This window comes from Indicator indicator, chromosome 8 (assembly GCF_027791375.1).
Source record: "Indicator indicator isolate 239-I01 chromosome 8, UM_Iind_1.1, whole genome shotgun sequence".
Classification (NCBI taxonomy): domain Eukaryota; kingdom Metazoa; phylum Chordata; class Aves; order Piciformes; family Indicatoridae; genus Indicator; species Indicator indicator.
The window spans coordinates 5,345,119-5,489,297 of record NC_072017.1 but is presented as its reverse complement, the minus strand read 5'-3'; the positions used below and the strand labels follow the sequence as shown (position 1 = coordinate 5,489,297).

Here is a 144,179-nt window from a genome sequence, read left to right as displayed (position 1 = left end):
TGAAACCTCTCTATGATGTGACTCGAAAGAGAAACAGTTTCCAATGGGGTCCTGAGCAACAAGCAGCCTTTGACCAGATCAAGCGAGAGGTAGTCCAAGCGATGGGTCTGGGACCTGTCCGAACTGGTCCAGACATTAAGAACATTCTGTACACGGCCGCGAGTGACAATGGTCCAACCTGGTGCTTATGGCAAAGAGCTCCAGGGGAGACACGAGGACGTCCTCTTGGTTTCTGGGGTCGTGGCTACAGAGGCTCAGAGGCAAACTACACTCCAACAATAGGTTAGAAGACACAGGTGGAGATCTGAAGAAGGACTCTGCAGTGGTGCATTTTCCCTTGGTCTTTTTCACTTGCAAGAGGTAGTCCTGGAGAGAGAGAGAGAGAGTAAAAAGCTGCCTGTGTGTTATTTACACAAGCTATGTGTGTGGTGCACTGGGCACCCTCCTGCTCCTCTTCCCCAGGACCAGGAGAGGTATCCCTATGGAGCTGCTGGCTGTGCCTGAACAGGTGCTTGCTGCCTTCTTGTGTGGATGATTTCCACTTGGAGGTGGCCCAAGACTGCCCTTCTGCAATCAGCAGAGATCATCCCAACCTGGCTCTTGGAAAATGCAACTGGTGGGCAGTAGCAGCTGCTGGCAGGAAATTGAGGTGAGAGGTAGCTCAGAGAGAACCAGAAACAGGGCAGGAGTTGGGAGGAAGACTGCTGGTGTATGAAATATCCACTTCCACCAGCAGCTGGGACCTAACGTGGTGGTCTTGTAACAGAGCATCCAAATTGGGCTGCTGTGATGTCTGCAGCCTGGTGTCCTTCTGGGAGCATGGCCACCAGAAATGAGATGTGTGCTCCTCCTGCACAGTTTCATAGAATCATAGAATGTCTTAGGTTGACAAGAGACCTTAGAGATCACCTCCTCCAACCTTCCCACCATGGGCAGGGATGCCTCTCAACTAGACTCAGCTGCTCAAGACCTCATCCAGCCCGATCCTGAGCACCTCCAGGGAGCAGGCAGCCACAACCTCCCTGGGCAACCTATTCCAGAGTCTCACCACCCTTGTACCAAAGAACTTCTTCCAAAGATCCAGTCTAAACCTACTCTCCCTCAGCTTCAAACTATTCCCTCTTGTCCTATTGCTAGAAAGGTCTTATGGAAAGTCCCTCTGCAGCTAGGATCCCTTCAGCTATTAGAAGACAGCTCTAAGGTGCCCCCAGACTCTTCTCTTCTCCAGGCTGAACACCCCCAGCTCCCTCAGCCTATTCTCATAGCAGAGGTGCTCCAGCCCTTGGATCATCTTTGTGGCCCTCCTCCAAACTCACTCCAACAGCTCTGTGTCCATCTTATGCTGGGGACCCCAGAACTGGATGCAGCATTGGAGGTGGGAGCGTCACAAGAGCAGAGCCAAGGGGCAGAAGCCCTCTCTTGACCTGCTGGCCATTCTGCATCTGTCCTTGCTGCTGTAAACAACATCATTCAGAGAGCACATTGGTGTCCAAACTCTGGATTAATTCTTACTGCTCACACAACACTGATGCTGTACCGTGCTGGCCCCTCTGCACCAACAGAAACTGCTGCCACAAGAGGAGAAGCTGTGACAGGCTCCCCAGGGGTCAGGCTGCCCAGGGGGGTGGTGGAGCTTCCTTCTCTGGAGACTTTCCAAACCCACCTGGATGCATTCCTGTGCAGACTGCCCTAAGTGATCCTGGCAGGGGGGTTGGACCTGATGATCTCTTGAGGTCCCTTCCAACCTCTGATATCCTGTGAGACTGTGAGACTGTGACACTTTCTGGGTCTTCCAGTGCTAAAGAGTTCCTGCAAGATCCTTGGCCTGCATGATAGATGGTGGTGCATGGTTGCTCTCCATGGCATATTTACCTTCTATTAGGTACATCTGCTGGCAAACTACTTCACCTGGTAAAGAGCAAAAATGATAATACCTGAGACTATATCTGAAATAGGAGTGTTTGTTAAGGGCTGGCTTGTAAACTTTAGTGTATCATAACTCCAGTTGTTTTTGTAGGTCAGATCCCAGAAGAAATCTAAGCAAAGAGACTGAAATGTAGATAAGCAAAAGAAAAACCTCCTCAGGCTGTTGTATATAGGAATAATAAGAAACTCTTAGAAGTAAAGACATTAATTCCCCAAACACATGACTGCATTCAGGCCATGTGAATGCTTTCAGTCAAATTCCAAAGCTGAATATTTTAAGTCAACATTACTGCTCTCCAAATTAACTGATGTGTTCACCAAGATATTTCATGAATCTACTCGTGGTTCTTTAAAGGTTTAGTCCTCTTTAGGTTTCCTACATGGCAGAGAGTAGCCTGCCACTTGTTCTGCTTTCAAAGACATCTTCTTACTCAGGTTTTTTCCCCCCTGGAGTAACAACCAGACTTCACAACTGCATTGCACCTACATGGTGGTAATGCTCTAACCCCCAAAGGATGAAATGGGCTTGTGGAGACCCTGCTGTTTGTGTCACTCAGGTACAGTTGATGCCAGACCAGGATGGTTTGAGCTGACTTATGTTCCTTAAAGCTGGGCTTCAGGACAATCACCTGAACCAAGTATGTTGGAAGAAATAAAGCTTTTGTTCCTCCTCCCAAAGGTTTTATCTCCCAAGTGTGAAAACTGGTGTGGAAATCAGGGTGGGAAAGGACAAACCGTGCATGGAGCTGCCTGACTCAAGCAGAAGTCACTCCCAGGCTGGTTCAGGAGCACCTAGCAAGCCTTGAGGTCCAATGCTGCTCTGCAAGGTTTTTGCTCTCCACTGCAGCAGAGCCATAAGCATTGAGGATACAAGGCAAGATGGCTACAAATCACACTAATGGCTCTCTGCTGAAAGTTCTCCAGTGAAAATCTTCCCTGGATGATTAATCACTGCAAACCAACCCAACCCCCTGCAAGTTGAGGCCTGATCATCAGCAGCAGGCTTGTGACACCAAGTTACCACTGAACTCACAGTTGTTGCACACAAAGATGGAGGTGCAGGGTGTGCAGACCTGCTCAAGCAGCAGATGCACTGTTTGACAGTCACAACATGTTAAACATCAGTGAGAGCAGAGCTGTTCATGGACATTGTGCCAGGGGACACTACAAGCTGGTCCACCTCACAGGTGCCCTCCAGCTGGGGAATGGCAGCTGCTTCGTGAAGGAAGTTTCCTGGGGATGGGCAAAGGTGGTTTGGAAGTGGTGCTTGGGGCCATGGTTTAGGGGTGAACCTTGCTGAGTAGGGTTTTGGGTTGGACTTGGTGATCCTAAGGGTCTTCTCCAACCTGAATGTTTCTGTGATTCTGTGAGATCCTGGAGTATGTTATGTCAGCTCTCCAGCTAAGGCAAGGGAGAAGCTCCAACTGACAGAAGAGGTTGTGTGGGACACAAATGCAGACCGTGCCTGGCACTATTGAATTGGGTTTTGGTGCTGGTGAGAGCCAGTTTATAACTTACCAACCTGTTTAAGCTGGACAGCCAAGCAGAGCAGCCAGGCTTGGAAGAACTGTGGTGAGACCTGAGTGAATCAGGTGAGTGAGCACTGCAAAGGCAAAATGAAAGGCAGTGCCGGCAAGGAGAGGGGAGTACCCTTTAGAGAGTGTCATGGGTTGAGTTGAATCTTCTGATGCACATTCAGACTTCAACCCAGACCCTTCACAGGACTTTCAGTTCACTGTATTCTTTCAGAGAAGGACAAGCTCAATGAAAACATCTGCTCAGTATTCAGCTGCTGTCAAAAAAATTACCAGCAAAATATTTTGCAAAGAGTATTAGTGTGCCTGCTCAAGGACTTGACTCAAAGCCAGCCCCCAGTTATTACTGATCCAAAGTTTAAAGCTATTATATATTGGGCTCACTAGATAAGACCTTTTTCCTGCACATAAATCTTGTTTGGGTAAATTTCAGGACTGTGCACTCCAGACCAGAATCCCCAAACCCTTCCTCCATGCACACATACAGCATGTGCCCAGCAGCTGGCTCACTGCATGGGGGAGGTGGAGGTGGTGTTGCTGCAGGGCTTCTTCCCCCACCCTGAAACACTTATTGACGGCCAGAGAGATGAGTTTGGATTAGGTGAATGGTAGGATGCATCTGGTTTGGGATCTAGAAATGCAGCACATCAGGACAAACACCCCCAGCTCCCTCAGCCTATCCTTATAGCAGAGGTGTTCCAGCCCTTGGATCATCTTTGTGGCTCTCCTCTGGACTTGCTCTGTGTCCTTCTTATGCTGGGGGACACCAGAACTGGATGCAGTATTCGAGGGGGGGTCTCACAAGAGCAGAGTAAAGGGGCAGAATCCCCTCTCTTGCCCTGCTGGCCACACTCCTCTTGATGCAGCCTAAACTGCATACTTTAAACTCAGGCAAACATTATTAGGCACTCTGTTAATTAAGAACTGAAACAGTGGCCTCGTATCCAGCTTTGGAAAAAAAAATTGCATTGGTATCTATTGTCTTTTCCTTTTTGAATGCTCAGATGCTCTTTCTCTTGGTGTGAGCAAAAAACCCTTCAGCAACCCAGTTGTCTTCATTCCTTGGCAAGCTCATTTTCTTTCTACAGTCAAATGTCATTTTCTCTCACATCCTTTAGCTTTTATTTTGTGTGTGTGTGTGTGAGAGAGATTAATTCTGTTGCAAGGAAAAAGAAATGCATTCCCTGCTAGGGAGCAAAGCAGGTCTGGCTGATGCTATCTCTCCCTCTCTCCCTCCTGACCTTTCTGTAGCACTATTCATTAATATGACTACACCACTAAGTTTTCTGTTCAGGGGATTAGGGAATTGCATGGCAATGGCACACTGAGCTTTCCTTCTCTAGCTGGCAAGCTTGGTGCTGCTTAAAAATGGTTGCAGTTATGAAGACTGTTAGAAAATGTAGTTAAAGACTAGAAATAATGGATTGAAGCTTGAGGAGGGCAGATTTAGACTGCAGAGTAGGAAGAGATTCTTTACCATGAGGGTGGTGAGACACTGGCACAGATTGCCCAGGGAAGTCATGGGTGCCACATCCCTGGAGCTGTTCAAAGCCAGGTTGGACACGGCCTGGAGCAATCTGGTCAAGTGGAAGGTGTCCTTGCTCATGGTAGGGGATTTGAACTACAGAATCTTTGAGGTCCCTTCCAACCCAAACCATTCTATGACTCTATGAACCTAGGAATAAGGTTTTCTTTCTCTACAAGTCACAGTGAAGGAGCTGTGTGCCAAACTAATATTTTTCAGTGAACCATTGGTCAAAATGTGGCCAATCTTCTTTTTGTGTTGTCAAAACATTTCCTCACGTTGAGTGCTTTGAAAATATCTGTTAGAGATACAAACTGCCACCCATTCTTACACTGCATTTTTTAGCCTTTTTTTTTTAAGGATTTTATTGGTTATTGCTGTTGGTGAGGGATGGTTGTGTAATTACTGTTTGGGTTTTTCAGTGGTGGTGTTTTGTTTGGGGGTTTTGTTTTGTTTGGTTTGGGGTTTTATTTTGTTTTGGTGTTTGGGTTTTTTGTGTGTGTGTGGGTGGGTTTGGTTTGGTTTGGTTTTGTGTTGTCTCCTTTGGTTTGAGTTTCTGGGGGTTTTTTTTGTGGTTTTTTTTTGTCTTTTTTGTTTTGTTTTGTTTTGTTTTTAGAATTGACAAATGTTACCTGGAAAACTTGGGGCTGGACAAAAGGACCTTTCAGGGTCCTTCCCAACCCAATGCAATCTGTGAACTTGTTTCTGAATTCAACAGCACAGAATCATTTTGCTTGGAAAAGACCTTTAAGACCACTGAGTCCAACCATTCTCTAACTCTACCAAGTCTGGGGCTAAACCATGGCCCTCAGCATCACATCTCTGTGTCTTTTAAACACCTCCACTGATGGGGATTCAAGCACTTAAAAGCAGATTAAAGACTTCTTCAGAGAGCCTTTCAGGCTATTTTCATCTGCATCTGGAGTGAAGGAAAGGTAACTGCACATCTCCTAAGACCATCAAATCCTATCTCTTCTAGACATCTGTCCTTGTTTCTAAGAGCTCTGTGTGTGCCTGGATGCTGAGGCAGTTGTGGCAGTACAGAGGAGATACATCCAGCACACATAAGTTACTGTGCATAAGCAAATCTCTTCATCTTTCCTGACAGGGTCTCTTTAGAGCTCCAGTGCAAGACAAAAGTGATCTCCTGAAGGGTAAATGGAGAGCAGCTGGAAAAAATATGTCCCCTCAACAAGGATGGCTGCATTGCTGGCTTGAAAATATCTTCTGCTCTTGATGCTTAGAAGGAGAATAATGGTTTCTGAAGCCTAAAGTGAACTCCTCCACCTGGCAGCACTACAGATTTCAGATAAGGGACCATTACTGCCATATGCATATAGATGCATATCCAGATACCAGTAACCCAACATCCCACTTCTTCAGTGAGCCCTGAGGCATTTAAAGAGTCACTAATCTCACTTACTTTGACAGGCATCAGAGTGAGACAGCCTGACTTCTACATTCTCCTCCTGAAGCTGTAACCAGCTCTTTCGATGGGTTAGTTGTGGGCAAACATAAGAGGTGCTGCTTTTAATAGCCACCCTTCAAGCACTCCTGAGTGACTTCAGAAAACACAGTGGTATTCCTCACTAGGGTGAAGAAGAAGGCAGTGTTGGTCAAATCCCAGAAATATTTATTCAGAAATAAAACATAAAATGCTGACTGTCAGAGCTTGCAGCTCCCAGCCCAAGTCAGTCTGGAATAATCCCTCCCAGAGATGAAAAGATGCTGAAAAAGAAGCAAGGCAAAAGAAAGGAGCAGCAAAGCAGCACATTTCTCCCTGCCTAGACCAGCCCAAAACACACTTTGTGGGTTTTACAGGTCTGCCTTAATTTGCTGATGTAGGCAATGGGATGGGGCTCTGCAGCCAGAGGAGGAGTGGGGACGTGGCAGGAACCTCACGGGGGCATGGGGCTGAGGCACATCCTGGTGCTCCTGCCAGCTGTCCCAGGCTGGAGGATGTGTGTGGCCTGGCAGGTGACAGGGATGCATGTGGCTTGGCAGGTGACAGGAGTGTGTGTGGCTTGGCAGGTGGCTCTCCCAGCAAGGTGGTTGCAGGAAGGGCTTTTTCAACAACCAGCCAAGAATAAGGAGAGAAGCACACAGGAGTTTATTCAACACAGTCCTTACGTGCCTAATGAAGCTACTCACCCAGCTAAGGAGTTTCCAATTTAGATGCTAATTTATTTTTTATTTTTTAAAGGGAGTTCTGCTTCCACCAGGCTGTTTTTAGAAGCCACTAGTTCATTTTAACCTTTATGTTCTTTGAGATTCAAGATGATACTTAATGAAGAGCCAAGGTGAAATGACAAATCCTGATGATTAACATGAAGCAAGGCAGAAGCTGAGCCTATCTATCATTACAGAAGTGTGACATCATTTAGGGGTGTTTGGAAGATCCAGTCTCTGCTCAGACTCTGGCAGCTAAGCTGAAGTCTCAGGGCTTCATTAACATTGTTAGTGCCTGCCTGAAATAGTAATGACTGACTCTCATGCCAGAGCTTCTGAATGTTTTATGCTCTAAAGGAACCACAGAACTTTCATAGTGAAAACAGAAAAAAAAAAAAACAAAACAACAAACCCACTCCCAAATCCCCAAACCCCAAACCTAGAAAACTGACTGCAGTACAATTAGTAGCAGGAACCACGAATCTGTTGAAGGAGATTTTAAGATCTGCTTCTGCAATCAATCCCTCTGGCAGCAGTGAGGCCATTACTGCCTGCATGGATGCAAGGATTGCAGGGGTGAGTTCAGAAAGGCTGTTTGATCTTGCAGTGAAGCTATAATGTGCTCTCCTCACAGGTTTGCTGTGAGGACAGTAAGAAGAGCCTGGTAGATCACAGTATCACATACATTAGAGGTTGGAAGGGACCTCAAGAGATCATTGGGTCTAACCCTCCTGCCAAAGCAGGATCACTTTGGGTAGTCACATCCAGGTGGGTTTTGAAAGTCTCCAGAGAAGGAGACTCCACAACCTCTCTGGGAAGCCTGTTCCAGTGCTCTGTCACCCTCACTGTAAAGTTTTTCCTCATCTTGAGGTGAAATCTTCTATGTTCAAGCTTGTTCCTGTTTTTTGTCTTATTAGTGCACACCACAGAAAAGAGCTTGGCGCCCTCCACTTGACACCCACCCCTCAGAGATTTATACACATTGATGAGATCCCCTTCTCTTCTCAAGACTAGACAGTCCCAGGTCTCTCAGTCTCTCATGACTTAAACTACAGACTTGTGATGTGACTAACCTCACCTTCTTTGGTTTTAATACTAAGCTTCAGAGACAACAGCAATCAGGGTAATAGCTCTGTGAGCTTCTAAAAGCAGTGGTTTCCATTCAAAACTAATGATGGCACATCCCCCAAAGGCTGGAAGGCTTCAGCTAAGCATAAATAATGGGCAAGGTCAGCATAGGTATACTTTGCAGGAACATTATCCAGCAAAATATCAAAGCCATCTGATGTCCTCAAACTTCAGATGAAAGGTGCTTACCAACAGCCTGCATGACATTCTTCCTGAATTAATTATTTGTGAGTTTAAAGCAAATGACACCAAGAGATGCGAATGAATCTGCTAGCACCTCAAATTCTTCAAGGATTTGGAGAATAAAACTTATGAGGAGTGACTGAAGGAGCTGGGGCTGTTTAGTGTGGAAAAGGGGAGGCTGAGGGGAGACCTCATTGCTCTCCACAACTACCTGAAAGGAGGTTGTGGAGAGGCTGGTGCTGATCTCTTCTCACAGGTAATCAGTGACAGAACAAGAGGGAATGGCCTCAAGCTATCACTGGGTAGGTTTAGGCTGGACAGTAGGAAAAAATTTTCATGGTGGTCAGGCATTGGAATGTGCTGCCCAGGGAGGTGGTTGAGTCACCAAGCCTGGATGTGTTTAAAGGTGGTTTGGATGTGGTGCTTGGGAATATGGTTTAGGGGTGAACCTTGTAGAGTAGGGTTCTGGGTTGGACTTGGTGATCCTGAAGGCCTTTTCCAACCTGAATGTTTCTGTGATTCTGTGGTTGCATGGATGCAGCCTTTACAGAAGAGGAGCAGAGCAGAGTCTCTCTGGGTTAGAACAACCCAGTTCATCTCCACCAAGAGTCACATCACATTCTGTAAACTGCATCAGTACTTCAGGGGGAAAAAATACTAAGTCAGTTAAGACCTCAGCAGTTCACAGGAAAACTACTTCTGTATCTTTGGACTTTCAAGGATGGGTGCGTTTGCAAGGGCAGTACTAGACTCTGCCTCTGATTTTTGTTTGGCACACTCGAGAGAGTGAAATGCCATTTCTCCACACAAAAATAAACCAGCCACATTCCCGCTTTCAAGCAAATACTTAAGCCTTTAGAGGATTTTTTTCATGCAGGGTGGGCCAAGATGGGATTCAAATAAAGTGAAGGGTAACTGTGCCCGTTGGATGGAGACCTTGCACAGCTGCCATCAGCTTACACAAGAGGGGAGCAGAGAGTAGCCTCTGCCTAAAAGGGGAACACAAAGACAAACTTTATTAAACCATCCAAGCTCTGGAGATGCAACACAGGAGAAATAAATCCAAGTCAAACTCCTGCTGATGCCTGTGGATTGGGAGCCGTCGCCAGTTTCTCCCCCCAGAAGAATGTCTCTGCAGTTCCTGCAGTAGCTTAATATCTGAAATACATGATCAGAAGGATTTTTTCAGACCTCTTTTTTTTTTCTTTTTTCTGGAAGCTGTTGAATTAATTAGCAAAATCAACATATGAACTGTGACACATGTACTCAGCAATTCCTACCAAACCTGGCTTTCCTGTAAACCCGACAGGACAGATCTGTTGTCTCTGTCCTCTGCACCTGAGGACTGCTAAATGTACCCTGCAGACCTTACCCCAGCTCCTGCTCCAAGCCTCATCCTGGTCAACAAAGAGATTCCTTCTGACCTTCCTGGAAACTGGATTAGGACTTTAAAAAGCCATACATTTAAAAAACATTCCACAGAGGCTATGTTTGCTCTAAAACCACAGCGAAGTGAATGCAAAACTATATTAATATTTAACATTTGCCTATAAAAACTAGAAACTCAGAGTCAGGACAGCTGGTACAAGTTTAATTCACATCATCATTTCTAAAATGAAAATGCAGAAGAGGACAGAATATCACATCTTCACGTTCAAAATCTATTTTCTTTCATATCCAATTTTGTTATTTCTATCCCTACACCTGTTAAATAGCCATAAAAAAAGAAATTAATATTTTGCATTTATACCATTTTGTTATTTGCTTTTCCTATCTGGCAATAACTGGGCAGACTTGAAGAAATCAAAACAGAAAAAAAAATAAAAGGGGGTCAGAAGGGAAAAAATAATAAGAGAATAGGTTAGTTGAAAGAAAAACAAACAGAAGTATTTTGCTTGTGGACTGCATTTGGGGTTGGCCAGAAGTCTAAGGTCTTGATAGATGGTTCTGGGTGCAGAGTTTCGTTGCTGGTACACAGCACACTTTGTTCCTTTTGTTTCACTTAAACCTGCCAACTTTGGAAATTAGCGACACAGGCATTCAAAATGTTTGACAAGTGGTCAGGCTTCCATATACATATTCATACCCTGGCAGTAAACGATGGCAGGAAGTTTCAGATGGAGAAAAAAAAAAAAAAGAAAAAAAGAAAAAAAAAAGAATTCTTTTGCTCAGCCCAACTTTTAATATAAAGTTGGTTTCGTTGAGCACTTTTAACTGTGAGAGCAGGAGTGCCTCTTGGACAGCACACAAGGGAGACATCATTTAAAGAAATGTTACTTTGCTTCAACCAAAGTCCAAATCTGCTCAGTTCATTTAAAATTTATTATTATTTCCCCCCCCCCCCCCCCCCCGTTTTCTCCCCCTTCTCTAGAATAAATGAATAAGCAGTTCCTTTTGTGGTTTTCCTGATGCTTGGTGAACTTGCTATTATTCTTCCACCAGAAAAAGGATCAGACGCTCATATGAACAGATGTGTCCCTCCTCCCCAGCCCCACACTCACTCGCTCCCTTCGGAAAACAAAGGTGACAGGCCTGGTGTTTGACTAAAAGAGGCTATAAATCTTCGGGGGATATAGCGCTATGTCTTTGCACGTAAAAAGTATCGAGGAAAGGAAACAGGTTAAAAAGCAAAGAGGCTTGGTAATAAATCACTGGCTGCGCTCGGTGTTTAACTCTTAGGAGGACAGGGCTGCTGTAGAGCCTGCCAGTGGAACAGACCCTTCTGCTTTGGGGCAAGAGGCTGAGTTTAGCGTGTGGGATGGAAGATGCCCGCACTACAGCTCTGCTGGTTTCGCCCGAGGGTTGAGCGCCGGGGTCCCCCGCAAGGAAGAAGCCCCCCAGAAAGCAAACGCTGACCCGGCCGCACACCCCGCTCCGTCCAGGCTCGGCCCTGTCCCACTGACGGGGACGGAACGGGGACGGAACGGGAGCGGCCCACCCGCAGGGGCCGTGGCGGGGCAGGGGGACTACGCCGTGCGGTCCGGCGAAGGGGTTGCGGCTCGGGAGGCAGCGCAGAGCGGGCTGCAGGTGAGCGGGGGCGCGGCGGGGGCGGCCCCGCGGGGGCGCGGCTGCGGGTGAGCAGGGACGGGAAGGGGGGGAGTGGGAGCTGCCCCCCACCCCCGGCCGCGGCGCAGGAGGCCCCGCACTGCACCCGGGGCCGCCCCTCGCCTGCCCCGGCAGCGGCAGCGGGGCGATGGCGGGGCGGCGGCGGCCAGCCCTGCTGCTGCTGCTGCGCTGCCTCCTGCTGGGGCTGTTGGGCGGCGGCGGCGGGGGCCAGCCCGGTGGCGGCGGAGGGACCGGCGAGTACTGCCACGGCTGGGTGGACGGGCAGGGCGGCTACCACGAGGGCTTCCAATGCCCCGAGGGCTTCGACACGGCGGCCGCCACCATCTGCTGCGGCTCCTGCGCGCTGCGGTATTGCTGCGCCGCCGCCGAGGCCCGCCTGGAGCAGGGCGGCTGCACCAACGACCGGCAGCCCCCGGACCCGGGGGTCACCGCCCGTGAGTGCCCAGCCCGCGAGTCCGGGGTTGGGCGGGGATCCGGCTGCCGCAGAACGTCCCTCGCCCGGAGCTGCGCCGTTTGTTGTGCTCCCTGGCTTGACCCGGCCCGGCTCGGCCCGGCTCAGCCCGGCTCAGCCCGGCTGGTGAGCAGGAGGCGGGCGCGGCTCCAGGTGCGCACAGGGGAGCTGCCCCAGTACAGGGAGGCAGAGCCGGGGCCCGGGGATGCGCCCGGTGCCGTGCCCGGTTCCGTAACCGGTGCCGTAACCTCCCGGTGAAAAGGGGCCCCAGCAGCTGGATGCAGCCAAACTTGGAGGCGCGGCTGTATTTTACGTTTGCGTCGGCAGACTTCGCTGTGCCCCTTTAACTTTGTTCGTCCCGGCGGTAGGACGGGACCGCGCTGCTCTGCAGACACTCTGCGGGCCCCTTGCGGGGACCGACGGGTTTCCAAACAAAAAATCAGCCCAAGTCGGACGTTCTGCACGCACTTTCCACTTGTTGAGTGGAAACGACTTAACAGCATCTGCAGCATTTGAGCCTCACCTGCAGATCGAAGCTGTTACCACAGCCCCAACAGTTTTGGAGGGTGCGGGACAGGGAGAGGAGTGTGATTCCTGAGAAAAACCCAACTGGAAGCAGCAAGCAGGACAAGGTGTAGACAGCTTTTACCGTTGGTAACTATCAGACCTGTCAGCAGAAAGAAGTTTTGCCTGGGACAGACAGGGTTTGAACTTGTAACTTTGTTCTGATGATAAGGGTTGCAAGATCACTTTTCCGAGCAGCTCGGTGTGTTTGGTGGGATTGAAATTTAGGTGAGTCTTCATCTGGAGTTTTAATTCTGTGCAGCAGACCTGTTACTTCGGGAGGCTTAACGTGTGTGGCTTTTCTTTCTCTCTTCTCCCAGAACCAATCTACGTTCCGTTCCTCATCGTGGGATCAATATTTATTGCCTTCATTATCGTGGGCTCTCTGGTAGCCGTTTATTGCTGCACATGCTTGAGACCCAAACAGCCGTCGCAGCCAATACGATTTTCTCTGCGGAGCTACCAGACGGAGACTCTGCCCATGATCCTGGCCTCCTCGAGCTTCAGGACGCCGTCGCGGCAGTCCAGCACCGCCACAAGCTCCAGCTCCACCGGCGGCTCGGTTCGCAGGTTCTCCTTTCCCCGCGCAGAGCCAGGCTGCCTCGTGGCATCGCCACCTCCGCCCTACACATCTGGCTGCTTCCAGGCAGCCCACGCGGTCCAGCTGCCCCAGCCTGCCGGATTCCTGGTGTCACCGCCGTACTTTGGGTATCCTCTCCAGCCTGAGCCTGCCCTGGCTGGGAAGAGCTGCTCTGATTTTAGTCAGAGCTGAAAGGAGTTGTGAGGAGCGACCGACCGCAGCCTTCGGAAGCGCAGGGACTGCTGCTGCTGGGTGTCACGCTGACATGCTCTGGGGTTGCAGAGGTCAGAACCCTTCCCGTGGGTGAGTTGCCCTTGCAAAGTGCAAAGGGCTCCTTTGGGATCTCGTTTCCCAAACTTGGGGGTCGCGCTTGCAACTGAATTGTAAAGTATTCCAAACAGCTGCTCAAAAAACCTGACTGCCCCGATTGTCCAGTCCAATTTGTGCAGAACTTGTTCAGAGAGTAGTAGAGAAATCGCTTTGGGGTGCAGGTCCTCATTTCACGGTGCTTTAAATTACGTTTTAACCCTAAAAGCTGTTAACTTAGTTAACAAACAGTGGCTGCATCCCACCAGTAACAATCAGACTAGTTTTAGAAGGCAGCAGTAAGCCTCAGAAGTGAGAGAGGAGTAACATTTACTAAAGGAGCCTCCTGAACACAGCTGACTGCTTCCCATTTCCACCAGCAGTGAAAATCAGCAGAAGGTGTTTACTACAGATACCAAATTGCTTAGGTTTTCTTTTAAAAAGCCCACATAATGTAACTGAACTTAACACTGCATATTTGTAGTAGAGAAGCTAGCTAAAACTAGTACTAACGAGGCTAGTTGAAAAATGAACCAGTCCCAAGCAGCCTGATCATTATCTATGAGAAAAAGCAGAATGTACTCAGCTGTATCAAGTAGTAACTCCTCTGTGTAGTGTTCTAAAACTGGCTTCATGTGAAAGCATTTTCCAGAAGGAAATATTTATTGTTGGCTTTTTTTCTTTTTTTTTTTTTTGGCTCAGCAACTGATGAACTGATCAGGAAAAAAGGCAAAAAAAGAGTTATATTTGTAAAAATAATTGTAAAGACAAGCTTGTAATTTAAAATGTATTTACAGCATTGACAACACTAATTATTTTCTGGTCTCACACACACCACACATACACACACAGACACCAAAATCTACCAATAAACTGTGTGGTTGAAATGTTGAGTCTCATCTGTATGTCTCTGTGCAGGTAGTGCTCCATGAACAAGTTTCTCATTTTGGTGGTGTAACTGGTTCTTTTTTTATATATATATTTCTTGTTTTTTTTTTTTTTTCCTGTGTTAAAAATAGTTCATTTTTGCTTTTGGAAGTGATTTACAGCTTTAAACTGTACACCTGTTGTGCAGACTTAATGTGAAAAGTCTGAATATATGGTGGACTAATAGATCAATTAATGGCTTTTATATGCAGCTGTGGTAAAGATGTGGTAAACCCCACGCTAGTTTAACTTAAAACATCCTGCCCTAGGAATAAATTTTGTTTGCCTTTCATCCAAGTAAACCAACATGCCAAATGGAAGAAGAAAAACCCCAATCCCACACATGAAATATACACAAGAAAAAAAAAAAAAGTTTTACCTAGTAGGCTTTAGCTTAAATGCTCTGATTGTTAATTACAAACAAAAATCGTGACACACAGTAGTTACATGCTTTATAAAAACCTGAAAAGTAGATTTCCAGGAGTTGGGAAATTAATTGAAAGTGTCTTGGCTTACAGTTTTTTTGTAGAAATTTTTTTCCTTTCAAGGAAAGGGGGTGGGTAATTTTTTCCCAGCTTGGCTGATGTTTCATCATATGTAGATTTAGACTGGATATTGGGAACAAGTTCTTTACCATGAGGGTGGTGGAACACTGGAACAGGTTGCCTGGGGAGGTAGTTGGGGCCCCATCCCTGGAGATATTCAAGGTGAAGCTTGACAGGGCTCTGGGCAACCTGATCTAGTTGAGGATGCCCCTGCTGACTGCAGAGGGGTTGGACTGGATGACCTTTGGAGTCCCTTCCAACCCAGACCATTCTATGATTCTGTAATTCTGTGATTCTATGTTTCATCTTTACATGTTGAATGGATAAGCAACAGGGGAATTGTTGAGTAACTTTTGGGAGAAATCATTTAATATCACAGAATCACAGAATGCTGCAACAGGTATCAGCTCTACTGTTTGGAGCTGCTGATTGTTCCTGTATGCAGCAGAAACAGAAAGTAAAGCAGTTAAACTGTGTTCTTTAGAAATAAAATTCTTCAGTTAGTTTAGCAAACCAAGGCAGCACAGGTCTGGAAGCAGAAACTTGATCAGGTCTAGTTAAGAAGGTGCAAATTTACCTTCTTTTCAAGAGTGATCAGTCAGCAGAGCCACTGACAGAGGTGCTGGGGAGGTGAAATTCAGTGTTTGCCTCAACTGTGGGCTGTATCCAGAGAAGCCATCAGCTGGACTCAGTTATTGCCTATGAACTGGGCAGGGCAGGCTCCTTCACCAGCATGCTCCCAGTGAGCTCTACAATCAGATCTAGGGATGGATTTTTGCTCCATTTCTGTACAGTCTTACAGATTGTAATGATTATTCTGCCTTAAGTAGAGGCTGAGCAGTTTGCCATCTAGTGTGAAACTCAGCCTAGCAGGGAAGACTCCTCTTGAGCTACTCTCCTCCCTCCCCTGATGCTGCATAACGTGTTTGACCTCATAAAATGCTTGAAGAACTTGACACACAGGAATAGTGTCATTGAATCTGACTTACAAGTAAGTATTTTATAGAGTGCTAAGGACATCACAGATTGGTGATGTCCAGAGTGCAACAAATCCTGCAGATGGGGATCTAAGGCTGGGATAGATCAGGTGTAGTTAAAATACCTGCACTGGGTTTCCTGTAAAGCAGGTGAGGTGGGGATTATGGACTGTCTGCACGTAGAAGAATCTCTAAATTAAGAAGAGTCTCTAAATCATCGTTCATGTAGCTACAGTGGCAGTGACCTACATAGAGGATGGGAGCTGGACAGGAAGCAAGCCCAGGAACTGAAACACTTGTTGCCTGCGCTGGTAATTTCCAGCCCTAATGGATTCAGGGTGTAGATGAGAATGGTGAATTTCCTTCCTGATGAAAAGGACCTATTGGCACCAGGCACTCCTGTTTTTTAGGAAACAGTCATTTTCCTAAACCTTGCAGCCAGAACACAAGAGGCATTCTGATACATACAGTGTGAATGACGAATGAAACAGTTTGAAGGGCTATGGATGTGTGCTTGGACCTAAAGAGATTGCTGCCAGAAGTAACATTTACACAGCCATGCTTATTTTCTAACCCAGGAGGTTTCTTTCTTTCTTCGTTTTGCGATACTAGAGTTAAGTTTGCACTCATTTTACTGGAGTGACATCAACCTAAAACAAACCAAAAGGAAACAAAAATTGCAGTAAACTGATTCTTGCCATTCACTCACACCATAATGCAGAAAACGCTTTGATTGCCATTCAGTGGTAATAGCATGCCTGAAACCCAAACCTGCTGCAGGCAAAGAATAAAAGTGGCATGAATGAGACCAGCCACTCTACATTTTGGATTTCTGAAGGTTGGTGTCTCCAAAATGCATCCAAACTCTTCAGTGCTAAGAAAAACATTACCTGTACCTGCAAGAATGTCTGTGAAGGATTTTATTGGAAGGTAGGTAAGTGGTGCTGTGTATGGCTTATGTAAACTCATGGATTGTTTGCAATACTAATCCCACTGGAATTTAAAAAAGGAAAAAAAAAAGAAAGGTGACAAGTTTCAAAATGAGCCTCGCTGCTGTTCAGGTACAGCTTAGGCAGTAATGTGAAGTACTATGGGGTTAACTTTTTGCTGGTGTGGTTTTTCTGTGAATTGAGATGAGCTCTGGGGACTTGATACTCTGAGCAGAGCTTCTCCTTTTGAGGAGGCTGCTGCTCCCTGAACAGTTTTTCACCTGCAGTTACATTGAGGCTGTTAATTCCAGCCCATGCTGTCTCCATTAGTAAAGGCAGCAGAAGAAACGTTGTTCTCTTCTTTTTATTCTTTCCATCTATGACTTTGGCAAATTCAGCAGGCTGTAGTGTAAATCAGGGTAGTTAAACAATTTAGCTTATGAATAACGTTTGCTGTAAGAGGGAAAGGATTTGAAAGAGGGCCTTGGAAAGGATTTGAAAGGGGGCCTGGATCGTTATAACCTGAGTAATTTAAATGGCCTCACGATTTCCAGTCTAATAGAGACAGAGACATACCATGAGGTGGAATCTCCTTTAACCAGCTCTATGTACCATTAAAGAGTGGGTATCCTGAAACTCACAGCACAAAAAGATGCATCTATTATCAGAACAGAAAAAACCCTACAAAAATCAATCCATTGTCTAGTGTGTATACAAAGAACCAGGCACCTGTCTACAACCAAAAGATTGACTTTTATTCAGTGGGTGGGCATGGGCTGGAGAAAGAAGTGCCTCCTACTCTCACAGCCAAAAGACACAGCATTTATCCCTGCTGTCTGGAAAAGGAGATGAGGTTTCCTTATTCCCATTCCCATCATTCTTGTACTGCAAACACAGCATCAGCACCAGATCATGTAGGGTTCTACTGTAACAGACTCCTGTGCTGCTTTTTTTTGGTTGTTGGTTTGCTTTTTTTCTGGAATATTCCCCCCCCCCCTTTCAACTTTTTCTGTACTTCACATAAGAACTGAAAAAGACATCTCAAAACAAAGTGTTTAAAAAAAACCCCAACAACCCTCAAAACATTTTCTTCTTTTTCATTTTACCTAAGAAAACATAAAACCCATCAGAATTCCTCAGTATTTGTGAAATGCTGTTTGTGATACGTCCCATTTGAAAGGGATCAAAAAAAGAGAGCAATGAGATACTACATTTTCCTTAGAAATTAATCCCCAACATTTGCAACCAATCAATTCCACAAAGCCTCTTCATTTAATGGCAAAGTTTATTCTTTTTTTTTTAATATTTTTTAAACAATTAAAAGACAAAACATTTAAAATTTGCAGTTCAAAACATGCACATTCACCAAATGCCAAATGACATGTAACACTGCATAGAACTGAATGTGCTACGTAAAAGAGAAGAACTATTTATAAAACACAGTGCATTTAACATCCAGTTAAAACTAAACCTGAGGAACTACCATAAACACCGAGTCAAAAAAGTCTTCATTCATGCAGCTTCAGAATTTCCACAACAGTTTCAGCAGGAATGGCTTAGTGGAGCTATAAAAAAAACCCAAACCCCTCACTTTACCTTGAATGCAGATTTTGCTATTACAGACTGACTGCTTTCTGCAGCACTTCATACAATTTAAACACTGAAAAACCTGAATGAAAAACTATGTTGGAAGTAAAAAAAAAAAAAAAACCACCAACACCAAAAACAACCCCAATATTAATGCATTTATGGCTCCTATAATAAAGAAACACCATAAAATATGATTAAAAAAATTAAAAATAAAAGAACCCCAAGAAAACAACCAAAACTTGTTCTGGTCACAGCTTTGCAATTAGAAATCACTCCCTCCATGGAAATGCTTTCATTTAGGGTACAGAATCAACCCTCTAAAGTGCCCAGTTTTGCACATCATTGCTTAGATGAGAAGTCCTTAACACTCAAACCCCAGTCCAGTCGAAGCCTACGTTGAGCAACGGTTTGCATAAGCAGGAACCAGGTTTGGAATGCTAAAATATTCCTTTGTTTAATAAAGATCCATTGGTTAACAGCGAGGAAAGTAGGAGAGTGAGGGCAGAGGGGAAGGTGGGGTGGGGGGAGGGAAGGAGAAACTCATTGGTTGAGTTTTGTTACCAGTGAAAAACAGCCAGTACCCAGGAAGTTGAAGTGACAGAGTGGTTTGTGGACGCAGCACTACCTTCTCCAGATATTATGAGCAGACATTTTGACAAAGGCATTGAAAACCAGGGAACAGCAACCACCATGCATTGCCTCGGAGCACTTAAATATGGCCTCATGCAGACAGAATGATAAATTCATCAGGACTACAAGTGCTTTTACATAATACATAAGAGGAAAAAAAAAAAAAAAAAAACAAACAAAACCAACCAAACAAACCAAGGGGAGAAAGAAAAAAACCCCAAAACTTCTCTCCTTCCATTTGACACGTTCCCAACCGCTCGTCGTTCAAGATGAGTTTAAACGTGACAGAGAAGCCTCCAGACACTTAATGCACGTCTTGGTAATGCAGTGACTTGGATGGGTGCAGGTGGAGGACATCTAGGAATCCTCAGCTATCTCTCAAAGTGTTTCACAATGTTTGCATTTGGTCGTTTTTATACAAACAGAACGAGGGCTGAAGCAGAAACCGCTGCGGGAAAAAACCGCTTTGCGAAAGAGAAGTGGAAAAAAATCAGGAAATGGCAAGGAAAAAAACCCAACAAACCAATCCCAAATACAAATTAGCAAGAGGTTTGTTCAAATGCGCTGCCCCTCCCTTAACTCTTTTGAATCATTTATAATATGTGTATAGATTGAAAAACCAACCAAGCAGCAGTATTTATACACTGATGTCTGATAGCACTGGCTCCGTGTCTTTCGGGTTTTTTTTTGGATGGAAATTTTCAATCCCAACTTGTAATTGTTATGCACATGAAACACATGGAAAAGTCCAAGTGAATTCTCTATTTAATACAAATCTGAATTCTCAAACAGTAAGAACAGAGGCATTGTTAGGAGCCATTTTTGCCTGAACTTTTTTTTTCCCCCTCTTTAAATATACAATCCCCTTATTTCACACAAAGCTACAAGGGACTAACAGGATGGGAAGAGATTCTAGTACTCTGTACTCAACATGCAAATAAAGTGCATATGGCATACCTGACCCCAAAAATGGGCACACAGAGCTAAGATGATCTTATATTTAAAAATGGAATTGTAGGAGCAATCAAGAAACCTAAGTGAGAATTGCCACATTGTCTTTTTTGTTTTTTTTTTTTTAAACTATTTTCAAGAAAGTGATATCCACCAATCACTAATTGCCAGAAAAAAACATAGGTCCAGGAGAAAAAAAAAACAAACACCAACAACAAACCAACAAACCAAACCATCAGAAGTCATATAAAATGAAAAATGCATTTTGTGAAATATTGCTTCAAATTCTGAAAAGATGCAAGGATGAACTGCTGGGATAAGAAAATCTGAAAATTCTTAAATTGCAGTCTGAGTTGAGAGCTGTTTCAGCTGCTTTCTTCCTTTTTAAAGAGAGATAAGCTGGGGATATACTGAGCATTATTTTCCAGAGCCTGTATTGCAATGGTGGCACAGAATCTGTTTTATAGGGAGAATGAAAGAACCATGTCAATTTCTAAATATTTGACAATATATTCCAGTCCTCACCCCCCCCCCCCCTTTTTTTTTGGCAAAATAGGCAAATTGAATCATTTAAACCAGCACAATTCCCCAATAATACTACTAAAGATTTACCCATGAAGAGAGGATGTATAGCTTGAGTCATTTTATATATAAGCTAAGTACATGGACAGATTCTAAAGGAGCAACAGTGTCATGGTTAATTTCAGAAATGTTTTGAAGTTGGTCATTGTCCTTGGATGACAGAAAATGGGGATTCCCATTTTAGGAAAGGGGCATGCCCCCAAATTTTTTCTTGCCTTAGGTCAAGTGATTTGGCCCTCCCATATTGATCCATCTATTTATCTATGCCTGAAATGGCTTTTCTGAAGGCAGTTCTTGTCTGCATGACTGACTGGCAGTACTGTTTCTAGTGGGATACTTTCCCTTTGTCCCTGTGCCCTCTGTATTCTGTTTAAAGATCACTCCAGGAAAGTGAGAGGAAGACATTGCATAACATGCATATGAAATGCAGGCTGCCTCCCCATTGATAGGCCTTCCTAAATATGTACTTTCATACAGTGCCTTTTGTTGGGCTTTCCATGTGGAAGTTTCTCTTGGAATGGAGTGTAAGAAATTTAGTGCAACAAAGTTATCTGGTAAGTGTTTAGCTAGATGAAAGGCAAGGTGGTAAAGTCAACCCTTATTAAAAGTCAACCCTTATTAAGTACAGGACTGGTGAAGGAGGGCAGAGAAAAAAGATGGGATTGGATGACTTGTTACAGATGGGATTGGATGACTTGTTACTTTTAAGTTGAAAGCTGATGGAGAGTGAAGAGGAAACTCCGAGTTTAACAGAACACTGGGGATGTCATTGTTCTGATTTTCCATCTAGTTGATCTCCAAAGCAAACAACAACACAAGATCACTTCTGTGTAATATAGAGAAATGTAACTGAACTCTGCCACTACAGAAAAATGAATTTCAAATGTAATTATGGTGGCTTTTAAACACACAATTAAACACAGACCAAGAAGCTACAAGATTTACCAAAATCCTGAAGTTTGTGTAGCTTTTCTTAACTTAAAACCTGATGGTTTTTGGGTGGCAAGCTGAGAAACACCAAATATAACTACTTAAAAAAGTTATCACAATGTTCTCATTTAAAACCTCCCTCCTTTTTTTTTTTTTTTTTCCTTTTCTTCCTTTTTTTTTTTCCTCCAAGATACAGGAGGTGCATCTTTTCCTGCAGTGGCTTCCTCTCCCTTGTTCCTTAAAGGTGAGAGCACTCAGGTATTCTGCATGACCAGTAAGTGGCAAAGAGGCTGCTGCAATATATTTCCCACCTTTATAGGAAGTGGCTTTAGTGCAAATAAAACAGTACATAGCACAGACTAGCCAGGGGCATGCTTTGCACTCCATTTCAGTGCCCATGTTTCAGAGAATTTTAGTATAAAACCGCTGAAAATTTGGATTAGTTTCTAAAAATAAGTTGAAACAAACTTTCTTTAGAACCTAGAATCGAAGCAGATACGACTTAAGCATGGCAAAACCCGATCAATTTGAAGTTTGCTAAAGGGAAGTAAGGCAGAGCAATTGTTAAAAATGGAACAAGATAGTATTTGTACTCAGTTTTACAAGGTGGCAGCAGCCATTTCCAACAGATGCAATACTGAGTGAGAAAGAAGGGAGAAGCTTGTATAAGGCCAAAGGTGCAAAGACTTGCAGTTTTGAAAGCAAATGCCATAAAGGCCACTCTAATTTTTGACTCACTGTACTGTAAATCTTTCTCCTCAAGTGCAGAGACTCAGGTATGCAGTTCTGAGATCAGGCCTGGAGCTGATTTCCTTTCAAATGGTTTCTAACAACAGGAAACATTTATGGAACTTCTTTGGCAAACGTTTTTAGGTTAATTTGACACAAACGTCTATAAACATCTTGACTCAAAATCTTTCTCAAAGAAGGTGAATTAACACCATTAAGATACTATTTCTTTTTTTTTTCAGCACTTGTTGAAATCAAAGGCTTGTTATCAACTGTATTTAAAATACACTAACACTGAAAAACCTTCATGGATGCTAATGGTCTGTCAATGTAAAGTATGTTCAGCAATCTGACCATTGCCTTCCCAGTGTACGACCAGTATTGATTCAAATTCATTGTAAAATAAGCAAGCTGGCAAGATACAAGGTAAATTCCAATCTGTTTACAAAGGCTAAGCAAATACTTGTTAAAAAATTTGGAGATGGTGTGTTACAGTATAGTTGCACAGTGCTTATGTCTACTGAATACACAAATCCAAACTTTATGGAACAAGACCATCATAGATCTTTCAATCTCTGATAACGGGGCCACGGTCGCAGCTCCCAGGAAAGATCTTAGCAGCCTGTCTCACAAAAGTTACAAACAAAGCCTAAAGCTCCAGTTGTGTTCTTTCACCATTCCTCAGGCCTTTGTTTTGTGGTGTCATAAGCTCTTATTACTTCAGACTGGGAAACGATTCCGTTTTCATCTTGAGAGAAGGCGTAGCCATCTGCAGACAGGGAAAAGAGAAACCAATTAAGTTTTAATCAGATCTTTTGGTTAAAGCTTTAATAAAAACAACTTAACAAAGGTCAGTAGAGGGTAATTAATCTATTTCAGTAATTAGTAGGTAGAAAACCCATGCTGCTGCTTAGGTAATTTTGCAATTACAAAACAGCAGAACTCTATGCAGCATCTTAGCAGGAAGAGAACTCTACCAACAGGCAAAGAACATGGCCTGCTGTGTTTAGGATACTGCATCTCTACTATAAACAAATGCACTCGAAGGTAGAATCATAGAATGATCTGGGCTGGAAGGGACCTCCAAAGGTCATCTAGTCCAACCTCCCTGCAGTCAGCAGGGATATCCTCAACTAGATCAGGTTGCCCAGAACCCTGTCGAGCCTCACCTTGAATATCTCCAGGGAAAGGGCCTCAACCACCTCCCTGGGCAACCTGTTCCAGTGTTCCACCACCCTCATAATAAAGAACTTGTTCCTAACACCCACTCTAGAACTTTAGTTCTATATTATTAATGGATATTGGGTTTTATTTGCCAGTGAACACTCACGAAGTAAGTTTTGCTGCAGCGAGTCGGAGCGATACAAATTCACGTGGTTCTTCTTAAAAACATTCTTCAGCAGCTGGGCTCTTTCACTTAAGCTAGAAAGGAAGTGCATATGTGTGAAAAATACTTACTTACTTATCACAGGATCCTGTGATATCTTATCTTTGAGTCTGTTAAATGGGAATTAAGTTTTAAACGAAGAATGTCCAATTGCCTTTTTCATTTTTCAGTTGTACCCAAACTAATTATTAAGATAATGATTACAACAATGTGCAAGGACAGATTAAGAAGTCCAGATACCTGGTCATGTTTTTACTCATTGCAGTACAGGCAAAATTATCTGTCTGAAGCACTGCTGTGTGCTAACAATACAAATAAATGAGTAATATTCTGAACATTGGAGTGTGACTTCTTAGGAAGTCACTTAGGAAGACTTACATAGGAACATGTAAAGGGAAGGCATTGGCTTCCTTGACACAATATGGCCTGATCCATGCCAGGCTGAATTACAGTGCTCATCCTCTACTGACACAGTACCCCAAAAGGATGGGATAAAAAAACGGAGGAAAAGCCACAGGTCATCAGCTGTGTGTATGGAAACACACTGCTTCCATCAGAAGTGTTCTAGCAAGATGTGTTCCTCATGAAACTCTAGAAGGTGTTTTTCTGCAGATTATACCCAAGTAATAGATTATGTTTACTCCTAGAGGTTGGTCACTTCAGCCCATCTCCTTCCTTCTCAGTGGTCCTGATTGTTGTGTTATGTGTCCCTTGTGCTTTCATGTGATCCAAGTGGCTCTCCATTCAGCCCAACCAGAAAACAGGAGTATTAAGCACCTTTGACACCACGACTCAAGCATCTGAATGCTGTAAAGTGTAGTGGATGAAGTAGTGATTGTGTCAGGTTTACTTACCATGCATCTTTCTTACATTTAAAGTTCTCTCAGATAGGATCCTACATTACTAAATAAATCACAGACTCATAGAATGGTTTGGATTGGAAGGGACCTGCAGAGGTCATGCAGTCCAACCCCCCCCAGCAGTATGCAGGGACATCCCCAAGCAGATTAAGTTGCTCAGAGTCCCATCAAGCCTGACCTTAGCTCAGAAAGCTTTCAGAATCTGACAATTTTGATAACATTAAAGATGTGCAAGGGCCTATATGAAAAAACACACAAATGCTTCAGTTTCCCCTAAATTTGATAATCACTGTGAATCAGAGCTTGTGTTTCAGAGAAACCCCAACCTAACATTCAAGCATTTGCAGTGCTGAAAATTCCAGTCCCTCCCCATGTGAACTGGACTAAAAATGAGTTCATTTAAAAGGGAAAAAAAAAAGGGAGGGGGGGAAAAGGATCTCATTGTTATTCTTGGTACATAGTGATTTGGTTTTGATATAGTTTTGCTAGAGTATCAAAGTTGTCTAAAGGTCTTGAGAAGGGTAACAGATTTTTGATCAGCCAAATTACTTTTTAATATTATTGTTCATTAGGGGAACAGATTTACCTTCTGAGGCTACTGACCAGACTAAGTAGTGCAAGGACTGGAACTAGATCAGTTCCTTTACTAGGTTAGAGTTTAAACCATTAAATCAGCAGTACTCTTTCTTTCCTCAGTGAGCACATACTTCTCAGATATGAAGTTGAACCACTGTCTTAAACTGGAGAGACTTTTCTTGTTCCCCTCCAGTCTGGTGGCTAAAGCACAGGCCAGGAAGTAAGAGCTTGGTTCTTCTGTGTTGGAAGAGGGACATAAACTTATTACTCCCACATCCATACAGGAATCTACAGGGTAAGGGGACAGGCAGGGGAAACTGCCTCTGTGGCCATGCTCTGAACGAAAAGATGGGATGAGACTTCCTTGGAAAAGAGGAATTAGGTACCAGTTCCAGGAAAGTAGTCAGCATGAATGAGACTTCCTTGTAAAACAGGAGTTAGGCAGGCACCAGTTCCAGGAAAGTAGTCAGCATCTGCTGACTGAACCAAGAATGGCCAAGTCAAGAGCACTGAGAGACACTTGTGTTTTCATAAGCGTAAGACATTTTTTTTTAATTTTTTTGTTATTAATTTTTTTTTCAACCTAATTGCTCCTCTTGGCTCTGTAGAAGCCTTGTTCTTTAGTTTAGAGCTACAAACTACTGAAGTGATGAGATGAATAAAAAATGGGGGACTGAGGTTTAAACCAGAAGGACACAAAGTCATCTTCATGTAAGATGGGAGGTCAAAGAGGTGGAAGACCACGCAAATGCTTAAAAATGGTTATCAGCTGGATCCTCTTTGCAATACATCTGAGAAATCCTTCTTAATGTGAGTTGAAATCAACAAATTGCTAGGAAATTTTTTTTGCTTGTTTTTGTACAGGTGTTACTTTCTATTAAAAAAATTATTTTATTAAAATCATAGCAGGCCTGTTCTAGCATTATTGGTACCATCACTACTCTCTGCCTGTGTCCTAGCAGGAAATATGCAGATTGCCTAAATGCTAAGGACTGAAACTAATGCCCCAAAAGTTTTACAGGCACATGAAGCATTCACATTTCTTAGTTTATGTATAATGAGGTTTCCACTGCACAGATCTGATTGCTGCTACAGAAATACAAATAAAGTAGGAAATACATTTGGGAGAAGTGCTCCCAGCTATTCAGGTATTAAATTCTACTCTATTTCTAGACTTGAAGAAATACTGCATGCTCTTTATTATGAATCATGCTTTTGCCATTCAAAAGCATATTTAAAATTCTCCAAGTGAAGTCAAGAAGAGATGGATTCATAATTAACCCATGATAAATTGTAGCAACTAAATGCCAATATGGCAAGCAGAATGCCAACTATTTTTGAACATAAAATGTATACATTTACAGGCAAATCATCTCCTTTACACACACACAAAAATGACTATATTGTGTATTTCTGACAAATTACTTAGCTGATCTAAAAATAATTTCCAAGTGGACAGAGTGAAAAACCACTATGAAGCAGCACAGACAGGATAAATCTCTAGAGATGCATCCAAAAGTTGGGGCTGTTACTCATGTTAGTGTTAGTCTGTGTAGAATCCAACCTAGTAAAAATATTTTTGTAGTAAGTATTGATACTGTTGGTTTTGCTTAAGCTTTATGTCTCAGAAAACCTGGGTTTGGAGCATGGTTTATATACAAAACTGTATCCTTTTAGCTCAGTCATTTCAATTTGAAGCACAAATAGCTTTGTGGCATTTCAGTTACAATGGCTCTAATGATAGAAATCATACATTTTATGGTACAAATTTGTTAATCCACTGAAGCTGCTCTATTATTTATGCTATCAAAGCACTCTCAAGTCAATACATGAAACTTACTTTCTACTGGAAAGTGACCAAGCAAAATTCTCACCTTCTTACTCAAGAGCTATTCTTACCTAACTGATAGATATATGTGATAAAACACATTTCAATGTCTTGCCTACAGAAGAACAGAATAAAAGTACTTTGTGACAGCTTTGGGGGAAAAAAAATGATTACACATCCTTACAGATGGAAGCTGTCTCAAGATCATCAGACCTTGTCCTTGTGGGGGACTTTAACCTACCAGACATCTGCTGGGAACTTAATTCAGCAGAGAGGAGACAGTCCAGAAGGTTCCTAGAGTGCATGGATGACAACCTCCTGATGCAGCTCTTAGGTGAACCTACCAGGGGCAAGGCTCTGCTTGATCTGCTGTTCTCAAATAGAGAAGGGCTGGTGGGAGATGTGATGGTTGGAGGCTGTCTAGGGTGCAGCGACCATGAGATAGTGGAGTTTTCAATATGCAGGGAGATAGGGAGGAGCAGTAACAGAACCCTCACTTTGGACTTTCGGAGGGCAAACTTCAGCTTGTTCAGGCAACTTATTCAGAAAGTTCCCTGGGTAACAGCCCTTAAGAACAAAGGGGTCCAGGATGTTTGGACCTACTTCCAACAGGAGCTCCTAAAGGCACAGGGACTGGCAGTTCCCACATGCCATAAGACGAGCCGGCGGGGAAGACGACCAGCCTGGATGAGCAAGCAGCTCCTGAAGGAATTAAGGGAAAAAAAGAGGGTTTGTCGCCTTTGGAAAGGGGGGAGGCAACTAGTGATATGTTTAAGGATGTTGTTAGATCATGTAGAAGAAAAATTAGAGAGGCAAAAGCACAGCTAGAAATTAAACTGGCCACTTCCGTGAAGGACAACAAAAAGCATTTTTATGAATATATTAATGCTAAAAAGAGGGGCAAGAGGAGCCTCCACTCTTTATTGGACGTGGAGGGTAACATTGTAACTAAGGATGAGGAGAAGGCTGAGATTCTAAATACCTTCTTTGCCTCCATTTTCAACAGTAAGGCAGGAGGACTTCAGGATAACTGGCCTCCTGAGCTGGTTGATGGGGTCAAGGAGCAGTGTTGTACTCCTGAAATCCATGTGGAATTAGTTCGAGACTTGTTGAGTCACTTGGATATTCACAAGTCCATGGGACCTGATGGGATTCATCCTAGGGTGCTGAAAGAGCTGGCAGATGAGCTGGCCAAGCCTCTCTCCATCATTTTCCACCAGTCCTGGCTCACTGGAGAGGTCCCAGAAGACTGGAAACTGGCCAATGTGACGCCCATCCACAAGAAGGGATGGACAGAAGAACCTGGGAACTACAGGCCTGTCAGCCTGACCTCAGTGCCAGGGAAAATCATGGAGCAGATTGTCTTGAGGGCAATCACTGCATACCTGAAGGATGGCCAAGGAATCAGGCCCAGCCAACATGGATTTAGGAAGCGCAGGTCCTGCCTCACCAACCTGATCTCCTTCTATGATCAGGTGACCAGCCTGGTGGACGTGGGAAAGGCTGTGGATGTAGTCTACCTGGACTTCAGCAAGGCCTTTGACACTGTCCCCCACAGCAAACTCCTGGCCAAGCTGTCAGCCTGTGGCTTGGACAGCAGCACTCTGCACTGGGTTAGGAACTGGCTGGAGGGCCGAGCCCAGAGAGTGGTGGTGAATGGTGACACTGCCAGCTGGCAGCCTGTCACTAGTGGTGTCCCCCAGGGATCAGTGCTGGGCCCCATCCTGTTCAATATCTTTATTGATGATCTGGATGAGGGGATTGAGTCCATCATCAGTAAATTTGCAGATGACACCAAGCTGGGAGCAGGTGTTGATCTGTTAGAAGGTAGAAGGGCTCTGCAGAGGGACCTTGCCAGGCTGGACAGATGGGCAGAGTCCAACAGGATGGCATTCAACAAATCCAAGTGCCAGGTGCTGCACTTTGGCCACAACAACCCCATGCAGAGCTACAGGCTGGGGTCAGAGTGGCTGGAGAGCAGCCAGGTGGAAAGGGACCTGGGGGTGCTGGTTGACAGCAGCTGAACATGAGCCAGCAGTGTGCCCAGGTGGCCAAGAGAGCCAATGGCATCCTGGCCTGCATCAGGAATAGTGTGGCCAGCAGGAGCAGGGAGGTCATTGTACCCCTGTACACAGCACTGGTTAGGCCACACCTTGAGTACTGTGTCCAGTTCTGGGCCCCTCAGTTTAGGAAAGATGTTGAATTGCTGGAGCATGTCCAGAGAAGGGCAACGAGGCTGGGGAGAGGCCTTGAGCACAGCCCTACAAGGAGAGGCTGAGGGAGCTGGGACTGTTTAGCCTGGAGAAGAGAAGGCTCAGGGGAGACCTCATTGCTGTCTACAACTACCTGAAGGGAGGTTGTAGCCAGGAGGGGTTTGGTCTCTTCTCCCAGGCAACCAGCACCAGAACAAGAGGACACAGTCTCAAGCTGCACCAGGGGAGGTTTAGGCTGGAGGTGAGGAGAAAGTTCTTCACAGAGAGAGTGGTTGGCCATTGGAATGTGCTGCCCAGGGAGGTGGTGGAGTCACCATCCCTGGAGGTGTTCAAGAGGGGATTGGACGTGGCACTTGGTGCCATGGTTTAGATAGGCATGAGGTGTAGGGTGACAGGTTGGACTCGATGATCCTTGAGGTCTCTTCCAACCTTCTTGATTCTATTCTATTCTATTCTATTCTTACACACACTCAAACAGCAACATATGGTAGAATGGCTTAGTTTAGAAGAGACCTTAGAGATCACCTACCCCAACCTCCTGGCCATGGGCAGGGACATCTCTCAACTAGACTCAGATGCTCAAGGCCTCATCCAACCTGGCCTTGAACACCCCCAGGGAGGAAGGAGGCATCCCTGGACAGCCTGTTCCAGAGTCTCACCACCATCATGCTGAAGAACTTCCTAAGACCCAGTCTAAACCCACCCTATCTCAGCTTAAAACTGTTTCCCCATTGCTAGACACTCTTATGAGAAGTCCCTCTGCAGCCTTCCTGTAGGATCCTTTCAGGTACTGGAAGACAGCACCAAGGTCCCCCCAGGACCTTCATCTTAGGTTATTTTGGCGTGTCATGAGAACATGCCTTCCTCTGCTATGACATAAAAAGGCACTTCCAGGAGGTATGCACACTAGAAAAATATTGTTTGGTGCTAAAGAACACAGAGCAAATGTTTCAAAAACTATTACTCTTGCATGAAAAGCACTGCAGCTGAAGACAAAGAGTCTCACGTACATATTTAAAACAGACATAGAGGACACTCTTTACCAATTTAACTACTTTGCACTGGTATCTAATTAATTCAGGCTTCTACAACTCAGGAGACTCAAAAATGTTTAAAATAATTCAATCAAATTTCTGAAGAAGCAAGTGAATCAGCTCATCAGATCATTTCTTTAACAAAGAAGACTTTCTCCTTAAAGGGTGAGGTTTTAGTTACATTACCTGTTTGGAGATACAATTTAAAAAGAAATCATGGAGGGAATAAATCTTTAAGAGATATTGAGATGTCTAACATCCATTGACCTGCATGTTAAGTTGTATACTTCAAAGAACACAGGTCTAAAAATAACTTTGTGGGGAAGGAATGGATCTAAGAAAGGCATTCTAGCAGGTAACTGAAGCACCTTCATGAAGACCCCTGAATTCTGGGATTAAAAGTTAATTATAGAGCTAGTGGTGAAAACACCAAATTCCTCTTACCTAACTAAGAAGGGGCATGCAAGACATCCTGTAAGATGAAGGAAGAGCATACTGTCTAGACAGCTGAAGTAAAGGTAGCTGAATTTGGGAATACAAGAGAAGTCTTGGGAATTCAAATATGGAATACTAAAAAAAGGTACATTACCTTAATTTCTTTTACCTCCACAAGATGTTCCCCTTTTAGTAGTGTCTAGTGCTAATGTCTGTTTTTTTTTTTTTTTTTCTTCTTTGCAGAAGAGCATACAGCACAGATTGTGTCTGGCTCAAAGCTCAGCACATTGATAGATGATTCGGTTCACTTGGAAGAAGATCTTGCCCTGAAGCTGCCTAAATGAGTGCTGCCACAGGGGAGGCATCCATAAAATAATTTTAGGACATCTTTAAAGGCAAGAGATTCTTGCAAGCACTAGTTGGGTCTTGCAGTGATGAAGGGAAAATATGCCTGATGCAGGAATTGTCATCAACATAGGAGATTTTGGAGTACTTCCAGTATGAAGCTGCTGCCACAAAGACAGCATATAGAGCCTGAAGGGGGGACACTATACAGGTATGTGTTCCTGTGTAGCCCATCACACTAGATTAAGTGTTCCACAGATGGTGGGATGAATTTCTAGTCCTCACAGTACCTCCTCTGATGTTTGTCTATGGTTCTGGGGAAGAAGAACTCCACTAGAGACAAAACATTCTGGTGAAAATGATTTCTAGGAAAGAAAATGAGAAGTAAGAGCAAGCATTCATATGAGCTGGATATTTCACCCATTAGAAATGGTGGTAAACACCTTGGTGTCCAAGGTAATATAGTCACAAACTGGTAAATCCTGGTAAGGTGATACCCACAGAACTGCAGGAGGGATACAGTATGATGGAATGACAAAAGGAACTTAAATATCTTTATGAACAAAAGGTTTCTCCTGAAAATTGAACTTACAATAAAATGAACTGGCTGTTTCTTGTGCTTTTTCTGGTCTCTATCTTGGTAGGGAAAAAGCTTTCTTGGCTAAGCCCTTTGCCATGAAGATACTAAAAACCTAGCAGTTCAAAGGCAAGAAAGGACAGGAAAATCACAGTTTTGAATTTTTTAAGACTTCACAAAACTGATGAAAATGAAGACAAGGAAAGAAAGCTCTATCTCAGCCACATGGCCCCAATGAACTGCAAGGCAGGGAGAGGGAGGCTTTGTCATCTCATACTCCCATTCAACTAGAGCTTGCTACAAGTTCAGCCAGGTTAAAAAGACTTCAGCGTTTCAGAGCACACCTTTACCCTGAGTTCACACATGGAAATTGTCCATTTGTTCAGTTTTATCTTCTCCCTTTTCCAATTACCTGCCTGAGCCATGAAGGAGGATGTAACAGGGGAATTTTTGTGGAGTTTTAAGTTTAACATATACGAGGTAAGAAATGATTTTGTCAGACTTGTTTGCTCTGGACTGGCATTAGATACAAAGCCAGCTTGCTCTATTTAATTTCCTTCAAAACCTAGACAGATTTTCTTCTTTTCCTCTCTGCTACCAAGCAGGATTTAAAAATGAATTTTATTGTTGTCTTCTGCTTAGGCACAATTTATAACTATGCTAGTGAATCATGCAGGTTTAAACTCACTTTGTATTCTTGTTAACAAAGTCAAAAGTGACAGAATTAAAAGAATACCTTAAGTTTGTCCTAAACATAATTACTACAAACACAACACTCAAGTATGAAGAAGGACATCAGTTAAAACCTTTGGTAAAAGCTCTATCTAAGCATATAAAAAAACCATGTAAAATATGCTCAGTAGACCTTTACAGATGCCTGTTGTTTATATGGATTTTGAAAAATAACCTTTTGGCTTTGATAAATGGAGAAGACTGAAAAGATTTAGCTGCCTGTTTGTTTGTTTTGTTTAAAAAGACAACAATCTACAGGTTTTTACAGTACCTCTTGCCATGCACAACTGCCCCAGGATCCTCAGACTTTGCTTCCAACTCCTGAACTTCATCTACCAGTGTCTTAAAAGTAGCTCTCTTCACTCTGTAAGTAATACAAAATACTGCCAGATTTACTCTTCTTGAAAGTAAAAAAGCATGTTGTTGTAACACTGCTAAAAGCATTCAGCTTACAAATCCATTTTCTCAGGAAAAGTAGAAATATTATAAAGCAAGTCCAAATAATGCATTTTGCCAATCATTCTTGCAAGTAAGAAACTGCAAATATTTGTGAAACAGACATTTTGGAAACATTTCAACTAGATAGCAACATTGGCAGTAAAAATTGTCACAAACAAACAAGGTAAAAAATAATTTTATGTAATCACCAAAGCTGATCTTATTTTACTTTTGTTCTGCTGGTAATTAAATCACACATTTAAGAGTCAGTACTTTCCTCCCATAAACCTTGGCATTCTGTACTCACACTTTGTATACTACATCAAGAAGTAAAGCTGTCATAGGAATACATAGAAGTCCCATCCAAAACACTCCAGAGCTGAACATCATAGCTGCCTGCAAGGGTGAAAAAAAAAAACAACACAAAGTGTCACGATGCTATGACAAGAACTAGGTAAAAAAAATCCCCTTAGAAATAGCAATGGTTGAGGGTATCAAAAGCAAATTTCAGTGAATCATTCCAGACTCTCTAACGTGAAATAAAATTTTTCTGCTTTCTAACCCCCCCCCCGAGTCGCTACGGAAATCCAGTAGATAGTAAGCACTAATTCATGGTAAGAAGCTGGTAGAAAGATCTCTCTGCTTAGCATTTTGAGAGAGGGGGGAACTACCCCTCCACAACCCTGCTCTGCACCACTATGCTGATTGCAGACATTTCCATTAAAATCAGATTTCTTGAAAATCCACCTCCCCGCCTCGCACAATCTTTGTCAGCAAGCTGTGAGCACAATTTCTTATTTACAAACAACCAAAGCAGGATATAACGGATCCTGATCCTTGAGATGGATGTTGGACACTGTTAGATTCATTTTGAAATATGTATGCATGAAATATGTGTGCATATTTGAAATATGCACAGCCACTTTATAAGCAAAACTTGGATCATAGTTTTCCTCCAACACAACTCAGCCTACCGCAGTTCCCACACCGCCACTGACTCCTGGTCAACAAACTGCTTAAAAAGGAATACTAAGAAAACAACTAATGACATAACTATGGAACATATTGTTAAATGAAGATCTTACATGTGAACACATGGTGAAATAATTTGCAAACAAGGTCACTGCTTTTAGCTGTGTGTTTGCTCTTTTAGGGACTGCTTTACATTAACACGCAGGAATTTTTTTCTGTTCGTAACAGCTGAACACGCTGAAAACTGTAAAACACCAAAAAACCAACCCAAACATCATAATATATGGACATTCAAGGCGGGGGAAAATCCTTCAGTGCACCCCTGTCATTCATTCAAGCATGTGTATCAGTAATATTAGGGATGCAAGGAGTATGATTAATATTTAATGAAGCACACTGCTGAAATATTGTTTTGCAGTCGGTATTAAAAATACCTTTGTAACGTAATTAGATTGCACAGAGACTGAAAGCAACATTGCAGCACAAAGATACCCTTTCAAACCCTTTGCTTCATTACTTGGAGACCAATTTCATAATGAAACCTCAGTATGCAACAAATAAAACAAGCAAAAACTTTGCCAAGGTTAATTAGCAGACAAATGCAGGTAGCTTGCAGTAGCTGAAGTTTAATTTCTGAATTCCGAACAGGCCAGAATTGCACTTGATGTGCTCATGGGTAAAAACAGGAGTGAATTATTTTCAGCAAACAAATTTTATTCTCATGTAGGTAAAAAAATCTGTTTACCTTGTTTTTGTAGCCACGTTCCTACTGACACCACTAGCGCTAGAACTGAAAATCTGCTAAACTTTCCACAGTTGTGTTAGAAGGGCATAGATACTGCCCTGAAATTCTAGTGACTTCTGCCAACAGCTGTCAGCAAAAGTGTAAACGCTGAGCAGGGAGAGGTTCACAATAAAACAAGTCACATTTTCAATGGAGAAATAAAAAAATGAAAGAAAATTTTGTATCAGCAAGTAGAGAAAATGCGTTAGCACAACCACTTTATAAGCAAAACATGACTTTTGACATACTTGATGAAATACTCATTTCCTAAACTAGCAGCTAATGGGAAATGTCCATCACTACTATATTTTGTAGGATTCTTATAATTTAGTTGCAATTAGAGAGACAGAGTTTCCTAAAAAGAACGAGAAGCAGCAGGAAAAAAGACAAGCTGAAGTAATTACGACCTTGATTTCCTATTAACAGCAACAATTTTTTCTGAAGTTATAAGCCAAGAGCTGTCCTTGCCTTAGCCACCCTGTATTAAATGTTTGCTGGTGAAACAGCAAAAAAGTGATAATGTAGGTCTTAGGATGTTAATTCTGACCATTGTGATGCTAACTATGAATGAAGGAACAACTGGCGCCTACTATTCACTCTACCCAGCCTTTGGCTTTACAAATGAACAACGTGAATTGAGGAAGAAGTTAAAAAAAAAAAAAAAAAAGTTTTTCTGTGTCATATTTGAAAGCCTGTCAGATTTCTTTCTTTTTTTTTCTTTTTCTTTTCCTTTCTTTTTTTTTTCTTTTTCCCCTTTTACAGAGTTAATCCAAACCTAAAAGATTTAAAGCCGACATTCGCATTAAAGACAGAGGGCCTCTTTGTATTTTTTGGACGAAGAGGGGAAAAAATAAAATCCCACAGAGGTATTTCCTTCCTTTCTGTACAAGAAAGCTCCCCCCCTCACTCTGTAGAAAACATTTTTGTCTCTAACTTTTCACATCTCTCTACACATAGGCAGGTCATCTGGGAAATGGCAAACCAATCCTTTGCAGACAATGGCACTAACAGGAGCAGCCTGTTCTGGGGACGGACTCTGGCTGCCTCTGTTCGTGGTTTACAAATTGTTCCTAATGTGAGAGATTTGTGGTCTATGCCAAGTTTCCCCCCACCCCCCCCCCACCCCCTTTAGGCCTTGTGAAACCAAATGGAATCTGCCACAAAAGTGGCTCCCAGGGGAATTCAGAAGTAATCCAAAATGAGAGCTGGGAAGCCTAGTTTATTGTAGGACTTAAAAATCCTGGAGGGAGGATAAATAATTTGTCGTCTGTGGGGCTCATGCTCAATATTAGGACTTTCTAGAGTGAATTAACATTGCTTAAGAAGTGCATTGTACAGAGTTTTATAGAAGTTCTTATTTAAAATAGAAAAAGGCAAGGAAAAAAACGCTGAGAATGACTCCCTCCTTTCATGGCTTAGTGGCTGCAAAACATTTTTTAATGCACTGATGAAGATGTACTGCTAAGAAATCACATGCCAAAACGAACAGACAATATTGCCTTTTTCTTCACTATGAAGAAAATATTCTATGTTCTGCCAAAACAGCTGCCTCAGATTTTAAAGAAGCCTTCTCAAAGAGAGAAAGATGGAATTAGCAATAAAATTCTTGCTGCCGAAAGCCTTGTGAAAATAATTTTCAGCTTATCTATTTCAGGTATCATCTAGGTATGTGCCCTCTCCTTATAGGATTCAGAACTATTAAAGTAATACCTACTCAACACCACCAAAACAGCTACAGTTTCTCCTCTCAACAACCCATAAGGTCAGTTTCATTGGTTTTAGTTATCTCCATGTGTTTGCTTTCACACATGTCAAAGAACTGACTGCTGTATTTAAGTGAGTTCTTGTAATGCCCCAAGTCTTCCCGTGCTGTTTAAGAAATATCTCATAGATCCTGTTAATTTAAGAAAGAAGTCAGGACTCTGCTTATTTGGTATATTAAGAGGAGAGTCCCTCCACTTCCTGTAAATACAAACCTTGGAGTGCTGGTGGACAGCAAGTTCTGCATGGAACAACAATGTGCTCTTGTGGCCAAGAGAGCCAAGGGGATCCTGGGGTGCATCAAGCAAGGTGTGTCCAGCAGGGCTAGGGAAGTTCTTCTACCTCTCTACTCTGCCCTGCTGAGACCACAGCTGCAATCCTGTGTCCAGTTTTGGGCTCCCCAGTTCAAGAGAGACAGAGACCTGCTGGAGAGAGTCCAACAGAGAGCCAGGAGGATGCTTAGGGGACTTGAGCATCTCCCCTGTGAAGAGAGACTGAGAGCCCTGGGGCTGTTTAGTCTGGAGAAGAGAAGGCTGAGAGGGGATCTGATCAATGTCTATCAATAGCTGAGGGGTGGGTGCCAAGTGAGGGGGCCAGGCTCTTTTTGGAGGTTCACAGTGATGAGACAAGGAACAATGGGTTCAAACTAAAACAGAGAAGATTTCAGCTCAACATGAGGTGAAACTTCTTTCCAGTGAGGGTGACAGAGCCCTGGAACAGGCTGCCCAGGGGGGTTGTGGAGTCTCCTTCTCTGGAGACTTTCCAACCCCACCTGGATGCATTCCTGTGCAGACTACCCTAAGTGATCCTGCTCTGGCAGGGGGGTTGGACCTGGTGATCTCTTGAGGTCCCTTCAAACCTCTAACGTACTGTGATACTGTGGTAAGAAATAGTACTTGACAAAGGAGGTATAAACCCACAATTAGTGGCTGAGTGCTGGTGGTTCAACAGAGTTCTCAGGATAGGGGCTGTTTACATTGCTAACAGGTTACATTGTTAACAGGTTTAAGATGAAGTACAGGAAACATTTGAATTTTACTAGGGTTTGTAAGGAGCTGAAGTCATTCCTAACTGCTGTGCATCAGGAGAGAAAGCTGCTGTGGGGGAAAGATGGCAGCTGAACAGCATGAATCTCTTAAATGTTGTCTGCATAAATACAGCAGGAATGTCTGCTGAATTGGAGTTGTAACTTTTAAACAAAACAAATCCTGAACTTTTGTTTATAAAGCACATTTGCCACAACATTCTGTGGAAATGGATTCAGTTAAAAGCTGATACCAGAAAAAGACAAGAAACAAAGAGGAAGAATATTAGAATGGAAACATTAGGACAGACCATCATAAGTAGGAAAGGTAAATTTGGTAATTCAAAGATCAGCCATTGGGTTAGAGCTTGTACCTGTGCAGCTAAGAACAAGAATGGGAAGGTGACAGTGAGGGTGGACACTGGAACAGGTTGCTCAGGGAGGTTGTGGATGTCCCCTCCCTGGATGTGTCCAAGGCCAACCTGGGCTAGTGGAAGGTGTTCCTGCCCATGGCACGGGGTGGGTTGGAAGTAGATCATCTTCAAGGCCCCTTCCAACCCAAACCATCCTATGAATCTATGAATATGGAACAGGATTTTTGAAGCATATGTGGGAACAGGAGACTCTGGATAAACAATATCTAATACTAGGCTAAGTACAATTAAACCTCAAAATGGGAACTGCCTAATGGGGATTAAATGGGAAAAGAAAAACCCCTTACAAAAGCATTTTGGATTGATTCCTGAACTGAAAGACTAAAAGCAAATTCTGTATTTAAAGAGGTGAATAAACTAAAACATGTAAATACTAGAATGGTAGCATAATTTTAGGCTCTTAGGTGAGGATACCTGACTAAAATGGATATGAGTAATGGGATGAATTCTAATTCACTTCAAAAATTCTCAAGAATCACTGAGTTCTTTTATGAAGTAATAATACTCTCCATAAACATAAATTTTCACATTTTATCTCTCTAAACAAGAGGTTCACATAGGTATAGAGAAGACAGATACAGATTACTGAGATAATATTCTCCCTAAACATGTATTTTAACTTTTTATTTCTCTAAACAAGAGGTTCACATAGGTGTAGAGGAGACAGATACAGATTACTGAGTGCTTTTATAAAGACTGACAGGGCTATGAAAAACAAGCTGGGGAAAAATGCTTGGAGGGGGGAATGAAAATGTGCTAAAAATATGGGAAAACACCAACAGGGGCCTTTTGCTGAAAAAGTTTAGACTATGAAGGAAGACCCTAGCTTTGTTGTTTAATTATGCTAAATGCTCTTGAAAACTGTATTTCAGACTTGCTCTGTAAATACACAGTAGTCCCTTGCTGAATATTTACTACACAAATTGCTCCCCCCAGAACCCAGAATGTTGGATAATATTTTGATCTAGACTGCTAATAAGTAGGGGAAAAAAAATTACTGGCTAGCTCAGTATCATTACCCCAGATTTTAGCCATTGAAGAGTGGCCATTTTCCAAAAGCTCTGTGATAAATGGAGAGATTTTGGTATTTGTTTACTACCTAGGGCTGAAGGCAATTTTTAGAAATACTGTTTCTCAGCTGAGTTATCTGACAGTGCCCCTTAAAAGCACAGCACAGTACTTCTCTTGTTTCATTGAAGGACTTAAAGAGAATCATTGCTTTTCAAATTTTAGGGGCATTCTTTATAACTCCCACCTCTAATATTAAGGAAAAATACCAGGGCAATTTTCTTCCATACACAACCACTTAAATTTATTTATTATGCTGCATTCTGCAGAAGTTATTAAAATAACACTCCTCTGTTTTGAAAAACGCAAGGGACAAGTATCCATTAATAGCATCTTTTACAGCAGGAAGGACAAGACAGCAGGACATAAGCCATGAGATCCTTGTACAGAAGCTATTTGTATGGGGCTAGATGAACAGACAATGAGGTGGACTGAAGACTGAGTGGCAGGGACCAGAGGGTGGTGAGCCTCAGCACAAAGCCTGGTTGAAGGCCAGTAACTAACAGCATCCCCCATAGGTCAATATTGCAGTCCAGTCCTATTGAACATCTGGAGGATGGGGTAGAGGTCCCCTAACATTCTATGATTCTGTGTACCCTCAGGAAGTTTGCTAATGACACAAAACTTGGAAGAAGATACAACTTGAATTCCTGGCATTTTAGGACCTGTGTTTAGGATCAGAAGAATACAGTCCCTAATTCCTAGAATAAACTCAGTAAGAGAAATGTTAAAGTGAATGAATCTGCAGAAGACCCCAAAATAATATGAAGGTAAATAACAAATTCAACTGATAAAATAAATTCAGCTGATAAAATATCAGCTTAATTAATGAAAAAATACATAAGTCTTGCTTCAGATTACTAAAAGACTCATACCTTGAAGCTCATCTGCTACAGTATCTGAACTAGCCATGGATACCACATAATTAGCACCTTAGGTTATCATCCCTCTTTTATCACATATCCTTCTTCAGTTTTACAGCCTACTTTTCCATTTTCCTTTCCTTCCTAAATCCCATTGCTTCTCTCACATCTGCCATCCATTTTCCCCTCTGAGGTTGTGTCTGCAGAAAGACAATGGTGAACTGACAGTTTTGATCTAAACATCATCAATCAGGGGAATGGAATGAAGTTTCCTTCGCTAGGGACTTTGAAAAGGAAAAGAAAAAAGTGTAAAAACTGGACTAGAAATGGGTTTATGGTTGACAAAAATGTAACTGTTGTGTCCTCTGAATGTTGATCCTAAGGTTTGGTTGGAATTTTACTACAGAAATATATCTCAGCTGCTATCACCCAGATGCCTGTTCCCAATCTCTAACAGATAACAGCTATGTCAGTATCAGTTCTTCATAGCAGAACACTTGTGCCATGAGAGGGACCTTTTTACAAGTGTCCACCAATAGGGCAAGGGAAATGGATTTAAATTGAAGGAGAATAGCTTTAGATTGGATCTTAGGAAGAAATTCTTTACTCCAAGAGTGGCAAGACTCCGGAATGGATTGTCCAGAGAGGTTGTGGATGCCCCCTCCTTGGAGATGTTCAAGGCCAGGTTGGACAGGGCTTTGAGTAAGCTAGTTGGGAGGCATCCCTGCCCATGGCAGGGAGGTTGGATTAGGTCTTTTCCAGCTTGGGCAATTCTATGATGATATCTCTGCTTATCTGAGCCAGAAACCACCCTTCAACTCACCACCTATTTGGCAACCTAGTCACCAGTATGTATAGGACTTAGGAGTACTGTACATGGGAGAGCCATGCCCAGCTGGGATGAGTTGGTCCAGTGTGGGAGCAGCAATCTCAAAAGGCCAGAAAACAAAAAATCTAGATGCCAGAACTGCCTCAGCACTCTAGATCATCAAGGCCTTTTGGATCAAAGGGTCCTTGTTTGGCTTTTTGTTTTGGAGAGAAGTCAGAACAAAAGAAAGAAATAAAAATACTCATGATTATAGAGCTAGGAACATGCCAAGGAAGGAGGAGTAGTGGCCTAGACAATGAAGAAACTGTTGGCACTCTGTCAGAAAGTTGTAATTTTTCATTTCATTGTGTTTTCTTTTAAAGCACAGCATTCTACAATCTTTCCTTCTGTATCACTAACAGACAGCAACATACATCTAAAATCCAACTTTAATTATCTTCTCTACAATTAAATCTTATGCAAAATCAGTGTAAGAAGTAGGGAAAACTTGCAAAAAGATGTGTGACATACTTGGTTCTTTTTTCAGTAAGCTGTTGGCTGATGTTTTGATACTAAAAGATGAACACAAACCAGCAATACCTATGATTTAACTTCGAGCTGCTAGGCTCCGTGCTCCAACAGAAGAGAGTTTTTGCAGCATAAACAGACTCTTTCCTTCTATTACAACTAATTTTCTTTTTCTTGAGGCATTGTGCTGGAGCACTGTCAGTTTAAACACATTTATCAGAGCTCTGTAGGTATTTTATAGGAATAGATGAAAAATCCTGAGTTTTAAAATATTTTGATGAAATCTTTCTTCTGCATCCAATGAATGAGTTTTCCATCAGCTCCATATGCTTTTTCTCTCCCCTTCAAGAGCATTAATATTTTATTTTCTTGGAACAGATTCAGCAATAAGCAGCAAGAATATTTTTTTTATGACATTAATATGAAGAAGTTAGACTGAATTCTTATTAGAATGTTTTACTAGGTTCTCTTCTGTCTAAAAGAAGCCATGAAAAAGATGTTTGTAGAAGACAGGTATCACCTAGTTGGGACTGGATAGTTGGATGAATTTTTTAATCAAGATTACTAACTCATAAACAGACTAAGGTAGAACTCATTACCAGCTCTGAGGAGCTGAAAGAGAATACATTTAAACTTTATAGAGGATTATAGTTGGTAAAATCTTCCTTATAAATCTACATTTCATAAAAAAGAGAGCATTTTAAATGCACACATCTGAAAAAAAAAAAAACAACCCCAAACAAATCAAGCAACCAACCCTGAAAATCCCCTTCAGCATGATTTATCCCGTGTTCATTTGGTGATTGCAGAAGTCCTACTAAATGCCTCTAAGGTAAGGTCAGAGGGTTTTTCTCCAAGGGGGATTTTACAGTGGGTATCTGCTACTGACCTCCAAACTAAGATGGTAAGGCCCCAATGAAGCAATACTTGGGTTACTTAAGCAAGCTCCAGGTCAGCAGAACCTGAGTGACTTCAAATCCCAGGCATTTGTTGGAAAAACAGCGAAGCAGCTCACATGTCATCTGGCAAGTTTCTGGAATGTGGAGAGGACTGCCTCCTCACACAAATGTTAGGTGTGCCAACCAGGAATGAGACACTGCTGGACTTGCTACTCACAAAGCAAGAGAACCTGCTTTGCTTTATCTCAGTTAGTGATAACCTTGGCTGCTTGTGATCACAATATCGTGCAGACTGGGATGCTGCTGAGCATGCAGAAGGTTAGCATCAAGACAAAGGTTTTAGATTTTGGAGGACTAAACTTCAGCTTGCTCAGAGTTTGGTTGGCAGGGATTCCATGGTAGACAAAAGAGTTAGTGAGTGCCAGGAGTTTTTCAAGAATGCTCTCCTGGAAGCACAAAACCAGTTAATCCTTTTTAAAGGTAAGGGGTGTAGGTGGAGCAGGAGGCTCCCTTGGCTTAAGTGCAAGCTTCTGACTCTGCTCATAACCAAAAGAGAAGCGTAACAGAGATGGAAAAATGGATGAATACTCCTTGAGAACAAGGGCATTGCCAAGGTGTGCAGAGATCAGTTAGAAAAGCAAAACCTCAGCTAGAATTGAAATTTGCCAGAGACATCAAAAACTACAAGAAAGGATTCTTCAGGTATGTAAACAAGAAGCAGAAGCCAAAGGAAAATATTGGCCCACTGTGTAACAGGACAGGTGATCTAGACACCAACTGTGCTGAAAAGGCAGAGACTCTCAACACTTTCTTTACCTCTGTCTTTAGCAGCATTGCTGGGACATAGCCTTGGGAATAAAAACCCAGGTTGATGCAGACACAGACCCACTGCCAGCAAAGGAAGAGATGGTATGGAAACTATTACAGGAGCTCAAATCCTACAAATAATTGGGCCCAGACATTATTCCCCCACGAGGCTGTTAAGAGAGCTGGCTGACACCATTGCAATGCCATTCTCCATAATCTTTGAGAAGTCATGAGTTTAGGTTTGCAAGTCCAACTATTTTGGTGTCGCTTTGAATTCAAAACCCAGGAGTGTTTATTTTTGCTGACAGCTACATCTCTTTATGAAGAACTGCTTTTCCAAGTTCATAGGAACTATGTTCCCTTCAAAAACATCTTTCACAATAACTTCAGAGACTGAATGTATCCTAAGTAAAATACTCAGTTACTTTAACAGTGAAGTAGCCACCCTTATGTCATATGAAGTATAATACACCCTACTGCTCTCACTGTGCTCATTGCTAGAAAAGTTCTTCACTTTTAAAGGACAAAGTTCTTACAGAATCTCTAAAAGCACATTACAAACCCACTCTATTGCTGCTATAAAATACAGGGTATCTGAAGAGAAGTGCTGAAGTATGATAGCCTCAATTACTTTCATTTAGAGTAACAGACACAATTAATTTTGAGTCGTGGAGGCAATAAAGTAATCTGAATATAGACATGGTTAAGAAGTTATAATAGAAAGGAAAAACAGCCAGAAATTGTGTAATTTCAAGTTCACGTTTTTCTTAGGTGTCCAAGTGCTTAAGTTAATTCTTTGGGCTTTCCATTAAAATGCAGTAGTTATATAAATGCTTATATACAATTTCCTCCCCCCCCCCCCAATTGCTTATGTAGGAGGTGAGAATTGTGAGTCTCGATTACCTCCAAACGAGAGAGAGAAAAGCATCCTAAATTTTCCACATCCTGCATGAACCGCTGAATTATACCACAGTGGTGGAGTCTAAGGCTTGATTTAGTTGATATGCTTTGAAAACCTTTAGAAAAATATCCTTCTGAAAGAAGCAGGTATGCTTAGTCTCTGATTCCCACTGGGAATGCACACCAAACATAGCTCAGGAGGTGCTGGCCATGCCCAGAAGGAGACATTAGAGCCTGGGAAATCAATACTCAGCTTCAGATGTTTCTGGAACTGAATGGTTTGGAGAGTTTGGCACTGAAGTCCCAATTAGATCAGCACAAGCAGCCATTAAGCATCTTTTATGGACTCAGTCCTGTTTCTAATATTCAGATCAGGTTTACACAAATGGGATAATAAAAGAAAGAGAAACCAGTAATTACTGTCAAAAGGTTAAAGACACAGTACAATAATGCATTCCCAGCAGCACATGAACAGAAAAGGAAATTGTGTGCATGGCAAACAGCTGCTCATGCCATGTTATGGCACCTCCATTTTTTTTGGAATGCATTTATAGTTTCAAGTATCTTGACAACTGGAAACTCGAAAATGAAAAAGAAATTAGCCTTAGTCACAGAATGGTTTGGGTTGGAAGGGATCTCCAAAGGTCATCTCTGTAAGAGTCAATTCTGTTTTAAATAAACACACCCACCAAATTGAAGGTATAAAAGAAGCAACCCTGTTATGCACTTCTAGTTAGCAGGAGGATGCAACAGAGCCTGTACTGAAGACTGAAACAGTATTTTTTGCACATGTTTGGGTATGAGTTAAAATATTCCTTTACCTCTCCTGACATATCAGGTGCCATAGGAATGACTGGCCACAAAGAAGAGTAGATTCCAAAAAACACTATCCAAAGTGCTATGCTGCCCCAGATTGCTATATGGCTGAACTGTTAAACAAAAGAAAGAAAACAGAACAATCACAGATGCATCATGACATAAAGAAAGAGCTTTGCCACTTAGTATTTACAGTATCATTGGATGAAATTCCACTGTTTTGTATTAATTTAACTCTGCTACTTCAGGAAGCTATTTCTTAGAGCAAAATGATACTTTCAGAAGCAATATTGCTGCATTTTATGCCAATTTAAGCTCAGCTGCAATCAGTTCAGAGTAACTGTGATTTTTATAGTTAAAGGATTTCGTTAAGCCTTATCCCAGTGTCCTCCTTTTCACTATTAAGCCTTGTTTTGTTTTGTATGTGAATATTCTGTCTTTCCACACAGTAAACCACAATTTAGTTTGATACTGTGGGGAGGGCTGATGAAGTACAGTTCTTATAAGGGCGTATTTATAATAAACAAGAAGAAAAGAACACAATTATTCACCCATCGTATCTTAAGAGAACCCCTGAGAACACGGTAAAGACATCTGCTTACCAAAGTCCAGTATGAAGTCTCTAATCCAGCCTTCAAACACACAGTTAGAACCACAAACTTAGAGAGAAAGAGAGAGAGAGAGAGGTTTCTTGTTTAATATGGGAGTCTTAGTTAACATACAGAATTAATTCATTTGGTTAAACTTTCATGAGAACAGAAGAAAATTTTAATGATTTTCATAGTTCATGTTTACTTGCACAAATGAAACAAGGGAAAGGCTAATCAATCTCTTTAATTTAAATGTGATTTCCTTCATAATATTCAGTGAAGACTCTGTGTGTCAGTGCACCTAGATGTGCAATAGGATCCAAACCAAAACTAAAGCAAAAAGGCAGTAATTTCTATGGACCTGCAGAAGACATGGAATAGCTGTTCTGCTTTAATAGAATCTGCTTCCAAAAAATACAAGACTCTCAGCAGCCCCCAAGTGAAATTCTTTTAGACCACAGCCAGCTGTATCTGTATTCCTTTTTGCAAGTGTGTGCTCTTGAAGTTCAAGTGCCTGTTTGAAATGACCACAGCAAAATGCCAACAGAAGATTTAAAGATAGACCCCAGTAATGAACTAGTAATAGAACACTAAAAATTAACAAGCTTCCATTAACAATCACCAAAAAAATCACCAAAAAAAAAAAAAACAACCCTATTAGGAATCTTAAATATTTGTCTTGACTCCTAGAACCCTGCAAGTCTGGCTCTTACTGAGGCACTGGTTTCTTAATTGTTGGCATTCTGGTTACACAGAAAGGCTCATGAAAGGTGTAGTCCACTTCAGCAGAGATGGCAGACCCACTGATTATGGAGAGGATGACCACAACTTCTCACACAAAGACAGGTTTAGAAGATCTCAGTGCTGGTCTGACAACTTGCAACTGTTCAAGCTTACATTAGTCTAAATCAAACCAAAACAAACCTGGAGTTTTGCTCGTGTCATTAGTGCTTTCTTAGGAAATTATTCATGTCTGTCAAACCCTGAAAAGTCAGAGTTAAATATTGGCAGCCTAAGACCTATGGTTTGGGTGCAGGCAACATGTTGAGTACACTTGTCCTGTCCTTTTCATTCTTCCCTCCTTCTTTCCTCCTGTCTTTACACTTTTCATGGAGCAGTCTCTGAAAACATCATGCTATTGTCCTGTAGCACATGCTTCATGTTACTTTAGAGACAAGTAGTAGAAAGCTTGTAATCCCACAGCAGGGACTAGTTGATTCAGGAAAGTTGTTTATCTCCTTGATTTGAAATCAACACAAGCAAGTTTTCTGTTCATCAAAGAAACAGTTACTGTGGTTTCTAGCTCATGTGTGAACACACATCACAAGTTGGGCTTGATGTGTTCATAAAGCATCTCTGCTTTATGTGTTTATGTGCTTTATGCTCAGGTGTTCTGCAACACTGTAAGATTTCAAGACTCATCTGTCAACTGATGTGTGACAATCTAAATGACAGCAGTTTCTGAGCACTCAGTTCCATGGGACCTGGTGTATCCAGTGAACTCTCAGTACAGCAGGTGTAAATCATTTTCTCTTGGTACCAGGCATGGCTTTGGGAAAGAAGCACAGAGCAGAGGGCAGGACGAAGTTCTCAGCTTGCTTTGGGAAAGAACATTGAAAAATTTGCTTTAACAAGTGTCCTGTGCCCACTCACTCTACAAAATGAAGGCCAATACGAAGGATACTTGGAGAGCAATCAAGGAGAAGGAGATGCTATCAGAAAACTTGGCTTAGGCACTAGGACAGCGCAACTCCTGTATAAGTACATACAATTCCTAACACAACTTCTATTGAACTGAGTAAGGTTGCAACTTCCATGTACAGTAAACAATGGAAAATTTGTAGGTAGGGTGAAAACTGGGTGCAGAGGACCTCTCCCCAGGAAGAACCTGTTTCACTTAGAACAAGAGGTGGTTTGGTAGATACTCATATTTATCAATATTAGGGAGAGCAGTGGCATTCAGATAAATGACTGACTCCTAAGCACTGCTAGGTGGTTATAAACTCATAATACAAATAGACCTGTGTCAGTTGAACTGCCTCTGTCAGGATTGAGCTATGACAATGGTTGTGACCTTACATCTTCATTTTAATAAGACTTGCATGGAAAACACCCACCCAGGATCATTCCATCCATAGAATAGTTCATCATATGATAGATTGCATGGTCCTATGTGACTGCTGCTGACAAAACATGCTGTGCTTGCCTTTTGGAACAGGGATAGAGATGTGTAAGGCAAACAAATTCTAAGAGAATGTGCAAACAATTTTTCATTGTTTCACTACGAAAGTACTGACTACCAGAGGAAATATTTTAACTGCCACAGCAGTAGGAAATACACAGAATGGGCTGTGCTTATTCAGCCCTTTATGCTCTGTAACCCTTCTGGTTAGCCAACCAGAAAACACTATTCTAAAAGGTCCCTCCAACCAGAAAACACTATTCAAAATGGTCTCTCATACATAGGAGATGTTGACAGTACCTACATTTTCAAAGGACTGCAGAGTATTCTAGAATACTTTAATTTCACTTATAATGTTGCCCTATTCCCTAAGGAAATCAAGTTTGATATGAATATGTATTTGTTTTACAGCCCCCTTTCTTTTGATGGGAGAATTAATTTCTTTTCTGTATCTGCCAACAACAGGAGGTTTAAAAATAATTAAATTCTTAACATTGAAAAAACAGAGGAGAATAAGCACAAGCCTCATTTTGCTTCTAAGAGAGATCTTGGAAAACCCTCATCTGTTGGGTAACATTGATACCTAGCAAGTGAAAAACATGTATTTAGCTTCATTAATGTATTCAAGGAGATAAAACTCCACACAGTAATGATTATTATCTATGAGAGTAACAGAAGATTACTGTTAGGTGTGGGTCAGGTGTAATTCTGGCACTTTCAATTTGTCTCTCATGAGACAAACCCACAAATCCTGGTTCCATGTGACTCTATCCTTCAATGACAATTGAAGAGAGGAAAAAGAGAATTGTATCTTCACGACTCCACAAAGCAGTTCCACATCCAATAACTCTGGATTTCTCCAATGCAGAAACTCATCTTACATTAATATCTTGATCAGCCATAGCCTTGGCTGCAGTGATCACAACGTTGTGGAGGCTAGGATTCTGTGATTGTAGAGTTCTGGTATTCTATCAGCATGCTAATTAGGGAATTACAATTCCCATTATTTAAATGAATAGGCAGCTTCCAGTAAAGGACAGATGTATCTTCTGCATCTTTATTAAATGGCTTTGTTTTGAAAACTGGAATCAAAATGCTCTTCAAAGCTTCTGAGAGAGTCATTCAAGAGCCATTTCTTATTCTTAAGGCACCACAATGAATCAACTCTTCTATGCAGAGAATTATAAATAATAATAACCCCACATCTCATTAAGAGTTAAAGATAGAGCCAACATAAACAGTCAGTTGATAGAGCACCAGCTAGCTGTAGGAAGACTTACTGTGTACACAGTGTTCCCCAGGAGCAGGTAATCTGAAGTTTTGCCATTGCCAAATACAGTACCTGGAAAAGGAAATAGTGATAAAGGTAAGAACAATTAAATACCCACAATAGCACTATATACATATATAATATGTATTTTATATATATATGTATGTATATAATAGAATCATAGAATGGTTTGGCTTGGAAGGGTCCTTCTAGTTCCAACTCCCCTGCCACAGGCAGGGACACCTTCCAGTACACCAGGCTGGCCATATAGTATATAAAAAGAAGTAAAATATCTTCTTTTTGGTACAAAAGAGATGGAAGCAGTTCCTACAGGGCAGTAACAACAGATTTCACCTTCAACTGAAGGCTAGAGGTAGTAGGCTACTTTTGTAGTTTTTTAGTCCTTGAATACTTTTGTGACTTCAGGAACTACACTAGAAACAGGAGCTCTTTGTAACCACATTTACCAAAATGAGGAATATTGCATTCAGCAATGATGCAGTTAAGAGTGACTTTTAAGATTAGAGATGCAGCATCTTACCTTCAGACAGCAATGAAATACAATATACATTTATTACAACATAAATGTAAACAGCTTAGAGAGTCAGGATTTCACTGTTTTTTTTTTTTGGGGGAGGGGGTGTTGAGGTGGGAATGAGTTAAAAACCCCTCAGATTGGGCTGGCCAGAGGAAGGTGGTCAGGACAAACTGACCAAAATGGGCTGTAGTTGGAAGCAGTTATTTTTCCACTGTACTCATATAGCATACAGTAGAGGGAATGCTGCTAATTAAGTATGCTTTTATAGTTGTGTTGAGTGTTTTCACGGCCTTTGCATCACCCTTAAGCATGCTGGGAATGAAATTCATTTCAGTCTTGGATGAAGACTGCTCCTTTCTAAAAACTTTTCAGTACCTGTGAGGCCAGTTTATCACAGACAAAAAGAAATAGACAAGAAAAAGCAAAGATCTATTGATTGATACTCTGGAAGAGAGAGCAGGTGAAAACTCACACAGAGTATCAGAACAAAACCACAGTATCACAGTATATCACAGGGTCACAGTGTATCAGAGGTTGGAAGGGTTCTCAAGAGATCATCAGGTCCAACCCCCCAGCCAGAGCAGCATCACTTAGGGTAGTCTGCACAGAAATGCATCCAGGTGGGTTTTGAAAGTCTCCAGAGAAGGAGACTCCACAACCCCCCTGGGCAGCCTGTTCCAGGGCTCTGTCACCCTCACTGGAAAGAAGTTTCTCCTCATGTTGAGCTGAATTCTTCTCTGTTCAAGTTTGAACCCATTGTTCCTTGGCTTATCACTGTGAACCACCCAAAAGAGCCTGGCCCCCTCCCCTTGACACCCACCCCTCAGCTATTGATAGACATTGATCAGATCCCCTCTCAGTCTTCTCTTCTCCAGACTAAACAGCCCCAGGGCTCTCAGTCTCTCTTCACAGGGGAGATGCTCAAGTCCCCTAAGCATCCTCCTGGCTCTCTGTTGGATTCTCTCCAGCAGTTCTCTGTCTCTCTTGTCTCAAATGCTTGCAAAGAGTTCTCCTTCACCTAGCCCTCTCCTGTTCCAAGATGAGGAGCTCACAAAGGCTGCCACCTTAGCTCTAGCAGTACTGGTTGCATTCCTGGCACTTGCCTGATTTAACTTTCTCCCTCGACAGAGTAGCACACCTCAAAAGACTACAAGAGCTCTGGAAGCCTGAAAACAAAGCTGAGACCATGGCTCATTTTAAAGAGGGAGCAGTTGGTGGGTTTGCTTGCACACATGAATTTAGCTTCTGTTATTTGCTACAAAGTTGCATCAGAGACTCCTCTATGAAGATTTATGTTCTTGTCACTTTTCATATCCATACCACAGTACATGAAATGCAAAGATTCTAGCTTTGTGGAGTGCACAATGGTTAGGTCTTAGAGAGCACATTCAATCCTCACAAATCCATTCCTTGGCATATTTCTTGGCAGATTCTACTACAATGCATGCAGTTTGAAATCTTCCACTTACAGGCAAGAAAGAGGTGGACAAATGAGTGTCAAGAGTGAACAGAAGAAGATGCACAAAGAAAAGGATGACTGTGAGCTCAGAGAGATTTTCATGATCATCAGTACCTCAGCTTTGCCATTCACACATGAACTCTATGCTGCATCATCACATATCCCCTGTTGAATGTTTCCCCATCATGTAATGCACAAATCTCTCACATGGATTTGCTGCAGTTTTGAGTATGGATTTTGATTTGGATTTGATGTGTGGTTTTACAGTACACATTAACATTCTGCAATCTCTTTTCTCCTGGGCTCTTTAAACCTCTCCAGTACAAATTGCTCCAGTAGCTTTCTACAGAAAACAGGTCACTACCTACTTCCCTTTATCCATCAGAAGTCACAGAGTATAAAATACTCTGCAAGAAGTTTTCCTCTCAACCTTTTCAGGCACAAGCAGCTGTGACCATTTCCCTGTGACCATTTCAACAGCTCCAAAATGTCCATGAAATTATTTCTGTTCCCTATGCCAGGGCAGATCATCTGGCTGTAGAAGACTGAGAAGACTATTAATCATACAGAAATGCTCCAGGGTACACACTTCTTTTTTCTATTTTTTTTTCATTTTCCACAAAGTAGAAGCAGAACAAACCCTCACCCCTGTGGGAGTTCTCACATACACAAACTCTGCCATAAATTTGCAGCAGTGCTTTCAAGTGTCCTTTAATTAATACAGCTTTCCTCCCAAGTGTCCCACTTCCTTCTCCCAACTTAGGAGCACACACAAGAGCTGAACTAGAAGATTGACAGGACTGAGCTGACCAACACTGTTCCAGTTTGCTCTGTCACAAGCCTACTCATATAGACAGAAACTAATGAGTTAGTATACACCTGAAGTAACAGGAGAGAAAGTTATGCACACCATCCCTATATGCTTACAACATGTAAGAGATAATGCAAAAGGCCACATCAGTGATTGAGGATCTTAAAGGTATTTACCATATTAGTGTAATACATTAAAAAAAGCATAAATAAATAGCAATCTGTTTTTCTCAACCTTTTTTCAGTTTACTTACAACATGTTTCTATAGTTTTATCCATGTGTACATAGTATTTACTCCTAAACACATTTTCAAACAAAGCATTTTAAATATACAGCATCCAGATGTTCCAGTTCTAGAAACGGCATCTTGAAATTTAATCACACAAAACTCTTAGCATTTGCAAAGCTTTCCTAATAATAATAATAATAATAATAATAATAATAATAATAATAATAATGGATTATTTAGGTATTTTGTACCTTTCAGTGTTTTTGTTTTTCGTAACACTTACCATGCTGGAGGGCTTTTAGTGGAAACCAAAACAGAATGAATGAGTGGAAGAGGCCATTTAAACAATGAACCCAGAAAACCTAAGAGAAAACACAAAATCCATGAGAACCATTTGCAATAAACTAGCTCTGTGAACTCTGACCTTCCTTTTTATCTGTGTGTTAGATTCACAAAATGTGTTTCTGTCAGGCCACCACTGTGAAGTAATATAACTGACAGGCACTTTCTGCCTCTTAGCTCTTCATGGGTCATTTGTTTATTTTTATGTTTGGAAAAGAAGGAAAAAAAAAAAAGGTGTGTATTATCTCCTCCTTTTAATTTCAAATCAGAAGGGAAATTAAAATGTATACCTATGGGAACATCATCAGAAAAATTAAACCAAACCAGACAACTGGAACAATTGCTACATTTTAAGCAGGGAATTAAAAAGGACTCCAGCTCTTATAATTGACATTTTGTGTAATAAGGAATTTGCACAAGCAGAGCACTCAGACCCTGAGTTTTATATATACCTGCCTATGTATTTCCACATGCAAAGGAATTTAGAAAGGACAAATGAAAGCATCTTCCTTAGCTGTCTCGTTACATGCTCCATTCTTGAAGCGCACAGATTCACATTAAACTTCCTTTGATGTATTTGCTAAATAATGCAAATTTCGCTTTCAGACTTGTTTTCCATTTGTAAAATATGCTTTCTGAAAGGAACTCCCTTAAGTTTAAGAATAAACAACCTCTTGGTGCCTTCCACAATGTATTGTATAAAGGCATAAAAAGACTTAATCAAAAATATGTGACCCATTTCCTTCAGGACAGCAATCATGTTTTCTTTTCTTTTTTTTTTCCATTTAGAGTGTTTTTGACAATCATAGGTTTTATTGTAACTAACTGATGAGTATTATGAATGGTAAGGTGCTCAAACAATTGAAATTAAGTTGCCTGCCTCACAACATTTTCCACAATGTCTCTAAGTCTTTTGTTAGATAAAACAACTACACTAGGTTGTATGATCCAATTTACACTCCAATACTTTGCACAGTTGAACTTGTGCTGCTCATTAACCTTTGTCTCTCCTTCTTGCTGTGTCATTACCACAAGTTTTTTATTTGACAGAAAGCACAGGTGGGTGCAAGAAAAATTAGTTCTACTTTTCCATTTTCCTGACCAATTCTTATTGTCACATGCTAATCCTTTAACCTCTGTCACGGCCTCGTAACCTTTGATCCCTTTTACCATAACAAACATCTGCATCAACATTCAAGGCAGTAATGTTTCCAAATCTTTAACACCAACTATTCAACTCATATAGGTGGGAATCTGTAGACCCTTACTCATAGCAAACATTGTATGGGAATAGCCAAGCAGCATTTCCAATGAAGTCAACAATACATCTGTGCAGTAATAAAAATATCACAGACTTACTTAAAAGCAGAAAAATAACAGGAATTGTAACTCATTGTTTGCATTACTTATTAAACCTAACACAAAAGTGTCTGTGTTAGTGATCCATGAGAGGTCTGATATTTGTAAAGCATTCACAGTGACCCAAGAAACTCTATTCCCTAGTTTCCTTAAAACTTTGAGGTTTGGTTTTCTAGGTGAAGGGATGAAGTGAAGGAGGAGAAAAATCTCATCTGTAATTCTGTTTAGATGGTGGTACTCTAGTTTTACAGCACGAGTGGCACAGACATGACAGCTAAGTATGCTGTATCAGCTCCACACATCTACTACAGACCATCACTTGTAGGCTTTGTTAATTCACTGACAGACTGAAAACATCCTCAAGTTCAACACTACTTGAAACATCCCAGTTGTATTTAGAAATATCCAATAAAATCAGAAGGAACTCTCCTAAACCCCATGCATTCCTGAAATTGAGGATTCAGGAAAAAGTTTCATTTAATTTTATTAAGAGATGATTTCATTGTAGAAATGGTGCATATTTATCATATACTACAGTCCTCTAGTTGCTACCAGTCTCTCCAAAATGCATTGCACCCATTTTACTCTGGAACTCAGACTTCTTTTGATCCCACCCTGACACATTCTTAACTGTCTCCAAGTATTTTTTTTTTTTTGGCTGAAACTCAAAATTAAACCATAAAAATCACAAGTCCAAATTGACAAAGAATAGTACCAAGTCCCTCCCTCTACACATCTAATGACAGGTCTTATTGTCCTCTGCAGCACTTCTCCACAGGCTTCAGTAATCCATTTCCATATAACAGTATGAATACATACAGCCCAGAGACAGAGTGGTCTAATCACTTCTGCCTATAGCAGACAGCTTTATTAATTGCAGAGAAATAAAGTCAGGCCTGAAAATAAAATAAAAAAATAAAAGAAATAGAATAAAATAAAAAATAGAAAGAAAATTAAATGCAATAAATAAAACAAAAAGTAAAAAATTAAATAGTATAAGATAAAAATTAGAATGAAATAAAATATAATGAAACAAAATAAAAATAAATAAGAAATAAATAGAATAAAATAAAAAAAGCAAAAAAAAGTATAAAATAAAAAATAGAATAAAATAAAATATAATAAAAATAAAAAAATAAAAAGCAAAAAAATAAATAGAATAAAATAATTAAAATAGAATAATAGAATAAAATAGAATTAAATAGAACAAAAGTAGAATAAAATAAAATAAAATTTAAAAAAGAAATAAATAGAAAAGAAGTTAAAAAATTAAATAGTATAAAATAAAAAAGAAGAATAAAATATAATAAAAATAAAATAGGAATAAAAAGTGAAAAAAAAAAGAAAAAAATAAACCAGAGTAGAGTAAAATAGAATAGATTAAAATGTAATGTGGTGGATTGGAAATTCTCCCTAACATTAACTTTACCCGACTAGCTTAGTTTGGAAGCAAATGGAGCTATATTTACAAGCAAAACTACAGTCTACAATGGAGTGCCATGAATATATACAAATATACAGCACTCACAATATTTACAGATATTTACAATTGACAAAAACATTAAATAGAATAAAATAGAATAGAATAGAATAGAATAAAATAAAATAAAAAAAAATAAAATAGAATAAAATGCTTGCTGTCCATTCCTGTACTTGCCAAAAATGGATAAATATGATTCGTACCCTTCACAGAAAGAGTAGCACTGAAAATTCTTTGAATTTTTAAGTATGAACAACATAGATTGAATTCTTCCTAAGTTCTGCTTTAACTATATTTGGTTTTATTTACCCACCTTGGTATTAAAGTCCAGTGCATTCTGTGAAGTCTTGTATAACTCTGGATATTTCAGCATGTTTTCCTTGCGACAGGATCTCTCAAATATTCCAAGAGTTAGTGGAGGCATTGCTGTAAACATCTAGTAAACAGATTGGGAAAAAAAAAAACAAAAAACAAACACAAAAAAAGGCAAAAAAATTACAAAACTTTGGAGGTCAGGACTTGCTTTAAGAACTGCTTACTCAAGAAACTTTCATGATTGTGATGGAAAAATAACTGAAAACACAGAAATCATCTTACCACGTTGTAGAGACCTATACACCATCTTTCAAAAAGAATTTGTCCAGAAAAGCCATTGACAAAAGCAAACCAGATCTGAAAAAGAAGAGAACTCTGTTTTACTCACATGTCCTGCAAAGTGTGGTTAATGGATTCATTCTTTTTTTCCCCTCAGCTTCACAAAAGGAGTATCCCTAGAACACATTTACACCACAGGTGTGGATGTTATGGCTTAAATAGATATGTATATAAATAGATAATAAAGCCAACTGGTGTTCAGAACAGATAATGGGCAGCCCAGTCAAATATGGGAACAATTTCATTTCAATACAAATACATTTCAAGGAGGTAGCTATTTTCGGAATGAATTTCATGTTTGTTAAGTATTTAAGGTGATTTAGCTCACTGCATTTGTACTGTGCTTAAAAGAAATAAAAATTCTGAGAAATATGAGGGGAAAAAAATGTATCACAGGAAAACACCCACAGATTAGAGGCAGTCAATTTACAACCTCCCACCTAATTGAATTCATGCAGTAAACTTTAATTTGGAGCTAAAAATACTACCAATATTCTTTCCTCACACATGAAACTCCTAAGAGGATGAGAGCATTAAATCAATGACAATCACTTAGTTCAAAAGTACTAACTCGACTACATGGCATTCTAGAAGCACAAATGGAAATCTCTTTCATTGCCTAAGTTTTATCACTTTTTGCTAAAAGGTTTAAAAAGTCAAATTTAATTTGTAGGGCATGATGCCCTTTCATATGTTTTTTTTTTTCAGTATAGCAGGAAGCATGGCTGCTTTCTTCTTTCTTACTGTTTATCTTTGTCTATCAATATCTGAGGGGTGGGTGTCAAGATGAAGGTGCCAGGCTCTTTTTGGTGGTGCCCAGTGACAGGACAAAGAACAAAAGGTACAAGCTGGAACACAGGAGGTTCCACCTCAACATGAGGAGACAATTGATGGTGATGGAGACAGGGAAAAGGCTACCCAGACAGGTCGTGGAGTCTCCTTCTCTGGAGACTTACAAAACCTGCCTGGATGTGTTCCTGTATGGCCAGCCCTAGGTGATCCTGATTTGGTAGGGGGGTTGGACTTGATGATCTCTGGAAGTCCCTTCCAGCCCCTAACATTCTGTGATATCAGTGGAAAAAAATAATTTCTGATGAAGCTTCATTAATGAGCTACATTGAAACTATATTGCCTCCAACAAACACAAGCTGTAAGGTGACAAATGCTAGTACCTTGTTCTATTTCATTTAAGACTCCTGTTTTAGGATGAAGAGAGCCTGTAGTGACAGGACGAAGGGCAGTAGCTTCAAAACAGAGGAGAACAGATTTAGATTGGATGTTAGGAACAAGTTCTTTACTGAGAGGGAGGTGGAACACTGGAACAGGTTGCCCAGGGAGGTGATTGAGGCCCCAGCCCTGGAGATATTCAAGGTGAGGCTCAAGAAGGCTCTGGGCAACCTGATCTAGTCGACTGCAGAGGGGGTTGGACTGGATGACCTTTGGAGGTCCCTTCCAACCCAGAACATTGTGTGTGCGAAAGTTTTTTAAGTGAATAGGAAGCAAAGTGCTAGGACTAGGGGGAATGAAAAAAAAATATAGAAAATAGATTCAGATTCAGATTCAAATTCTTCCCCGTGAGGGTAGTGAGACACTGGAACAGGTTGCCCAGGGAGGTGTTGGAAGCCTCATCCCTGAAGGTTTTTAAGGCCAGGCTGGACGTGGCTGTGAGCAACCTGATGTAGTGTGAGGTGTCCCTGCCCATGGCTGGGGGGTTGCAACTGGATGATCTTTGGGGTCCCTTCCAACCCTGACAGCTCTATGATTCTATGATTCTATGAATGCTGCTTTGCAGAGACTCTGCTGCAGTTCACATTTCATTGGACTGTCTTATGGGAACATGAATTGCTACACTCAATATCTATGTTTGTCACCACGTACCCAGGCTGGTCTCCAGGTGACCAGACCTCATGAAGAAGTTCCTTGTCTTTTAGCAGGTTGTGGAATGTTTCAACATGTTTATGAGTATTTTGAGATGGGAAGCCCCCTGAAATTAGCAACTATTAAAACTAAAAATGGGAGTTAAAAGCCAGCTAAAATTGCTATTTGTTCAACCAATAAATGCAAAGTAAATAGAATTTTTTTGGTGGTTAATTACTGGAATGAGATTGCATGTCAAAGGATGAATGCTAGAAGCTGTAAAACAGAGGTATAAAATACACTGAATTTTTTGATGTCTTAAAATGCTAAATTTCATTACTTTGATTGACTTAACAGTAGCAAGCAGTCTATTTTCTAAACCTTTCAAGTCTATTCACTTAAAAGACAATGGAATTACCTCATGCCAGTTACCAGATTTCTATAACCTCTTGTGTATTCCAATTTTTGGACTTTTGAAAGAGGAATTATGATTTAACTGTGACGAATTTAGAAGACATTTTACTAGCAGCAGTTTCTCAGTAGCTGAATGAGGGGGAGTGATGAGTGCATAATCACTTGTTCATTACTGAACAATTAATTATGCACTCAACACTGGCACAATTTTTGGATGCTTTACAATGAAGCTAAGTGTGTGAACCTAATCCAGAATCTCATCACCACTGCTGGATACAAGTTGTGCTCCTCAGCTGCCTCCTCTCTTTTCAACTTTCTTGTTATTCATAATTCCTACATTCTTTTGCTCCCAACCTAGGAAGACAGCACCTGAGAGAGGAGTGAAGGACAGATACATGATCTCAGTGACCCTTACTTTTTTGTGGGGGGCCATATATGATAGTCACCACCAAGTCTCTCAAAAATTCTATGCATCATTTTATTCCTGATGCTTTCAGTTTTATTTTCACAGAATCACAGAATTGACCAGGTTGGAAAAGACCTTCAAGATCATCAAGTCCAATCTATCAGCCAACACCATCTGATCAACTAAACCATGGCACTAAGTTCCTCATCTATCCTGGTTTTAAACACTTCCAGGGCAGCCCATTCCAATAGCCAATTTCTCCTTCTGGGAAGAATTTTGTACGATATTTACCTCAAAAATTTCAATCTATTTAAAGTTTTACCAGAAAATTGTAAAGACATCCTCTAAATTATAATTGTAACTTCCTCAAGTCTTAGCATTTATTTTCTTCCAAAGAAAGAGTGCAAGTTACAGGCATTTCAGGTTAAGCTTTTGTGTAGTAAGGAATAAATCTTTGTCAGAATTCTAGATGCAAGCCAAGAAGGAATGAAATTTGGTAGCACCCCTGGGTTTTAAAGTTCTTGTTAAATCTATCAAGGAAAAAAAAAACCAACAGATGTGAAGAAAAACCTCTTGATGTGGCTAAAAATAATGCCCTTTGTAGCTGAAACACAACTATTTAGTGGAATGCCAGAGATACTGTTAAGAGATGGAGCAGAAATAATATCAGTCTTTAGCAGATATTATATCCACTATTACTGGTATCTAAGCAAACCCATGGATTTTCTGCTGTTGAAAAGACAGTATTTGAAAATTCACACTAGGAACACCTATGGATCAAAAATAATTAGCAGATCTGGGGGAGGTGGTGTAGGGGAATCAGCAGGGATAAACACAGCCCTGGGATCAAACTGTAAGAGGGGAAGGAGGTAAGCCACCCACTCACCCTAGCTTCTGCATCTTGGGACCCTAGAAAATGACACTTTACCATCCATGGAAATAACTCTGTGGATCTTACTACAGTATCAGTGGTGACACTGAAAAGAAAAGCACAGTTTTCCCCTTCACAGTGGGAAATTTATTGATGGAAATGTGTATTTCATTCTGACTCTGATGGACAAAGAAGTCAACTTTACTTGCAAACCAGGTTTTTAGGACATGTGGTGCACCATACTAATATAGGAACAGATTCATCCACCCTTCTCTCCTAGGGGGTAGGTCTTACTCTAATAGCTCACATTATGATTCCAGCACTCCTCTATACAGGAGGACAGGAGATAGGCATCCCTGAGAGGTACTTTAGACTACGTGGGGGAGAAGTGAAAATTCAGACCATTCTGCAGTACAACTGGCACATAACTTTAACTGAAAATCACAGATTTAGGTTCACAGCCCACCTAAAATGAGATGGGCCTCAATGCAGACCAGCATTTCTAAATTTTCAAATCATGCAATGCAAAAAAACTGGGCAGGAGCATGATCCTTTCCTGCTGTCTGTATTTTAAACTGAACTTGGTGCAGTTTACCTACGTTAATTACGCCATGGCATAGTGAACAACAGCTCCCAAACTCTACAGCTCAGCAGCAGTGTGAGTACACACAGAAAGCTGGTCATGTTTGGGGTTATGCATGATCTGGGTCTCAGTATCACAGTATCATACTACATTAGAGGTTGGAAGGGCCCAGAGATCAACCCTTCTGCCAAAGCAGGATCACTTAGTGTAGTCTGCACAGGAATGCATCCAGGTGGGTTTTGAATGTGTCCAGAGAAGGAGACTCCACAACCTCCCTGGGCAGCCTGCTCCAGGGCTCTGTGACCCTCACTGTAAAGAAGTTTCTCATGTTGAGGTGAAATCTTCTACGTTCAAGCTTGTTCCTGTTGTTTCTTGTCTTATTAAGTGCACACCACTGAAAACAGCCTGGCCCCCTCCACTTGACACCCACCCCTTAGACATTTATAGACATTGATCAGATCCCTTCTCAGTCTTCTCAAGACTAAACAGCCCCAGGGCTTTCAGTCTCTCTTCACAGGGCCGCAGCATTCACCTGATGTACAAGGAAAGGGAAATTAGGAACAAAATGGTAAATATGGGCAGCAGAAAGCAGGTAACCCAGCAGTGTGATGAAAAGGCATTGGGGAAAATAAAACAAAACAAATAAACAGAAAACCTTAGTCCCAAGGTTTATGGAAAGAAAAAGGAGCCCTTAGAGCTCTAATTAGTATAATTGAACTGGTTACATAGCATTTAAACTGTTACAAATGGCCACATTAAAGTTTAGAACTGTGATAGAACTTTTAAGTATGAACTTCAAGCATTTCTTCTGTGTTCTGATCTTTTACTTCTGTTTCAATTCTCCCTGACACAAAATATGAACGAGCTATGAAGATCTTCAAAAATGACCACTTTTAACCCTTTTTTAGTTAACGTAAACCAGTATTTTTATGAAACCATCAGTTATTCAATAGTTAGCAGAACAAAAAGTAGGAATAGGAAAGTTTTGCCCCTCCAGTGTTGAAGGGAGAACACGAGTAGTTTAACAAAAGAGTATATGCAGTGATGGTACTAACAAAACCAAACCTAATCCACGTAGGAGGAGTTCACAACCACTAGATCAGTCTCAATCCCAACCATCATTATAAGGTAATGCCAGGCCCCTCAAAATGAGATTCTGCATAGGCTTATACTATGTGAGTGTGAGGCTCCACATTAGCAGTCTATTAGAAATCAAAAGGTTTCACTTGCAATTGAGAATGATACTTCCAGGATATGACCTCAAAAGTTACTGTGACTAGTTCCATACAACTGATGAGGTCTGTGTTTAATTATCTACTGCATCAAGACAGTGTTTAATTATCTACTGCATCAAGACAGAGTAAAAAAAGTTGCTACAGACCACTCCTAGTTTCTTATGGAATTTAAATGTTGATAAAGGCTAGCCACTGTTATTACTGCAGACCTTTACCATTTTCTGAACCAAGAAATCAGTGGCACTTATTTTGCATGGCTCCAGGAATGCCTAGGAAAAAGGCTGCACTTTAGATCAAATGGAATCTATCACATTCCTTCTTTGATTAATACTGAGCAGCCATTTAAAAATACAAGAGAGGTAGGTATTTTTGGTTATTGTCAGCTAATAAAAAGAAACTGATTTAAAGCAACTTCCAGACAGGCCTTTCATAGTATTATTTTCTAAACTCCAAGAGAGAGGAGGTGTGGCCACAAAAGCCTCACAGACATTTTCCTGATGTAGCATTTCTGCATATTAAGCAGCAGCTTACAAATACTCATTGAGCTCTTTGCTCCCACGCCTGATCTGTACAAAAAACTGAAAAGAGAGACTCAAGAGAGACTGGCAGTTGTCCTTTCTGGAGACATTCAATGATGAATTTCTGCCCATTCACTCCCAGTATTGACATGAGCTATTAACATCTGTGAAAGGTTTCTGAGCTGACAAACGTTGGGCATACAGGAATTCAAGTAGAAGTCATCTTTTTGTCTTCTTCCAGGGAAGGTGTATGTGGTAAAATGCTATTATGTATTATATATAAAGGGTCATAACACATTATAAAAATTATTTCTTTGCCCTTCCATCCACTGAGGAGGCAGAGACTCCCTCTTCTAGGCTTTTGCATTTTTAGTCTATGATCTCTGCACTTGGCATTTAACTCTTTTTCCACAAGTGGGATATCTATCTGTGATTGAAGTTAACAGCTTCACAATGTGTTTGCAGGTGACAATGACAGAAAACAAATTAAAATAAGGCAGAATGTTCTGCACACCAACTCTGCTTTCTATAAACACAAAGGACACACTAATACTGTTTTTTTCCCTCCAAACTTCAAGAGCTACTGCCAATCAGTACTTCTGCTGCAAGTCTGATCATTTAATCAGATATTCAGCTTTTGAAATGCAGGACCTAAAGTTTCCCATCACTTCTAAAGCAAAAAAAAGAATCTTTAATGCTTTTTCTATGCCTTCCTACTTCATGTTTTTCTAAACAGGCTACAAACTTGCTACTACTTAGATGGAAATCTGCTTATGGTACTAATACAACAAAGAGGGGAAAATAGGAGAAAAATTGGAAAAATGTAACAAAAAATGCTAAGAAAAATTCACACTTATTAGAAAATGTAAAGAAAAATGCTAAGAAAAATTCACACTTTTGGCTACAACACTTGTACATAAAGAGAGTATTTAAAAGTATTTGAAAATATTGCAATACATGAATATAAAAATTGGAAGTCTTGACCTAACGTTTACATCAGGGCTAACAGAAATAAGGCATTTTCTTTTCTGTAAAAAAAATTATACATACTGGGCAAGTTTAAGATATTAATTAAAAAAATACATTAAGCAAGTTTCAAGAATAATTGTTATCACAGAATCACAGAATGGCCTAGGTTGGAAGGGACCTCCAAAGGTCATCTAGTCCAACCTCCTCTGCAGCAAGCAGAGACATCCTCCACTAGATCAGGTTGCTAAGAGCCCTGTTGAGCCTCACCTTGAATATCTTCAGGGACAAGGCTTTAACTACCTTGGAGCAGATGATCTCTAAGGTCCTTTCCAACCTAACCCATTCTATGAATCTATTACTCTATACACGGGGTCTTAACAACACCTGCCAAACACTGTGTATTACAATACAGTCCTCTCATACCACTGCATTCTTTGCAAGACTCCGGGCTTCTTGAAATGCCTGGTGAGAAAACTAGGTCAGGTCCTCTTAGGAAAGTATCTTAGTTCATGACCTAGAGCCTCAGGAGGCATGGCTACCTCACTAACAACCAGAAGGTATGCAGCAGTGTAACTAAACATGCAGGTTAAAAACCTTAAGTAGTGTTCTGAACACCAACAGCCCTGCAGTTCAACAGTGACCCAAAAAAGAGCTTCAGGATTGTGATTCTGGACAATTACTGACACCAGCTCAAGGAGATTAAGGGGATACATCTGTTAGTAAATTTAAGGAATACAGTTACAAGTAGTTTTACATGGTAGAATGATGATCTCTACTCTTGCCCTGCTGAGACCACAGCTGCAATCCTGCGTCCAGTTTTGGGCTCCCCAGTTCAAGAGAGACAGAGACCTGCTGGAGAGAATCCAACAGAGAGCCACAAGGATGCTTAGGGGACTTGAGCATCTCCCCTGTGAAGAGAGACTGAGAGCCCTGGGGCTGTTTAGTCTGGAGAAGAGAAGACTGAGAGGGGATCTGATCAATGTCTATCAATAGCTGAGGGGTGGGTGGCAAGTGGAGGGGGCCAGGCTCTTTTCAGTGGTTCACAGTGATAAGCCAAGGAACAATGGGTTCAAACTTGAACATCGAGAAGATATCAGCTCAACATGAGGAGAAACCTCTTTCCAGTGAGGGTGACAGAGCACTGGAACAGGCTGCCAGAGGGGTTGTGGAGTCTCCTTCTCTGGAGACTTTCAAACCCCACCTGGACGCATTCCTGTGCAGACTACCCTAAGTGATGCTGCTCTGGCAGGGGGGTTGGACCTGATGATCTCTTCAGGTCCCTTCCAACCTTTGATATACTGTGAGACTGTGATATTATGACTCAGAATTTTAATGCATTATCAGAATCATGCAACACAGTCAGCACTAATATTTAGTATGTATTTATAAGCACGTAGTCTTTTAAAGCAAAAAAAAAACAAACCCTACCACAGCACTCTAATATCAATCAGTTTATAAAAAAGCAAGATTCAGTACTAATAAGTGTTTAGTAGCAGATTAAATGCTTCTTTAAAATAAATGCTTCTTTAAAATCATATATGATGATCAAAAGCTCAAAATAATGATTTCTTTTTTACTTTCAAGTAGCCACATTTATTGTACTGCAACATTACCTCAATAATATAAAGGACTATATTCTTGTAGAAACAATACAAGATGCACTTAGCCACTCTGTTATAATTCCAGGCTCCATGAACCAACAGCAAGTTCTTCAAATACTTGAACTGCAAAAAACAGAAAGTGAACAAACATCCCATCAGAATATGCACACACCAACCTGACATTAAACTACTTTATTCTAGTGTTCTACACTGTAATGATTTACCTGAGCAATTGAGTAGTCTGAAGAATTTGCAGCCTGCAGACCTTCATTCCCACTGATACCCACACCAACATGTGCTGTTTGTATCATACTAACATCATTTGCTCCATCACCAATGGCTAGAGTTACCACCTTCACTTGTTTTTTAACCATTTCTACAACTTCAGATTTTTGAAGAGGTGATACCCTAAAGGGTGGCAGCAAGAGAAAAGTTAAATACAGGAATGTCAAATGAATGCAGTTTCAAAACATACTTTATATGCTGTGAAAAGGTAATGAAATTAAGCTAACTAACATCCTGGGCAGTGACACAGCGTTGTTAACAGCCTCTTGGCTAGGTGCTAAAACCACTTTCCAAGCAAAATTCATAGAAACCTTGGATTTGTTAAGGCAAGGTGTTAACAGAACAGGTAAGGTATAAGTCAAACAGTCACAGGCCCCTAAAACAGCAATGGAAGAAACCCCAGACACTGTCACTACCAGTGTTAACTTTCAATAATTGCAGATTTTGGCATATTTTGTTGTTATGCCTTTGTTTTTTCCCTCCTCTTTGTTTGAATATGTATTTTCTAAACAAACAACAAGGTATTTAAGACAGATGTCAAAGCAGACAGGAACAGAGTGGATTGCCACTCTGTCAACTTATTCTACACTGCTAAATTCCAGGAAGCAACTCTGCACATTGACTCTTGATCCTGCACTTTTAAATGCTTGTAACTTTTCCCTTGTTCTTTTCATCTGTCATTAAGAAAATGCCTGCTCACAGCTGAGGGGACATATCGTTCCAGGGATGACTCTCAAAAGCTTTGTTGATTAAAGTGTATCAGTTTTAGCTCCATCTGCCATTGTGTGTGCCACACAGGTACTTTGCATTTCATAGAATCAGAGAATCGTAGAATCAGTCAGGGTTGGAAGGGACCACAAGGATCATCCAGTTCCAACCCCCCTGCCATGGGCAGGGACACCTCACACTACAGCAGGCTGGCCAGAGCCTCATCCAGCCTGGCCTTAAACACCTCCAGGGATGGGGCCTCAACCACCTCCCTGCACAACCCATTCCAGGCTCTCACCACCCTCATGGGGAAGAACTTCTTCCTCACATCCAGTCTGAATCTCCCCACTTCCAGCTTTATTCCATTCCCCCAAGTCCTATCATTACCTGACACCCTAAAAAGTCCCTTCCCAGCTTTCTTGTAGCCCCATTCAGATACTGGAAGGCCACAAGAAGGTTACAAGAAGGTCACCTTGGAGCCCTCTCTTCTCCAGACTGAACAGCCCAAACTCCCTCAGCCTCTCCTCATAAGAGAGGTGCTCCAGCCATCCTTGTGGCCCTTCTCATGTTGTAAAAGTTATACTCTGGATGCTGACATTCAGCCGCTGTAGTATTTGAGACATCATGACTGAAAATAATACACAGAAATGATGTGCTAAGACTGCTGTGTTTCACAGGGTGGAGAAAGGAAGGAGCAAACCTTAAGCAGCATGGCAATTCACTTGTGCTCCCAGGCATTGGAGTCAAGGAACAAATCCTGCCCCTGCTGTTTCACGGTACAAACAGAAACAAGAAGAAATGCAAAAAACTCTTGTGAGTTGGTCTCCCCCACCACTGCTGCTCACACCTTCCAAGGAAAGCACTTCTGGTAGCAAGGCATGACTCCTGCTATGGAGCTAAGGATGTGCAGCTGGTAAAGAGCCATCCTTTTCTCATCTACCTCTCCAGACAAACTCATTCTAGATGCCTCCATGAAAAAAGCTAGACATGGATTAGAAAAAGAACTTCCCACTGGATATATATTGAGATTGAAAATGGGGTTAAAAATATATATTTAATTTTCTTCTAAATGCACACTCAGGGCAATACCTCCTCTGATAACATAAGCTTCTGGAACTTTGCAGTTTGGGCTGTGAAAGATTCCTCCCTGCAGTGACAAAACTTCAGGGTGAAGATTTAGACAAGAATGTTCATAGCTTGACTTAACTCTTCCAGGTCAAAAAAATATGATAAACCCAAAGAAACATCCAAGAAATGAAGAATATGAATTTTGGGGGAAAAAACGTGCAAAAGAACAATTACATCTAGATAATGTTCCTTCCTGAACAGAGGATACATATTGTGCTCACTGAGGTGCTGCTGAATAGTATGGCCTGTGTAGATCATGAGAACAGTTCTCAACTGCTTGTATGCCTCCAACACAACCAGTAATAAAAAGAAGTGTTACCACCAGACACCAAAAATTCAGCTGTATTATGGCATCTGTGCCATCCTAAAGTTCTTCTGGAAGCTGAAGGAAAGTCCCAAAATACTGTCCTCTTAACTTATGAGTACTGGATGGCCTCATGATACTTGCAAAAATTATGTTAGATTATTAATGAGACTCTTGATGGGAAAAATCCTTTCTAGACTGAAGAATTACAGCTCAAAGAATTCCATCAAATCTGGCAAGTAAATGTGGCAAAAAAACCCAAACCCAAACAATTAAATACTGCCCTATTTATATTGATTTTTAAGATCACAAAAGCAGTGCTAAAAGGAGCAATAATAAGAACAAGCCACCTACAAAAGAAACTAAATCTTTCCACCCCTGTGTATTTGTCAGATTATTTTTCATAATTACAATTCCATAATTATAATTTCATTATTATAATTTCATCATAATAAAATGTCAGTGTCTGCCCACTGATTTCTGGGCATCACAGCCAAGGCTGAACAATTTTTGCCTGTCTTGACACTGGACAGACTGACATTGGAAGTCAAAATTCACTGCCCTCTATTTGGACCAAACTTTTGATCCTTAATTCATGAAAAATCTCTATAGTCCAAGTATATCAAAAAGCATTTCTATGATTTTTTAGGTACGTGCTTTATTTGAAGCCTTCTGATGAGGATTGAATTGAGACTTGCTATGGCCAGCTTCTGTAGAAGATTCCCAACCTAAAAACATCTTTCAAATCTTTTTAACTTTCTAGGAAGAATGGCTTCTTTCCCTATTGGATGATGCTATAGGGGCAGTTGGAAGATTGCAGTTACTCATTGCCTGGTGCACCAAGCTCATGGTGAGAGAAGACCCCAGGTAGACCTAATAGCAGCCTTGCAGTACCTGAAGGGGGTCTACAAGAAGGCTGGAGAGGGACTGTTTACAAAGCATGGAGTGATAGGATGAGGGGCAATGGTTTGAAATTAGAGAAAAGTAGGTTTAGGTTGGATTTTAGGACAAAGTTCTTTACCACTAAGGTGGTGGACACACTGGAACAGGTTGCCCATGGAAGTAGTTGAGGCTCCATCATTGGAGATATTCAAGGTGAGTCTTGACAGGGTTCTGGGCAATCTGATCTAATGGAGGATGTCCCTGCTGACTGCAGAGGGGTTGGACTAGATGACCTTTGGAGGCCTTTTCCAACCCAAACCATTCTAGGATTTTATGGTGAAACTAATCCAAAATATCTTTTGTTCGTTTTGGTCACTCTTAGCTGTACATTTTTACTACAGAATAATTCATTTAACATTCTTCTGGCACACATTGCTCTGAAGCCAATATAAAGTTGGAATTCAGTTTGTCAAAGTCTTTAAGCCAAACATCTGCTTGGAATTAATAATATATACAGATTTCTGAAGTGAAATGTCTGCTGAGCATTTGTCAGCTTCATCTGTGTTATGGCTAGACTCAGGCAGAATCCATTGGTAAAAAATGCTTCTGAACAAGTGAATACACTCTGAAAACTGCAAAGAGAGTGATGTGATCTCTACTTTTCAAACCAAGGAGTGCTTTAAATGTTTACTGACTTTATATGGCTGGGGAAAAGGCCTGCATTTTCATTTAGTCAGGACAGTAACTATTTAAGTGATTTAACTTCATTAAAAATTACCATTTAAATGTTTTTCATTTAAAAAAAAGAAGTTCACATGCAAGGAAATGAGATTTTGATTACCAAAACCAAAGCATTAAGAGAGAGAAATATTTGGACAGAATTCTGACTTTTCATCCGGGTGACGTTAAAACCCCCACATACCAAAACCCAGTGAGTGTCACAAGCAAATATTTTAGTTTTAAACCTGCAGCCAATTTTTAACCAACCACCAAATATGTCAGAGCATGCACCTAGACATGTACTGAAACCAGGTGACATAGGTAAATTATGGAAATGTAAAAGTGACAGAGTGAAAGCAACTCGAAGAGAAACTTCCATTTCATGCTTTCATCACAAAAATGCTACCAGTAAAAAACAGTTATACATATAGAATATCCTTCAGTGGCTCTATAGCTCAACAGAAATGGAAATCAATGATTCTACAGTTCCACAGAAATGGAAATACTGCCTTTTCAAATGGCATAAAATGGATTTTCAAGTCAAGGAAAGGAGAAATAAAGAGTTTTGAAGGAGTTCTACATGCATCTCCTGCTTGTTAGTTACCATACTGAGCAAAACTGGAACTAGTAGAATAAGAACAAAAGTGCAACCTGCCTTTCAGAAAGACTACTGATGTTAGAAAAATGTTTATACACAGTATAAGCTGTGGATCAGTCTAAGATCTCAATTTAAAAGATGGTAAGAGCTAAGTTTGAAATTCAGAGTGCATCATGCTGGAACATGGCTACAAAGCTAAGCCATAAAAAAACAAGAACAATAGAAAAAACCCCACTTGGTGGCATAACACATTGCTTGACAAAAGGATGGAAAGACTACAAAGCAGGTGTTCATTTGGATACTATAACCTTGTGTGGTTTTCTCTATCCCTTTGCAAAAGCAGAAACATAGTTCTGTTGTGAACATTGATTTTTCAGATGAATTGGTTTTATGATACAGCAGCAGTTTGAAAGAAGCCTCAAGGATCATCTGGTCTAACTTTTCTTGGGAAAAGAACAGTCAAGATAAGATGCCCCAGCATCTGGTCCAGCTGAAACCATTCATCTTAATGGAACATTAGGCTACAGGCTTGGGGTGGTGTGGCTGGAAAGGTGTCTGGCAGAAAGGCACCTGGGGGTTCTAACTGACAACCAGCTGAATATGAGCCAGAAGTGTGCCCAGGTGGCCAAGAAAGCCAATGGCATCCTGGCATGGATCACAAATGCTGTGTCCAGGAGGAGGAGGCAAGTGATAGTCCCCCTGTACTCAGCTCTGGTGAGGCCACACCTCGAGTATTGTGTCCAGTTTTGGGCACCTCAATACAAGAGAGATGTGGAGGTGCTGGAGCCAGTGCAGAGCAGGGCAACGAAGCTGTGAAGGACCTGGAGAATAAATCTGATGGAGAGTGACTGAAGGAGCTGGGGATGGTTGGTTTGAAAAAGAGGAGGCTGAAGGGAGACCTCATTGCTCACTACAACTATCTGAAAGGACATTGTGGAGAGGCTGCTGCTGGTCTCTTCTCCCAGGTAATTAGCGATAGAACAAGAGGGAATAGCCTCAAGCTGAGACTGGGGAGGCTTAGACTGGACGTTAGGAAATTTTTTTTCACAGAGAGTGGTCAGGGATTGGAATGTGCTGCCCAGGGAGGTAGTTGAGTCACCAACCCTGGATGTGTTTAAAGGTCATTTGGACCATTTGGTGCTTAGGGATATGGTTTAGGGGTGAACCCTGTAGAATAGGGTTATGGGCTGGACTTGGTGATCCTGAGGGTCTTTTCCAACCTGAATGTCTCTTTGATTCTGTGATTCTCTACCTAAACAGGAGATCCTTCCATTTGTTCATCTCATTAATCAGTCTATTAAGGTGTGTTTAAAACAGTTTTCACATTTGTAGACACCATGCCTGTACCTGTGGGTGGATAAAAGGATGGGACACCTAAAAATTACATAAACTTACCTGCAACAAATAACAGCTTTACATGACAAAGCCAAATCCAGGAAATATTGTCTCACTCCAAATGTCAAAGCATACTTCAGAGATTTGCCATCAATGATGAGAGCAAAATCATTTTCTTTCCTCAAAGCATCACCAAGAGTACTGCAATGATGGCTAAGTGTCTCTCTTGTTCCCTGTTGCACAACAAAATTGTATCCATTATTTTAAGTTCTTATTATCTTAGGTCCAAAATTTTTTTCAATGTGATCAGAAACACTGGCAGTTCCTTTTTAGAGGAAGTTACCTTTGATTATACCATCAAATAGACAATATAAAATAAAAAAAAAACAGGTATTTTGAAGAGCTGTACTGTCAAAAACCACAGCAAAATGGTGTGTAGAACTTCTGTTGCACTCTGCCAAAAAGAAATACCCAGCTAAGTTGTGGTGGAACTTTTAATGCACTTTGAATGGCAACAATAGTTACATAAATATTTAATAATAGCTTTTAGCAAAAAGAAGCCCCATCCCTGGAGCTTTTTAGGGACAGGCGGGATGTGGCTCTGATCTAGTGGGAGGTGTCCCAGCCCCATGGCAAGGGTTTGGAACTAGATGATCCTTGAGGTGCCTTCCAACCCTAACAATTCTCTGTTTCTATGATTCTAAGTTTTCTATATACATATGCAAAAGAAAATTCACATATACGTAACAGAAGAAATAATTTCTGTTCACTATTATATAAAATGCTCCTAAATGTTTAGAAAAACAGTAAATGAAACATCAGAGATAATTCATATTATAAGTACATGCATCATAACTGGTAATTCTAACTTTTACACTGAATTAGTGTTCTAAGGTAAGACTACATCAAGTACCTGTAATATTAAGAGGTCACACTTGGGATTTTTCAGTTTATAGGATCACAGGATGTTAGGAGTTGGAAGGGACCTTCAAAGACCAAGTCCAAACCCCTTCCCAGAGCAGGACCATAGAATCTAGCACAGGTTGCACAGGAACACATCCAGATGGGTCTTGAAAGTCTCCAGAGAAGGAAACTCCACAACCTCTCTGGGCAGCCCATTCCAGTGCTCTGTGACCCTTACAGTGAAGAAGTTCCTCCTCATGTTGAGGTGGAACCTCCTGTGCTGTAGTTTATATCCATTACCCCTTGCCCTATCACAGGGAGCAATCAGGCAGTTTGAATCACACCTACACAAGTCTCCATATTGTACTCCGGTACCGAGAACTTCAGATTATATTCAGAAGACAACACATTCATCTGCAGCAGAACTTCATAGATTGCTTTAGGGAGAGCTCACTGAAATCTGGTTAGTTACAGTACAGCTCTCCTGTAGACTGTCATGAAGAAGACAAAGATTGCTTGTTGCATTTCTTTGTTTTTGAATGACCTTCACAGAACTACAATAAAGTTTCCTTCTATTGTTTCCTTCTTCACAGCCCAGAAGCAAGAAGAGTTTAAGAGCAGAAAGATGAAAACAAATCTTTTGCTTATAAGATACTGAATTGTATATAGAATATATTTATAATAAATATATATTTGTTATTTATATATGTATTTTATTTATAATGCGTTCAGACAAATAAATATAAATTTATTTTATGTATAAATACATTGGATATAAAATACTGAATACACAATTCTAACAGTAACATAGAATCATAGAATGGTTTAGATTGGAAGGGTCCTTTGACATCATCTACTTCAACCTCCTGCAATGGGCTGGGATGCCTCACAACTAGACTTGGCTGCTCCATTCCTCATCCACCTGGCCTTAAAACCATTAAACTTCAGTTATATCAGACATAGGTAAATAAAATTTGGTGGACTCACCTGAAAATAAAACACTGAGAAGTAATTACTTATCTCTAAGTCTCTGAAATGAAAGATACTGCTTTGCCTAAGCCTTGCAAATTACTGTCCCCATTTCCCCACACAGCTGACCACTGGTTTTGTCTTCTGCTTGGCTTATGTAAGTGAGGATTAGGCTGTTGGGGAATTCTGCACTTCAGGTTTTCTGTCTCTCCCCCCATAGAAACTGCAAGGAAGATGAGGTGGCCCTGTTAAAATGACATGTTAGGAAGTCTTTAAAATGACTTCTGTAACTAGAGCATTTTCCCTGATTAAGGAATATTGCAGTGTAAAAAAAGTATCAGTTTTTCTCATCTCCATGGACTACTTAGCTTCTGACTAAATTTAAGCAAAAGAAGAGCCTGGAACTTGTATTTCTCTCATCTGCTATTTCTTCTCACACATGCAGCAGAACTTAAAACTCTTCTCTTTAAACTGACCTTTTTTTTTAAGCACAAACAGACATGCCATCAGGTAGCTCCAGGCATCCTACATATTAAACAAACAAAAATCCCCCAATACAAAACACTCATCCTAACTGTAAAACTGTCATATTTAAAATTCCTTTGTGGGCTTACATGCAGTTCTATGCTGAAATCCAATGCCTTAAATTAAAAGCAGTATCAGAATATCCCTTAATCTCTTCTGAACCACTTCCACTCCATATTCCTCAGTGAAACTGAATGGTAATCAAACTATTTTCTATTATTCTTGATTAAGTTCACAACAGAAAGAATTAAGCTATGTTCTTTCTGGTTTCTGTCTATGATTAACAGTACTACACTACAATTTTGCAGTCCATTATGCTAATAAGAAGGCAAAATAGATTTCAGTGTTCTTTTATACAATTCTAAGAACTTAGTAACAAAACCACATTTTGTTTGTGAAGCTAAGCAGACCTTCATGGGAGTGGAGCCTCAAAGCAAATAATCTTGCAAAAACCAGATACATAAATGCTTTTCAAAAGCCTTTCCAGTTCTGCCTCTACCAATCCCAACTGGGGAGTGAGGTATTTTTCTTTTAATTCCATAAAGAAGGGTCTTGGTTCTTACAAAAGCAGATCTCTTATTTCAGCATATTCTTTGTAAACTCAGTTCACAGAGCTGGGATACAGTCTGAACAAATATTTATTAATTTTTTTTCTCCCTCTAACTTCCTCTGTCTTGCATGCTAAGGTCATGATAGTGACCAAACTGAGGAGGTATTTCTTTTGTTGAGTCTGTTTTGCATGTCTTAAGGACAGAGGAGTTGGTTCCTAAAAGGATTAGAGTTGAGCCACTTCCTTTCCAGAAGCAGCCACTGGTATGCAAGAGATATTGTGCTATTATCTAAACAGCAAGGGCAAAAAGCATCCACTTCCTGCCCTCTTTCCAGTATTGCTCAGAGTGTGCAGACCAGGAGAAACCAACCTTCTTAACTCCTATGAACATACCAACAGTTTTATATGCCCAAGAGGTTGCACCTGCAGAGCCAAGGGGAAATCTACTCCAAGATCCTAAATACACAGGCCCACTACACTGGGATTTTTTTCCCTCAAGGTTTCATAGCTTTCCAGTTCCGCCTGTGCTGAGGAAAACTAGCCCAGTAACCCTCATGGCAACACAGTACCCCAGTGAGGTAAGGGACAGAGTCCTAGTAGGAGGGGTGGACTTATGCTGCTTAGAAGGCAAATTTTCAGCCATGTTCCTTAACAGACAATACTCCAGCTAAGAATTCCAGCTTCTTGCCAGCTGTTATTGGTATGCAGAAAGAAAAGAGGAATTGCATCCACCCTTGCAGCTGCACTGACTCAAGCTTCTGCAATCACAGCAATCTACCCCTCTCTCCCATTTCCTGAGACCTGCTCCACTACTCCATCAGAACTGTCAAGGCCATTTTAGATGCAACCAGCACCAGACATGGAGACTGACATCAGATTCCAATCACAGCAGCATGCAAAGGTTAAGACACAAAGTATACATTAATTGAACCATCAGATTAGGCAGAAAACTTTTAATGGAGTGTCTGGCTAAAATATTGGCACAGAGCTAGTTTATTATTTTTAGAGCTCTCTTTTGCCCTCAAACTATTCCATCACTACATCTATCTCCTGAAAAAAGATGACTTACATCATCACCACAGATGGATTTGCAAGCAGCCAGGCTGCATATGTCGTTTCAGCTGCCACAGGATATCTGTGTCCCCATGTACTCTGACGTGTTTTGTGCATGTAGGGAAAGAGTATTTCAATCTCTGCACAATCCAGACACTTCAGTTTGAAAAAGAGAGCATTTAGCTACCCCTTTTAGTAGCTACTTTGAATTGCCTCACTTTATTTCATTACATAGAAAGATGTATACAAATTAGCCAATCTTTTGCACTTCGAACCCGTTAAGTATTGGGGTAGTTCTGAAATCCAGCAGTCTGTCTGAACAACCTGACCACAGGACAGAAATTCTCACTTGCATTGGTTCATTTTTATTCAGAGCTTGGTTGAGGAGTGAAAAACTCAGAAGCAGTGTTAAGGGCTTGTATCAAAAGCCTTTCCTGTTTTTTCAACAAACAAAGATTGTAATCATTGTAAAACTTATCCAACGAACTAAGCTAAGAAAAGAAAATTGCCTCTCTTCATTAACATCACAGGTTATTTGTGTCAGAAGTTGCACACTGTACCAACAGACTCTGGTTCCAGATATTCAGCCACAGTTTGTTCTGTTTGAAATGTTACTGTGAATGTTACCAGCAAAAGTAGGCTGCTTTAAATCAATTTATACTTACTAGAAAAGCAAAACAACCCAAAAGAAAGTAGTAAGGATTTTAATTCATGTTACAGCCTGCTTTTACAGGCTACCATGGAATCCTTTAGTTAATGCACTCCTGCTGATTCTCACGCTTCCATTTTTTTCTCCCTTTCTCTTATGAAGTCCTACCCTGAGCAACCTGATCACAATAAAGAAAAAAGGTAACCTTCACTTCAGCCTTCTGGACAGTGAGCTTTCCCACTGAGGAAATTATTTCACTTCCTAAGTTCATTCAAGGCTCCAGTAAGGGGTGGTAACAGGATTTATGTTTTTTTTTTTTTCCCCCTCATGGGATTTTTCACTTAATATTGCATTCCTATCTTATCTACAGAATCTCTTGTCTGCAAAGCACTGTCTACTTGCAAGTGGGTAGTTTTAACCCTTACTTGTAATGAAACATCTGATTACAACTGCAGCTGTTAAACTACACAGTAACAATTACTTTTTGGCAGGTACCAAGCATTCTGTAAGCAAAAGCATCAGAAATGAACTTAGGATTAGTTTGTTTGGGCACTGCTAGGTGCTGCTAGAACCACGTGAAGCTCCTGGCAATGTGCCTGCATGGGTAAAGGGATTTCACTAGATGGAATTTGTTTGCTCATCATTTTGAAGTTCGTTGGTGCTGTAGCTACACCATGGTTTTGGAAGCTGTAGACTGAGTTTGTAGTTACTCAGTAGCATTTTGTCACACAGGACATACAGTATTCCAAGTATGCAGCCCTAAAATTAAAGGAGAAGATTACAAAAGCAAGCAAAAAACATCCCCCCCAACCAAACAGAAACAACCCCACTCAAGAAGTGGTTTTAGCAGAATTTTTTCTGTTGCTCCAAGTTATTCTTCAGGCCACCCTCCACCATGATATCTGGATATTTGAAGTAGTAAAATAACACTTCACCAAGTGAAAACTTTGCAGGCTTTACTTACATCAAGAGAGCCTTCATTTATAACAATTAGTCCCATGTTCTTTCTCAGAAGTTTACAGGAGTGACCTGTTAAAAACATTTTTTGTTTCAAAACTAGTTCCACAAAATTCATTACAATAAAACAAGGAATATTTTTTTCCCCACTGAGACAGAAAGAATTAAAAGCAAGCCTCCCTCAACTGCAATAAATGGTAAAAAAATACCTGCATTCTATAAAATTTTAGTAAAAATTAGAGTAGTACAATTCTTCTTGCTGCAAAATGAGGCTGTAGTGCCTTATTCACAGGAGGTGCTCAGCAGAAGGACAACAAACATCTTGCCAGGGAGTTACAGCAAACAGATCTCCTTTAGCCTTGCAAGTGTTTTGAATGCAACTTGCATTTCACACAAAATTTCCATATATACAAGTTCTCACTCTTCTCTTTGATGCTGTAAACAGAATGTATGCTGTGTGCTAACGATGCAGGCTGCCGAGCCAAATATTTATCATCATTCTTAATAAAGTGAAAAGATGGGATCACGTGGTATTGCTTCAAACCCAAAGTCACTAATGAGAATAACCTTAGATCAAGGGTATCATGTGCATACAAAAAGCTTTTTGAAGATTAAAAAGAATAATAATAAGAAAAAGGATTCAACTGACCAAAGCTATGGTTTACCTGGGGCACACATCTAGGCTACTGCAGAAGTGCTGGTATGCTCACATGCAAAGAATATTACATTTTAAACACAGCTTTCATGTATTGTTATTTAAATACACAGATTTGTTGCTGTTGAATTTAGTTGATTCATTATTCTTCCCCCCCGCCCCCTTTATAATAAAAGGAAACCTCTGATGCATGGTAAAGTTCATAGCACTTTAGTGGACAATCCACATTGTTTTGCTTGAGTTATGATATGGTCCCTAGCAGCTTTCTTGGAAAGAAGGAAAAATGCAGAAGAGAATCTAAGAATATTTACATTTTCTTCATATAATTTCCTCTCACTGTCAAAACCTAAACAACGTATTCTTTTTAGTTCATTTAGATGCTACAATAAAAGCACAAATGCCTATTTTTGCCTCCTTTCTATGAATTTTTCTTGCTGTAACTGTTTTAGCAGTAAAAGAATCCACCATTACCCCACTCTCCCCCACCAGTGACTGGAAAAATGAGCTAATAATTCAAATCTAGAATGCATATTATTACTATTTTATTATTAGTAGTATTATTTACAAATATCTTTGCATTCTGAAAGCAGTTTTACTCCAGCAAATTCTATAATTTCTAAATCTGTAACAAAACCATCAAATAAATGCAAACAAAATACCAATGTTAATGGCAGTCTCTTGTTTGTCCCCAGTAAGTATCCAAATTTTGATGTCTGCTTTCATGAGTGTCTCTATGGTTTCAGGCACTTTGTCTTGTAGTTTATCTTCAATTGCTGTTGCTCCAAGCAGCTGAAGATTCTGTGAATATAAAATATTCAGTACAAGAAGTTTTATTTTCAGTTTAATCGTTAATCTTTCTGTTTCTTTTGTTTAACTTTCCACATTGAGGGCAATATTAATGGTCTCTAAATTCATGAATCACATTTATTATCAACTAATAAAGATCTCCCAGTTCATTCTTATGAACTTTATGGTATCTACATGGCTTTGAAAAACTGCATAGCAAGCCCACTAAAACTTCACCCAACTATTCAGAACCTCAGGAGCAACAGCTACCTTTACCTAAGGGACACCACTCTGATTTGAAGACTTAAGGATTGCTCTTATTATGTCTTCTCTCACTTGCATCTTCACCATGTAAAAAAAAAAATAAACCTCTCCATTAATCTCAACTTTAAAACTCCAGTCTTGGTTATGTTGAGATTTACCTTCCCACACAGCAAACCCACAGGTTTTTGTGCGTGCAGCCATTTTTGTACTTCATATTTTCTGTACCTTCAAAACTAGCCAAACCCCTGTTAATGACAGCATTATAAAACTAATAGCTTCCAATCCTGGTTGCACTATGGCCTGAATACTACATGCTGAGAAAGTATTTGTGCAAGCCAATATAAAACTTTGTAATGGTAGCAGGGTTGCCAGGGCATTAAACTTGGAGAATTTTAAGACTGTCTTGGGCATATCAGCAAAAACTGCTCATCTATGCAAACTGGAAGTCCCAGAGGTGTCTGAAGCTATATCCCTTCACTCTTCTGTTTAATGAATTAAACAATTCAGGTTTTTAACACTCTGAATTTTAAGCAATTACATCTATGTAACCTTTCTTATAATTTTCAAGGTAAAACGAAACAAAACCAAACACCACCCCCCCCCCCCCAAAGTTAAATATTAAAACTTCAAGCAATATTAGTCTCATGAACTCTTTTTGCTTATACATTTAAGAGCCACAGAAGCCTTTTTTTTTGTTGAGGCAGTGAAGTCTAACCACATGGTTGGCTACTCCAGAAACTCAAGGGAAGTGATTATGGCTCTGCCCTTCATGAGGCTGCATCTGGGTCTTCAGTATAAGAGAGGCTGACAAAGTGGAGCAAGTCCAGTGAAGGGACACAAAAATAGCTTGGGGCTTAGAGCACATTGTATTGAGAGTGCCTGAGGAAGCAAGAGTAGTTTAACATGGAGAAAAATAAGACTAAGGGAAGGATTCCACAGCTGTCTTTTGCTAACTGAAGAGGGCTTGCACAGAAGCTCATCTTCCTCTAAGAAGTGAATGGTGAAAGGGCAAGAGACAATAGTCACATTCTGCAGCCATAGAAATTTTAATTCAGAAAAGGGGAGAAAGAACAGCTGAGCACTAAAAAAAACCTCTGCCTACTGCATCTGGGAAAACTCTGTCTTTGCAGATACATAAAACTCATCAAAGTGCTGTGCAAGCAAAACCAGCCCTCCTTTAAGAAGGTGTTTCTGCCTATATGACCTCCAGAAGTCCCTTCCAACCTTAACAGCTCAACGATTCTAAGACAATTACACAATGAAACAGATGTTGTTTGTCTGTTACTACACTGTTTTTACACAACAGAGTAACCTTGAAAAAAAGCTTTCCAGTAGTTAACTCAAAAGCAGGACTTTCTGGCTACTTATTGCAAAAATTTTGCCAAATTAATCCTTCCTTCATTTGGGACAATATGACACAGCTGTCAGTATATTAGATTTTTTTCTGTCTAAGCATTATTCATAGAATAGCTTAGGTTGGAAGGGACCTCAGAGATCATCTACTCCAACCCCCCCACCATGGGCAGGGACACCTCTCAATTAGACTTGGCTGCTCAAGACTTCATCCAACCTGGCCTTGAATGCCTCCGGGCAGGAGGTGTCCACAACCTCCCTAGACAATGCATTCTAGAGTCTCACCACCCTTGTACTGAAGAGCTTCTTTCTAAGATCCAGTCTAAACTTACTCTCCCTCATCTTAAAACCATTCCCCCTTGTCCTGTCTCTAGACACCCTTATGAAAAGTCCCTCTCCAGCCTTCCTGTAGGTTCCCTTGAAGTATTGGAAGGCAGCATTAAGGTCCCCCTGGAGTCTTCTCTTCTCTAGGCTGAACAACCCCAGCTCCCTCAGCTTATCCTCCTAACAGAGGTGCTCCAGCCCTTGGATCATCTTTGTGGTCCTTCTCTGGACTCAGTATTGATTCAGATTTCGTATAACCACAGACACTAATTAAGAGACACTAGTTAAACCCCCACTGCTCTCACCCCCTTCTCCCTCCAAGAACCCCAGACAGAAAGCCACACATACTTTTTCAATTAACTCATAGCTCTCCTCAAGTTTGAGCGCTCTGTTTTGTATAGCTGTAGAAGCACGGTGGTAGACATTTAGCCACTCCTGATAATCACTTTCTGAAATCTCAGCCACAGCAAAACACAGAGTTCTCAAGCCTAAAGAGAAAGCAGAGAGTAAGTGCAATTCAGTATTTCCTTCCTTCCTTCACATGCCTGCAATGAGTAACTACTAAAATCTGAATTTATGTCTCCTTATGCATGATTTTCAACTCATTGCTGCAAGCCTTGCAGAACTTAATATATATATACAAAATGTAAAAAAAAAAATCACTTGAATAGAAATTTATTCAACAGAGTAACTATTTCAAAGTAGCTGAATGTAATACAGGGAAAGAAAAAAAAATTAAGTTTTATGTAAGACTTGACTTACCTTGAAGATGAAATGATCCCAGATAAATTTGCTGAACAGGGATTTACATTAGATTTTTAGGAACATTAAAACTATAAGATTGAGTTATATCTTTAAACAACAACAGCAACAAAATTTAGAAGTTGCTATGATGGGAAGCAATAAAGCTAAATATATCAGCATGTTACAACTACCCTCTTCACCTCTCCTAACTATCCTTAGGAAATTCTCATCTGAAGCTTGAAATTTATCATGCAGAAGCCAACTTTAAATCCACTCAGATTTAATTTTCCTATCTCAGAGGTTCTTTCAGCTTTAGATCTTTAGAACAAAATCTTTTGGTGCAGGCAACATTTGGAGATTTTACTTAAGAGTCTTTGAGCTGGTTACACTTAACAGATTTCTTTTTCCTTCAGTAGAAACCTGAATTGAGTGCTTCAGTGCTGAGGATTTGAGACTGCAAGATTACAAGCAGCATCTATTTTTTGACATCACACACTTACATTCAATTTAAGTAGCCCGGTGTGAATATCCTGACAGTTCATTTTCACACATTATAAGATTCTTAGATTTCTAGAGCATGAAATTGGCATAAGTCTTCAAGATAATGAGAAAAACATTGCCCTAGCCCCATGTTTTATGGAGCTACAATTTGCAGGCAGGTAGATTTAGGAGGGAGACTAATGTAGCTGTTGTCTTTCGATCATTTGCCCATTCTGGTCTAGGAGATGAACAGCATCAGAACTGGGGATGGCTAAATGCTATCTTTATCTCTTCACAGGTTTATACTGGCTACAGCTGAGCACCATAAGCAATTCTGAAATGAGCAAGAGGTTGGGCATGGAATAATACATACATGTCTTAAAAGCAAGACAGTAATTTAGTACCTTCAGGATGAAAACCACAGGTAATCCTATTATCCTGACAACAGAACAGCATTAGGAACACAGCATCTCCCCATCTAGACCTAAAGAGTAAACTTAAGGCTGAGAAATCAACTGCTTCTTTTTCTTTTTTCTCTGCATCATAAGGATAAGCTAGCAAGGTCCAAAACAATGAATATGAGGTAAAGGGGAAGAAAAGAATTTATGACTGACCAGCGGCAATATTATTTCTACAATTCTTTCAAAATACTTTCTGCAAATGATGAAATAAAAAATAATAGCTAAAAACAAAAAAGAGATGAGTGTACGTGGAATAACAGAAAAAAAGCTTTTCAAAGTGCTTTTTCTTTTAAAATCAGACTATTTTTTTCTATTTTTGAGTTAAGAAAAGATTATGATTTCAAAGAAACTTCCAAATGGAAAGTGGAAAACAGAATATAATTAAGCCTCCTTCTTAAAAGACTGTAACAACAACAACAACACAGGAAAATTAAGACACTTTTTCTGTTTATCCAAGCAGGCATTAACACTTGAGCTTAATAAACTCTTAAATATAAATGCCAGCCACGTTAACCACTTCATTTTTGAACAACACACCAAGAGTATGCAGCAAATGCCAAGGACATAGTGTGCTGCCACATGAAAGGCTACACATGAGACACTCTGCAATGTCATCAGCTGCAGTTTAAGTCTGATGCAAAAATAAACACCAACCTCTTTAATCGATTCCAGAGAGAGATGGATTTCATTTTTTACTTTACTTTTTTTTTTTAAATTTTATTTTTTAAAGATTGAATTTTATGCTTTGGAAAGGTTAGCAATTCGCTCTTCTGAACAGTAAATCTTTTCATCTGTTAAAAAGAAGGGTAGGAAAAGTACTTGAACAAGCTTCTCACACTAATACCTCTGTAGAGTGGTTTTAAAGAGTGGTGGAGTTTTCCGCTTTTTATGTTGACTCATTTGGTGCAATCTGACTTCTAAGGAAAAAAAATATATATCAGTTCATCCTGCAGCTCATCCTGGAGATCATCCCTAACCACATGGAAGACAAGAAGGTTATCAGGAGTAGCCAACATGGATTTACCAAGGGGAGATCCCGTCTAACTAACCTGATAGCCTTCTATGAAGTTATGACCAAGTGGGTAGGTGAGGGCAGAGCAGTGGATGTCATATAGCTTGACTTCAGTAAAGCTTTTGATACAGTCCCCATAACATCCTCATAGAAAAGCTCAGGAGATGTGGCACAGTTGGCTGGTCAGTGAGGTGGATTGCAAACTGGCTCCACAACAGAGTTCAGAGGGTCGTCATCAGTGGCACAGAGTCAACTCAGAGGCCTGTGGCAAGTGGTGTCCCCCAGGGATTGGTACTGGGTCCAGTTCTGTTCAATACCTTTATCAACAGCCTGGATGAGGGAATTGGACTTGATGATCTCTTGAGGTCCCTTCCAACCTCTGATATACTGTGATACTGTACCACTGATTTAGAGAGAACAATAATTAAGAAGCTACAAGGATGATTAAGGGACTTGAACATTTCTCCTATGAAGAAAGACTGAGAGAACTGGAATTGCTTAGTCTGGAGAAGAGAAGGCTTAGAGGGGATCTAATTAATGTCTACAGATATCTAAGAGATGGGTGTCAAGAGGAAGGGGCCAGGCTCTTTTCAGTGGCATCTGGTAGTAGGACAAGGAATAATGGCTCTAAGCTAGAACACAGGAAGTTCCACCTCAACATGAGGAGAAACTTCTTTACTGTGAGGGTGCTGGAGCACTGGAACAGGCTGCCCAGAGAGGCTGTGGAGTCTCCTTCTCTGGAGACTTTCAAAGCCAAGCTGGATGTGTTCCTGCGTGGCCTGCCCTAGGTGTTCCTGCTTTGGCAGGGGGGTTGGACTGGATGATCCCTGGAGGTCCATTCAAACCCTAACATTCTGTGGTATCAGTTCACCCAGGATAGCAGACACTGAGCTGCTTTTAGCTTTTCCTGTAACCAAATACATAGCCTTATGACCCCAAGTAACCTCACATCTAAGTAGCTTTTCTTTTTACTGCTCCTAATTAGGCCTTTATAAAACTCCAAAATGGTCAATCAGCTCATACAACTGGATTTGTAAGCTCAAAGAGTGTACATGGAGCTTCATGTAGGATATCAGATTTGTTTGGTTTTAGTTCTGCTTTCAGCATTATTGTATAATTTATTATAACTCTGATACCCTTAAGATTATTGAAGGCTAACCCAATATTTCCAACAGAGATCTTGATGTAGAAAACTATCCAAAGAAACAGATCTGTGGCTTGTTTCTGCTGTCACTGACAGAATCAAAAGGCTGAAGGTGTTGAATATGACACTAACTGAAATGTTAAATTCCATTATAAACCAAAAAAGAAGATTGAAGAAACCATAAGGATAACAAAAAGAAAAATGATCTTTCCTGATGCAAGAATATTGGGCTAGATATCAGTGCTCAAAAGGTAAAGACTTTATTTTAGAAGGAAAATATTTAATGAAGTTTGCTTTCCAGTGTAAGCTTACTTCTTAATACATATTAAAGAGAATTTTAATGTTCCAGTAGCAGTGTATTAAAAAAAATGAAGAAGTAAACAAACTGCAGTTTGGATTCTCATAAATATTGTAATTCTGTTTCCAACTACTCATCAATAAATTAAAACACTACGAGACTTCACAGCACTACCAGTGTGTAATACTTTGCTAATACCTGAAAGAGGGCACAGCATGGAAGATCTAAGAACTATGCTAGAAGAAATGACATGAAATCAGAAATCTTTCTACAGGTTGCTTTCCTACTCACACCTACACTGTGGGATCCACTATTATTAAATAACTAACTACCTCTTTGTATCAACCACCTTAAATCCAGAGCCTTTCAACTTTTACTTAGTTTTCCTACTTCATGAATCTTTACGAAGGGATTCCCCACTTTCAGCAACTTCTTTGCAAGAGTGATTGTTAAAACAGCAGAGATATCAAAACACACAAACCAGAAAGCTAGTGCTGGCAATTCCTTTTATTGTGACAGAAATACTGTAGCATAAAGCTACCTTAAAAGCACTCTGTTAATAATTTCCAAACATCTCCATCTTCATGCTGGCTGCTTCTTCCTGAGAGCCATCCCTACTGTACTCATTGTGTGGGGGACATCAAAATGATCACGGGAAATGAGATCTTCACAGAAACAAACAATGTGCAATGTGTTTGCTCTCTGGAAAAACAGATTTCCTCCAAAAGTCTCCACTGTGTACTGTGTGGGTGGGTTTTCTTTTACTGTTTTGGGGTTTTTTTTTGTCATTAGTGGTTAGGGTTTTTTTAAGTGTGAACTTATTACTGAAACTTCTCAGGAAGAGGAAGGTCATTTTTAGGAGGCATTACCAAACCATAATTTTCAGACAAGGTGAACAGAACATTACAAGAACAAAAAGCTGCAAATCTGGTAAGCTGAGTAGTAACTGAGTTTCATATTTTCATACTGAATACTATCTGAGTTTCATATTTTCATACTGAATACTATCACCCACCTTCTGTAGCAAACTGCTCGAGATGTTTTAAGGTGATTTCTTTGTATTTTGAAGTTTCAGCAAGACGGTCGTAAATTACAGTATCCTACAAAAGAAACAAAATGAACTCAGAACAATTATATATAAAAAAAAAGTTGCTTTTTTCTCTTTTTTTTGTGTAGACAACACAAATAACATGGGGAATGGCAAAAAAATATGCCACTATTTTGATTTCTGTCACCATCGTAAATGCATAAAAGTGATATTATTTCAGAGGAAAGAATAAAGAACATTCCAGACCTTCAGATTCTCTACAGTTTCCTCCTCTGGAGACTTTCAAAGCCAACCTGGATGTATTCCCGTGTGGCCTGCCCTTGGTGATCCTGCTTTGGCAGGGGGGTTTGACCTGATGGTCTCTGGAGGTCCCTTCCAAGCCCTAACATTCTATGCATTTATGATTTACAAATTCTGTTTCTCCCCTACATTTTTTTGCTGTTATTTCCCTTCATTTTGAGAACTGCTGCATCTTCCTTTGACTTGCCCTATGCATTCTTTGGATCAATTTCTTCCTCTTTAATATTAACCCCACAAGTGTTTCTTAAGTGCCATTCTTGGGTTTTTGTAGCCAGCTTGATATATAGAACATTAACAACAGCTTCTCTCTCAACTTGAAAAGATACAGAATGAACATTCCATCAGCTTCAGTTTTTTAAATCATTTGGGGACTGAATTCGCAGTCTTCTCCCTCTCAAACTTGATTTAAGATACAGAGCAAAAGCTAATGAGCCACACTGCCATTTCTGGATACAGTATGATTAAGGTAACTTCCCATAGATCCTGTTTTCAGGGAAATTTATTTCTGGCATAACATTAATGGTAGGTTAAAATTCCTATTTTGTCACTTATGGTAGATTACCACTTCTACCCAGTGATTCATCCTGAATTACTCCATCCAGTAACTGATAGATGAAACCATACATTCATCCACTTTCTTGGAGTACAGGAGGAAGCAGTTAATAAGAAGCATAAAGATATTAGTGCAGTACAAACAACAGGATGAATAGGTCTGTCAGACCTTCATAGGATGTTAGTAAAAAGAGATACTAACTAGTTCATCACATTAAGACACCACGGAGCCACACTGATGATCACTGAGCCACAAAGATGCTGAAGGCAGTGGAACATCTTTCTCAAGAGGAAAGGCTGAGGGAGCTGGGGCTCTTTAGCTTGGAGGAGACTGAGAGGTGACCTCATTCATGTTTATAAAGATGTGAAGGGCAGTGTCAGGAGGATGGAGCCAGGCTCTGCTCAGTGATGTCCAATGACAGGACAAGGGGCAATGGGTGCAAGCTGGAGCAGAGGAAGTGCCACGTAAACATAAGGAAAAACCTTTTCACTGTGAGAGTGACAGAGCCCTGGAGCAGGCTGCCCAAAGAAGTTGTGGAGTCTCCTTCTCTGGAGACTTTAAAAATCTGCAGATGCATTCCTGTGTGACCTACTCTAGGTGATCCTGCTCTGGCAGGGGCGTTGGACTGGATGATCTTTTGAGGTCACTTCCCACCCCTAACATTCTGTGATCAAACAGCTGCATAGTAAAACAATGCAAACTGAAAAGGGCATTAACATTCCTTCCCCCATATTTTCAATGCTTTCAATGCCTGCAGTTCTAACAACCTTTTGCTTTCACATTCTGTATTAGTAGCACACGTTATTTGAGACAGGGGAAACAGAAGGAAAACTCACAGCTCCTTTGCAGTAGAGTCTTAACTTTCCTGATGGTGTGCGAACTATCACTGACATTCTCTTCCTAGTGCTGAAAGAGAAATAAATAACCTAAATAAGGTGCTTTGTAAATACAGTTACCAATACTTTACCAAAAAAAAAAACCACCCAAATCCCACATATATCTTATATAAAACAGAGGAAAAGAAGAGCTATCTATTGCTAATTATGTTCTCAGGTGACTGGGATGGAAAAAGCAGTTTTACTGTCATGTAAAAGGTGGTTTTCTGTAGGTCTTTTCCCCATAAAGGTAAATCTGAGGATTTTATACCTTCATCTGATCATAAAAAAAGCACCTTAAAGCACAAAGCACTTGTAACCAATGCCACAAAGATGTAGTGCATCACAGACTCTTCCAGCTTTTTCCTCCCTTTCCAGTCAAGCAGAGTCTCTGTACTGTGCTGCAGTCCTTTCACTGGCATTCCAGAGTTTCATTCTGGTCATCCATGCTAAGAACTGGAAAGAGGCTCACTTCAACTACTTTCTGACTCTCAGTCATGAAATAAGTAATTTTTTTTGGTTTTTGTCCTCATGACTGAGGTAGGAATTGGAAGAAAGCATAAAGAAGACTGTCACTCTCTGCTTTCTGACATTTTCTCTCTTCCCTTTGAGGTCCTCCAAGAAGCATACTTTAGAGTTAAGATCATGTCCAGTCAAAATATATACTTATACCACAACTCTTTCAAACTTCAACTTTTCAAATAAATCCACAGAAACTATTCAGGGGAGAAAGCAGGTTGAGTTCACAGTAAAATACACAAAAGAGATGGAAGTAAATGGCCCTTTAACAATTTCAGTTCCTGTTGGAACTGGATCTCATTTATACATCATCAAATACCATTATTGTATGAATAGTTCCAGAAGTTCTGAGTGCCATAGAAAACATCCTGAAAGTGGAGTGTATGAAGATAGGTGGAAGCAAGTATTTTACAATTACTGGTAAAATAACTGTTTAATAATAATATGTTTAAGAAAATATTTTCCTATTCCATTTGTGTGTGCTCTTTGCTTCAAGTACAGATATCTGAACAGTAATATTATATTATGTAATTAGAGTGAATATTATGCAAGAGAGCAGCAAAAGGCATTAACTGCTGCAACTCTTTCTCACCTCTAATCCAAAAAAAAACTCAGATAAGCAGAATACCAAAACCTATTAGACAGTGTCCACTTGGGGATCTGCTTAGCCAACAGTGGAGAAATGCAGATCATGTTAACTGCAGTGAAGCTGCCTAACATAAAAGAAAGACTCAGATCCACTTTGATTTATACCAAGATTATGCAGTCTGCTGCTTTTCAAATTCATTACATTTACCTGAAGATTCAGTTGAGGAGCTGTGGAGTAACTACAGTTGGATGTTAGGAACAGGTTCTTTACCAATAGGGTAGTGGAACACTAGAACAGGTTGCCCAGGGAGGTGTTTGGGTCCTATCCCTGGAGATAATCAAGGTGAGGCTTGACAGAGCTCTGAGCAACCTGATCTAGTTGAGGATGCTCCTACTGACTGCAGAGGGGATTGAACTACATGACCTTTGGAGGTCCCTCCCAACCCAGACCATTCTGTGGTTCTGTACATCCACAGGCTGGGTAAACCTTGGGATTGTGACAAGGAAGCAGAATAGCTGTAATTCCCATGGAGTTGCCAGGTGGACAGATGCATCTTAGAGGGTCCCAAGAGACAGCTGTGGTTTTTCTGTGGTTTGTACTCAGCTCTGGTGAGGCCACACCTCAAGTATTGTGTCCAGTTTTGGGTATTTCAATACAAGAGAGATGTGGAAGTGCTGGAGCCAGGGCAGAGGAGGGCAAGGAAGCTGGGGAAGGGCATAGAGAATAAATCTTATGAAGAGCAACTGAAGGAGCTGGGGATGGTTAGTTTGGAAAAGAGGAGGCTGAGGGGAGACCTCATTGCTGTCTACAACTACCTGAGAGGAGGTTGTGGAGAGGTTGGTGCTGGTCTCTTCTCACAGGTAATCAGTGCTAGAACAAGAGGGAATGGCCTCAAGCTATGACTGGGTAGATTTAGACTGAACATTAGGAAAAAAATTTTCCCAGCACGAGTGGTCAGGCATTGGAATGTGCTGCCCAGGGAGGTGGTTGAGTCACCAAGCCTGGATGTGTTTAAAGGTGGTTTGGATGTGGTGCCTGGGGATATGGTTTAGGGGTGAACTTTGTAGAGTAGGGTTATTGGTTGGACTTGGTGATCCTGAGGGTCTTTTCTAACCTGAATGTTTCTGTGATTCTGTGATTCTGCTCATTACAGTTCCAGTGACAGAACACAAGCATGGGTACAACATGGCAGAATTCCTAAACTCTAAACAGCAGAGGATCTGCACAACTTTCCACTTCCTTGAGCTTAAGGCACCACAGCAGCTGTGGCATCTGAGTATTAGCACAAGTCATCAAGATACTATTTGATCCAAGGAGATAAGCACTATCTTTTAAGAGTAACTGTCAGCTAGTTAAGGATTAGCAGCTGCTTTCTGTATGCTCACCTGCCAGTTACACTGACAGCTATGAACAAACTATTACTAGCATATTGCACAACTGTGATGACTGTAAAGACAAAATGCCACAGACAACTCCCCCAAGCATTTCTACAACTTTTACTTCTGCAACACACTTCCCTGACAGACTACTCTAGCATGTGTTGGCACTGTTGCACTCTACTTGTAGAGGACTATTACCTGGCTTGTTGTGGAAGGTGTTACTGCATTTTTTTTTCCTGGGAAAAACCTGTAACACCTAGGAACTCTTAAATCTGTAGTTTCATCTCTACAGATTACTCCTCTGAAGGTACATGCTCCTACCCAAAAGGATGGTGTTATGTTCTGGTGCCAAAATTTCTCCTGCTGTGGATCAAGGGTGACCTCTAGTGCTTCCAGCAAGTCAGTTCCAAGCAAAACTTAAATATTGTAGAATAAGAACAAAATCTGCTATAAAAACTGAATGTTTAATAAAGTTGGGTAATTGCTATCCACCAAAAAAACTTAATCCTCCAGAGGTGAAGATTTAAAAGCAATCCTCCTTTCTCCGTAAAGTGTCACTGTTTAAATTACAATTTTAGACTGTCACAAGGATCCAAACCAGAAACAATGCAAGAATCCTTCATTACTACTCCATGAATGCAGTATAAACTTCCACGGGTGTCAAACTAACAACAACAGATTCTGTGCTATGTATTTGCTAACCTTGCAGAAGAGAAAGTGAAAGAAGTGCCTACAGAAAAATGAAACTCTGGCATAAAGCTGAAAGATTTCAAGTGTGCCCTCTACAACACACTAAATCAACGTTAACTGCAAGTAGTGACTGCAAAATGATGCAACAGAAAGTGAAGTTTATAGTTTTGAATGTTGTTTTGTTTGGGTTTTTTCACTGTGGTGATTCTTCCTTTATGTTTCCCATTATTATGAGTACTACTATTACAATCACAAGTAACTATGACTCTCTATATATACAACTTCAGCCTGTCTCTCTAGTATTGCTTTGGATGCTTATTTTTCAGTCTTTTTTTGCTTCTTTAGATAAGCTCAAGGGAACCATGAAAGGACAGGAAGGAAAACAACAACGATCACTTTCCGCAGGCACAATTAGAAGCAATCACTCTACGAAAATAAAAAAAAGAGCTTCCTCTACATACAAATCCCTTCCTCATCCTGTGCCAAAGGAAGCAACAGGCCCACATGAACACAGACTGCATACATGGACGTAATATAAACAAATTTACATAACAAGTGAAACTACATCCAGGTTTCTTATGGGTACCTTCATAATCCCTACTGCTTTGACAGAAAATTTTACTGAAAGCAATGTTTGTGATGAACTCAGTTTCCAAGTAAACTAACTGGCCAAGACTACAGTGATGCTATTTAGAAGAGAATGGGTTTCAGCCTAGGGTATTTAAGTCATAATTATTTAAGTATATTTAAGGTCAAATGCAAAATTTCATTTTATCACTCAAGGCAAACACAAGTTATGTGTAAAGCTTGTTCAAACCTTGCCCCCCAAATAGCACATTTTTTTACGACTCAGCTGGTGACAGGGCTTTCAGAAATACATCTAGAAGTGAAGTACTTTCCTATACTGTCCTTTCAAGTCACTTTTGGGAGTTTTGAGACAAAGGCTTTTTTCAATCTTTGTGCAAAAGTGAAAGATATTAGCCAAAAATGAGGCAACAGGAAAAAAAAATACATGTCTGTAAAAATGTTTTATAATAAAATCGAAAGTGTGATCTTGATCAACTGCACTGCTTTGCCTATACTATGAACACATATTACAGAGAAAAAAGCCACACAGCCTGGCATAGTTTGCCTGTACAAATATAAAACATGCAAACTTTTTTACCCAGAAGAGAAATGAAGAAATTATTTTCACAAAAAAAGTGCACAACATGTTGCTTACCTTGTAAATTCCAGGACATTTAGTAGTTCATATCTCTCTTCCTGTCCCAACTGAAGAATTCAAACAAACAAGCAAATAAACAAACAATCAGTGAAAAGTAATGCAAAAAAAACCCCAACAATGCAATAGAAATTTATCATGAAGTTTAGAAATTCTTCAATACAGCAAGAAGGAAAAAAAATTCCCACTAAGAGTGGTCAGGCATTGGAATGTGCTGCCAGGGAGGTGGTTGAGTCCCCAAGCCTGGATGTGTTTAAAGGTGGTTTGGATGTGGTGCTTGGGAATATGGTTTAGGGGTGACCCTTGTAGAGTAGATTGGACTTGGTGATCCTGAGGGTCTTTTCCAACCTGAATGTTTCTGTGATACTATGAGGAGTAAATATAGCAAATTACAGTGTTATTTCAGTGTACTTACAGTCTCTATGATTACTGAGTCAGGTGTCCTCCCAGTGAATACAAAACGAAGGTGCCTGGCTGCTCTGACCAACGCTCCTTCATCTGCAACGAGTCAGGTATTTTGCAGCTGTACCAGGTAACTGTGAAGTTTATCTCATTGATTTAATGGACACAGTCCAAGCTCTTGTGTTTTTGACTTCCTTTTTCCTTTATAGATTTTTAAGATTAAACATGGTACTGGAAAGAGCTCTTTGTTTCTCCTGTTAAAACTGATTAAATGAGTTTATAACTCAGAGAAAATCAGTCCCCAAAGGAACGTGCCTCTCAGCTCAGGAATGAGAACATCCTCATCAAAGCATCTAGACAACCAACTTCCTCAGTGGGGTACTGGACAAGGTACATTTATTTTTGTGTATTTACAAGAGAGGATTGATAAGCCATTCCTGTAAAGAATAGGTAACTTCAATGCCTACATTCAGGAAACATTTCAAGCAGCAACCCAGTCTGCCATAAGCATCAGTTCTCTCCAAATGGCTCAGGATGTCAGAATGAAATTTGCTCACAACGCCCAATAAAACATTGCCACGACCCAGTTACCTTTATTTATGGCTCTACCTTTGCTCTTGTACTCTAACTGCTGAAGGACAGAATTTAGAGACGTAGTCTCTGAGGAGCTGGGGCACACAGGGAAGATCAAAGCTGGAGATTCTGTGCTTTGTGTCATTTCTCCCATCAAGACTTGTTATAATACATTTGCTCAGCAGAGCTGAGCATATTTTAATCATTTTGCCTGGCTTCTTAATTTCCTGAGTTCAAAAATTGTCTGTGAACCACAGCAGGCTTGAACCAGACCCTTTGCACTCTAATCTTTTCTCACTCTCTTGTAGAACTTATCACAACTTTTATCCTATTAAAAACATTACATTTCTTTTTCATGTTTTATTACAAGCACAGTCTTTGTTCTGCGTCACTACCATGGTTACCAAGTACAGAATAGGTTCACAAGCAAGGACATCAATTTGTCTCCTAGTTTCATTTCTGCTTGCATTTGAGCAGCTCCTTCAGACTTCCAGCAATCTGACAACACCTTAGGAATGCTGTGTGGCTAATCAGCCTTCACCTTTCTACAATCCACAGCACATCCACGTGGATTTTCTGAAGCAAATTAGAAAAGTCTAAATATTTTTTTCTGACAAAACTGATTTTAACTGACATCAATTCTTTTTTTGAGGGATATGTTTGCTTTTGTTAAATTTTGGAAGATACTTCAAGAAAACCAATAAACTTTGAATAAAATTTGCTTATTGAGTTGATAAAAGACTGTAAGTTCACTCAAGTATTTGAGTCTCACCTGGAGATGCTGCTTGATATATAATTTTATCACCTTCTCTCTCTGGAACTGCTGTATGGCACACTGCCATCATTGTCAAAAACTCACATATTATAGGTGCAGTTGGCTAAAGAAAAAAAGATGTCAGAGCATGATTAATCATTTAAGCAGTAACTAACTGAAAAGCAACCATATGGACAGATATTAGTCAAGAAAAAGTTAATGGAAGGTTTTTCCTCTTTTTCAAAACTAGCAACAACTAAATAAAAGAGGCATTACCTGTGCACTGCTTTCAGCATACAGAATAGCTTTTTGCTGCTGTACTTTGGTACCAGATATATAGAAAGAATTGAGTGGCATTTGCTATCATGACAATCAAAAGTAGATAACCAGAAACATAGAATAACTCATGTAAGTATTTTATAGGGAAGGTAAGTCTGAATGAGTTGCACTTTTTTCACTGAAGTCTCTTTGGTTGTTGTCTTTTTCACTAAAAATATTCCTTTTTGTCGAACATTATATCTGACAATACCTTTTAAGAACCTTTAGAAAGATGTAGCAACTGAACCTGAAAACAAAGTGTAAAATGCTTCAAGGTCAGGCAGACAGCTTTTAAAGGAAGATCTTTAGATGAATGACTCAGGCACTTCAAAATCTCCAAAGCTGATCCAATTTTAAATGATTTAACCAAAAAGAGGGGAAAAGAGTGTAGATAAGCATAATAGTTGATTGTTTTTTATGAATACAGCTAATAACCCTCTTGGTACAGCTGAAATCTGTAAAATGACTGCACTGACTCCTGAGTGGTTGCTCAAAAGAAATCCCAGCATTGCCCATAAATAAGCTCAAAGAAGCTGCCACCTCAACCAAGTGTTTTTATAGCATATTTCTTATGCTAGTATTTCATGTGAACAATGAAGATAGCATTACAATTACTCTATAAAAATATAATAGTATCTGAAAAGCTAATTCATAGTGCACTGATGGGAGCAGGTTCCTGTCCCTTTCCACTGAGGACTCTCAGATCCTCCAAGATGTATTCAGAAGGCTGAATTACAGATTCTTTTGCAAAGCCCTTCAGAATGCATTTAACGTGCAGTGGTGAAACCTGTGCTTGAACATGTGCCTGGATTTTTAAGATGTACACAGCTGCATTTTTATAGCTTGGATGCTCATATTACCTATATTTAATATTATGTATCTATCATAAAACTTTCAAGATTCAACCATCTATGAATCAGCACAGTGAAGGTTCTTTAAACAACAGCAGTAATCTCTTCCAAGCAATGTAGCACTGAAAATAGCATTGAAAATAAGTCTAAGAGCCCTCTCTGTATTGGACAGCTGCACTCCAGCATTGCAGTCCAGCATTTAAGACTGCCCCATTTGTAGGAACAAAAAAACTTCACTGTCTGCTAGTTACCTTGAAATTATCCTCCTGGGAAGACAAAAATTAAGGAAAGAAAAAGAGCCATTTATTTACACTCTTCAAAAAGAGAATTAACAGTTCAACTGTTTAAAGATAAGTGTTCTTGGTCATGAGTAGGCAAAAATATCTCTTGTACAAATGACAGACAGAAAGTAGCAATGGTGGTGGTGCTCCTTAGTCAGATCAGAAATTAGGCATGCTGATTTTGTGTAAATACCTAATTTACTTATTTTCCTTCAAAGGACATAATCTTTTGTCCTTCTGAAAGCAATGGTTTGATTTCACCAAACAATGGCAATTGCTTACACAGAACTTACATGATTGCTTTGCAGATTCTCCAGTAATGAAGAGTCACTAAATGTTTTTTCTTCTCCATTTTGTGAGCCCTGCCTAGAAATAATCGAGTAGAAAAAGGAGATCAACATTAGCATATTCTTAACAATTCCTACAGAAATCATCCACAGTGCTAAGATCGAAACACAGATTTTGGTTTGTGGCTGCTACAATAAAGGCTGCAACCACATGCTGTGAGAAAGTGAAGTGAAAAGGCACCTGTTTCACATCTAATTTTAAGAAACTTTGATTTATATAAATACACTTAAATCTGCTAACTTCAGGTAATGCAGGATGAAGCAAAAAATAAACCTCCAATGCAACACTTCTTTTGAGCTCTAGAATGAGATTATTTAAGAGACTAAGAACAAGATATACTGGAAGAGATCACATTTCTTTGAGAAATTAGCAGTTTTGGAATAGGTTTGCAAATACCTGCAGAAAAGAAAGTCCTGCATCTGAAAAGGGTAAGCAAACTGTGTTCAGACATGAGGGTAATCTGCATGGAGAGGGTTTGTTTTCTACTATCCATGACCAAAAATAAACCTAGGAATCTCATAGATGAAGAAGATACATCAATGGTTGAGGCCCTTGGAAATATTCAAGGTCAGGCTTGACAGGGCTCTGGGCAACCTGACCTAATGGTGGATGTCCCTGCTGGGGAGTTGGACTGGAGAGACCATCCTTGTAACACAGAAATGTAAGCCTCAGATAAGGAGATGAGGAATTGCAGAAAGGTGATAAGTGAGGGCCACAAGATGATCCAAGGTCTGGAACACCACTGCTATGAGGACAGGCTGAGGGAGCTGGGGTTGTCCAGCCTAGAAAAGAGAAGACTCCCGGGGGACCTTATAGCTGCCTTCCAATACCTGACGGGACGCTACAGGAAGGCTGGAGAGGGAATTTTTCATCAGGGCATCTAGCAACAGGACAAGGTGGAATGGTTTGAAGCTGAGGGAGAGTAGATTTAGACTGGATCTTAGGAAGAAGCTCTTCAGTACAAGGGTGGTGAGACTCTGGAATAGGTTGTGCTCAGGGAGGTTGTGGCTGCCTCCTCCCTGGGGGTGTTCAAGGCCAGGGTGGATGAGGTCTTGAGCAGCTGAGTCTAGTTGAGAGATGTCCCTGCCCATGGCTGGGAGGTTGGAGTAGATGATCTCTAAGGTCCCTTCCAACCTCTAATGTACTGTGATACTGTGATACTGTGTCCCTGCCCATGGCAAGTGGAATTAGATGCTTGAGGTCCCTTCCAACCCTGACAATCCTATGGTTCTATTCCAGAGTACACAACCTAATGTCATACAATTCTGACGGCATAAATTTGCTTAAGAGTCCTTCAGTCTGCATCAATTTGAAGCTAAACGAACTTCTGTGTAACATATCTCACATTTGGCTGTTTCCAGAGATCTCACTTATGGGTTTTAAGTTGGAATCTTCCACAAACACCACACACTAAATGATTATTAAAGCTTACCAATCTTCTGAAGGAATACTATAATCCTCAGGTTCAGGGCTATGGCTGCACAAGAAGTAAGGAAAGAACAGAAAGAGGGAGAGGAAAAAGAATCACAAAAGCTAAAAAAAAAAAAACCTGGATCATGCATAAAAAGAAACTAATTAATGAAATTAAATTATTACAATTTTTCTACTGAGTAGTGCCTAGATAGCAATAAAATATTGCAAATCTATGATGTTTCTCTTAAGACTTCATAACCTCTAAGTACCTTTATTTTTTTTTTTAAATCAACTAAGAGTTTGTCTATTTACTAACTTGTACTAGCAGATATAAAGGCATTAGCCCTCTTTACAAATCTTACTTTATATTTCAGTATATGTACATTGTTACAGTTTCTCCTTAAACAAAAGGTAGCTTTTTAATTATCTGAAGGCATGCTGATGCAGCTTGTCTGGATGAGCTCACAAAATGCTGAAGAACAAAGGCAGCCATAGCACCCTGCCCCATGATGACACAAGTCTGAGTATTTCACAACTTACAACATGCTTACTAAGAAGCAGCATGGAAGATGGAACAGGTACTTCCATCCTTTTCTGTCTTCCCAACTTATTTGCAGCAAAACAGAAAGACAGTGACTCTGAGTAGCTATGTGAGATGCTGCAATGGCAATTCACTGGAAAGAGAAACTGCTTTCTAAACAGTGATGCTCATCAGAAAATCTCTCTCTTTTCAAAATGGTGTGGATGGGAGCTGGAAATTATAGCAAGAAAAAAAAACCAAACAGTTATTTTTTCTGAAAAATATATTCACTCTTTGAGAGTGAGGAGAAATTTTAGAATTTGTACCACACCTGCTTCAGATGAAGATACAGAATGAAATCAAATATCAAATACTGATGTTAAGTATCATTATCATGGAAGCATTTTTTTCAGACTTAGAAAGTGGTATACAAAGAATTTGAAAATAGTTACCTCAGAGCACTTTTGCTAAAGTCATAAAATTAGCTTGGGTGGTTGAAATTGCGATATATATAGAGAAATATATACACACACACACACATAAAATCATCAGTATGGTTAATGCATTAAGGATTTAAGTGTTTTCAAAATGGAAAGCCTAGATGAGACTCCTGAAATTAGGTATCCAGATAAGAAAGCCACAAAAGCCAAATCATCACCTTTAGGACAAACCCACAAATTAATTTCATAACGTCTACCTGATCCCTGATTAGGTCTAGAGGTGTCTAATTACCTCCTACTGAATGCTCTGAGATCAGCCCAGGTCCAGCATCTCACACACTGGCATTTACAGTTTTGCTCTACTCATTGCTCTAATGATCTTTTTTTTTTTGAGTAAACAGTCTTAAAAAAGTTGGATGGTTTTACAAACTCTGTTGAAAGAGCTGGCTGCAGCTGCTCACAAAGAAATAATAAAAATGGTTTGCTCGCATTTATTTGGGAGAGATTTCCTAACAGCAGGATTGATTTCTGGAGTTAGGTTGCTAAAACAGTATCTATAAAAGCCATTTGGATGGTAGCTACAGTAGTGTAGGTCATGCTACAGTCATTTAAATTCTTGTTCATCCTGCACATGATTTAGTGCAAGAGCATGTGTCTACATAAATCACGGAGCACAGACACAGGGTTTTGCAGTTATGAGGGAAGACCTCTTTTAGTAACCACAGCAGACAGATTGAGACACACCTGCTGAAGTAGTGCTAAAGCAGCAAGCCTCTGCTATCTAAAATTTCATTTTTTTGTTTCTTTTTGAAAAAGAGAGGTGATGGTTGAAATGATGATACCTCTTCTGAGGGAGATTTCATAGCTGCTAGCAAACTGACTTGATGATGGTTGGACTTGATGATCTCAGAGGTCTTTTCCAACCCAAACAATTCTATGATTCTGTTGATTCTGTGACTCTTAGTTGCAGATGTTGCCAGGCGTTAAGTTTATTTGAACTGCAGTATTACTCTATGGGCACATATGCACAGGCAGAAGAAAAGAAAGGCACACAGATGAAGACAAGCATATAAAAAACACCTACCCATAAGCAACTCCTGCCACAGTGCACTTCTTAAATTGCATGACATTGCATGTCAGGGTACCAGTTTTGTCAGAAAATATGTACTTGACCTAAATGAATGATAAAATTCATTAGTCAGTAACATTCAGCAATTATTTACATATCTAGTACCAATTCATTACTATCAACACACGAAATATTTTTACTAGTTCTGCAATCATTATAGGAAAAAAACTCCAAACAGTACCTAAACATGGCAGGTGTACAGGCTTGATACCCATTTCAAAACACAGCAATCAACTGAAATGTCAGGAAGCTGAAGCCTGTTTTAGTGCAACCTGTAGTTTACCATGGGGTTGCTGTGACCCAAGTGCAGTACCTGGCATTCAGCCTTGTTGAACTTCATACAATTAGCCTTGGCTCACCTATCTACCTTGTCCAGACCCCACTGTAAAGCTTCCCTAACCTCTAGGAGGTTGACACAGCCACCCAGCTTGGTGTCATCTGCAAACTTACTGAGGGTATTTGTTCATTTAATACAGTTTCAAAACCTTATCTCCCACATATTGCAAAGTCCTCTTAAATATATCAGACAAAACGAAGAGAATAGGAAGAAGCAAAGACTAAGGCAATAATATATTATTTTTTTGAACGAATGAACACAGTGTTTCAATAATTTAAACCATATGAAGAATTTCAAGTACACAGAATTAGAAATGGTGATCTTTTTTTCTTCTACCTGTCCAAGTTCTTCATTGAGATTGGAAGTACGAGCCATCGCAGCAGTGTCTGTTGGTTCATAGTGCATGTCTATGTCCTACAGATAAAAAAGGGTATGGTTATGTAAAAATTAGTCTTTCAGAACTTATTACAAGAAAGCTAGTACATCAATAGATCAGGTAAGCAAAGAAGAAGAGACTGAACACAAATGCAAGTTGTCTACTTATGATTATTGCCACATGGGAAGCCACGATCAAGATCACTCCCAAGAGTTCCCAGATAAAATTTGGTTTCTTTAAAGCAAAACACTGTGATGCTTTGAGATCTACCCTGATTTTTTTTTTTCCCCAGTAATCTGGAAAAACTACTATGCCCATGTATCTAAAATAGATTTGGCAACAAACAGAAATACTACATTGTAACACTTCAACGAAAGTCAGTATTATCTATTTACATCTGTGGCAATTTTAGGGTGATGCCTAGGAAATTTTTCCACAGATTGAGTAGAAAGAGGTAGAATATAAATAAATTACCATTGGATGAAAAAGAAAAATAATGAGTGAATCTTTGTTGAGTATTTATTTTAGAATGTAGAACATGACGGAAGAATTTCATTACATTCTCTTCTTTGTCACCACAAGGACACAGAGCTGTTGGCAGTGAGTCTAGAGGAGGGCCACAAAGATGATCCAAGGGCTGGAATACCTCTGCTATAAGCTTTGAGGGAGCTGGGATTGTTCAGCTTGGAGAAGAGAAGACTCCAGGGGAGACCTTAGAGCTGCCTTTCAATACCTGAAGGGGTCCTACAGGAAGGCTGAAGATGGACTTTTCATAAGAGTGCGTAGTGACAGGACAAGGGGAAACGGAGGGAGAGTAGGTTTAGACTGGATCTTAGGAAGATGTTCTTCAGTATGAGAGTGGTGAGACTCTGGAACAGGTTGTTGCCCAGAGGTTGTGGATGCTACTGCCCTAGAGGTGTTCACTGCCAGGTTGGCTGAAGCTTTGAGCAGCTGAGCCTAGTTGTAAGACACCCCTGCCCATGCCAAGGAGGTTGGAGTAGATGGTATCTGAGGTCCCTTCCAACCTAAGCCATTCTCTGATTCTACGATTCCAATTTGTTCAATAGCACAACAGAAAGGAAGAAATCAAAACCTGCTGACTGCACACAAAAAGAACTTCTAAAATAAATGATACATTTCATCTGCTATTTCACATACATTCCTAACTACATTTGCATGACATTGTATCTCACACACATGAATCTATTTTATATGCTTGCTCAAAGAGTCAGATGAAAGGCTTCAGAGCAGTATGATTAATTTATACTTGGAAAAAAAAGGAAACATTGATGGCATGCTATTAAAAGCAGTTACACACCTTTGAGGACAATACCTTACCTCAAACAGAGTTAAACCTTCTTTTCCTTCATTAACTCATTAAGAAAAATAATTAAAGGATGCCTAGATGATCTTTAGATATTTATAAGAGATATTAACAACAGACACTGCCTTTGTTAAGAAAAAAAAATCATTTCACTTGTAAACCACTTGATTTTAGAAGTCAATGCATAGTATAAAAGTAATATTTACCCAATTGATGAAATATGCCTGGATAAATTTAACAACTTCAAGTGTAACCAACAAACTGATTGGAATCAGATTATTGAAGAGAATGATAAAAGTCAAGAAATTCAATCCAAAGTTGCTTGCTCCTCCATCTGCCAAAAAAGAAAACCAAACAAATTGAAATTAAAATCAAAATTAAGACTGAAGTCTATATATGCAGTGTAGGCTGATTTTAAAAATGTTGCAAATCTAAGGAGAAACTTGAGGATAAGAAACTTGAGAATTAATTACAATATTATTTGCCTGCAAGTGTGACCTTCATAGGACTTAAGCATCATTCAGTGGAGTTCAATTTATAGGTCCTTGCCATCTTCTCCAATTGGTAAAAAGCAAACTCTGATGACTATATTCTGCATCTTTCTTTGTATTCAAGACTTGCTTCAGCAACATAAAGCCTAGTGCTGGGTTCCACTGGCTAAGTAAAGACAGCTCTAGGCTCATCATGAGAAATTCTGGAAATATGAGTAATTGACCACAGAGTGTATTTATGAAAAATTCCTTCAAACCAAGCTCCTTCACTGAGGGTCAAATTATATCAATATGTTGCACGGTGCTGTGAAGCCTCACAGAACATACCTCACATAACACCATGGTGCCTGGCATGCACTGTTAGCCCAGTCACCCACTACTATGCTTTAAATGAGGTCTTTTGAGCCTGCTTCAACTTCTTTAGGAGCAGTCTTCTAAGACCTGATGTCGGCAGGCAATAATTAGTTCGACTGCTGTACAGGAAAAATTATAATGCCACAGCATCACTTCCTGGGATGAAGGAGATTAAAAATTCAGAAAGATGACTGCAGCTTTAAATGTAAATCCATCAGGAATAGCTGAAAATGGCATTAGTCTGATGTCTTGGAAGCTGACTATTTATCCCAGTAGAATCACAGAATGTTAGGGGTTGGAAGGGACCTTCAAAGATCATCCAGTCCAACCTCCCTGCCAGAGCAGGATCACATAGAGCAGGTCACACAGGAATGCATACAGGTGGGTTTTGAATGTCTACAGAGCAGGAGTCTCCACAACCTGATACAGAGCTTGCTGAGCTGCAGAGATGTAGAGGCTGAAAGATGCAAACCAAGATCCCCTTCCTGAATCTAAGAGCTATGATGGCACAGTAAGGTAAAGGTACATTTTATACTTGCTGTGCTATTCCTAGCCAAATGACTTTACTCAACAACCAATAAAGAAAAGACTGATTGAAAACATACTGTGGAATGGACAGTAATCATCCTCCTTTCCAAACAGGAAAGACAATTCAACACTAAAATATCAATATATTGTGTTACATCTTACAATTCAGATCAAGATACCAGTCTCTTCCAGTGTGCCTTCGATTCCATATAGCTGAACCAATAGAGCAGACCAAAGACATGCCAATAAGGATGCAGAAGAGAATCAGAATCTGAATATTTGTAATCCGTTCCACATTCGACATTTTAAGAGGTGGACTCGTTGAATTCTGCAAAAGACAAAACCCAAGACTGGCTATTCAAAATCAAAATCTCACTTTTCAAATTATATCTTACTGCATCCTTTCCTAAATATTCCTTGAATAGGTGATCAGCATAAATGCCATCACTGTTTCACTCCAAAATAAAAAGAAGAAGCACCTTATAAATCCCTGAACTAGAGCTTGAGATTTGTGTCACAAGCAGTTTAAATGATCACACAGAACACTAACAACTAACAGTAAAAAAATGCATGTGTACACCTTATCAGTGCTATAGAAGACAATCCAGTTCAACTTGTTCAAATAACTCTTTTACAAATCAGAAAAGTAGTAAGAGACATACAAGATCAATCTGAAAGCACTCTATGCATCTCAATTCTGCTATTTCAAACAGCACCAGGAAAAGTAATTTCAGTGTCTGAGAACAGGTTCTCTTTCTTCCTATTTTTGCAAATCAAGTTTCACTTTCTTTTCTGACAAGAATGCTTACCTCTGTACTTGAAAGAAAGCTCCACAAAGGGACAGTTTTAGGAGCAGTCAAAAATAAAAGAAGATCAGGCAAACTGTAACGATCCAACTTGATAATAAAAGTTTTTCAAATGAGAAGTTGTACAAAATAGAATCAACAAACACGATTACTAGTGGAAAAAAACCTACTTTGTGGCTAAGTGACTAATAATAGCAAAGAAATGCTTCTTTTTACTGGGTTTACTTCATAAGATGCTCAATTATTGACATTTAACTACTATACTGAATCTAGCTATGCATTCTGAGAGGCTTTTCTGTGCTGTGTAAGGACACAGTAAGATAACAAAACAGGTAACTTAGAGAAAATCCTAATGACCAACCTGCATAAGCTTTGTGTCATGTCCTGTATAGACAACTATCCCATGAACCCACTGAGTGTTTCTCAACTGAGCTCCTCGTAGAAGAATCTGATCAGATCCCAGTGGAACAGTACTAGAAAAAAAGGAGTTTTAGAATTTAGCATTAAAAGAATCAATGCCAGTGAATAAAGGTAACCAGCAGTTGTTATAACTCACTGCTAATTTCTCAAAATGCAGATGATTATTGTCAAGATGCTAGGAGCCTAATTTTCAGAGTTAAATTTCTGGCAGTGTCAACAGAGAAAAAAAACTACAGGTCCAAAAATTAAGTTTGCAAAACTATCACCACTTAATTTTTTGCCTACAAACACTAAAGGTCTGGTATTGCTTAGGAAGCATACTGAAACCAACCAAGGCTAATTTCCCTTTGTTTTATGATTACAAAGGTTTTTTTTTCTTAAGTGCATGCTGAAATTCAGCTACTCTTTCCGAACCGATTTACCAAAGCAATTTTCAAGTCAAGTAATTTTCTGAACTCTCAATTCACTCTTCCAGTGAAATAAATAAATAAATCTCCTTTATGAGCACAATCAACTGTTTTAAAATTCACAACACCACCACTGTCTGCACCTTCTTGAAATTGCAAACCCAAGTAAATTTACTTCTGTTACTCTTTTTAGGACTGCACTCATTAAATGAGAAACATAACCTCGTAAGATGCTGGAAACACTTAACTGTCAAAATCCAAACATCTGACTTTGTACATATACTGTAGCTCAGGGTTTTCTTAAAGCATAAAAAGTTTTAGATAATTACTGCTCTTTTCCTGGGGCAAACAATAACCTATTTTTGCACTTTTCTTTCTATAAATACCAGATAGAAGTTTAGTGCTCTGGTGTTAGAAAGGGTAACTCACAACACAGTCTTACTTAAAACTCTTTGGAATTACGTGTTTCAAACCAACATGCTCTGAAAATCACAAATAAAATGCTTAATGACAGCAACTGTGTCTCTAATATATAAGATATAAAGAGTCTTGAGGAAGCCACGACTGGTAACATTTCTGGTAGCATAAAGAGCATAAAGTCAGTTCTCAGCATGTTAAGTTTCAGGTAATGATGAATTTTTCTGGTTTGTCATGCCTCCTTCTCTCCTCTCATACACAAGCTTTTAATATTCAGAGACTGAAAGAAGAAACAACACATTCTTCCTTCTTGCAGACACTAGAAAAAATTATATTTGAATTTGAGTGCTTCTCCATAAAATCCAAACAAATAAACACCACCAAAACCTCAGTCCATTTACTTTCTAGGAAGCTAGCACGCAGCATGCTGACTGTTTAAGGACATTCTCCCCAACTGTTTAAGGACGTTCTCCCCAGCAACTAAGAATGTTTTAGCAACTGAAATGTTGAATGATACTGCCATGGACAAGAACTTCAGGCACTTCATTAAAAGAAGGAATCAGGAAAAAAAAAAAAGGAAATTAAAAAAACCCCACAAAACATACCAAGATTTACTTGCTTTCTAAATCTAAACTGTACTGCTTTTGTATTTGAGATGTGTTCATATCTTGGCATAATTAAGAGAATGAACATCCTTTCTAGTATGAAAGGAACTGCTGGGGTTTGAATTACACATGAATCATTATGAGGGACTCCTGCTGCTATCAAAGATTGCTTCTGCACCTATTTATTTATTTTCATTCCTAGATCAGAATGATTGTAAGACTTTTGGATCATCCCTCAGTACAGTATGTAGACATTTCAGATAAGGAATGGGTTACATGTAATTCCAAGAATAATTAGTTACTTTTAGTCTATTAACACTAATCAGGTATTATGTCATAAGCAGAGGAAGCTATTTCCACGTCCCCCACAGATACATCAGAAACTTTTTCAACCATGGACCTTCTCTGGAATGCTAAAAGACTTTCTGATCATTACACCAACATGAGTCTCTAGAAAGACAGAAGTCAAAAACCTTTCACTCTTCTTGGAGAGTCAGGTGAAAGACTCTTCCAGCCACCTCCTAATCTCACCCAGTGTTTTCCCCTCTTAAGAACTGTGAAGAGTATTCAGTAAAGTCCCTTTCACTGCAGGATCTATTGATTGTTTTTTTCCCCCCCATCAGGAAACTGGCTGTCAAATGGATACCCTCCTCCAACCTGGGACAAGAATTTATTCTCAATGGTCTGTTGTTGGGAAGACAAACAGAATTGGGATTGCAGCCAGTGAGAGCTGTCTGCAGCAGAAATGCTGCACAGACCAAGGAGAGAAAAACAGAAAGCAAAAAAACCCCCAGGGACATAAAAAGCCCAGATTTGACAGGTGTCATGCTGATCCTCAACACTGTGCTCTTACTTTGCTTTCTAATCAGATGATGGTGCAGTGACCTGACAGAGCTGTCAGGTCTCTGTGTCCTGGCTTCAGCTTTCTCAAAACTGCTCCAACTCATTGGACTCTTCTTGTATGCTACATTACTAATCAACTCTTCAGCAACATATCTGGGCTGTACTTGGTAAGAAATACTCTCAATGAGGAAATACCCTTTCAGTATAGTTTTCTGCCATGGTTGTCAAGGGTATAGTAAGAGCTAATAATTTCTAAGACATATTTGAAAGCTTTCATATCATTTGTTTTCCTTAGCAAGCATACTTCACTTTAATCCAAAACTTTCTTAAGAGTGCCTTCAGGAAAACTTTTGATTTAGGTCTGGATAACTAATATCTGCCCTTGGTTTTCACTTGTTTACCTTTTTTTTTACTGAGCTCTTGCCTAACCAGAATTTCAAATTTATCCAGGCTAAAGAACTTTTCTCCTTTCTCTAGCTAATTATCTTTGCTGCCTCAAACATGCTTGTGTATATTAATGACCATAACAAAGAGCTGCACACTTTGTTTTCCTGAATTGCACTGCTATGATGGGAAAAAGAAAAGACTGAAAAGATCAACCAGATACAACATTTATGGCACTCCAGTGTGTTATCTAAAAGGAAAGAACAAAGAAGGCAGAGATACATTTTCAGTATCCTCTACTGGTTTTGCAACTGCTGGATCAGTATCTGATAGGAAGGTCTTGAAAGATCTGGATAAATAAATATCAGTTAGATGAACCTGTGCTGTCTCTAATATGAGCCAGAAAAAGAACTCCTCCCTGATTTTTCAGGCTAAAAAATAAGGTCAGGATCCAAAAAGAGTTACTTACCTGCAATTCTTTTTCACTGAAGGTAAGTATTATATTAGAGCCACACTTTTAGAACTATCCTAGTGCACTGCAACTCTATTCAAAATATTCCAAAATTGAGTTTCTCAAAGGACAAATTGCTTGACCAGCAGATGGCATGCTCCTACATATTCTTGAGGCATTAACAGCCATCAGCACACTCAGTGTTTCTTTTTTTTTTTAAATCAATTCTTTTTTTAAAAGAAAAATGTGGTTTTCTCTCTAGCCAGGGAAGAAGGATGAATGTGTGGATCTATTATAACTATTACCTTCAGAGAAGAATTACAGGTAAATGTTTTTTCTCTTCTTAAGGACAAGTACAGTGGAATTATAATAGATCCACACTCTTGCGACTGAAAACTCCCGGAATGTATCTGTAAGAAATCAGTAAATAAAGAGTGGAATATAAAAAAAAAAAAACAACAAAGACAGAAAAGAAAAGAAAAAAAGAAAAAAAAAAGGGAAAAAAAAAGGTATTTAATAATTAGTTAGTACTGCATGTATCAGACTAAACCCACAAAGAGTAATACTGTATATGGAGAAATAAATGCCTACCAAATAAAAAAAGAAATCCTATAAACCTTTGGGAATGAAGGACTCAAAAATTCTGGCTCTAGTAATGAATTTTGTACTACTAATATATTAATTTGGTTCAAACCCACACAAAAACTCTAAATAGCAATCTTTGGTAAGCACTTCAGTATCGTCAGGTTTCCTGAAGCAGTTTTACAAGCATGTATCTTGCAGTTGTACCAGAGCTGTCTGTTTTCACAAGAACATATTTTCAGTGGGCTAAGGTATTAAAAGTCTTTCAGCTGCCCAATTAGAAGAATCGGAGGTATAGAGTGATGGACTCAGTTCCATTCCAGACTTTGACAAAGAAAACAACAGCAATAAGAAAACAGACAAGAAACTACAATTCACCTTCCATAATACAAACTTAACAGAGGAGGAATGAGATGCTTAAGTGAGTTACTAGGTACATAATCCAGATTGATCAGATTGTGATTAGTTCTCCCTCATATTAATTAGTACCTATTTGTTTATGCAGGTCAACTAGCAACAAAGCTTAAGTTGTAGGCTTTAGAAGTATGATTTTACCCATCAAGTTTTTTCAAAGAAAAAAGGCTGTTAAAGAACACATCAGAAAATATTTCTACCTCTCTAGTCTTTACAGAAAACAGACTTTACTATTCATATTTTAACAACATATAGATGTCTGCTGTAAGATTGAATATACTGAGGTGATCTTCTTCATATTTACATACCCATGCCCATCCAGTCTGATATTTCCAACAAAGTCATAGAGATGTCGGTTTGGGCTCTCACATTCAATTCTGCCTGAAAGTCTCATCAAGCTTTCTATGTCCTTTATGTCTGATGTTAGTGGCAAACCCTGTGAACAAAATTAGTTTGTCATGACTCTAAAAATCACTTTTCAATACAGAAAACCAAGTATTATAAATCTGATAGTGCAAAAATGGGACTGCCACACTTTGCTGTCACGCTGCTGGACACTACAGGTAGTGAAAAAGTCACCTTTGTATTTTGAAACATCATAATCAAGATATGGTGATAAATCATCATATAACCCAGCAAGTACATCCCGGCATGGAGGCAGCCTACCCAGTCAAAAACTGTTATCCCAACCTGCCCCTCAAGGACAATACTGGCACTATCAGCTTCTTTCTGCAAGGCTTCTCCCTCACCTATCCTCTAAAAACAAAAGCAATACCCAACAACAACTCTTTCCACCTATTTTCCCATTGAAAAGTCCTAAACCAAAGTGCAATGCATGGCTTAGGAGTAGAATCATAGAATTGTTAGGGTTGGAAGGGACCTCAAGGATCATCCAGTTGCAACCCCCCTGCCACGGGCAGGGACACCTCACACTAGATCAGGTTGCTCAGAACCACATCCAGCCTGGCTGCAAAAACCTCCAGGGATGAGGCTTCCACCACCTCCCTGGGCAACCTGTGCCAGTGTCTCACCATCCTCATGGGGAAAAATTTCTTCCTAACATCCAATCTGAATCTACCCATTTCTAGTTTTGTTCCATTCTCCCTGGTCCTATCATTACCTGACACCCTAAAAAGTAACCATTTCTTCTTTCTGCTTCATTAACTGGGCAAAAGTTTTGTGATGTTATCATCCTGCACCTTCTTATGCAAACCATTAAAATGTCACAGTCTTCTACAATAGCCATTACTGTCATAAAACATGGGTTTAGAAGCAATCACAGATGAAAATACTACCAAACAATATTCTCCAAAGTGAAATTCCTACCTGTCGAATTTTTAAGTTTGTCTCACCATCTAAGTTAGAAGTTTCGATGTAGCACATAGCTTGTGGTTCACTATCAAGGAAAAAACAAAAGAAAACAAAACAAAATTTCTTCATTTTAAATTGTAATTGTTAGACTCCACCTTTCAATAGCTCTTTATGCAACTGGGCTTTTCCCCCCCCCCCCCCCCCTTTTCTTATCAGATCTTCAGAACTAGAATAATTTACAGCCGAATCTGGAAATCTGGAAAACTGACAGTCCTTTACACTTTCAGAAAAGTTTGCCAAAAGATTCCTGCCTTAGATGAAACATTGCTAAAAAATGCTGTACATAATAAGTTTTCTGCTCTCACATGAAATGAAGATGCAGGCACAAATGCAGTGCCTTTGTAGTGCCTATTACTGTAGGCAGCAGAACTTTAGATGTGGAAGTTTTCTTGTAAAGGGTTCTCTTATAAAAGTAAGTCTCTGTTGTGGGTAACATAAACCAGTTTTTAAAAGGTATCTGCTTCCTCTTTGTGCCATTTCAAAAGTTTTTTGAGAAATGAGAAGTTTTAAGTTCCTGCAGGACATTACTATTTGAATAGTTCATCTACCTGACATACTGGTGAAAAGGGTTATTGCATTTCAGTTTTCAACACAATTTTCTGTTGTGTAACACAACAGTATTTTGTGAAGTCCTTTCAGGTTTTAAAGCATATTATGACCATTATAGGAGTGGTTAACTAGGAAAACAGAAATACAGAAGGACAAAACTTCTTTTGTGCAAGTAGCTAGTAAACAAGAACAGGTCTATCAGGTCAGGACTTGTGAATTACTTCATTCAGCTCCCATTTTCCAGACGTGAGAACAGAACACTTACAACACCTGTAAAGCACCAGAGGAACCATAAAATCCTTTAACACTAGAAAGAAAAATTGTTTTCTCTCTATACCACTTGAAAGCTTCTAATGCTTTCTTCTTTTTAGCACAATATTCAAGCATGAAGTGATCTTCAAAATTTGCTTTCTTAATTGAACAGTGGCTGCTGATTTGCAACCTAGTTTCAAAATGCTTGCAAAAGAGAATTCTGTAGGCGATTCCAACATTTTTGTAAACCAAAAGCACTAAAATGTGGTAAGTCATTACCACAGATTCCTTTCAGGCTGGCATCTTCTTCTTGGCAAACCTTTCTATAAATGTAAATAACTTCTCTTTAGATAGCTGGGATGGAATCACCTGCACAAAACACTGTTACAGTTCTCACATTTTTATTAGTGAACAGTAAAAAACGAACCAGTATTTTTGTGAAGCGCTTTTAAAAACACATTAAAGCAGCAAAGACATTTCAAGTGAGACACATGCTTAATTGTCATTACTGTAGCAGACAGCAGTGACCTCCAAAATCAGGAAAGTTACAGTTAGATCAAGGCAGGCCCATTGATTTGTTAGGGAAAAACAAAAGTGCAGTACCAGTGCAGACAATAGCATCAAGCTGACATCTCCAAGGAACATGCATTTTGCCACAACACACAAGAACAGTGCTGCTGTTGCCATTGCATGCAGCAGAGATTGTGCAACATCCAGTTTGTGCAGAGGGTCCTCTACCAGTCCTATCAACATTAGGCTATATACTCTTTGCTGGAAGTTTTGGGTTGGTATAAACACATGTGCTCTTCTGAATTTGCTCTAAGGAATTGAAGACGGATTTATCCTGGCGGTTTACTGGGTGGTTGTTCGACGACAACTCGTCTGATAGAAAATTTCAGGGGGATAATGCAAAAGCAAAAGAGGACCAAAACATTGAAGTTTACACTTCAATGAGCTATGCTTTTATCAACCAAACCCTTTCTGATTTCATAAATGTTTGGGGAAGGAATGGAGAACAGCAAAGCAAAGATTATCAGCACGGCAGTGTTCTTTGTATTTGGTACACGAGGACCCACGTACACGCAGCCTGTGCAACTAGATTATTCTAACCTTGAGGACAGACTGATGAGATCAGCTGGGAGATGTTCCCCATTGGTCACTTTCACTACTTCCCCTACTGCCACCTACATATCCCAGTTTGAAAATGATTAGAACAAAAAAATAAGTGGCAGGGGAAAAAAAAAAACAAACAACAAACAAAACCCAAACCAAAAAAAAAAAAATCAAACCAAACCAACAAAACCAAACCAAACAAATGGACAAAGACAAAAAAGACAGAGTTTGAAATTATTATACAAACAATACATGTTAATTAAAATGTCTGATGACAATTTTTTCAAAATCTATTTTAATCAGGTCAGGAAGAACCGAGCTAGAATATATTAATTTTTACTCCAGTGAGTGGATTGTTTTACTGTAAGGCACCATTCTTAAGCAGAACACATTGATGTTGTACAATAAAAAGTTGCTATGCTTATTTCTCAGCTGAAATGAAGCTTCTAGCCACTCCATACAATTATGAAAAAAATACAAGCCACAACAGATCATTTTCTGCCAACTCTTCTGAACAACCAGGTGACAAGAACCTTTTTTTTTTGCAGACATGCTGAAAAAGATTTTGTGTTTTGTTTTCACCTTGGTAAATTTTAATTTACACTGAGAGAACAAGAACCAAAAAAGACTTAAATCTCAGAGGTTTGCATCCTTTCACTCTAAGAGATTATGGCTTCTCAAAATACTTAAGATCCTCTTATTCTCCAGAAGCTGCTATTGCTGGTAAAAAGAACCAAATTATTAGTTTGAATTCAAGCCAGGTCCACAGCCTCACATTGCTATTGAAACCTAAAATGCAACTGGGCATCAATAAACACATGGAAAGCAAAACTGATGAGATGTATTCCTGGAGAATACATGGCCACGTGGAGATGAGAGGGGGAGAAGAAGAGCACATGCCCATGTGCTGGCAGAATTGGAGGCAATGTAGTAGCATAGGTTTTTCTTCTGGAAGGAGGGCTGCAACAGAACCCTAGTAATATAACTAAGAAAGAAGTTTTAGCTGGAAGAAACGCCTGAACTGAGCCCAGAAAAGCAATCATGATTCAGAGTCCTTTTTGCAAACTGGATGCTAGGAGAAAACCTGACAGGAAAATTCAAGATGAGCAATGGTCACAGTTAGGACAGCGTGTTCTGACAAGGGCTGCAAAGTGAGGTTAAACAAACAGGCAATAGTCTTGACAAACCCAGTTACAACTATTATTTCAATTTATCAACATATGATAGAGGAGTCCTTCAAGGACTTGCAGGCAATTGGTGCCTTTCTGGGTGTAAATTACAAGTGGACCACACTGTGATGCAAGTGTCCTCCAAATCTAAAAGGACAGAACAGGGAAGGCACCTAGGCAAACTCAAATTTAGGAGCTTGCTGAGGAAGAGGATAAAGAAGCTGCTCTGAAAGGATGCAATCTGCTTGCAAAACACTATGGTCAGCACAACAGAAGCTATTATCAGGCCAACAGAACAAGTGTTCTTGTTGCATAGTGTATTGCCTATGAAGATCTTGGGGCAGAACTATCAATAAAATATACAAATGCTTCTGGAAGTGCAGAAGTAAAACGTTTATAGAGGATACTCAATACAGAAACATACGAAGTCATGACAAACAGTACTGAAGGCAGACTGTGGAGAAAATTTACAGTATATCTGGCAACTACTTTAGACTTGATAATAATTTAATAGAAGAGTTTTAGAAACAGCTACCTTTAATTTGGAGACATAAAAAATGTACTAGTCTACCCCATAGTCTGTCACAGAAATACATAAGATCCTAACTTTATTAATTGCATGTAAGAGAGCATCCATTAACTTCAGTGGGGTCATTGATGGTTTATACTTAATCCATAAATCATACATGTTACAATAATGCTTCTGCTTGTGCCAGAAAAAAAAAATAAAGAGAAAAGGAAATTGCATTGTAAACATACAATAAGAAATCAACATCCAACTGATCCTATTTAAATAATCTTAATTTAAAAATATTGCCTCAGAATATGTTGTCTATTGACCTGATCAAATAGATGTTGAAAAACGTGCATCTTCCACATAGTCTGTGGATTTCTTAAATAAAACTGTCCAAGGAAATGATGATAAACAACCTCTGACTGGCCATGTAAAAAGAGTCACAGCTTTCAATGCTAGAAATTGAGTACTGCTTTCAGTGCTGAAATTATTCATAATATATAGATGTATTATGAATAAAGTGAACAAAGTGAGTGTTTGGCTCAAAGACAGAGCTACTAATTTGATGGTTCACATCTCATGTGCATTTTTTTCCCTGATTCAATTATCAAAGGGGTGACTATAGCCATTAAAACCCATTTTTGCTCCCTGTAACACACCAATTTGCACTGACTTATAGAATGCAATTTCTTAGCCACATATCAAAAAATAGCCAACGTGGTTAAATATGGCACTCAAGGTCCAGTTTTTAGACAGAGAATCAGGTTTTGTTTGCATTACATCCAACAAAATAATATACTAAGTTTTTTCTTAAGGGCTAATTGAATGCCAGTGTGATTTTAAAACTGTACTTGGCACAGTTTAAAGAAACACTGCCTGAAATGATAAATGCCCAAACGAACACAAAAGACTACACTTCAGCAGCATTTTTGTTTATTCCTTATTTCCTTGGAGCAATCACAAAGAAAGAAAGAAAGAAAGAAAGAAATGCAGGGTAGAGAAACCAGCCTCTACACTATAAGCATCAGTGGGCATCTCTACCTTGATGAGAGCAGTACAGTGTCAGCAGGTATATACTCTTTGCCTTTTATTATAACTATATCTCCAACATCTACCTGAAAGAAAACTGGGAATTGGTTAATGGTCTCAAACAAAATATGTTAGCCCTTTGTTTTAAGCACATCACTATCTACCTGCTGAATTTGCTAGAGAGACTGTTAGAAACTCATACACTTAGAGAAGCCTACAGGTAATCAGGTACTCAAGGGTCACCAGAGTTCTTTGGACATCTGTTCTTTAGCAGGCTTAATCCTGGCTTTCTCCATGCAGTTCTTTACTTTTGTTAGTTATTGCAGAATATTTTATTGGATGACTGAGGATGAGTTAAAGAAGAAATTAAATCTCCTTTAGGATCACAACTCTGTTGCACCGTACTACCTTATCCTTGCTTCTCCAACAGGTATAAACCAATTTTATCTAAACCTTGCCTCAAAATTACTATGGGTCAAATTTTGCACAAGCATTCAGGTATAGAAACCAACAAATCCAAGGGAATAGACAGCATAACCTTTAATCTTTGAAAGTCACCTTTAACAGCCCCTTCCTTACTACTGTGTAATGGTTTTCCAAGTTCTCATGGTCTAAGCCAAAAGAGTTCAGCAAAAACACAAAGTAACTAGTTTCCAGAAAGAATTTTCTGCCTTGGCACACCAAATAATACTAAGGAACAGTATCATGTTGCCAAATGCAAATATTTCTGAGCCAATCATATTATCTATGTCATTTTTCACTGCACTGAAAGCTTTTAATGGCAGTTTTGCCTGACTCATGCCATGGAAACTGACTTCACTTAAAAGTACATTTTAAGAGACAGGTATTGACAAAGAGAATATAAAATACAGAAGATTTTACATTTCCCGTCATAAAATTCTTATCACTGATGATTATTGGGAGAAATAAAGCAAATATGAAACCTGATGAAGTCACCAACATAATCACACACCTTTTCCCAGTGGACAATCTCCCATGCACCATTTCGTAGTACTGGAAAACAAAAGAAAAAAAAAAAGAAAAGAAAGAGAATTTTCCAGTTGTACAATTGAACTGCAGTACACAGGTACATATTAGATTCCTTATGAAAAGCCATACAGACCCAGCTCATTTACACAATATTTTACAGCATGCCTGGTTGCCCTAAATTCAGGTCAAGCATTGAAATTATACAGCACATATTCTCTGCAAAGTTTTTGTACCATTGAATCTTATTACAGAGTCAATCAGAACATTTTACAAGGGTGGAGAATCAGTTAAAACTGATATAGGGTGCATGATAACGTGGTGTATTCTAAAATAAGTTACTAATTGGACATTAAAAGATCCAAAGTGAAAAAGGTAGGAAATTATTAGAGGAAGGAGAATCAATTCAAGAATTTTTTCTTAGTTCAAGTATTGATGAGGTTCAGACAAAAAAGATTCATCAAAGGGCACCAGCTGGCTTCTTGGGATTCAGCTGTGGAGACATGTAGATATGGTGCTGAGGGATATGGTTTCTTGGTGGACTTGGCAGTGCTGGGTTAACAGTTGATGATCTTAAAAGGTCTTTTGCAGCTTAAACGATTCTGTGATGAACAGGAGAGGACAGTGGAGAAAAGAACCAAACGTGTGAGTAGTCTGGAGGAACTGGTTTAGAAGCTCAGACCAGAGAGAGCTAAGCAGGGCAGAGCAAGGACACAGGAAGGTCTGGGAAGCCTCTTCCTTACAAAGATTTCAGCCTCCCCAGGAAAGGGCAAGACTGTTTGGAGAAACAGTGGGATACCAAAGGAGTGTTTCTACTGGACTGTGAGACAGCCTCCATTGTTTCTTTGGACATTTCAAATGAGCCAGGGTGGCTCAGTGGCTGCAGTAGACAGGACACAAGCAAAACTAATGAGCAGACCTTCCTTTCTGCACTCCTTTGGACTGAGAACAAGGTTCTTCTTGCAGTCCATCATCTAATTCTGCAAGGCCCCATGAATGCAGCACTGACCCCATCCCTGCTCCAGCAAAACACTGAGCACCTTTGCAAAAGTGTCTTGGTGTCTCTGTTCCCTGCACACAGCCCCTGGCTCTGAACTCATGATGGCAGCAACGTGCTGCAGCAGAGCACAGTGAGGGACAAGGTGGTGGCTTCTCCCCCTGAGAAGTTTGGCCTCTTCCTCAAAGAGGTTTGGACAGGAGCAACTTTTTTAGCACAGGTGTGGACAATGCAGCTTACTGAATGACTGTGTCTGTAAGGAGGCTTCCATCAGTTCTGACAATAGTCATAAATCCAGTGTGGTATGGTGATGAAAAATGGAGAGAAAGAGGAAGACTTGAAGGAGAACAGTTGAAGGGACAGAGTCACTGAAATGTAGCCCCAGGAGAATGTAAAAAGATGATGAATAAACAAACGGAGATGAGAAAAGGGCCCTAGGAAGGACAATGTCTTAAGCACCAGCAGAAAAATCAAGTTGTAAAGCAAAAGGCTGGATCCTGTGTGGAAAAGGAGAGACTAGAAAGAGATTGCAGAGGGAGAAGAAACAAGGCTGGTGAATGCTGTGGCAGCAGGATTTGAGTTTCAGTGCAGGAGGCAGCCTGACTGGTGCCTCTTCTCTCCTATGTTAGTAGTTCTTTGCTTTCAGTCAGTATGAGTTTGATTTAGCAGATCTGGCATGAGGAAGGTCACAGGACGAAGGGAGAAGGGACAGTTTCTCTGTGATACAGAAATGCTGGTGAACCATAGCTGAAAGAAGATGGCCATTTCCACCCTACCTGCCTCATTTTTACCCTTCCCTCCCCCAAATCCCAGAGCACCTGGGCTCTATTGGAGTCTCCTCCCACCCCAGGTGTGACCACTTTCCCTCCCTGCCCACTCCCCTTTTTAGTGCCCACCAGGAAAGGCAGAAGCCCCAAGCTGAGCCCATCTGGGCTGAGGATCTCTTCCTGTCATCACTGGTGAGTCCCTATGGTATACACCATGTGACTTGGGGGGGAGGCAAAGGCTGGGGGGCCTGGTGGCCCCCCAGTCAGGTAGGAAGAGGGTTGGTTGATTCTAAATCATCCATGGATGCTTGCTGAGCCTTCTTATTGAGGCTGAACTCCTCTATGTGGTGTCTTGGCTGGTTGAGGGTCTTGCTCCAAGCTCTGGGATGGGTGCAAGAATGGTGGTGGTAGAGCTGGAGTTGTTTAGACAGGGTGGAGGATGGTGGGGCAGGAGCTGCTTTGGGAAAATGAAGGGGAGTGGTGGGAGGGCAGCAGAAGCTGTTTGGGGAAGATGCAGGCTGGTGGGGGGGGAGGAGCATAGGTTCCTATATAATAATCCTCTGGTTTTAATACCAGAAATGGATTTTGTAGCTTAGCCTGACTACACTCAAAAGGTAAGTCTCCAGGAAGACCTAATGGCAACCTTCCAGTACTTGAAGGGGGCCTAGGACAGGGATGGGGAGAGACTGCTTCCAGGGGCCTGGGGGGACCACCGGCACAGCTTATCTAGAGAGGTGGTTGAGGCCCCATCCTTGGAGATACTCAAGGTGACGTTCAACAGGGCTCTAGGCAACCTGATCTAGTTGAGGATGCCCCTGCATACTGCAGAGGGGGTTGGATTGGAGGACTTTTGGAGGTCCCTTCCAACCCAGACCATTCTGTGATTAACATGTTGCTCAAGGCTTCATCAAACCTGGTCTTGAACACCTCCCAGGTAGGGCCAACCAGATGAGAACTGAGAAGGATTAAAAGTACACCTTGCATTGATCCAGATGATTAAGTTTCACAGAGAGCCATAGCAGTGAAATTGACAGTGGAGTTCTGCAGGTCTGAAATGTAAACAAGCTGCCAGAGGCTTCTTGCACTCTTGAAATACATCTTTGGGCTGTTTCACATGCAGCCAGGTTGACTTAGCATGGTACTGCCCCTGCAAAGGGCAGCTCCTCTTCTGACCTAAACCCATGCAAAGGTGCATGCCCTCACTACTCAATGCATGCTGCTTCTGGTGTTTGTTGGACCAACTGAGGAGTCAGTTTAACCCACTAAATGAAGGTAACTGCTGGCTTGTCCTTCTGGATTGGCTTCCTGCTGGCTTAGCTGGTTAAAATCAGCTCGTGGATACATGATGTAGACTTAAAAAACCAAAACAAAACCCCTACAAACAAAAGAACCATACCAAGACCTCAAGAGTACTCTAACCCTAGCTTGATCCAGTAAGCTTTTAAGCACAATTAACATACCCTGACATTCAACTAAAGCCATTTGCTTATAAGAACAAAACAAGAGTTGCTATGCATCTTTTATATAACAGCTAGAGAACTTGTGCCATAAAGCCTTCTGTAGCCTGGCTTTCACATTTGTCCCTCCTATTTTTCAGCTGTCTCTCATAAGTAATTTTCAAAAGCATGCTCCACCTGCCCTTCAGAAGACCACTCACTTCACCACACTGCAGAAGTGCCCACTTCCTTGTGTCAAGAGATCCTGTGTCCTCCTGCATGCATATGCAGCCTGAGGTACCAAAATCCATCCCTAACACAGCTTAATAAATCAAAATCCTCTGAAAAAGGTTTTTCTGCCTTAAGTAACCTTAATTACTTAAGATTGACTGAGACACAGATGGCCTTTAAGGTAGAGAGAGATGAAGGGAAACCCATATACAGAATCCATTCATGCACATGTCATTTCATTAACAATTCTCCATGTTTCAAAAGCAACCAGAAGTGGAGCTGGCTATATAATGTCCTATGCACAGCACTCCTCTCCAGGGCTACAGTGCTGCTGAAAGCATGAAAATGAAGTAAAAGAGTACCCTTACTGATCAACTTTTTAATTATTGCTTTGACAACTGATTACATTTAACAGCACAGTGAAACACTGCTTTGACAGTACACCAGGATCAATGTGGTACTTATGCTAATCCTGCATTAGCTTCAGAAACTGGTTTCTTAGTGCCTGCAATATTTTATGTATCCTCATTACATTTGCAACTCCCAAGACGCTCTTTTGCATGCATGGAACATTCAGGAATTTCAGAAACGGTCACCAAAGAGCCTAACGAGAGTTAAGCAAGGCAAAGAGGCAGGAAAGGGTAGAATGAGTGTTTTATTAATTTAAAACTTAGTACATTCTGGACCATAAAAATTGAAAGGTACTTCAAGATTTGCTGTCACTTAAAACTGTTGGTTGCAACCTCAGAAGCTATGAATGCTTGATGACAGAATTTTGGATATCTACATCAAGCTCTCCTTTATTTTTTATGTACAGATAAGAGCTTATCTGTTTCTCCAAGCCTGTTCTCTGTGCTTCACAGTTAACACATTCGGCTCCCTGTCCTAAGCTCTCTCTGTTTCCTATTGAGCTACACGCCCAGTAGTTCCCTAATTTATCCTCCTTTTCATTCCCCACATATTTTACAGTACACTTTAAGGTTTAGGTACAATTTAGGCAGTTACATTTCAAAGAATTTCTGGTAGGCAGAGTGCTAAAGAATTCTGATTATCTTTAGTCATGGCCTACATTCTTCTCTAAACATCCAAGGTTACCTTTATGTATTTAAGTAAGATCCCGTATAAAATTCTCCTCTTTGTGGCTTTCTTTGTATTTTCTGCAATCAAACTCCCATGACACTCATTCCTCCTCCTGTTTATAAACAGAAGGAGCCTTCCAAGAGAAGGCTCTCTGGGTAACAGATAACATGAAAAGTTACAGAGCAACAAAGCTGGACCTTGAACTTCAAGTGTGCTTAGGATGTTTGCTAACATCTTCCCCCACTTTCTGAGCTAAAACTATCTTCTGATTTCATGGTTCTTTTCTTTATTAAAATCCTTTAAAAACAAACAACAACAAAAAACACATTCCAAAGTTTTGGGTTGGGTTACAAATACCTCATTATCTCTAATCAAAACCATTATACTGATTGAATAGCCCTCTTCCCCCTGCCACCCCCATCTTCATCCAGTTTTGAAGCAGCATAAAAGTTCTGGTTTATGACTCTTCCTTCCCATTCTACAGTTTTCCAAACTCAAATTACTCAAGATTTGCTGGTTGAATAAAATGATTATGATTTGTGTGCTCAAAAATGCAGACTTTTTATCATCATTGAGGCCTATTAATCATAGTGGCAATTATAATCTTTCAACAGCTGCAGCATCACCTGTGTTAAAGGAGCAAATCTTAACATTTCTTAGAAACCTCATAAAGTTAATCTGCAACACAATTCCATTTTATGGGGCTGATGTTACTGCCAATTTTCATTTCCACTGTTTAAATCCCAAATTTTGAGGCAGTCTGCAAAAAAACCCCAATTTCCCATTGGCAGCAGTTCAGATTCTGTTGCTTGTCAGACTCAGTTACTTGACAGCAGCTCAGATTCTATTTCCATTTGCAAAAAATGCAACAAACAACCCCCCACAACCCACAATTAATAGGCTGAATATTTTTTTTTCCTACCTTGAGTTTGCTTCTTGTTCACGGCATTATCAGCTTTATGCCTTTTCTGAATTAAAAAATGCACAGTGGTTAAAGACTTCTGTTGATATGATAAAGCTTTCACACTTCAGATCAAAAAACCCCCTCCCACTCATCAATTCAATAGACATACTTAAAAACATTTTAAACAAGACTATGGATTACTTGCATATAACTGTGATCACTAGGAAAGTCAACCCAGCTCCAAGCTAATTGTGTTGTACTTAAATATCCTCTCTGTGGGCAATTGCTGTCTAAAGTTCCTTATAGAAGGGAGCAGCCTGACCACCCTAACTTTGCCCTTTCTTGCAGCTGGGAATGACTCTAGCTGAGCAAAGGTCATGGAATCCTTCTTCATACAAGTGTTTTGTACACCCCTGAAGTCAAGCAACCACGGTGCAACCACGTGGGTTCACTTCCACACCAGTTCCTGCAGACTTCAGTGACAGTAAAAAACAAAATACAGAGTGACAAACAAAAATCCCACCCTCCTTCAACAGGCCTGGATGTCTCTCAGTTTTAATACAGCTGTGAAAAAAAACTTTGGTAGAAATCTTTTGATGTAGCTATTAATCAGCAGGGGTTTTCAAGGTATAATCAAACTCAGCTACAAAAAAGCTTAGCAGACTACTAGTTTAAACACAGTATTTAAGAGTAGTGTTCTTATCTTCAGTAGGAAGATGATTTGAAAAAAAAAAAATCAGCTTACAGAGAATTAACTGAGTTAGATATTTTTTCAGTCCTGATACAGAATTCATGTCTTTGAATCAGAAATACAACCAGAAGCAATCTTGTAAACTGAAAGAAAAGCAAGACAAGCCGCTTAAGAGGTGTATTTCTAATAAAATGCTGCTCTGACTCTGAGCTAGCAGCTCTTAAAAGGTCACCTCATCACTTTGCAAAGACTAAGTTACTATTTTTTACTAGATTTTCACAAACTAGCAGCAGATTCTCCTTGGTGATTTCACAGGTAAAGAACCTTTGATCGATAGGAAATAACTTGACCAAAGCAGATGTTCATTTGCCCACAGGAAAAGTGTCCTCCAGCTTGAAAAGGAACAGTTTAATGCAGATGCTTTCTGAGCTATGCTGGGTGGAAATCATGGGAAACAGAGGAAAATCTAGCATTTCATGACACAAATTTGGTTAGCACTTCTGAAGCATATATGGAAAACATCTGCTGCGCATGTATAATGTCTTCTGCTAACATCATCTGCCTCTTGGGATTTCATTCCAGAAAAGGGAGGATTTGGTTCTTGAGTGGAAAAGTATTATTTTGATCAGTATATTTTTTGGCATTTGTATGTAAGGTTCTCATCCAGAAGCCAAATTAATCTTGTTTTAATGTTAGATGAAAATAACCATTCCTGGAGATCTTGGCTATCTCAGTGTGTAAAGAAGCTATGACATAATGAAAATGAAAGGTTCAGGGAAAACACACTGAGTCCTTTCACTGTGCATCAAGTAGCCAGCTTTCACAGGAAAAGAAGTACAGCTGTCAGAGCCAAATATTCCAAGTAAAACCAGCAGGCAACATTAAATTTCATACCTGTTTGACTACAAAAACGAACCAAATTGTTTTGTTTAGACTACAGTCCTTAAAACTCAGCTGTGCAAGTGAGAAATTCTCTAAGTTGCCAACAGCTGTGTATAAATATCTAGATAGATAGATAAAGGTATCTTTACAAACACACATAAATTCTCCCAATCAGCAGCTAAATTCTCCTAGTCAGCTGCCTCATCTCATTCAGCTTCAACTGAGTATAGCAGAAATTAAGTACAGGCTGAGGCAATGTAAACCTAACAGGAAGAAAAAGAGTATTTGATTTGCCTTCAGGTTCCTCTGCAGTATTTGGCAATGAAAACTTCATTTTTTTAGATAAAGTATGAAAGGAGGTTGTAGACAGGTGGGGGTTGGTCTCTTCTCACAGGCAACCAGCACCAGAACAAGAGGACACAGTCTCAAGCTGTGCCAGGGGAAGTTTAGGCTCAAGGTGAGGACAAAGTTCTTCACAGAAAGAGTGACCTGCCATTGGAATGTGCTGTCCAGGGGGGTGGTAGAGTCACTGTCCAAAAAAGGACTGGATGTGGCACTTGAAGCCATGGTTTAGTTTAGCACCATGAGGTGCTGGGTGATAGGTTGGACTTGATGATCTCTGAGGTCTTTTCCAACCGTTTGATTCTATGATTCTGTGAAAAAAAACTCTAAACTTTTTCCCTGTCTTCCCCCTACACCAAACTGTCCACTTCAAGCTGCAAAGAGCAAGTTGTAGAAAGAACCAACATAAAAGTGAGTGGATGAGATCATTTTATAAAGGACACTCTGTACAGCAGCAGTAGCAGCAGCAGCAGCCACCGCTGCCGCCTTGGGTTTTGATTTGCCTAGACACTGACAGATGGTGCAAGTCTGGAAGCACCAACAGCAGAATGGTTAAAAATATCTGAAAGAACATGAACTAATTTTATGTAGAGGGAAAGCAACAAAGACACTTAAGGAGAAGATGATTACTGGGCAGCAAATACTAGAAATGCAAAATATAACAAAAACATTTAATGGACACATCATTATGTGTCCTCTGGCAGGATCACTCAACTCTGTGACCCAGGAGCTTCACATCATCCAGGGGGACACGATAACCAGCCTACCATCCACATGCAGGGGTAACCTAGGAGAACATTGACTTGACTATCACCAGGAAAGAAAGGCATGATCTGCCCAGTGTGTCCATTTCAAGAGTTCTGCAGCTCACCACTCTTCCTCTTCATCATGTTTCTGCACGCTGAAATTCTCAAACAGAATAAATGTGATGCTTGTAGGAAGCCTACTCTTTGTGTGCAGGGAAAGACTGTATCACCTGCCATCCTTTCCCAGAAAGCAGCCCACAAGGTAAAAAATGGAAACACTACTTCTTTAGTGGACTGTGCCATGTTATGGTGTACCTTACTTCTTGCCCTCTACATAACTTATTTTCAGAACTAAAACAGAACAAGAGAGGATAACATTTTTAGCATCTGCAGTGATTTGGTAAATCACCAAGAATAATTCTTTGATAGAAAAGTCAACAAGTAAAAGACTCAACTATATTCTGCAGGATCTACCACATGCTTCCAGTGAGGAGCAGGCAGGAAGATACTTGAGAAATCCCAACATCTTCTGTATGAAGTGAAACAAAGCCTGAAATTCCTCTCTCTATCCATCAAATAAAGAAGAATGGACACAGCCAAATCATGGCAATATCCCAGCTCTTTTAAAAGCTTTCATTCAATGCATGAAGAAAGCAAAATGGCCACTACCACAAACACTGACAAGGAAAGCTTGGTGCAGGTGGGGGCATCTGCCTAACAAGGACAAGTGTTCCATGTTTGTTCCTGGCCATCAGGCATCAGCAGAGCACACCTGGCACCAGGATATGGAATAGAGCAGTAAATTGCACTGGAGTGCAGTAAATTGGGCTGGAGCACTGGGAAAAACTGGAAAAAAAAAAAGCTCTATTCCCCTTGTTGTCTACAAAACCATGCTTACATCATGTTTCACAACAGTGAAACCAAAGATATTGTGCATCTACCTTCAGAAATAAGGAGATGCATCAGAAGCATCAATCTCTGGATTGAGATCTGGTTTTGACAACTGGGGAAAAAAACATTTTTAAATTGGCAAATTAGTGACCTGTACTCATACACCTAAAATGCATTAAACCAAAGAGATTACTATTCTAAACATATTAAAAGTGTCACACTCTAATTCCAGCAGCACTGGTTAGAAAGGTCCAGGAAGTATTTAATTATGAAACAAAAGTCTGTACAGTTTCAAGTATGAAGGATGTGTGAAGATGCTTGAGACTATGCAGCCTCCTTAGATCTTCAACTCTGTGCTCCTGAGGGCTTATATGTTGTTTTTTTTTTTTTTTAAGGCACCTCAAATAAAGATGTAAAATTAAAAGGATCTTGGGAATTATTTTTCTTTAATCCTATCCTCTTCATGGACTGGACTAAAGCCAGAAGTTCTCATATTTTTTTTATAAAATATTAGTCTAGTACTTCCTTCACAGATTGAATTAAAATCCACTTCGGAAGTATAATTAGTGGGAGTAAAGGACTCTGCCCCTGCAGAAAGGAAAAAAAAAATTCTACCTAAATAAATATTTAAAGGTTATTTGGTTTTAAAATAGATTCCACACAAGATGAATTCAGTAGCTTCCAATTTTTTTTTTAGGTGAGCTCTTATCTAAGAAAACTGGTAATATTCAGGACTTGACTGGGTTCCGTGGAGCCTTTGGTTCCATTTTACACTTTAAAAATATGCTTGTACTTCATTAATGGAAAGTGTTTGACTAGAAACCAGCTACGTAATAAACACAAGTCACTGTTTTACCATCTTATTGTCACTTGTATGTATAGTAAACACACTTTCAAATCCTAACAGCATAAAATTCCCTCTTCTGAAGTAGCTTCGGAAGCTTTCAGAAGCATCCCAAAGGCAAGAATGGTTCAACACAGAATTACTCAACAAAATGTTTGTACTATGATCTATGACAAACTTGAAAACTATTCACACAGTTTTGCCATGCAATACTTACAATATCCTCTATTATCTCCTTCACTGCAGCTACAGCTAAAATAAATAAGAGAGGGACCAACGTTGTGTAACGGCCTGTTGGTGATACATCTGGTATTTGCTATTAAAAAAAAATAAAACAAAAAGAAGAGAGAGAAAAAACAATTGTTGAAACTTATTTTTAGTACAAGAAGCAGTACTTTCTGTGCATATATAGACAAGGCAACTGGATTCACTTTTTAAAACATGGTGCTGATTATTTCCAAGAGAGGGTTGTTGTCTCCTATTCTAAAGAGGGTGATAAAATAACACCACATTTCCATTTTAAATAGAATAGTGGAGTTGCTTTTAGAAGTTTTACTGTCTGCAGAATATTTGCCTTCACTTTCTGTATTTCAATTTAAAATAGAATATATATTTATAAAATACAATTAGCTTTTGCAGTTCACATTATTGTTAAAATGAACACGAGTCCAAGGTATTTTCACTTCCTCACAGTTTTAATCTCTAAGAGATACTTTCATAGAATTGTCAGGGTTGGAAGGGACCTCTAGGATCTTCTAGTTCCAACCCCACTGCATGAGCAGGGACACTTTCCACTAGATCAGGTTGTCCAGAGCCACTTCCAGACTGGCTTTAAAAACTTCCAGGGATGAGGCTTCTACCACCTCCCTGGGCAACCTGTGCCAGTGTCTCACCAGCCTCAGGGTGAAGAACTTCTAATCTAAATCTAATCTAAATCTCCCCTCCTCTATCTTGGATCTATTCCCCCTAGTCCTGTCACTACCTGATACCCTAGTAAGTCCCTCCCGAGCTTTCTTGTAGTCCCCTTCAGATACTGGAAGGCCACAGTAAGGTCTCCTCAGAGCCTTCTCTTCTCCAGACTGGACAATCCCAACTCTCTCAGCCTGTCCTCATAGAAGAGATGCTCCAGGTGTATCATACTTAGTTATTAATTGACAAAATTCAAAGAGCTATTTTCTGCCAAGCAAGATGGCAAGTAAATGTGTATTCAAAGTAAATGCTGAGAAGATGCAGCTACTTATGTGATATCCATGAATGATTATCTCTAATTACCTTTATGTACAGAGTTGTTAATGGCAACATTAGTAATTGAGAGGATTGCTGCCTCCACAGCCCATAAGACTAAAATAAGACCTTTGCAAGAAAAGCCTACACTGGTAAGTGGTGCCTCAATGTGCTTGGGAGATCCTCAATTTTATCATAAAAGGGTTTGAAAACCAGCCAGAGTTATTTCTGTATTATAAACATTTCTTTGTGCATCTGAAAGAAAAGAGGATGCTGTATGTACATATGCCATGTTTCTTGGAGTAAGACCAATATAGATTTATTTTCCAGGTTACTCTAGACCATATTTTTCCAAGCAATTACTGTGTTGGTCACAAGGCAAAAGGAACCATCACTTTTCCAGTTGTTACTACCCTTTCATTCTCCTCTAACATGTGTGCTCAAACTCCCTCATTCCTGTTAAACACTATTTTCCAGGCAAAACATGAAAGCAGAAGATGTACCAGCCAGTACCCTGGTTCCTTTAACCTGCATTTCTTAATCCTGCCACTGTGATCTCACAATGATAGCCTGACAGGAGATGGTGGACTTGTCAATCCTAACATTCCACTACTTAACATTCCTCTGCCTAACATTCCACTGTCTCCACCCCAAACACCTACCTCTCAACCTCTCACCAAGCCACAAACAGCTTCTCAAACCTCACATTCTGTGTCACTAGCTTGATGTGCATAGTAACACCACAAGAAATGCTGCTGGGCCACTGGATTAGCCCAAGATGCCAGATGGGGTCAAAAGGCTGTTTGTTTAGAATCCAGTTTAGAATCCTGGCTGTTTGCAGGCAGACTACTTAATGAAACTCTAAGAGCTTCAGATTTTTTACCTCTAGAAAACAGTGTAAGCTATCTGTGTAGATATAGCCCAAGAAACTGTTCCAAGCACTTAAAGTGGAAGCAAAGAAATCTGAGTAGGTACAGAGAAAACATCTGAAGTGAGGGAGGAAAAAGTACACATGGTAGTGTATGTGCCATTATTTTAGTAAATTTTGTTTATGCCAATTCCTAACACAATAAATCAACACATTCTAAAACATGGACTACAAATGGTGCAGAAAGTGTGGGGTTGTCCAATCTGATTAAGAACACAGAACTAGCCAATGGTAATTATCACTGCAACTACCCAGAACTCAATTTGTTTCATTCATCATCAGATACTGCATTCACAGAATAGTATTAAAAAAACCCACCATTCTGCTTTATCAACTTCAACTACTACGGGATCATAAATAATTTCTTTTCCTCAGCTGTAATTCTTACCTCTCAAAAGAGACTACAGGATTTAAGTTCATCATTTTTTTAGGCAGTATGAAACATGTTAGCCACAAGGGACATTTACCTGTGCATGGCAGGTCATTTTTAATGGCATTTTCCTGCCACAACAGTCTTTTTTTACCTGCACTTCAGCTATATTTACACAAAAATCTATCTGTGTATTGTGTTATCTCCAAGAAGTAAAAATTCCCCGCAAACCCAAACGTTTATTGATGCTATGTTTACACATTTCCTATTCTGCAAGGCTCAGAAAGAACCTCAGCATCTCTGCAAAACACTGTGGTATAAATGCTCTCTCCATAAGTTTCAAATATTAGCATCATCTTATTGATCTTACCTGAAGTAATGCAATAAAAAGAAAAAATGCATTAGCAGCTCTTCTGAACTGGGAATAAAGGAACCTTGGCAGGAATGTGATTATGTTGTACTTTGCAGTGCTGAGAGAAAACAGACAAAAACACAGGCTATTATTAAAGTACAAACCAAAATATTCGTATTTATTTCTTCCCTCTCAGTAACTCAACCTTTCAAATAAAACAGAACCTTTTGTAACTTCTGTGCTAGCAAACAGATTTGTTTTGGCTAAACCAGAAAGACTTCTACAGAGACAACCCTGCAGGTGTCCATGAACCTGCCATACACAGACCTGGAGCTTCCATGCATAGGCAACAAGTTCCCTTCTCACCTCTGCCTGCTCTGTGGGATGCAGTCAAGCCCTGCTGCCACTCATTTACAGGCAATGAGGAGAGGGAAAAAATAAAGAGAAGGCAGCAGTCAGGCAGTTGCTTCACTGCTGAGGAAACAGGTAAGGCAAGCTCCAGGCCCACAGCTGTTGGCCCCAGAGGAGTACCCTACCCTACAAGCCATGGTGTACACTGGGCAAGTAACTGCACAGCAGCTCCAGTTCAGACAAAATTTTTGGAGAAAAAGGTATAACAAGGATAGGGAGGAGGGTGCTACGTCAGGATAGGGGAACTGCAGAGCTTCTGTGCTGGGTATGAGTTTGCACAACTCAACACCAAAAAAAAAAAACAAAATCAGGATCAATTGAATGTATAGAACCACAGAATCATTCAGGCTGAACAAGACCTCTAAGATCAAGTCCAACAATCAACCCAGCACCACCTTGCCCACTAAACCATGTCCTGATATGCCATGTCTACAGGTTTTTTTTAACACCTTCAGGGATGGTGACTCTACCACCATCCTGGGCAGCCAGTTCCAATGCCTGACCACTCTTTCAGTAAAGACATTTTTCCTAATATCAAACCTAAACCTCCCCTGGCACAACTTGAGGCCATTTCTTCTCATTCTGTTGCTAGTTACTTGAACAGGGCACTTATGAAATTATTAAAATTATAAAATTCTATTAAAAGATAAAAAAATCTATGCCCTTCACTGAATGGAGAGCTCATTTTTTTTTCTTTTAAACTCATAAATATTGGATACTAAGTATAGCTTTGCTAGGCTGTAAGAATAGAATAGAATTTTTCCTAATGCAATGACCTCTAAGCCATCATCACAAAATCTTTGAATTTCCAGCTCTTTGTCAGCATTCCATTTCAGAACAGACTGCTAGCACCTAAGGTCCCAAAAGAGGAACAGTGACAATAATCATGCCAAAGACTCAGAAAAGTATTTTCACCCCTTTTAACAGTAATAATATCTAACTTTGCATAAACCAATGCATTTAAAGGTGGAATAAATATATCCTGCAAAGAGGTCAACATTGTCCAAAAAAAAACAAAGGGAAAGAAAGAGAAGTTGTGTACACAAACAAAAAAGCATTACAAAGTATCTCAAGTCCACAAGGTAGCCCTCTCCCTCCCTCCTCCACCCTCTTCTTTTTCTCAGTATCTATAAAATTCCTGCAAATATCAAAGGTACCTTAAGAAAAACACCCCTGCTTGGGATAGGGCTATCTTTGCTATTCATCTACTTGGAATTTTAATCACAGAAATTGAGGCTGTTCTCAGATCTAATTTATGAGTATTCAGTGTATTAATTAAAATTCAGGAACATCTCAGCCACACTGTAAATTATCAAAGCCCAAGCTTGAAATTCAAAACTAGTTTCATAAGCTGGGTGACTGAAAAAGAGTTTCCAAAGTATAAACAACACCATGCTCAAGAAAAGTACATCACTACTGGCACCCAGCCACCAGGATTGTGTTCAAAGGTGACAAGATGAAGGGAACTTCAGGTGAAATGAAAGCTGAAGAACAAATCCAGACTCCAGGGATATGCTGATGGTGCAGCTGTAAAGGCAACCCTTTCCTCATTTCTCACCCTATATCTCTCACCCTCTTGAAAACTGGGAAGGGTCAGGTTTGTAAATGACCTGGATCTGCTACTCTCTTTGCTCTGCTTCATTCCCCTCTCCAAAGTCTAAGACTGTAAGTAGTGGTCAGAAATGGAATAAACAGTCTCTCCCTCATTTTTGCTATGCAGCATGAAATGTTCTGAAATTCAATATGCATCAACAAAAATACCAGTTAATACCTGACATGGTTATTGCAGAATTTGGTCAGCTGGGGCTGATTGATGAATATAGTTCTCAGTTCCTCTTGGTCAGCTAGAGAAGTTTTCTCTGAAACATCATCTGTCTTCTCATAGCCTGTAAAAACACAGCACGATTTTCCATGTAAACAGGTTTCTATACACAAGATTCAAGGTACTTCACAATAAAAAAGGCATTTCCTGTGAATGTGAACTCATAACATTTGTATGTCTCACAATAAGGAGCAATGTGTCACTCTTTTAAATAATTTTGGTTAGCTATGAGGATAAAAGCTATATAGTCAACATGCTTTATACATATAATGATGAATAATAACTGCAAAAATCTGCTGAATTCATGAGTACAGTTAAATAGCTTGTGCCACTTCAGGGTAAAGAAACCAAGAGAGTAAGAAAAATAAGAAAAAAGTAAGACATTCAAGAATATACCAATAACATCAGTAATTATGGACAATATGTAATAAAAAGGACACAGAGCTGTTGGAGCCAGTCCAGAGGAGGGTCACAAGGATGATCCAAGGGCTGGAACAACTCTGCTATGAGGATAGGCTGAGGGAGCTGGGGAGTGTTCAGCCTGGAGAAGAAAAGACTCCAGGATACCTTATAGCTGCCTTCCAGTACTTGAAGGGATCCTACAGGAAGGCTGCAGAGGGACTTTTCTTAAGAGTGTCTAGAGACAGCGCAAGGGGGAATGGTTTTGAGCTGAGGGAGAGTAGGTTTAGACTGGATCTTAGAAAGAAGTTCTTCAGTACAAGGGTGGTGAGACTTTGGAGTAGGCTGCCCAAGGAGGTTGTAGATACCTCCTTCTTGGGGGTGTTCAAGGCCAGGCTGGATGAGGCCTTGAGCACCTGAGTCTAATGGAAAGTTATCCCTGCCCATGGTGGGGAGGTTGGAGTTGATGATCTCTAAGGTCCCTTCCAACCTAAGCCATTCAATGAAAAACGTAGTTATCTGACAATTAAACATTACAAACTCAGAAGATCTCCATATTGCACAGAGATCATTCAAGCAGGGCAGTTTCAAGTTTTGCATGTAAAATTTATCATTGGTCATTGCTGAATTTACAGGAAGGGACATTTACTCTATGCAATTTATTTCATATTACTTCATCTATTTTCCTGCACTATACCTGCTCAATATACACATAACACACTTTCCCCTTTGAGCTTCTTTTGAACTAGTGTGGCATACACACATTGTATTTTATATATGGATAGGTGTAAAATATCTATAATGTATAAGACCTGTATTTACTATATAAGACCTATATATACTATATTAGACCTATATATACTATTATAAGACCTATATGTACTATATGAGACCTATATATACTATATAAGACCTATATATACTATATTAGACCTATATATACTATATAAGACCTATATATACTATATAAGATCCATATATACTATATAAGATCTATATATACAAGACACACACATATATATATATTAAAAAAGAATACACTACTATTAGCATAGCAATTAGAAGTTTTCAAAAGAACACAAACAGGTAAATTTCTTATAAAACCTTCATGGGAATTCAACCATTCATCTCAATGCTAGAAAAAAAAAAATAAGTTTCCCAAGAGGCTGTCTGAATAATGAAATTAAATACAAGCCCCCAAAAGCCTGTGTCTACTATAGCTACCTTAAATCAAAATGACTAATTCTGTTTGCTTGGACAAATCATCTCTTCTGAGAAATATTCACAGAACATTCATTGTCGCAGTTAAAACTAAGCAAGCACAGAAAATGATTGTAAGCAAACAAAGAAAATTCATGTAAGCTACCCTACAGGAGATCAATTATACTCTTCCACTCCCCTGAACCCCCCCTCCAGACAGCCATGACCTTTCAAAGATAACCCAGAATGGCCTTACAGTGAGACATGCCAGCTGTCTCTGCACTCATGAATGCATTCCATCAGATCCCATGGACTCATGTAGTCCCAGTTTAAGTGTTCCCTAAGCTGGTCCTCCTCCACTGAGGTAAATCCTTCTTGCTCCAGACTGTCCCAGTAGTATCAGGAACCTGTGGTTCCCAAAGCCTGATCTTATGGAGAGACCAAAGTGGTGCAGGCTCTAAGTACTGCATCCTTTCCTGTTTTCTTGGCCTCCAAGTTCCCTGCCACATTCAGCAGTGGGACCACATTTTCCACAGTCACATTCTTCCTGCTGTTAAATCTGAAGGAGAAAAAGAAAGACTTCCACAAATCCCCCAGGTGGATTTAACCCTAGGTGGACTTTGTCTTTGCTAACCTTATTGCTTTACACTCCCCCTCCAGTAACCTGTCTTCACTTCCAGCTCTTGTATGTTTCATTTTTACATGTGAATTCTGTCAGGAGCTCCTTGATCTTTCTTAGAGATCATCTACTCCAACCTCCCTGTCATGGGTAGGGATGCCTGTCAACTAGACTTGATTGCTCAAGGCCTCATCCATCCTTGCCTTGAACACCTCCAGGGATGAGGCATCCAACACCTCTTTAGGCAACCTATTCCAGACTCTCACCACCCTGATGCTGAAGAACTTCTTCCTAAGACTGAGTCTAAACCTACTCTCTCCTCAGCTCAAATCCATTCCCCCTTGTCCTATTGCTAGACACTCTTATGAATAGTCCCTCCCCAGCCTTCCTCTAGAATCCCTTCAGCTACTGGAAGGCAGCTATAAGGTCCTCCTGGAGTCTTCTCCAGGCTGAACAACCTCAGCTCTCCTGAGCCTGTCCTCATAGCAGAGCTGCTCCGGTACTTGGATCATCTTTATGGCTCTGGACTCACTCCAGCAGTCTATGTCCTCCTTATGACAGGGACACCAGGATGTGATATCTGAGGTGGGGTCTCAAAAGAGCAGAGTAAAGGGGCAGAATCCCCTCTCTTGCCCTGCTGGCCACACTCCTCTTGATGCAACCCAGCACACAATATGCCTTCTGGGCTGCCTGAGGGCACCACTGGCTCATGGTGAGCTTCTCAGGAATCAACACCCCCAACTCTTTTTCTTCAGGGCTTCTCTCAACCCAGTCTGAACGCAGCCTGGATTTGTGCCTGAGATTGTCCTGACCCAATACAATGGGCTTCCTTCACCTGCAAGTTTTCTGCATGACACTAGGCAGGTTATTCCCACAGAAGTGAGATCAGAATATTCTTCACTTTGCATGGGTTTTACTTGAAATGGTACTATCAGACTCATGGACATTCTCAGCACCTGCCTCCGCTTGTCCGTGAAAGCTGAGCTTTGTGTATGTTCTTCTGTAAGCTACGAAGAATCTTGTACCAACCTGCATCATAACTTTCACCCGCAAAAGGGGACACCAATGTATTCTTCTCACTCAAGACTTAAGCCAAGAGGCCTAAGCAGCCTATTCAGGCTTGAGCTTGTAAAGCAAACAAAGGAATGGCATAAATCAATCATCCAAAGGTTTTAAAACACCAGCAACAACCTGCTTGTTAAATAAGCACTGTCTATTCTGAATGTCCAGTGAGAAAGGTATATAGAAAAAAAATATGTTAGAATCATGTTACTGTGTCTAGTTCTGAGCTCCTCAATTTAAGGATATTGAGACACTTGAACGTGTCCAGAGCAGGGCAATGAGGCTGGTGAGGTCTGGACCACAAGCCCTATGAGGAGAGGCTGAGGGAGCTGGGGGTGTTTAGCCTGGGGAAGAGGAGGCTCAGGGGAGACCTTATTGCTCTCTACAACTACCTGAAAGGAGGTTGTAGACAGCTTGGGGTTGGTCTCTTCTCCTGAACAACCAGCACCAGAACGAGAGGACACAGTCTCAAGCTGTGCCAAGGGAAGTTTAGGCTCGAGGTGAGGACAAAATTCTTCACAGAAAGAGTGATCTGCCATTGGAATGTGCTGCCCAGGGAGGTGGTGGAGTCACTGTCCCTGGAGGTGTTCAAGGAAGGATTGGATGTGACACTTGACGCCATGGTTTAGTTACTCATGAGGTGCTGCATGATAAGTTGGACTTGATGATCTTTGAGGTCTTTTCCAACCTTGTTGATTCTGTGATTCTATGAGTCTATGATTCTATGAATGCAACTAAATTCATCATAAGGTATACATATTTCAAGGGTAATTAAGGCTGTAGATGAAAAGTGAAATTTTATTTTCAGCATGTTCTAGAAATGATTACAAACAGGTTATGCACAATCCAAGTCACCCTGCAGGCCACTGCAGACTGCACAGCCTCTTACCTATTCTATCCTGGAACATGTACTTCAGACACTACCTTGCAAGGTCAAGTCTCCACACACTGTGCAAAACTCAGTAGAAACTTGGCAGTTTCCTGCCATTTCCCATTTGGAATTTGCAGGTTCCATCACTATGCAGGAAATCCCCACTACTACATTCATCCACTGCAATTGCTTTGTTTCCTTCCTTTCAACATTCCCAATGAAAGGAAAACATCCAACAGACTTCTACTAAAATTTCAGTATCTTATCTCACAAAGACCCTTCAGAGGAAGGCCTGACAAACTGAGTCCATCAGAACAAGAGTTCACCCAATACTCCTCAACTCAAGGAACCACACCGGCTTGCATACTTGGCAGGCCAAGTATGCAGTTTGCTAATCCTTTTGTTGCCTCTCCTTGGAGTGACAATCATCACACAACTGGCCATGCACGACCTCCAGCACACAACTCACAGGATCTCATGATGGTAAGGGTTGGAAGGGACCTTCGAAGATCATTGAGTCCAACCCCCCTGCCATACAATCTAGCAAAGGTTGAAAAGGAACACAACCAGATGGGCCTTGAAAGTCTCCAGAGGAGGAAACTCCACAACCTCTCTGGGCAGCCTGTTCCAGTGCTCTGTGACCCTCACTGTGAAGAAGTTCCTCCTCATGTTGAGGTGGAACCTTCTGTGTTGTAGTTTATATCCATTAGCCCTTGTCCTATTACATGGTGCAGTTGAGCAGAGCCTGTCTCCTCCCTCTTGACATCCAGCCCTCAGATATTTATAAACATTTATTAAATCCTCTCTCAGTCTTCTCCAGACTAACCAGCCCCAGGTCTCTCAGCCTCTCCTCACAAGGCAGTGCTGCAGTCCCTCAATCACCCTGGTAGCTCCCCATTGGACTCTCTCAAGTACAGCCCTGTCCCTCTTGAACTGGGGAGGCCAAAACTGGACGCACTATTCCAGAGTAGAGGGGGAGGAGAATCTCCCTGGATCTGCTGGACACAACAACTCCATAAACATGCATCCCTACAACACAACTGAATAAAGGCACATCTTCATGATGATTAAGTTTTCAGCCAAGCTGCAGGTGCACATCTGAACACTTGTTTATACCTGACTGAGCCCAAATCCATCACATCACGAGGACACCTTCAATCTGAGTATAGGACATTTATTTACTTTCCTATTGCTTAGTGAAGGAGCAAATATGAAATATGGCTCCTGTGAGAGCACTTGGAAATTGTCATGTCAAAATACATGCCCGACCAAGTTCAGGAAATAAAGAAAGAGTTTGCATGTTTGTGGCATGTGCTACTTTAATTTTAAAGCATTCATTTTAATATTTATGCCACTCTAACCTTTGAATATTGACAGTGACAGAGTTAAAGCAAATGTTAGCAGGCATTAAACACTATGTATTACCTGTTTGTTAAAAAGATTACCCAACTGTAGACATTTAGTTTCATAGATCAGTATTAGGGCATTTATTTGTTCTCCTTTACTCAAAATGACAGAAAAAAAATGCTGAGGAGCTTCACAAACATTCACTACTATCTTGAATTTACTTTTATCAATTTTCACTTGAAAAGCAACCTTAAGAGTTAAGTTCTGAGCCTCATACATAACCCTCTATACTTTGCAGCTTCAGTTAAACCATCTCTCCTGCCCTAGGTGCATTATACTATGCTCAATGCTTCAAAGGTTTTACATGTCCCATCACCTCTCTGCTTAAACTAGAATGTTCACACAGACTAGACTGATACACAAAGCTCAGTATCAAGCAGATACTATTTTTCTTCAGTGTTTGTGTTTGTCTAAAGTTTTAGATATTTTTATGTCAAGATATAGATAGATAGATAGATTTATAAGTTATTATGTTGCCTGTTGTCTCAAATGGTAAATATGCTTAAGCAACTAAGGTGTTTTCCAAGCAAGAAGAGACAGAAAATGCTCTTTGAAATGCACTGCTTTTATACAAGACTATCTGTAAGTAAGAATGTTATAAGAAAAAGAAAATAAAAGACACGGAATTCTAATTCTGCATTTGATACAGAGCTGCTTCTACATCCTATCCTGCCACAATGCAATTTCTTTCAGTATTCATACACCATCCTTTGCAACAACACCTAGGTGATCCTGCTCTGGCAGAGGGGTTGGACTAGATGACCTTTCAAGGTCCCTTCCAACCCCTAAATGTTCTGTGATTCTGTGATCTTACTTGCACTACCTACCCAAGAACTTCAGTCAGCAGTCTGTGCACTTAAATGTCTGCTCTCCTGCAGCTATGCATCTATCCTGGTTAGCTAACAGGTGCCCAATGCCTGGCCAGAAATTTAGTATATTCTTCTTGCCAGGTAGCTGCTGATTTTCAGAACTCCTTGAGGTCAGAGAGAACTCTTGGGTGTACAGCTACATGAGAAGCCAAACCTCAGACCTGCTTATGGGCTCTTAGCATGCCAAATGTCTTCAAGGGATGCTACACCACCCTGGCCTGTGTGCTGGGCAGACCTACCCTATGACAGTTTGGGTTGTTTTTAAACATTATGGTTTGTAAGTGGAATTTTTCACTACTTTGTCAGATACAGGACCATACATTCAGAGGTAGCACTGTGAGTGTGGTTGGGAGTTCCCTCATGTGATGCATTCACTAAGAATTGAAACAAAAAATTACTGCATTCCCCGAGTTTGTTTGCATTCTGCATCTTCAGAAAAATATCATAAAGTATTTCCAATTTCTGCCACGTCTCACCCACACTCATCTAGCATAAATACATTAGATCATCAAAAGCTATATTTAATTTTTTTAATATATATTTAACACAAGCTGCATCAAAATCTTCGATTTGTTTCATTTACATAAGGACAGTAAAGAACTGGTTGGCATTCAAATGGCCCCAAATAATGTCAGATAATAGAATTAAAATGGGATAAGCTTTTCAGCAAGGAAGTAAAACACTCTGGTAGTTGTTAACTTTCATTTGAAATGCCTGTCCATCTACAGTCTAGACAACAGAAATCCAGACTGCAGATCTGTCCTACTATTACAATCCCTGAACCAATCTGGCACCTTACAGGAAATCACATCTCAGATCCATGTAATTTCAACTCTCAATTTTTAAATATGAAATAGGACATCTGTCAAACTACACTCATAAACCTGAGTCTCACTGCATTACATACTCCCCCCCCAACTTTCAAGAGCTACCCTCCTATGAAACTTGAAACACCAAAAGTATAAGCAAGTGCTTAATAGCTGACTAATCTAAGAAAAGGTCTCACATATCAGTGCAGCAAGTCTACATAAGTTCACCACTTTACAAAAAAGAACCTAAATGCTGACTTTTTTTCTCCAGAAGAGTGAAGATTCTCTGGCATTGAACCAACTTGTATGAACTCAGCCTATTAATCAAATGAGCAGAGGCCAGCCTGTCACAAAAATACTGCCTACAAGTAACCAAGCATATCCAGACTTAATAATGGAAGGGAAATTTCACCAGATCCTCTTTTGGTGAAAGTAGCTGCATTCTTGATGGTGTGTTTGAACAGATTCATTTAGCATAGGAAAAGTTAAAATGTTGGTTGCCTTTGCATAATCAATTAGAAGGTTCCAAGACAACAGAAGAAGGTTGACCCAAACATTCAGAAAGTTGACAATGGGAAAAAAAAAAAGGTTTTAAAATCTGGTAGAGAATCCAGACAGGAAGGATAAAAAAAAAAAAAAAAACAACAAACCTCAACACATACACAGACAATAGAAAAGCATCAGCTGTTGCAGAATTTGATTATGAAAAAATAGTGTGAATAATGAGAGTATGAATTTAAGATGAAGAAATCATAGAAACCATTCTACTCTTCTTAAAAAAAAAATGTTATTGCTGTGGTACAGATATTAAACTCATCTCCCTCATTTATTCATTCATTGCACTAAGGTAATAAGAAAAACATTATTCCAGGGCTTAAAATGAAAAGTAGCATCACTTTTAATGGCCTAAAGGCCACAACAGTTTTAAATCACAACAAATTCTAAGGTACTTCTTAGTAATAATTCTAAAGAGTAAATCACAATTATCACCTTTCAGGCAGGAATTATGATGCTGTAGTAGTAAGACCTGCCAATCAGAAGGAAAAACAAATATATTCCAAGGTTTTTCTTCCTCTGCTGTGTCTTGCAACACTGCTTATACTTAACCAGAGTTGAGCTGGTGTTTGACCACAGCTGAATTATCAAACAGATTGTATGACATACATTCTTACATGTCCCCACTGACAGGCAAGCATCTGACAATTACACAGAAATGGCAAGTTTCAAAAACTAATTTTCTCTTAATACTCAGAATTACATTTTCTGATGGGTTTATTACTTTATGCCACTACAGGGCCAAACCCAATAAAAATGTGCTTTAGTATCCAAGCAATGCAACTATTACCCTAAGCAAAAAACTCATTTACAAAGCTGTTGCATAAACTAGAATGACTGCACATAGTATTTGGTTCTCCACTCTGAAAGCTATTTGCTAGCAGAACACAGAATATGGAAAACACTGATGGATAAGTACAAAACACCACACATTCAAAGTCACTCCATAAACAACTGAGGTTTTGGTCCAGGATTTCCTTTAATCTGTTTAAAATTAAAGAAAGGGGAAAAATCATATGCAAGAGTGGGAAAAGAAAGGAAAAAAAATGAGAATAGAATTGCTAAAAATTGCTAGGTAGTTACTTCCCAGGATATGAGCTGCACCCAAGATAAAATTCATAGCAAAAATGTGTATATTGCATAGAATATACATATCAGTTTTGACAGCAAAAAAGAGTATCTTCAACGAGAACAAAGCCCAAATAAACAACAGTTAAAAGAAACAACAACAAAAAAAGCCCCTGAACAGCCAACCTGAGCTTTCTCCATCAAAAGATTTATTGAAGACAATATTTTGCTTCCAAGAATAAACTTGGAAGAAGCAACTGTTGCAGGGACTCTTCCTAAACCAGTTTTGACAATGAAGTTTGTAAATATTTTCTGTAAGTAGGGGAGTTTAACAGTTTCAGCTTTCATTCCTTAAACAGTCTGATTTTCATTACAAGAAATGGACAAAGCTGTGTGGTGCAACTGACGTGCTGGAGGGTAGGGATGCCATTCAGAGGACAGGCTGGAGAGGTGGGCCCAAGCCAACCTCATCAAGTTCAACAAGGTCAAGTGCAAGGTCCTGCACCTGGCTTGGGGCAACCCCAAGCACAAGTATAGGCTGGGTGAGGAGTGGCTCAAAAGCAGTCTCCAGGAGAAGGATTTGGGAGTGTCAGCTGATGAAAAACTCAACCTGATCTGGGAATGTGTACTTGCAGAAGGCAACCTTGTGCTGGGCTGTATCAAAAGAAGTGGGACCAGCAGGACGAGGAAGGTGATTCTCCCCCTTTTCTCTTTTCTTGTGAGACCCCACCTGGAGTACTGCATCCAGTTCTGGTGCCCACAGCATAAGAGGGACATCAAATTGCTGGAGCAGGTCCAGAGGAGGGCCATGAAGAACGATCAAAGGGCTGGAGAACATCAGAATTGGGTCTGTTCAGCCTGAAAAAGAGAAAGCTCCAGGGAGACCTCATAGTGGCATTCCAGTACCTGAAGGGGGCCTACAGGAAAGCTAGGAAGGGACTTTTTACAAGTGTTTGTTGTGATATGACAAGAGGGAATGTATTGGTGAGACCACATCTGGAATATTGTGTCCAGTTGTGGGCTCCTCAGTCCAAGAAAGACAGGGAGCTACTTGAAAGAGTCCAGTGCAGAGCCACAAAAATGACTAAGGGAGTGGAACATCTTCCTTATGAGAAGAGACTGAGGGAGCTGGGGCTGTTTAGCTTGGAGGAGACTGCAAGGTGACCTCATCGATGTTTATAAATATGTAAAGGGTGAGTGCCAAGAGGCTGGAGCCAGGCTCTGCTCACTGATGCCCAATAACAGTACAAGGGGCAATGGGTGGAAGTTGAGGCATAGGAAGTTCCATGTAAATATGAGGAAAAATTTTTTCACTGTGAGGGTGACAGAACACTGGAACAGGCTGCCCAGGGGAGTTGTGGAGTCTTTCTCTCTGGAGATATTCAAAACTCACTTGGATGCGTTCCTGTGTAATTTGGTGTAGGTGATCCTGCTCTGGCAGGAGGGTTGGACTTGATGATCTTTTGAGGTCCCTTCCAGCCCCTGAAATTCTGTGATTCTGTGACTGAAGCTTGAGTAGGGTGAATTCAGGTTAGATATTAGGAAGAAATTCTTTACAGTGAGGGTGGTGAAACACCGGAACAGGTCATCCAGGCAAATTGTGGATGCCCCCTCCCTGGAGGCATTCAAGGCCAGGTTGGATGAGGCATGTCCCTGCCCACAGCAAGGAGGTTGGAACTAAATGATCTTCAAGGTCCCCTCCAAGCTAAACAACTCTATGAATCTATGAAACACAGATAGACTGCAATATAGAAAGGGACAGAGGGAAAATTCTCATTCAAATTATCACCAGAATTTTAATTCTCTTTCCTCAATTACTAAGACTTTTTTATTCTCCCAGTACATCATTCAAAAGCAGCCCAGTCCAAAGAGCCCATCATGAAGATGGTGCCTACAGAGTAATTTGTTGCAATGCCGCCTTTGGTGACAGAACAGGAATGGGAACCTTCAGACTGTTCTTCTGAGGAGCCAGAGCACAGAAGGGAACTGGAATGAGCTGATTGAACCTGCTGGTACCTCTAAGATGGCCAAGCCTTTGCCATGAAGCACTGGGATTTCAACATTAGTCTGCAAAACCGACTTGGCACAAAAAAAACCCTAAATACAAGTGACTATAAAGAGCACTACATCTGGTAAAATGCTAAGTAGTTCTATCATCCATGAGTAGAGACACCTAGGGATATATTAGGCCTTCCAAAAACAGATGGTCTGCTGAAGACAATCTGATGACTACCACAGAATTTCAAAACTCTTTCCTTCCCCATGTGAAAGCCATCCCATCTCGCACAAGTTCAGCTTCACCTAGTTTTCATACAGGCATGTACCTTCACTAATGTGAAGAACTAGTTATTACCTACTGTTGTTGGTAGATAGCACCACACCACCTTGAATCCACCCTTCCCAGATGACCTGATATAGGTCACTGAATTCTACAAACACATGGAGGAAAAGAAATAATGCTTCAATCTTCAGAGAATCCTGCTAAGAACTGCTAAAGCAATTCCACTCTCCAAAGAAATAAAATGCTTTGAATGATTCCATCTCATATTATTTAATAGATGCATATATTAACTGTGCAGCTATATATAGCTAAAATAACTGTAGTTCATCACTGTATTTAATAAAGCTAGATGTAGGCTACACTGCTCAGAATCCCCATGTGCTTTGCAACTGCACAATACAAGACACCAATGCTATTTCCACAGCACTAAAAGCCCAGGTACGATTCTCCATTAAGGTTACTGGTGGTGAACACAAGTAGTGATTTCTAAAACTGTTTAGGAGGGGCAGATCTCCATACTTTGAATAAGACTTTACTGACAGATGTATCACTTTAGAACTGCAGCAATTATTAGGCTTATGGTGTACTGCAGGTGCTCTTTGCAACAGGGATAACAGGCAAAAAAAAATCTATTTAAAAAGGGTTCTAAGTGTGCCTGGTTTTCTTTAATCAGCTATGAAGAGCACAAGAACCTGTGGAGATTTGGAAGAGTGCCACAAAAGTAGTAACTCCTTTTAACCTAATTCTTTTCTCTATGCAAGTAACACATTGTCTTACAGACATGAAAACATCTACAATTTTTATTTTGCAATGATTTACAGACAGTAGTGTCAATTTCTCTGTGCAACTGTCAACCAGTTCTTGGGGATGATAGATGTGCACATCGTTCTGACAGTTCTTAGTTCATTTCATCTGAGCACAACAGTTGATTTTCTCTAATAACAGTATTACTATCTCTTCATGTCAGAGAGTTCACTTCAGAGACGATGTCAAGACAGTCCAGCCTGATAAGGTAGCTCATGATCCATGGAAAAGGTCTCTGAAGCAGAAATTAGTTGCTGCAGTGACAGGAGAGAAAAATGAGGTTTGAATCCCCAAGACATAATACAAAAATTCTAGAATAAGAAAAGTAATATTAAGGTCGTCTGCCAGAACTCCACAAGTCTTAGGCTACTCTGAGAAATGCTCCACTTATGGAAGCTGCTGTTTGTGATTACAGTGTCACCAGTGGCTTCCAAAGAACAGAGAGGGACCACTTCATTAACAGCTCTGCACTGTAGCTACCTTTGGTGGAGGCCTCAGAAGGCAGCCTTATCATCACTTTGCACAGGGCTTATCTAAGAGACTCCTGTGATGGGTTTTACAGTTCCCAGTACTAATGCTAGGGATGAAACCCACACTGCAGAACTCAGGACTTCTCTTTTTTAGAAAATAGCAACATTTACTTGCAAAGAACTGTTCAAAAATGCCAGCCACACAATCCAATATGGACTAATCAGACTTGGAAGCCATTTATCTCAGCAAAAAGGAAGTAAGAGATTCGCTGACATTGGTTTCACTGTGAATGAACCAAGTAAAAATAAATTGAACTGAATACATATAAAATTAACAAGTGTCACATTAAGAAAACAGTAGCAGTTTTTAAATCTTTTTTTTTTGAGTAATACTACATATAGTATGAGTCAATAACTCCACTGCTGTGATGACAAACTATCATGTCATTTTCTAAAAGTTAAGTTTCTGTAAAAGAAGTTTCATCTCTGTTTTCAGGCTTAAAGAAAGTATTTTTGAGAAGCCCTTTAAACCCTGTATCCAACTGTTTTACAGTCTTGCAACCTTGAACACCATTCAAATAAACCAGAATGCTGGGGTTTTTTTCCCGTTATTGCATCTGCACACCTTTGATAGACATTTACCTTTAGGGAACACCACATTTGTCCACTTAATAACTGTTAAGAGTCCTGTAATTAGATCATTTTAAAGAGAGCAACAATTTTTCCAATTTATTTCTGACCAACTGTCTGGAAAAAGAGTAACTGGAAAAGAATTGAAATTAAGCACTGAAAACGTGGATGTTCAGCTAGTCCCATTATACCCTTCTATTAATCACTGTGGGTATAACAGCACAGCTTCTCTGGTTGCAAACACATTTTGAAAGTGTCCCTGTAAGGTTGTACCTTCTTCCTGTCTTCTTAGAAAGATCCATTCTTCTATTTATTGGCCAGTTAGTATTTCCTAGATAAAGCCAGACCTCCCACAAACGTGCTTTTGGGGGAGGAAGGCATGTAACATCGGAGAAACAGAAAAGAATAATCAAGGTAATAGCCTGCTCCCAACTGGTTTTTCCTTCATAATCTTCCTAGCACAAAAAAAACCACCAAAAAAAAAAAAAAAAAAAAAAAAAAAAAAAAAAAAAAAACACCCCACAAAAAAAAAAAAAAAAAGATACAGGGAGAAAGTTTCTACCTCCATATATAGACAAACAAAGCTATAGAAACAACCAACCTGATGCAAAAAACTTTCAGGCAAAGGGCTGAGACCTGAATACCTGCCTCAGGAAGTGTGCGTCATTACAGTGACACTGCTGTCACCTCACCTATAGCAACTCAGGATCACAAGCTGTCCCAACAGATTGCTGCTTTGGTGCCAGAGACTTCAAGTTTTACTTTTGCATGCAATGCATATTAACATCACTTCATTGCAGTGATTCTTTTTTACAAGGTTTTTGACACCAGGCAATCCTAAACCCTTAGTCGGGCATAAAACATCAGCAGGGTTTGAAGCTTTCGGGTGCATTCCCTGGATCGGGAGCGTTTGTTGCTGATGATCGCTGTACGCTGACATATGCCACACAGGAGAGCTATCCCGGCTTATTCCTAGGACTAATATCCCAGGACGAATATCTCAGGCCACGAGCCACCGCTGCCTCTCCCGCTCGGGGCCGGCAAGCTGTGGACCCAGACACAGCGGGGAACAGATAACAACCGCTGGCCCTGAACCACAGTCAGGCAGCTTTCCCCCGGGGCTCACCGGCCCCGGCAGACAATGGGCAGCCATCAGGACGAGGCCGCACGGAGAACACCGCCGACACCGCAGCAGCCAAGCTCACACTCCGGCGCTAGAGCCGATGCCCGTCCGCAGCCAGCTCCCGCCGCCGTAGCCCCGGCGGGGGCACACGGCGTGACCGGAGGCCACGGTGAGCGGCGGGCGGCGTTGCAGCTGCCATCGCCGCGACACCGGCTCCCGCCGCTTCATCTCCCTGCCGCCCCCTCCCGGCCAGGCGCGGCAGCCCGACCGCTGCTCCCCGCCTGAGGGTCGCGGAACGCCGGACGAGGTTCCCCGTTCCACCCTACGAGCGGGGAAGGAGGGCGCCGGGCGGCACTCACCCTCTGCGCGGGATCGGATCTCGGACACCGTTTTCTGCACCGCCGGCATCGCCGCCGGGCGGAGGGGTGGTGGCGCGATCGCCTCCGCCCTGCACCTGCCGCACGCCGGAGCGCGCCCTGAGCCGCAGTGAGGCCCGGGGCGGGGAGTCCCGGGGCCAGTGGGTCTCGGCAGCGGCTGGCCCGGCAGCCTGAGGAAGCGGACTCCCTCGGCTTGCCCCGCCGCGGCTAACTGACAGCTGCAGCGCTCGGCGCTCGCCTGCCCCCTCCGGAACCTACCAACTCCGCCCTCCATCCCTCCTCCCCGCGGCGTCCCGCCGCCATCTCCCGCCTCCCCCGGGTGTACACTTGTGGAGCCGTGGCACCTAATCGGGCACCGGCAGTACGACCGGTCTGCGTCCCGCTTCTGGAAGGAGTGAAGGGGTTTCTGATGTGCCCCCCACCCCTTGACGCGATGGGAATGGAACGCGCCGAGCCCTGGGCCGCTGCCCGGCATCAGGGGCGGGTGGAGGGAGCCCCGGCTAAGGCCGGACCGCGTCTCCGGCTCCAGCAGCCGGGAAAGCGGCGGAGCTCAGCCTCGGCGGGACGGGAAGCGGTGGGGAGCGGACGGGGCGAAGCGGGCTGCTGAAGGCGGTGCGGCCGCTGCAGCCCGCCGACCAGGGTAGAGGAGATGCGGGGGTACGGAGAGCAGCAGGCCGAGCGGGAAGCCTGCAGAGTTGCCCAGCCTTGTTTGTCTGCAGAGGGGCCTCCTTCCGTCCTGGGGACTCCGGGCAGCTAAGCGAGGTGTAAATGAAACGAAGGGCACGGTGGGCGTTCAGCCGGAGGGGGAATTTGAAGCGCTGCTCTAAAGCCCTCATTGATGGGGGAGAGGTTTGGTGCTGCTCCCTGTTTGACAAGCAGCTTTCAAGCTCTCGCCCAGCGTTTTATTTTTAATCTGTAAGTCATAGAGTGCCGCAGTTTGACAGCCCTGAGTCAGTGTGAATCTAAGCTCTCCTGGTGTGTGGGCTGGTGGAAAGGAGGTCCCAGCTGCAGATGCCTCAGGCTGAAGCAGCAGTGGCAGTTTCACTTCTAGACTGTTAAAGGTGACACTTGGGTAACTGCAACAGGCTGAGCAATATGTCTCTGGTATCTTATTCCTGTGTCTTGTTAAAAAAAAACAACCATAGTAAAAACAGGATGGAGAAGAAAATAGGAAAGGTGATGATAAGATTTGGAGGTAGGTCTTCCTGCCATCGTTATGTTTTGCATCCATTTCAGTCGGGCACAAAGCATACTGACTGACTAGAGGACAGTGGAAGTTATGAAATAGAACAAAGCTTCTATTGTTCCATGAATCTTGAGAGGATTTGAGTCTAAAGGCCACCATTGTGCACTCCAGAAAGCGCATAACACAGATTACACATGTGGGATTGCTGTTGATTTCTTTACAAAGGATATATGCTGAGAAAATTACATATACATGTATGTGTATATATATGTATATAGTCTTAACAGCAACAGAGTCACTCTTTTTGTTTGCTAAAATTGTATAAATTTAATCTGTGGCACTTCATCCCTGTAGAGAAGTGAATGAAGAATTTGTTTTTCTCAAATGCTGAGCTCAGATAGCAGGAAAGAGGAATATTTCCTTAACTGAAGACTGCACTGGGAAATAAATGCACCTTTTTGTTTTTCTTTTCTTTTTTTTTTTTCCCCTAGTCATGGGCCAGAGAACCTGCTGGAGACTCCTCTTCAGAAGAGGATGCTCTTCTACATCATCCTATGCAGCAGTCTGTCTGGGTTTTTGTTTCTGGTTTTGTGGGGGTTTTTTGCTGAACCAGAAACAAAGATTGTAGGAAGATCTCTCTTCATGCTTTCTTACTGGAAAATTAAAATGCCCGGAAAGAACATGCGTTGCTCATCTAGTTTTAAGAAATACTAAGCGTAGGTCAGTCAGTTGTGGGCAGAGGCTTGGCCAATGCGAATTACTTTCTGTAAGAAACAGCTTTTCGTTTTCTCTTGAGGTTCCACTGAAGCCTGACTGAAGGAGTCATTTAGAGAACTC

At 40.4% G+C, this 144,179-nt stretch overlaps 2 protein-coding genes across 2 annotated transcripts; one reads left to right on the top strand and one right to left on the bottom strand.

Moving 5' to 3' along the window:
* Window positions 1-11,659: 11,659 nt before the first annotated feature.
* SHISA3 (shisa family member 3) lies at window positions 11,660-13,319 on the top strand. The gene is made up of 2 exons (XM_054383255.1): window positions 11,660-11,966; window positions 12,868-13,319. The coding sequence occupies exons 1-2, from the start codon at window positions 11,660-11,662 to the stop codon at window positions 13,317-13,319; spliced, it is 759 nt and encodes a 252-aa protein (XP_054239230.1).
* Window positions 13,320-22,884: 9,565 nt separating this feature from the next.
* On the bottom strand, window positions 22,885-142,631 carry ATP8A1 (ATPase phospholipid transporting 8A1). The gene is made up of 36 exons (XM_054383297.1): window positions 142,139-142,631; window positions 127,562-127,676; window positions 125,398-125,497; window positions 122,723-122,821; window positions 118,128-118,173; window positions 112,681-112,721; window positions 111,720-111,793; window positions 107,037-107,106; window positions 106,019-106,146; window positions 101,549-101,660; window positions 100,544-100,709; window positions 99,215-99,342; window positions 97,645-97,722; window positions 96,927-97,015; window positions 93,415-93,487; window positions 91,690-91,795; window positions 90,358-90,440; window positions 89,943-89,992; window positions 85,505-85,574; window positions 83,783-83,867; window positions 78,977-79,116; window positions 76,561-76,699; window positions 75,254-75,318; window positions 69,701-69,873; window positions 63,905-64,088; window positions 63,693-63,803; window positions 55,170-55,244; window positions 54,886-55,008; window positions 51,675-51,753; window positions 48,365-48,426; window positions 44,915-44,971; window positions 44,318-44,425; window positions 32,956-33,044; window positions 32,482-32,574; window positions 23,554-23,645; window positions 22,885-22,992 (listed from the first exon to the last, which is right to left on the bottom strand). The coding sequence occupies exons 1-36, from the start codon at window positions 142,629-142,631 to the stop codon at window positions 22,895-22,897; spliced, it is 3,894 nt and encodes a 1,297-aa protein (XP_054239272.1). The 3' UTR covers window positions 22,885-22,894.
* Between the last annotated feature and the right edge of the window lie 1,548 nt (window positions 142,632-144,179).

Bases quoted from the DNA above. Each gene is read 5' to 3' on its own strand.
- SHISA3 (XM_054383255.1), top strand. From the start codon at position 11,660: ATGGCGGGGCGGCGGCGGCCAGCCCTGCTGCTGCTGCTGCGCTGCCTC. The intron at 11,967-12,867 runs GTGAGTGCCCAG...CTCTTCTCCCAG, and splicing joins GGACCCGGGGGTCACCGCCC to AACCAATCTACGTTCCGTTC.
- ATP8A1 (XM_054383297.1), bottom strand. From the start codon at position 142,631: ATGCCGGGCAGCGGCCCAGGGCTCGGCGCGTTCCATTCCCATCGCGTC. The intron at 100,710-101,548 runs GTTGGTCATTAG...TGTCTTTTGCAG, and splicing joins ATGACACAAAGCTTATGCAG to AATTCAACGAGTCCACCTCT. The intron at 55,009-55,169 runs GTAAGATGATTT...TCTGTTTACTAG, and splicing joins GTATAGGTCTCTACAACGTG to ATGTTTACAGCAATGCCTCC.